The 144179-nt window shown below is 39.4% G+C and overlaps 2 protein-coding genes across 4 annotated transcripts in view; both read right to left on the bottom strand.

The window, feature by feature from the left end:
- The window catches only part of ldlrad4a (low density lipoprotein receptor class A domain containing 4a), a 21533-nt gene extending 7399 nt beyond the window's left edge, over positions 1–14134 (bottom strand). The window contains exons 1-2 of the mRNA XM_033998283.3: positions 13737–14134; positions 3237–3391 (exon numbers count right to left, since the gene is read on the bottom strand). Coding sequence (XP_033854174.2) covers positions 3237–3391; positions 13737–13836 — 255 coding nt within the window. The 5' untranslated portion in view covers positions 13837–14134. The remainder of the gene's footprint in view (positions 1–3236; positions 3392–13736) is intronic.
- Positions 14135–31927: 17793 nt separating this feature from the next.
- On the bottom strand, positions 31928–133736 carry cep192 (centrosomal protein 192). Of its 3 annotated transcripts, none has more exons than XM_059022705.1 (49): positions 133620–133736; positions 133399–133447; positions 128304–128495; positions 127636–127746; positions 116047–116195; positions 115715–115767; positions 108153–108300; positions 107634–107806; positions 104908–105000; positions 104667–104819; positions 104341–104494; positions 104025–104227; positions 101214–101330; positions 100539–100944; positions 99808–99972; positions 92193–92257; positions 91769–91984; positions 91478–91616; positions 89619–89722; positions 83116–84256; positions 78124–78256; positions 77805–77979; positions 75827–76637; positions 75345–75493; positions 74347–74577; positions 72187–72312; positions 65356–65496; positions 62870–62930; positions 61476–61615; positions 60998–61090; positions 59009–59127; positions 58284–58508; positions 56223–56313; positions 55559–55738; positions 55208–55468; positions 50091–50212; positions 48343–48452; positions 47663–47822; positions 46289–46470; positions 44393–44516; positions 43665–43770; positions 41494–41698; positions 41124–41203; positions 36462–36557; positions 35673–35792; positions 35346–35464; positions 35035–35161; positions 34383–34441; positions 31928–32722 (listed from the first exon to the last, which is right to left on the bottom strand). In XM_059022705.1, the coding sequence occupies exons 3-49, from the start codon at positions 128471–128473 to the stop codon at positions 32590–32592; spliced, it is 8439 nt and encodes a 2812-aa protein (XP_058878688.1). In that variant the 5' UTR covers positions 128474–128495; positions 133399–133447; positions 133620–133736; the 3' UTR covers positions 31928–32589. The 3 variants fall into 3 exon arrangements, with proteins under 3 accessions (XP_058878688.1, XP_058878690.1, XP_058878689.1); XM_059022707.1 differs by having other exon boundaries at positions 116083–116195; XM_059022706.1 differs by lacking the exon at positions 133620–133736 and having other exon boundaries at positions 133399–133612.
- Between the last annotated feature and the right edge of the window lie 10443 nt (positions 133737–144179).

The following is a 144179-nucleotide window of genomic DNA, read 5'->3' as shown; positions in this document are numbered from 1 at the left end:
AAATTATCACATTACAGAATATCGTAATACAGGTAAGAGCAGTTATGAAAGTACAATAAGATCAAATTTAAGTAAGAGCAAAATAAAGAATAAGTAAGTAAGAGTGAGTTTGACTAAAAGCATTTAAAATTTATAGTAAATATTGCTTTTATGAGTAAAGTCCAGTAAGAACATGTATGATAAATGGATAAGAATGATTTCAAGTAAGAGCAATTACAAAAAACCTAAGTACTGTTACCTATAAGAGTAAAATCAGATACAAGATATGGTAAGTAGTTATAGTTAGGAGCAGTAGTTGAATGTGGTAAGGTATGGAGCAGGTCAGTGCAAGTACAAGCTGATGCAAGTACTGGTACAATTGGGTGCCATATAGTCCAGTATGGTCGAGAGTTGTGGTGTTTACAGATGTTGTCTGCAGAGGTGTGTCTTGGAGGTGGTCAGGGATTGGGCAGTCCTGATATCCGTGGGTAGGTCGTTCCACCACTGAAGGGCAAGGGTACAGCTAATCTTCCGTCGTGGAGGAGCAGAGGGGGCGAGGGGGGTGTAGGGAGAAATGATAGTCTGGAGATAGGATGGAGCAGAAAGGTCACGACAGCGATAGGTGAGTACAAGAGTTTTGAATTGGATGCGAGCAGCGATAGGGAGCCAGTGTAGAGATCGGAGGAGCAATGTAACATGGGAGAAATGAGGAAGGGAAAAGACAAGGCGAGTCTTGCACATGGAGGAGAGCCATGTCTGGGGCGGGGTGAGGCGGGCAGGTCGAGGGGTTAGAGGGCAAAGGGATTTGAGGCAGGAGGTGAGTGACAAGAAGAGGGTGGAGGTAGCCGAGTCTACAGAGAGTTGGGAGAAGGAGTCGATAGAGGGGAGGTGTGAGAGAGCAGCATAGGAGAAGACAGAGGGGGAGAGGGAACTGAGGTTTCGATGGAAGGTGACAGAGGGTGTCAGTGGAGCAGGAAGGGGTGGGAGCAACAGAGAGAAGGAGATAAAGTAGTGGTCAGAGATGTCGAGAGGAGTGACCAAGAGGGAGGGGGGAAAGCAGTCCCTGTTGAAGACGGGGTCCAGTTGACGGCCTGCTGAGTGAGTGGGGGGAACGAGGAGAGACAGAAGGTGAAGGAGTGAAGAAGGGGAAGAAATCCAGTAGAATGGATATGGTTGGAGATGTGGATGTTGAAGTCACCTAGTAGAACAACAGGGGTGGAGGGATAGGGGAGGAGGAAGTCAAGCTCATCAAGAAAGCGACTAAGGGGTCCAGGAGGGTGGTAGAAAACAATGAGGAGGAGGTGATTTCAACAGCGTGAAACTCAAAGGTGCTAACAAAGAGACAGGAGAGAGCAGGGGGGCAGAAAAGAGCAGGGAGGGAGAGAGCAGAAGTCCTGTTCCTCCACCACGTCCAGAGGGGCGAGGCGAGTGGGAGAGGACATAGAGAGAGGAAAGGGCCAGGTCGACCTGTATCTGAGCCGAAGGAGATTCAAAATGTTGACAACACATCAGTTGTTGCAGTCAATCAGGCCAGACGACAACGTCTATTTCCACATCCCCATAAAACCAGTGCACAGGAAGAACCTGTGCCTTTTCAAAGTGCATAGAAGTTATCCTGGCCCCATTGGGACTCAAAAACATCAGAGTTCTACAAAAGGTTACGCTTCGTACCAATCCTGCTTTTTTGCCTAAAACTATCTCAGGATTTCATGACCAGTTTGTGAAATTGGAGGCTTTCCATCCCCCTCCTTTCCAGTCTGACAGAGAGAGGCAGCTCCATACGCTCTGTCCTGTGCAGGCACTAGCGTATTACACTGTAGGGCTGTGTTAGAAGGTTTGTTCGCTAGCCAGGAATTCGAAGGTAGTTTTAAACCTTCGAAGGTTCGTCAGATGGCATTCGTGCACTGTGTGTTTAATTCTTTTTTTCTCTGTTAACAGAAACCATTTGACAATGTGTGAGTACTATAAATCACACATTAAATGTCACTCATGTGCAAAATTTGATCTTTTGATTTGTATAATGCATATTACGTAAACAAAAATTGTTATTAAAATCCGCTACCAAATCTTTATATGTAGCAACTTTATATGGTATAGTATACCAAAGTATGAAGTAGGGTATATTATGCCAAAGCACTGGAGTGGGTACCTATAGCAGTTGTAGTGCTTCAGTAAAATATGTACTGAGTACCTAGTGTACAAGACAGTGTAAGAGAAGTGCTATGGTAGAATATGTTTGAAATATACAAAATATACGGTAATAATTTTAATTTCGAAAACTGAGCAGCGTCCGCCCGCTCCAGGTCGTGTTATCCAGAGGCAAACCTTTATTTTCTTCATTCGCCATCTCGACAGCAAAGCACTGTATACCATAAGCTATACTGAAAGAAATTCCTCTGCTGTTTGGGATTTTTTTGTTAAATGCCCAGACAACCAAAAAAAAGTAGAATGCAAACTGTGCAAGCGACTGTTGATGTACCATGGAGACACAACCATCTCCGGGGTCACATGACAAGCGTAAGTTCATATTATTATTAATATTTTTAGTAGTAGTAAAATGTGACTGCGACTGATAACCTGCTTGGAACGGTGACTGTTAAATAAAGCTTTGTTTTGCCTCAGTCCGCTGCAGTTGGTGCTGCTGCAATGCAAGCTTACTGTATATATCACAAGCAGCATCAATTACATGTAAATAAACAGTGTATTTTTATTTAAATTATAAAAACATGATTACTGTTTTATATAACATGTTAATGCTTTATTGCATTTATATGGATTACCTGTAAAATAATAGGATTTTCAATCAAATATAAACAAGTAGCTATGTTGACGTCACCAGTAAATTATGCAGATTAGTACCGTTGAAGGTTCAAACCTTCCTGTGGTAATGTGCTCCAAACCTTCGAAGGTCAAAATGTACCCTTTGTTACAGGCCTATTACGTTGACAGGATGAAAAGTTGGAGGCAGTCCAAACTATTTTTTGTCTGCTATAAGGCAAAGTCCCATGGTCAAGCCCTGTCTAAACAGAGGCTTTCCAAATGGATAGTAGATACAGTCAGGACTGCCTATGAGAGAGCCAATTAGCTCTAATAAAGAAAGAAAAATGCAGCTTTCCTCTGGGGTTGTTAAAGACAAAAATAAGCCCCAACGAATTAAACAAGTTAATCTTAGGGCAACCTAGGCCAAGGGCAAAAAAATCATGAAAGCACAAAATAAGGACATGAATACATAATAAAGTGCGCTTGACTTGACTTACTGGCTGCAAGGCTTCCTCTTGTCTCCTGCCTTGGCTCTGTCGGTTGATAAAGGACCACGTGGAGAGTTTATAGTGGTTCAGTAAGCAGATGATCACCACCACCATTACTGTCATCACCACAATTATAATTATTATCTGAACAAACTCCAGTTCAGCTGAAACAAAAGAGAAAGAGAATGGAAAGTCAACAGCAGCCGACAGAGTTTAAAATACAGGCCTCTTTAAAATAAACAGTGGCAGATCTAAACACCATTGTTGAAATCATTAAAGAAAGGGACTTTTAGAAAACCAATATCTTTAACAGCGAGCCTCTGTGGTATAGCCCCCCAGGTCAAAGCTGGTCAGCACCCTTGTAGTACCCAGACTCAGAAACTTTTAATTAACACCAAAACAAATAAACAAAATACAGGAACAAAATAAAGGTTTTAAACAAAAACACCTCACACTATAAAACTTTTCAAAATAAACAAAACACCACCTGTTGGAAAACATGGATTGAGAATTGATTAGCAGTTTGCCACGCATGTGGACTGGCAGAGCTATACTGGTGTTCTTTTCTGAAAAGAGACTAATATTGCACCACCCAAGCTTTGGCTATCCCGGCACTTCTCTTCACTCTCCCAAACAAACATTCCTTTGTTCTTTTATACCATGTGGCCAGGGGCTGATTGAAAATTAACCATTCAAATCACCACCTGGTCACATTCCACACAATCAATCAAAATACCAATTTTATTTATTTTTGTCTTTAACTAAAATGGTTTGGCCATAATTGAATATTTAAACAGTGGCGTTACCTAAAATACGCTACTGTTTTGAGTAACTGTGTTGAGCCCATCGTTTTTAAAATGGTCTGATAAAGTTACACAGCATAACCTGCAATCACATTGCATTTGAGTGCTGTGTTATCATTGTGCATGCCATTAAGATGACATGGAAAACCAATGCAATCAGACTCAGAATTTTTTTTTTTCTAGTAACAGCCCATACAGTGAGGACATGCTCAGAAACAGAACAGATACTTCACAAATTGTTCAATTACATTGCTAAAAGAAAAAAAAAGATTTCCCTGAGAACATATTACCAGAAATAATGATTGTTATATGTTACCAAGTAATATGTTGCATTATTTTAATTACCTTTGCCAAAATGACGAGGCACTCGCCCGTGCTTCCCCCTCCCCCCCTCCCCAGTTTTTAGAATGGAAGAAAAAAGATGAGGAGATTATTATATGTTGTTTATTTAAATACAAAAGTTTAGTTAAAAGATGTTTTTCTGAAATAATATCAGATTGCAATTGATTGCACCTGTACCAAAATCTGACAGTGTACCACTTTCAATGTGACAATATATCGCTTTCTGACATTACACACGTTTTTGTACACGCACCACATTCTGACACGTACCACTTTCTAACACTATACCGGTATGCACAAAAAAAATAATCCCGGGGGTGGGGGTGGTGATGTCAGACCAGGAAGAAACACAGACAGTCAGGACTGTAAGGTATGAATAAATGCACTGATGCACCGGTTTATTATAAAAGAAAAAATAAAAAGGTTTAATAAAACAGAAACACTGAACAAAACAAAACACAAAATAAAATGGCGCGTTGGCCAAAATAAACAGACAAACAAAACACAACGAACACTTAACCAAACAAGTATCGTGCTGGTGTTGAACCAGCATGAGCAGCAATTGTTTTCTTTCCTGTTTCTCTCCTCTCTCCGGTACCTCCTCACTGTACACCCAACCCCGTGTGTGTGAAACAGTCATTCTTTTACACAGCTGTGCCAAGACTCGATTGCTAATCAACCATTCAATTGAATCTCAGCACAGTCTGCATGTGGACAAATTGTGTACTTCCTGTGCCTCCAAATACCCATTTTAATCCGCACATGAAGTAATCGTGCAATCCTCGTGCCTAAATACAAATATACATTTTACATCTACACCCTGTGCTACATAACCCACACTCCGTGCACCACTACAATAATACATATAACAGACAACAGAAAACACAAAACATAAAATACGCACAGGGGTGGGGCACCCTTCCACAGGGTGGTTGGATGATTTTACCACATTTATCGTTTTTAAATGCCATCTACAATAAGTTATTAAGCTTTTTTAAAAAGGGCTTGTTAGTGTTCTAATGAAATAAATAAATACATTGTTTTACTGTCAATTGTTTTTAGATTATGCATCATAAAAGGTCTAAATAAATTAAATATTTAAAAATCTTTTTTTTTTTGGGGGGGGGGGGGGCTCCCAAGTGGCACATCCAACAAAGTCACTCTGCCCAAAGTGGCAGCACACAGGAATATCCCCTAGAAAGTGCCCTGAGGTCATCAGATGATTCTTAATGGTTAGGTATTGGGTTTGAGGTTTTAGGGCAGGGGTTGCTTAAGGTTAGGGTTGGGGTTGGGTTAGGGACAGGGTGGCTTGATTTCATTGAGTTGCCGAGCTCTGGAACTGAAAGGTGGGAGTAAATGGCAAATGCCCTACAATCATCCGATGACCTCAGGACGCTTTCTATATTCCTTTATGCTACCCTGGCAGGATGCGCCCCATAGCTTGGAAACTGCCAGTTCGAATCTAAACTATGCCACTGCTGACCGTGGAGAGGAGTTCCCAGGGGGCGGCACACAATTGGCCAAGTGCTGCCCAGGCGGGGGAGGGGTTAGGTTGACTGGAGAGTCCTTGGCTCAACGCACACCAGCGACCCCTGTGGTTGGCCGGGCGGATGCAGGCCTGTCTGTAGACAATTCAGAACTGCGTGGTCCTCCAGCGCTCGTGAAAAAAGCAGATGGATGACGGCACTCGTTTCGTCCTCGTCTCTCCTGAGTTAGTTCAGGGGTTGCAGCAGTGAGCCAAGTTGAATAATAATTGGACGTTCCAATATTTGGAGAAAATCAGTAATTAATAACAGATAATTGTTTATATATATATATATATATATATATATTTTAGTGACTACTGTTCAAGCTTTGGGGTGCTGTTAAACGGGATTATACTACCTGCTACCCACCGAGGGGCTTATGTAACACCTTAGACAGTATTTAATTTATTTGCTTCACGACAGAACCGTTCGAAAACAGCTATTTATATTTCTCTGTAGTCCAGATATTGTTGTTTACTCCACCAATCAGTAAATCAACTTAATACTTGCGGGAGTTTCGTGCTCTTGTCCAGATATTGAAGATCCTGGCTGATGAGAAGTTTGCTGATTTAGTTTGGGCTTGGCGCAGACTTTCTTTTGTAGGTCTGATGTTTTTGTGTTGCTACAGACTGTCAGAATCGTCACTCACGCTTTGGCTGGCCCAGATTGCTCTTTTCATTTTGACTGGTATGATTTCCTACCACCTGGAAGTTGGTTACTTATTCCCGGTTCCTTATTCGCGGTATAGCTGACAAAGCAGCGTGTCGTTTTTCTGTGTGTGTTTAACTCATTCACACATCTTGCTCAATAAATATATTGGTACCATTTAAAAGATAATTTCTCCCTCTTTCAAGAAAAACAAAAATATTAATAAAAAAAAATCTGTATCAGCAGCATAGCGGTACCCCATATATTCCCTGTTTGTTTTGCCCCATTTACCCCCTTAGACACCTTGCTCACTAAATATTTTGGTGTGTGATAGGTTATCATCTCCACTTTACATAAACAGTAAAGATTTTAATGAGCAGGCCATACCCCACAAGCAGCAGCACCCCAAAGTGCAGCCCATTATAACCAATACACAATGCATGGGGACACCTCTATTGTATTGATGCCACACTTACCCCCTTATACGCCTTGCTCACTAAATATCCAGGTAGCCCTAGATAGGTTACCACCCCCTCTTTGTAAAAACGCAAAAGATTTTAATAAGCTAGCCGTACCCCACGTGCCCAATTTAAATACGCCCTCGCATATTTTAATATTAATTAGGTAATTTGCATTTGGAAGGAGAATTTCTCTGGCTAAAATAAAACTACATGGAAACACACACAACCCAAAAGGTACTATCAAAATAGAGTGAGAAAAAGGTGAGACTTATATTCACAACAGAAAAAAATGAAAAGCAGAGTCAGTTTAACAACATCCATCTCGCTACATGTTTGTTACACTGTCGTAGCAGAATGTTATCACTTTCCTGAGGGATTTGCATTCTCAAATACTGGCGCACTTTCAGACCAGACATATTATCAAACCCCTAAACCCACCTCATTCTTTCATCTTTGTCTCCACTCATTCTAGCAATCTTACAGACAGGATCGGATATAACAGGAAGACTGGTTTGCACTAATGGAAGTCAAAAGAAGAACCAGAAATGTACAATATAAAGTGTATATTATGCTGTTTATGCTATTTCATTAGTTTTTTGAAGTTTTACTTTTTTCTGCTACATTACAGTTAATTAATTCATTTATTTTCTACCTCCAATTCTCCCCCTATTTAGAATGTCCAATTACTCTCAATCACCACAGTAATTGCACTCATCAGTGTGCATCCTTCAATTTGATTCCAAGCCAATTGCTCTTTCACACTGAGGTCAAAGGTGGACGGAACAGCAATTTTGCATCCTGACAGTGACTTTCAGGTTAGAATTAATTCAAAGGTTTGGGGTAAAATTTAAAGGATTAGGGTTTTGATTCTCCTGGAGCATTTGATCTAGTACAAATTGACAACATGCTTGTTAGACATGAGAGCTAACATGAATATAACAAGTAACAGATGTTTTCAGCAATTTAAAAGTATTTATTTCAACTGGCGTAAAAACTTAAACAATAAAAGCCACAACAGATTGAATTAAAAAAGATATGTTCTTTACTACAGTACCGTATATGGTAAGTTTCTTTATTTGTAATCATATTTTATTGTCTGTTTAAAGTTCCCTGTCTATACAGTTTATATGTGACAGCAAGTACTGTACATCAGCTGAGGTACTTAAAATACTATAGCATTTTAATTTCCATTTCTTTTTTTGCTTTCTGTGTATGCTTTTGTTGGACTAGTGTCTAGCAAAAACACTTCTGCATCCTCATGTGAGCTCTTTGCTCTATTCACATAACACTGTGGAGACTGCTTTTCCTGCTCTGGCAGTCAGAAAAGGACAAAGGCTGTATATCATTAAAACATGCAAAGAGGAAGAAACAGAGGTCATGGGACTATATACTGAGCTTTTGGACTGCTAAAGATCTGTCCATCTATTATGTTATTCATCTTTCCATACCAGTTCACCATAGAATTACCAATTTGTTAAAATAAATATTACTAATAGTTCCTGGTGTGACCTTAGGTGTCTAATTCTTTTTTTGAGTTTTGAAAAAAAAAAAAAGTTAATAAATATTGCCTGTGAAAAACAAACTTTGCGTTTATTACAATGAACTACACAGCACTGTTACCATTATCCAGGACCTCCCTGGAAATAAGACTTTTAGTCTCAGGGAGTAATTAGCCTGTCTAATCCCTTTTAGCCCCAATAAGCACTTAAATAACCATCCAAGTCACACAAAGTAGACAACCGTATATGTACACATATACAGACAGGAGAAAGAAAAAAAAAAAAAACAAACATACTGCCTAGCTCCTTGTGATTTGTATCCTTGTTTTAAAACTAGGCTTTTAAAAGCCCACACATTCTAAAAATGTACACTCAAATTACACTTGCCACGCAAGCTGAACTGTTTTATGGTGAAGACGCTACCAATTAGTTTACCCACTTATATTAGCAGCTTTCACAGTCACTGGGGAATAAATCGGCTGCACAGCACTTAACTTTACCAACTCGGTTTTCTTCAAGTGAAGAAATATTATTAAGCACATTCACATAGTTACAAGGGGGAAACAAAGTGGGTTGAACTGAAGCTTCAACAAAAATGACAGCTTTTGTGACAGGAATATGACAATAACCCTTTGCAGCAAACAGCATGCTGAAGGCACGTCACTGTCATAATGTAGCGGTTTCATAGCACAGATATCTTCAATACATCAAGTGAAATTATATTTCCGTGAGTATTTTGCATTCCTTCTCCCCCTGCAGCACGGTTTGACAACTTTGGACATAAGGTTTTAAAAATTAACATTTTATTTTGGCACATATGGTTGTGTATTTTGGTTTATATTTTACTATCCTCTCTAGATATGTCACATACACAGGCAACTGCAGAAATTGGATTTTGAAGCATTCCCAGCATCTCTACAATGTTTCCAAAAAAACCGAATGACTGTTTCTTGTATTATGTAAAGGGATAAACTCTTTTGTTAGATGTTTCCTATTTTTTTTGTTTTCTTATTTTTTTTTTTTTAGAAAATTTAAGGAGCATTCATTGTTTTAGAATGATTGTACATTTGCAGTGTTAAGTATTTATTTACTATAGGCTTATGTTAATTTTTGTCCATGAAAACTACTGTGTCAGTGACATACATCTCCCACGATGGCTGTACATTTAGATCAATCGGTAACATGAGAAAACTAGATGTATACATTGTGTGGCATACAGACAAACAGCCTATCAATAACTAAAGTTTGTTGTGAAAGTCTACCATTTATATTTTTAAAATTACATTTATAATACTGTAACTTAAATTGTTTGGGGTGGGTGTATTAATAAAATCCTTCTACAGTGCAAGAAAAACCTCAACTGACATTCTTACTGAGACAAAAAGGAGGACATAGTTTACGTGCAGACATTGTCTACCAACTTCATCTGTTTGGCTAGCCAGACACTGACATCGTTAATGATGACAGACATTTCTAATACATTTTCCAAATAGAGAAGATGACATATGACATATAATGATATGCGGGTGAATTTCTATTGCCCTCTCTGCCACTGGATAAGTATGATAATCAACACCTATAGTTTCATAAAGAAAATAACAAACAAAAAAGAATCTGTGGCATTGCTCAGAACTGAGCATATGGGAATTTGTGTTTTCAGACAGAAAAACTGTCACCCGAAACATCACACTGTTTTGCAGAATAAAAAAAAAATGACCCTAGAAAACAAGCAAAAAACATTAAATTCAGACTTGTCTGCTTACTTTGTTTTCATGTAAGGGTACATACTGTACAGCAGAAATTAAGCTGGTTGGAATCAGCTCAGAAGTGAAATTGTTAAACAAGGAGACAAAGTGCAAGACAATGAGTAAAATAAAGTCAAGTTTGTCATTTCGTATCAGTAAACGTCTAGTTTCAACCCCCTGCACACTCACACTTCTTTGGCCTTGGTAGACAAAAGGAATAACGTAGTTAGTATCAAAGGGCTGCCTGACTGCCTCACACTTCCTTGATTTATACCAGGGAACTGTTTTCACAGCTGGGTTGACTTGAGGTCATACATCCAGTGAGAAGCAATGACCTATCTTCAATCAGTCTTTATAAGAGGGTTCACTGTACCTTAGCATGCTTAGAATGATAACACTGATTAAAACACAACCTGCTTGTGTTACAAAATTAGAAACCATTTAAGAATACTACACCACACATTCAAGTAATAGAAAAATAACAGAGAATCCTACATGTATTTTAATAGAGATACACTACCGTAGTATTTAAACTTCATGCAAGCTTGTTCAGACATTGTATTGTCCTCGGTATTCTAATTCCTGATATATCAAGAATTGATGACTTCCATATTTCTATTAACAAAAGAAGTGCTCTACATGGCACTGAAGGCATTGCAATTCACCTCTTTGTGCCGCAGCAGAATTAAACTGTAGAACAGAAAATACTGGACTGCCACAGAAAATAATAAACAAATAAATGAGCTTATTATTTCCTTAGGTGCTCATATGTTAAACATCTAAGCGCACGGATGCTGGTGTAGGAGACAATGTAGCTGTCTAGGAGTAAGGCTTGGCTTCCATGCTAGTAAGCTACACGGCCTCAATGTAATATTTGTATGTAATTATAAACCACTTGTATTATCTGCTATAATCCAGAGGTCCTCCTTGCTTTATAATGTTTGTCTACCTATGGAATACACTTTCGATGAAAACATTCAATAAACTGTTACAGGCAGAGGTCAAAACAATTTGCAGTAAATGGTTAAATTTCAAAGGAAAATGCCTACATAAAACATTTTGTGAGAATAATAGAATACAGCTGTGCACCAGTTGTAAAGACACGTGTAATCTGTATCATTGATATGGCTAGAGGCGCAAATTTGACTGCAAATGTCATGATACAAGACTTTGACAATGGTAAAATTACTGCCACAAAAGGATGATGAGCTTTGTAAAATGTTTATGATACATTGTGAAGATCCTATCACAGATATGTTAACTGTATCGTTAAAATGACACAGCAAATTTATTTTTCACGATTTACACCTTTCTTTCTCATTATGGGCCTGACAATGTACTAACTTTTATCAACTTCAAAAATATAAATCTGCATTTGTTTTTCAGTCATTATAGAACGTAAATATAAGAAAATAATACATTTTTAATTCCAAAGCATTATTATCAGACATGTATTCAACCTTAAGCTTTATTCCCTTTGTTTTTCTTTTGCTTTTACAGTATTAATAACAGAATGTGACTTGGCTTATCTACTTATTACATGACAACCAGTGCTAACAACAACATTGTAATTCCATTCCATATGTGCTTACACTGGCCTTCTATGCAAAGTTATTTTATTAAAAAAGAGGATCACAAAAATATGAAACCTTCAATAGAAAAGCTGAGACAATTCTCTGAAATCTATGTTGCTGTTTTTTTTAACTGGACAACACAGAGCTTTACTGTAAGCAAATTCAATTATTATAAACATTTGTGGTTTATGCTCTTGATTTTAATATTTTAAATAAAAAAAGCTATTTATTTGAAACAGATATTTAAAAAACACAAATACACTACTTAATTTATTTCTGGATAACAAGGCTTTAAATTATTATGCAGTTTTTTTTATTATGGAAGATTACATACATACTTTCATACGGCTACTAATAACCTTCTACAATACATTTCTTTTGTTTTACTTAAGCAGGTAGAAAATGAGTTATAAAACACATGCAGAGAACATTCTGAAAATGAAATGGTACAAAAATATTACAACTGTATTTCTGAGTGTTAAAACAATACAGATTATCACTGTTCTTTCAAATTGCTTTTAATCTAGGGAAATATGGCCTGTAGCATTTTAGACAGCAGCTACCACAATAAGTGGATGACACAAAACAAAAGGTATATTTCAATTAAGGGTTTGACAGTTAATATAGAACCTCAATATATAAATTGTGCACTACCCTACCCCAGCCGCCTTGAGTTGAATTTGCAGCAATACCTCTTCTCATTAAGCAATACGCTAAACTCAAAGATATAGAGCCTCTTAGAAAAACAGGTACATTGCAAGTTTCTCTGTAGTATTTGTATGTTTCTATTCAAGAAGAACTACCAAGGTGTTTTCTATAAAGCCCTATGCTATTAAAATTATACATGGATAGGTTCCCACACTTGCCTCTTTTGTAGGTTTCAGAATGCTCATTTAGCCAAGAGACACAAGTACCATCAAGGAGGGAAAGGCAGTGGTCAAGAGAAGATAGTTTTTCAAGGTTAAAGCCAATGTTGCATTCAGAGTGTGGAAGCACAACCCATGCAGGGTACACTTTTTTCATGTATTATTTTATTTATGATCTCTTTTTAATGACATTTTCCTGTACATATTTAAAACAAAACAAAAAAAAACATAAAGGAATAAATAGGCAAACATCTGCCAACCAATGCAATCTAATAACCCCCAACAGTGTTTCTCTTTAATTTTAATTCACCTTTGTATGCCTCTTTTGCCATTTATCATAACTACTGACTAGAGACAGCATTGTCCCAGTCACAGTGTCTCCTTACGTCCCACTAACTATTTACCCCCTCCCTCCTCCTTTGTCCTTAGCCTTGGCTCAGGCAGCCTAATTTAAATGCCCTTTTAAATATCCCACCAAATGGCAGAGTAGGTGACTGAGGGAAGGTTGAAAGATGTTCTTTTTCTTATTACCTTGTCCAACAACAAACACATACCAGAGTAACAACTTTATACCTCTTTACATTAGACCTAAATGTGTATTTTAACATTCAATTGTTATATATATGCTTGAACTGAGCTTAATGGCACAGCCAAATGATTTGGATGGATAAAGACTACATCAAAGTAGTTTTAATACAGAACTAGGGCCAGTATCGGGTCTATATCTGACTTCAGAAACAGAGAGAAAGGTTAACTGACGTTTAATAAACGCATTGAGCGTATCTGAAACTTGCCTTAGCGATACCACTTTTTCTTTGCAATAAAAAACAACATTGAACTGGCATTTAAAGACATCATAATTAGATCACTTAACAGTGCATGCACTATTGATTTTTATTGATTGAGTTTAAATAGATTTAACATAATCAATAAGAACATTTCAAATAAAATCTACATACGACTGTCTCTTTAAAAAAAAAAAATAAGCCAGCACATAAGATCAAGAGGGAAAAAAAGCTTTATCTGCAGTTTCTGCATTACTTACATATCTCCATCCCCTGGTGCTGGGATCTGGTGCAGTTACAGGAGCAGGTGACATTGGAGTTGGAGTTGACAGTGCTGTTCAGGACCGTTAGGTTGTGCATTAGCAAAGAGAAGAAGGGAGAAAGGGAAAGTGCAGCTGGGAGCTGCCCTGGGGAGAATTAACTTTTACCAGCACGCTCGTAGACCTGCCACAACAGCCCGCATACTTCACTTCATGTTCACAGACTCTTAATCTAGCTATGGTGTTGCAGCAACTCTCACATCTCTATCTCTCTCCTGCTCGCTTTCTCTCTCATTCAAAAGAATGCCTGGCTATTACGTGATCATGTGGGCAGGTTTACAAAAAGTCCCAGACAGACAAATGGGTGGGGGTGGAGGAGAGGGGTGTTGGAAGCAGACTAGAAGGACAAAGCGGTGGTGGTGACAATGGCCGTGGAAAAGGGGATGGTCTAGCTCTAGCCAGTGGAGGGGGGTGGGGGGTGGGGTCATAAGAATTCCACTCGCTCATTAGAGCCAGCCACAACCAATCAAGGCAGCCATTGAAGAAGCTAACCTTGGGGTGACCCCGCAGTCTAGCTGATCTTCAGCAGATGTGTCGAACCCCCTGCTGTCTACAGTCTATAAATAACGCAGGCAGTAAAAAAATAAATAAAAATAATCAGCTCTCTTTCTTCATGATTGCACCAGGGGAAAAGTTGCCCAAAAAAAAAGAGAGACAGCTAAAGTCTGCTCTGTTAATGCCTCTAAAACAAAATCATTATTGCAGGGCATTTTTATAATAGGAGGAAGAGAGATTTTTAAAAGGCTACATCATGTTGGGTTACAGTTCCTTAGTTTTTTTCATACTGCATTGCGTGCAACCTTTTTCTTTTCACTCTCTCAAGCAGATAGTTTTACGTTTGACATGTTTGCCATTAAAATTACAATGGTTTTGTTAAAGGGCAAATCCACAGTTTCTGAGAGGGTAACAGTTTGCACACATTTTCAAAATTGTAATACATTCCATATGTGCTTTTTTAAACATCTTTGCAAAGTTTTAAAAAAAAAAAATTCTCTGAAATCTATGCTGATGTGTGTTAACACTGACAGATTTCTGGACAATACAGAGATTTACTGTGAATTCAATTTGTCAAAAAGCGAATTATTTGAAACAGATATTTTAAAAAAACATAAGTACACTTTATTAAATGTATTTCTGGATAATGTAAATTATTATGCAGTTTTTTTTTTAATATCAAGGATTACATACATTTTCTAACTTTCATATGACTTCTAATAACCTTATATAGTACATTTCTGTTGTTTTACTTAAACAGGTAGAAAATGGGTTGAAAAAACGGATGCAGACTAAATTCTGAAAAATAAATTTATAAATCATAAATGTGTTTCTGAGTGTTAAACAATACAGATGATCACTGTTCTTTCAGCTGTCTTTTAATCTAGGGAAATATTACATGAAGCATTTTAGACAGCAGCTACCACAATAAGCGGATGGCACTTAAAAATCAAATATAATATATATATAGTTTTTTAAAGTTATATTTCAATCAAGAGAGGAATGAAACTATTATAAAGATATACAAGTATGAAATAATAACTCAGGTGCAGGAAGCAGCTTTAATTATTTGTCCTGAATAGTCTCTTTGTAGTTTTAACACATTACAATTATTGTTGAAAAATTCTAGGTGATGCAAAATATTTGGCCATAGTTGTACATTATATTTGAGTACATAGCCTACTGTGTGGTACTGACAGCCACCATTACATTGTTCCACAATATTGTAGCAGAAAGTCAGTTGCATAGTGCATACCGCTCATGTGTGCATGGCTGGGGACTAAGCGGTATCGCACCGCAAAAATGTCCCAGCGGTGCCGTGCCGTGTATGTGTGTTCTGGCCTTAAAAGTTTGGCACAGTTATACTAGGCATTTACCATAGCTTGCCATGTTTTTTTTAAAAAATATGGTTTACCATACCTACTGGACTTTCCAATGCTTGCCTATGCTAAAACTTGCCTTCACTATGCTCTATTGCACTTTGCTATACTTTTACTATGGTAAACTTTTATAAGGGCTAAAATAACAACATACACTTAGGACTGAAAAATAACTTCTAGTTGAAATACTTGTCATTGAATATATTATTATTTATTTATTTTTTTAGTATTTCTAAATTTAGCACTATGGAGTGTTTATATTCAATAAATATACCTTGGGATAGAGTTCATGGGGTCCACTGTTTAGACCAGGTAAAATAGATCTTATTCAGTATCACAAAATAACCACGGAGAGATCAATGCACCTACAACATTGCTGCCTGTACCCTTAAAGACTCTGGAATCTTAACGGTAATGAAATGTAATATAATATAAATAAACAAACCAACAACAATTCTCTAGACACCCTATACCAATAACCCCTATGGCAGATTGCTTAGTTGGGCATAACTCCACACTTTTAATAGAGTTTATGACCATCATGGACACCCAAGTCTTAACAATTCTATAAAGTACTTCAATTGTTTTTTTTTCCATGTGAAGGACTGTCCTTTAACAAAAATGATACAGTACATATGGCAGTGTTTCTATTTTCAATTGATATCCTATTTCAATGAGTAAGGTCTCTTCAAAGTTGTTTGGCCTTGATCAAAAGGGTTACCCTTCTGATTCTAGTCATAGTTTTTAGTATTAGTTAGTCAAGGCACTGAATTGTAGTCATAGTTTCAGTCGACACAATTTTTTTTTATTACTTTGTCTCCATGTAAACATGTCTTTGCAACCATGAAATACAAATCATGTGAACCCCTCATGGTCTCCAGGGCGCTACACTGCGACTAATTTGGGAATTCCTAAAGGTTGACTATAAAAAATAAACGTGATTTTTTTTCAGCTGAAAGTATAAAACATACAAAATAAAACTCACAGATCTAATCTCTCATAGCTCAATCGTAATGTACACAGATAGTTTATTGGTGTCCACTGCCCACTGTTAATCACACATTAAAAACTACAAATCCCATACCCCGGCAGTTTCACTGATTTAGCGATGGCTACTCCTTTCCAGACAGTTTGAAAACTTGTCAAACCAAGATGAGGAAAATAAAAAATTAGGTTTCAAAAGAAAACCGTGATGAGCAAAATTCAGATATGTCAGCATCTTTACAAGAAATGAGAAATAAAGGTATGTCAGAAGATGAAAGCGAACAGGGAACTTCGAAAAGGTCTAGGTTACTTAGATACAGCGTGTTCTCGGTTGACGGAGAGTAGCAAAAGAACATACAAGTTCAACCAACAGTGGCTAAAATATTTTCCTGGCTTAAGTTTGATGGTGTTAAAAAATCCAAGTTTTGCACATTTTGTCAGGATGCAGGGGAACTGATGGCATGCAAGACTGCATTTTTAACAGGGAGCCAGAAGTTAAAACATGAAAATATTTTGAACACAGTGCTTCAGAACAGCATGCAGTGTGCAGACAGGCATACATCAGAAATGTCAGCGAGACCATCCCGCTACCAACCAGGCACGTAGCACATTTTGAAGATGCTACCAGGCAGTTAAAAATAAAATGTAGCATTGCATACTGTATTGCAAAAGAATAACTGCCATTTACAAAATTTGGTCCACTGATTTTGCTGCATAAAAAAAACTCTCTTGACAACAACCCAACATATTGCAGCACTGGATGAAATTGCTGTTGGAAAAAGAAGGCAGTCTTGACAACAGAGCACGGTTCAATAGTCGGCAGGCTCTTTATTTGCAGCAGCAGGCTCACAGCAAGCAACACATCTCACAGTACATGATTCTCCACTCTCTGAATCCACACACACACTCACACACCTGATGCACCCTCTTTTATCCACCCTCAGACCCAGACACAGCAAACACAAAGTTACAGGTATGTTAGGCTCGACCAATCAGCGCCCACTGAATAATAGATTATCAAGTTCCTCACCCAGTCATTATCATGATTTCAGCTCATTACTGGTGGGTGTTGAGTCATTTTTGCCCGTTACACTCCGCCCTAGTGTATTTTGACCACCGGCGCCTACTTACATTGGTTTGAATAGTTCAGCATAGGAACATTGGAAAATCGACAGATCAAGTCTTGTTTGAAAGATGAGGCTTCACTCTATTCATCAAGCCTAACCAAGGTTGCCATATAAGGAATATACAGGAAGGTGAACAATGGCTGATTTGCTGTCATCTGACAAAGGGGAGGCGATTTCTCAGGGAATCGATGCCTCATTGGAGTTGTAACATTTTTTTTAAATTATTTTATTTATTATGCTATTTTTATAATATTTTTTCTATTATTATTATTTAGCACTTATTTGCCAAAGTAAATAATGATTAGGACTTTATAATTGCGCATTACCAGATGATTTGTAATAAGTTATCTAAATGCATATAATTACAGAGACTCCGCTCTCTCTGCCTTTGTGAAACGTAGAAGTATCCGCCCCTCCAGCCCCAGGCAGTGTGCAAATACCTGTTCAACCAGTATTACAGAGAGAGGTGCAGACTGAACTGGCTCCAGCCACACAGCAGGAGGGACAGACAAACAGATGGAGAGATAAAGAAGACAATGACTCAGCTCCCACTCAGCCAAGGTTCACATCCTGTCGCACTTCAGGTCCAAAGCTGGATGCAATGAGGAACTACAGCCATTCAGAATTATTTTGTTTGTCTCCCACCGAACAGTGTCTAAAAAAGTTGCGATAACACAAAAAACCAGGGTGCTATAATGTGTTACAAACAAAAAAAAATGGTACAAAACATTGTTTTTTCATTTTACTGATATTGCTACTGTAAATAGCTTAATTCTCCCGTGAGCAATTTGGGAAACCCAAAGCCAGATACCCAAAAGATGTTTCTGAGAGCTTTGAACAGGCAGGTGAACTGCATCCCATGCAGACAACATCACTGGTATCTACCAATGACATGCATCACTTGCCAAAGCCAGTTGCAGAGTCACTGTAGAGAAGACTGCTTCACACTCAAAGGCAACACAAGGGAGACAGTACTGCACTTATTGCAGAAAAACAGAAGAGAACATCAAAACATCTTGGAAGTGTAAAAACTGCAATGTTTCCCTTTGTGTATTTGTTTACAGAAACTGTTTTTGGCACAACAAATAGGGCTTTTACCCTTACAAACACATATGCATATCATATACAGTGCCTTGCGAAAGTATTCGGCCCCCTTGAACTTTGCGACCTTTTGCCACATTTCAGGCTTCAAACAAAGATATGAAACTGTAATTTTTTGTGAAGAATCAACAAGTGGGACACAATCATGAAGTGGAACGAAATTTATTGGATATTTCAAACTTTTTTAACAAATAAAAAACTGAAAAATTGGGCGTGCAAAATTATTCAGCCCCCTTAAGTTAATACTTTGTAGCGCCACCTTTTGCTGCGATTACAGCTGTAAGTTGCTTGGGGTATGTCTCTATCAGTTTTGCACATCGAGAGACTGAAATTTTTGCCCATTCCTCCTTGCAAAACAGCTCGAGCTCAGTGAGGTTGGATGGAGAGCATTTGTGAACAGCAGTTTTCAGTTCTTTCCACAGATTCTCGATTGGATTCAGGTCTGGACTTTGACTTGGCCATTCTAACACCTGGATATGTTTATTTGTGAACCATTCCATTGTAGATTTTGCTTTATGTTTTGGATCATTGTCTTGTTGGAAGACAAATCTCCGTCCCAGTCTCAGGTCTTTTGCAGACTCCATCAGGTTTTCTTCCAGAATGGTCCTGTATTTGGCTCCATCCATCTTCCCATCAATTTTAACCATCTTCCTTGTCCCTGCTGAAGAAAAGCAGGCCCAAACCATGATGCTGCCACCACCATGTTTGACAGTGGGGATGGTGTGTTCAGGGTGATGAGCTGTGTTGCTTTTACGCCAAACATAACGTTTTGCATTGTTGCCAAAAAGTTCGATTTTGGTTTCATCTGACCAGAGCACCTTCTTCCACATGTTTGGTGTGTCTCCCAGGTGGCTTGTGGCAAACTGTAAACGACACTTTTTATGGATATCTTTAAGAAATGGCTTTCTTCTTGCCACTCTTCCATAAAGGCCAGATTTGTGCAGTATACGACTGATTGTTGTCCTATGGACAGAGTCTCCCACCTCAGCTGTAGATCTCTGCAGTTCATCCAGAGTGATCATGGGCCTCTTGGCTGCATCTCTGATCAGTCTTCTCCTTGTATGAGCTGAAAGTTTAGAGGGACGGCCAGGTCTTGGTAGATTTGCAGTGGTCTGATGCTCCTTCCATTTCAATATTATCGCTTGCACAGTGCTCCTTGGGATGTTTAAAGCTTGGGAAATCTTTTTGTATCCAAATCTGGCTTTAAACATCTCCACAACAGTATCTCGGACCTGCCTGGTGTGTTCCTTGTTCTTCATGATGCTCTCTGCGCTTTAAACGGACCTCTGAGACTATCACAGTGCAGGTGCATTTATACGGAGACTTGATAACACACAGGTGGATTCTATTTATCATCATTAGTCATTTAGGTCAACATTGGATCATTCAGAGATCCTCACTGAACTTCTGGAGAGAGTTTGCTGCACTGAAAGTAAAGGGGCTGAATAATTTTGCACGCCCAATTTTTCAGTTTTTTATTTGTTAAAAAAGTTTGAAATATCCAATAAATTTCGTTCCACCATGATTGTGTCCCACTTGTTGTTGATTCTTCACAAAAAATTACAGTTTCATATCTTTATGTTTGAAGCCTGAAATGTGGCAAAAGGTCGCAAAGTTCAAGGGGGCCGAATACTTTCGCAAGGCACTGTACATGTCATTTATTTCTTGTATATAGTTATTTTGTTCCTTAAGTTCTGAAAGGCACTTTTGTGGTAAAAAAAACAAAAAACAAACTGAAACACACTAACAATGTTTGCACACTCATATTTTGGTTATTTTTTGTTCTATTGGGCTGACATTTTGTATGAAACTTCAACATATCTGACTTTCATTTCAAATAATCAGGAACCTTCGTTATATATGTTTTCATAGTTTAGAACCCAATAAACTTACTTTTTGTATTATTATTATTTTTTATTATTATTATTATTATTATTATTATTATTATTATTTATTATTATTATTATTATTTAGCAGACGCCTTCATCCAAGGCGACTTACAGAGACTAGGGTGTGTGAACTATGCATCAGCTGCAGAGTCACTTACAACAACGTCTCACCCGAAAGATGGAGCACAAGGTTAAATGACTTACTCAGGGTCACACAATGAGCCAGTGAGTGAGCCAGGATTTGAGCCGAGGACCTCCTGGTTACAAGCCCTTTTTAACCATTGGACCACACAGCCTCCTTGTAATGCGTTTTATTTTTTCCACATTTTCTCATCTGTAAGAGTCTCTGAAGCATTGTTATTCCAACCATGCTTCTAGGACATATAAAATATGATTTTAAACAGGGGGAAATGCAATTAGTGTAAAACAGGCGAAAATTGCTTGGAATATAAAGGGTTTTAAGCTTACATAGGCTGCAGTGAAAAATAATTGCCTGGCCACGAGGCAATTTGGATTTTGGAGCTGCAATTGATTGCACTACGCCTATCCTTACATCAGCCCCTAAATGTTTAAAACATAGTATTCGTGGCTATTATGTAACAGAGGGGATTTCACTTTGTACAGTAACATTTATTTAAATGATTTTTGCAAAAGATCTCTGCTGGATTGTACTAAATCATACTTGAAATAAGTATTCTTTAAGTTTCTTTTCAGTACTACATATAGTGAATATACTCAGATTGAATATTATGAGTCAATTAAATCAACACCTTGTTAATTCTCTCCAGTGCTGAAAAGGTTACTTGCAAACCCTCATATGTGCCTGTTGATTTAACTTAACAGAATGTGTATTAATTACACCGTGTAACAAATTTTTTTTTTTTTTTGGTTCCTGGGTAGTAAGTGTTATCTCCTAATTGCTTATGCCTCAAAAGTATAGAAAATTGCTATTATTCCCCACAAACTTTGCTTTTGTGACCAGGACAGTGATATTTTGAAATGTACCTATTTTCCAGAACATTCCAGATAGATTCAGTGCTGAGTAAACTTGGAGTAACCTCTAGAACTTTCCAGTAATATAAATAGTAGTATAAATACAGGGGCCTTAAGCCCACCAGTTCAGTTTAGTTCCAGCTGCATAAGTGGATACATATCTGCATTTTTCTGAGATGGCATCAAGAGGCTGCAAGCATCCGGCAGACGCATTTTGCTATGTCTGCGGCCAATTTATCAAGACAAGAGCGAAAAAGTACTCCCTGAAAGCATCTGCTAAGATGTGTGAAGCCTACAAGGCATATTTCGGCATGCCTGTCGGGGATCAAGACAAACCCTGGGCACCTCATTTCACCTGCGAGCACTGCAAAAAAACTCTGGAAGGTAAGATGGACAATTGTTGCTCGGAATTTTATGTTATAAAATTTGTTAATTTTTAAAATTGTAAGTTTTTAATTTTAAAATGTTTTACAATTCAATGTTATTGAAAAAATAGATCATATATGAAAAATGTTGAGAGAATCTCTTACACATTAGTCATGGGTGAAATAAATGTATTTTTGTAGGATGGTACAGAGGGGAAAAGAGAGCCATGAAGTTCGCTATCCCAAGAATTTGGCGGGAACCCACTGACCACTCAAGCAACTGCTACTTCTGCATGGTGGACCCTTCCAAACGTCGGACTGGCAAGAATGTACCTGCTATCACGTATCCGGACCTTCCTTCATCCATCGCCCCGGTGCCACACTGCCATGAGCTCCCTGTACCCACTCCTCCGGAGAGAGAGCAGCCATCTTAGAAGAGAGCAGCAAGTCAGAGAGCGTGGAAAACGTTGTAGATCCAGATGACAATTTCAGAGGTGGAGCTGAGGAGAGAAACCCATACTACCCCAACCAAAAAGACTACTCACTTCTAAATCTTTTGTAGTCATTTTTGTATTACTTTAGTATAAATACATGTTAATTTGGATTCATATGTTGTTTTTTTCTGACTATGTGAACGAAAAGACACAAATTCGCCCGTTTTCTCATTGGAAATAGGTACATTTCAAAACATCACTGTCCTGGTCACAAAAGCAAAGTTTGTGGGGAATAATAGCCATTTTCTATACTTTTGAGGCATAAGCAATTAGGAAATAACACTTACTACCCAGGAACAAAAATTGTGTTACATAGTGTTATTCCGAACAGGATTTTCTGGTGTTTATAATGTAAAAAATCTAAGGAAATACAAAATACAGCTTTAAAAATATAATTGAAATATGCCATTCAGAACTCCTTTTCCACTCCTGTCTACTCCCTCAACCACTACCATCTAAAACATGATTAGCTAATCCCAAACTTCATTCCATGTATTCTTTCACTGCAATTGGTAGAAAGATTGTAAAAAGCTGGAGATGATCTGCAGTACTGTACTAACTAGAACTAAGTACAGAACTAAGAACAGGTTATATAGCATAACGTTAGGTTATTGTCATAACCCTGGTTACCTGAAATAAAAATGTATCCATTACACAATGTGTTAACCTATTACACCTGATTCAACTTAACACGCTACCAAAGCTGCATCTTATGCTTGCAACATCAGCACGCCTATCTCTGCCCCCACAAGAGACAAAACTGCAGGCAGGACGGCGCTCAGTGCCATACATTTTCTTCAGCCTACTGCATAGAATGTACACAGCGACCAAAGAATTGTAATGGATACATTTCTATTTCAAGTACGAAAATGTATTCCATTACACAATGGGTAAGGATACCAGGACTGTGACAGAGATTGAATGATTCTTGGTGTTAGATCTCCCTCCCGACCTGTGAGGGCGCTGTGTAAAGGGAACAGAGTACCCTGGACTGGATGGCCCGACAATTCAATCCCAGCATTAGGCGGAAGTCGGCCATCTTGGAAGGGGGCGGAGATATGGTACACTAAATCATCGACCCGGAAGGGAAACGATGTGGCAGCCATGGATTGTAGGAGCGGTTGCAATCGTTAACCAAGGGGTCATGGTTGACGGTATTTAAGGGGATGTAGTTAAGTGATCTGTTCCTTTGTAAATGGTTAAAAAGGTAACTGACTGAAAGGAGAACTGTGCTGTAATACCTTGAGTGTTTGTTTGTTTGTCATTATTAATACACTGTCTATCTTTTGTTAGACGGCTAAACACGATCCAGGAGCTGTCGCTTAAGGCCAGCACGAACCTGGACAACACTTCATCTTGTTTCACTTGTGTTACGTGTGGGTGGAAACAAACTGGACTAATTATTAAACAGAACCAACCCGGGGATTAAAATAGAGCAATACACGCTGCTGTATTGCCTGTTAACATTGTTATTATTTGCTACTGTTACACCATCAGGCAATTGGATTATACAAATAAAACAACATTGTATCTGGATTATTATTGTCTGTCTGATTATCACCTGCACACTGGTAACCACTTTACCAAAGGACTTGCAGCACTGGCAGATGTGCTAAAAAGCGTAGACCAGGAGCCTGCCCTTAGCACTGGTACCAAAACCCAGATTTTGAGGACCCATGACATAGGGTCCACAGAACCAAACAAAAGTGTGGGGAGAACCCAAAAAGTCCAAAAAGCTCTATCTTGGTCTCATCTGACCACAAAACCTTTTCCCACATCGCAGCTGGGTCACTCTCATGCTTTCTGGCAAACTCCAGACGTGCTTTCAGATGGTACTTTTTGAGTAACAGCTTCTTTCTTGCCACCCTCCCATACAGGCCAGTGTTATGCAGAGCTCTTGATATGGTTGACTGGTGCACCATTACTCCACTCCCAGCCACTGAACTCTGTAGCTGCTTCAAAGTGATTGTTGGCCTCTCTGTGGCTTCTCTCACAAGTCTCCTTCTTGTTTGAGCGCTGACTGTTGAGGGACGGCCTTTTCTTGGCAGTGCCTGGATGGTGTGATGCAGCTTCCACTTCTTGATTATTGATCCAACTGTGCTCACTGGGATATCCAAACACTTGGATATTATTTTGTACTCTTTCCCTAATCTATGCATTTGTATTACTTTATCTCTAACTTCTGTAGAATGCTCTTTGGTCTTCATTTTCCTTCAGATTCACAGCCTGACCAAAGATCCTTCAACAGTGGGGTTTTTATTCAGAAAATGTGACAGCAATTTTAATGGTTCACAGGTGGAGGCCAATGGTAAGGTAATCGTGTCCTCGTTAGGGCAATTTCTTTCATTGGTGTAAACTGGGAGCTTCCACAGCACAGGGGTTGAATATTTATGCAAGCAAGATATTTCAATTTTTTGTTTTTCTTAAAAATATTTCCCAACATAAAACCAACGTCACCTTACAAGAATTGATTTTGAGTTTCAGTGTTTTAAAATAAAATATCAAACAGAATGAAATTTCAATGTACCATTTGTAATTCAGTAATATGAGAGTATTGGTCAGGGGTCTGAATACTTTTGCAAGGCACTGTATATACCATTAATAAGCTTAATGTGATATATTCTAAGATTGTCTGCATCATTTCAGTTTAGGCTGTATGTGTTTGTGTGTGTGTGTGTGTGTGTGTGAGCAAGTTACTAGCTACGTCAGAGCTTGCTTGGGCTGATGAGGTTGCTGTCTTGTGTGTGAGGAGATAGGCAGTGTCATATTTTAATTGCCCAGCTAGCCAGCATGAATGCAGTGAGAGCTTTTGACTTGTGTTTGGTGCTTATAGACTAAGATTTACTTTGACGTCTGTTTAATATTTGTGTACTTAACATAATACTACTATTGATTAAACATTTCTTGTGTCTAGCATGTGTATATGTGTTCATAGTAAATCCTTGATATTTGTAACACATCAATTAAATATTAATACGAGAACTAATCAACCCAGATAAACTCTGAATGATCAATTATTGAATTGTTCCTACACACCACTTTATCAAAGACCTTTTCAAAGTCCAGATATATTATGTCAAACTTTGCATTTGTATCCATCTTCGCAGTAACTTCCACAATAAGTCTAGGAGATTAGAGAAGTCTTTTTTTAAATCCATGTTGACCATCTCTTAGAATGTTCAACAGTAAACCTAATATACACCTGATGGATCTGTTATTTCACAAGGCCTGCCTTATCTCCCCTCTTTAAATATCTGCAATCCACCACTGTGCTGGGACATATCTAGGGCTTTCAACTTTTCTACTCTCCTTTAAAAATTCAAAATCGATACCTGTTAAGCCGGTGGTCGGCAAGTAATTTAAATAGCGGGCCAACTGATCCCTTGGCAGCCGCAGAGCGGGCCAATTGCCGTTCTCAAACCCCCCCGAACCCCACCCCCCCCCCCCCCCCGACACGAGGGATTTTTTTTTTCATTTTAATCATCATGATATATACATATGTTCATACATGATTTCAAATTGTAACGGCATAACTAAAAACTATTGAAACTGAAAATTACCTTTTCTGTCTGACCTGCTATCCCAGCATACACTGGGGGCGCGCCAGCAAAACCGATTCACGAAACAGGCTGACCCAAGAATCTTTTGAGGACTGCCTACATATCGCCATCACATCTGTCACACCTGGGGCCGGTTGTACTAACGAGATCAAAAAACAGGATTGGATCCGGGCTCACTGGAGCTGGATCATGAAAAGGCATTGTACTAAGCGGATCAGGATCAAGCTCCACTGACCCAAAACATTGATCCGATCCTGGAGCTGCGCAACCGTAACTAGAGAAACTGACCAACGAGAAGCATTAAACGACAAATCAGGAGCAACTTCTGTACATGTATAATTTAAAACTTCATCAATTCTATGACAACAGATTGAGTATATTAATACCAGTATCTGGATTTGTTTTGTGTTTTTAACTTCTAAAAATGTTTTAATAAATGTTACTGTAATCACAGCTGTGTGTATTTTCTGACGGATAAACACAGATATTTTACAGAGGTATCGTCACAACACACATACAAACATCCAGCTGCAGCGTCGGTTCAGGGCAAATTATCAACACATTTTGAGCAAATGTAATCAAGTGCTGACAGACAGCTGCAACTGGAAAATGTCGCAGACAGGGGGAGACTGAGGCTGTCAAAAGGGAAGCTTAGGTTATTGAGAAAAAAAAGGAATTGGGGGGGAAAAAATTATATGCATTAAAAAAAACCAACGTTAAATCTAATTAAAGCAATGATTTAATTGTAATCGATAACATGAGAACACCAGTATGACTGTGTCAACACAGAAAACATAGAAATATTATTTATGAAACCTCATTACACAGTCAGGTCAATTTTTTCTGTAGCTATACGGAGAAAACTGAAATGTCAGCTATAGCTAAACACAAACTAATTGTACAAAGTTTTTTTTTGTTTTCTAATTGATATTATCTTAATACAGTACTGTTACAGCTACTTTTAAATGCATTGTTGCTTAATGTTTTCTAAAACTTTAAATGATCTCCGTTTCAATCTGAAGGAAATATTTTTGGATATCCCTGCAAGCAGGGATTAAAGTTTATTAAGTTATCGTTACAAATTATCTAAATTCAGTACAGTGCTTATTTAAATATTAGTTTAGCAATTTTAAAAAGGTTTCAGTTATGTATTTTGATGATGTATGGTCCATTTTAAAAATGTTCGATCGAGCTCTGATCCGATTCTGATCTTGGTCTAAATTAACAAACATGCTTGATCCGATAGTTGGGCCATATTCTTACTTCTTCCTCACCAAAAACCTCAAGAGGGTTTTGCCTATCTTTAAAAACCTGGCCTATACGTGTCTGGCGGTTTCAAATAAAACTAATTGCATTTAGTTCCTCCATTTTTCAAAAATGGAATCACGTTCTGAATGTTCTAAAGCTGAGCGCAGAAGGAAAATGTAATTTTGCTCATTGAATTTAAGTGAAGCAGTTAAGCTTTTGCAGTGATTTTTTTTTTTTTCATTCTGCGATGTTGAGTGTAGGGGTCGCAATTGTAGCAAACATGAAACGCAAGGAACAAATCAATTAAGCTTTAAAAAAATTCCAAGCGATTTTTAAAATTATTATTATTTTTTAATATCCCTGCCATGGGGGCTTTTGCGGGCCGGATTTGGCCCGCGGGCCGCCAGTTGCCGACCATTGTGTTAAGCCACTTGTGTATCAATCACAACTGAGAAGCATGTAATAATAAAATTGATTTAATTTTTTTTTGTGAAACTAAATGGGCTTTTAAATTGTCTCAATAAAAAGCAGAAGCGACTAATCTTTATTAATGTAAATATAGTTAGGTATAATGATTCTAATAAAGTGTGGACGGCGTAAAATAATTTAATTAGTAGCTTATTAACATGTTGCAATCTCGTTCGTAGGTTCTGCTTGTAAATGAAAAAAATGAAGGCTTGGCCAACTTACAAGCCCATTTAGTTGTTTCACAGAAAAAAAAAAATACATAAATTAAAAATCAATTTTACTATTAACATGTTTCTCAGTTGTGACTGAAACGAATGGGTTAAAAGATATCAATTAAATTCTTAAAAGGAGAGTATAAAAGTCAGAGTAAAACCCCGGAAATCAGAAGCCCTAGACAGATCCCATCTTTATATTATCGAAGTGTGATGAACCCAAGAGGCAGCAGCCTGGAATTAAGCTTCTTTTTTTTTTAGGGGTAGATGCCACCTATACCATTGAATATGCGGTGAGCCCCCAGTCTTCTTAGTACTTCTGTAATTTATACTAAATAAATCTAGAGTAGTGTAGATGGTCTGTTACCGGGGACATGCTTTTGCCACTCATTGGTAAGAATATGTAAAAAAAAAAAAAAAAAAAAAAGTAATTTTCAAAAAACAAACATCAGGTACTTTTATAAATATAGGAATTCTGAAAAGGTTCTCTGACTGTTTGATGGTGGACAGCAGTAACACTAATACAGCAGTTAATAAATCAATAGAGGTTTATCAAACTTCTTTGCATTTTAAAAACATAAAAAAGCAGGCTTAAAAACAGTCAAGAGCAAGAAACAGCAAACTAACTTGGTTCACTTTGTTTTCCTTTTACAAACTTGCTATTTATTGGTTTCAAATACCTTAAGCAGAATTTGTTAAATTAACAAATTCATAAAGACCATTTTATTATGCTAAATGTTTGTTGCATGCTGTGTTGTTATTATCTTAACCCTGGTTCCCTAAAATAGGAATATTAACCATTACAAAATGGATGTTTCCCTTTAAGACACCTGAACTGAAAACTCTATACCAAAGATTCTCAGCAGCAACCCCTACAATCATCGCCATTTTCTTCAAGATTACGACCATGAATGCCGCGACCCCAAAGTAAATGGTTAATATTCCCATTTCAGGGAACCAAGGTTATAATAACCCAACGTTCCCTTTCAAGTAGGGAATATTAACCATTACAAAATGGGTGAGTATACCCAAGCTGTCGCGGAACATGGCATACAACCCAATTTACAAGCTTGGACAGACACTGCTTAGACAGAGCCTGTCCCTGAGACATAGCCCCGCAGCAAACAAACAGCTGTTCCGACCAGCTCTTAGTCCTCTCCACATAGTATGCCAACGCCCGCACTGGGCAAAGCATATGGAGCTGGCAATCTTGGTCAGATTGGAAAGGAGGGGGATGAAAAGCCTCCAATTCCACTGACTGATTAATGTGGAAAACCAAGATGGTCTTCGGCAGGAAAGCTGGTTAGTACGAAGGGTGACCTTCGCTCCGGCCTCTGAAAAAATTAGACAAGCTTTTGAGGTTGAAAATGCTTGCATTTCACTCACCCGCTTAGCAGAAGTGATGGCAAGAAAACTGTCTTGAAAGGCAGGAATTTGAGCTCAGCTGAATGCATGGGCTCAAATGGAGGTTTTGTTAGTGCATTAAGCACTACATTTAACCTCCAGCGAGGAATTAAAACCTTCACCGGTGGCCTAAGCTGCCGGGTGCCTTTCAAAAATTGCTCCGCCAGGAAATGAGCTCCTGGGGAGACTGAATCAATTTTTACATGGCATACCGAAATGGCTGCCAAATAGACCTTTAGAGTAGAAGGAGATTTCCCTTCATCAAAAAGGTCTTGTAAAAATTACAGTATAACTGCCATAGGGCATGTTGTGGGTTCAAACCCACGAGACAAGCACCACGTTTAGAACACGCCCTACTTGTACCCATATTGGTAACAAGTGGAGGCTGCCCTGGCATCTTGCAGGGTGTCAATCACCCTGTTCGATAACCCCCGAGGGCTCAAATGTAGCCGTTCAGGGGCCAAACCCAGAGCTGCAGGCTCGATAGGTTGGCGTGCTACAGAGTGCCCTGCACCTGACTGAGCAGGTCGCGTCGCATCGGCAGTTCCCACGGATGGCCATTCCGCAGCTGCATCAGGGAGGAGAACCAGACTCTCCTGGGCCAGTAAGGGTCTATTAGGAACACCCTGGCCCGTTCTTGTCTGATCTTCTCCAGACACAACGGGAGCAGCGCAAGCGGTGGAAACGCATACAGCAGATGTGCTGGCCACAGGTTTGCCAGTGTGTGTATCCCCAGAGGTCCCCCTTCTCCCTTTATGGGTCGAATCCTGAGAGGCAAATAGGTCTACTTCTGCCCTTGTGTGTGTTGGGATTGATTGAGGCATCTTTGTAGCACCGGTATTTCTATTTTCTACTAATATTATACACACACACACACACACACACACACACACACACACACACACACACACACACACACACACACACACACACAGTATTACTTCGAATTAACGCCGACCTCTAATTAACGCCTCATTCAGAGATCAGCTTTTTAATAGACGCCGCTCTCAATAAAAGAAACGTAAAAGGTATTTTTTTTTTCTACCCCTGCAAAAAAAATAAAGAAACGTGCAACTCTGCCTATGTACATGACACCCCCGAAAAGACTGCAAGCTCAATCCAGCATGTAATACAAACTAATGTACACCCACCTTAGTAAGCAAATGTTATTTTATAGTACAGTCCCGACAGACAACCCAAGATGAACTACTTCCAGCACAGCAGTCCTTCACGTCCCTTTCTTTCCCAGCAGAGTTCAGTGCCAACACAGCAGGGGATAAAACAAGGGCTGTCTATTTACCTCGTCGTCAGCTTGGATGGTGAAAAACTCAAAAGGAACTTTACTCTAAGCGCTATTCAAAAGCTGGCTGAAGATATCTTGTTGTAGGGGGTTTAGTTTTGTTTTTTATAAAAAAAAAAAAAACTTGCTTACTATCTATGAGAAGATTTAGTTTCGGTTTCTCTTAGAGAAATTACAAACAAACAGGTAAATTACAGTGAGAAAAAAAAAAAATAACCAAGTAGGCTATATTTTAGTTAACAAAAATAAAACAGGATATTCAGAGACAAAAAAAACTGCATTACACTCAACTACCGTTCTCTCTCCTCTTCTTGTCCTGCTCCATAGCAACCAATATACTCCTGAATCGCTGGTACAGTACTCCCATGACCTCTCAACTCCCACCTAATAGGCTTTCGTTAACTGTCAGCAAATGTACCCCAAAACACACAAGAGTATAATGCTGCAGATCGGAGCCTCTCATGGCGCAGTTTCCAAAATGCCTTAAATCATTTAATAAAATATTGTAGTGTTTGTAAAGCATAGTATTATTAATAAAGGCCGCCCTCGTATAAATCTGCACCCTCGTTTAAGGGCCACAATCATTTTTATCAATTTAAAATAAACGCAGTGGCGCCAAACTGAAGTAATACGGTGTGTGTGTATATATATATATATATATATATATATATATTTTATATATACACACACATATATACACACACACATACATTATATATATCTATATATATATCTATATATATATATCTATATATATATATATCATACATACACACACACACACACACACACACACACACACACACACCACTTAAAAGCGCTAACAATAGGTATATAGACAAGAAAGACACACTTATCTGTCTCAGGAGTAATCAGCACGGCTGAAAAAAGAAAAGGGCGACGATTGTATGTAGGGATCGCTGCTGTTTTATGGTTGCGGGGCGGAGCCTCAGCAGCGCCACCCTGCTCTAGGGAGAATCTTTGGTATAGAATTTTCAGTTCCGGTGTCTTAAAGGGAAACACCCATTTTGTAATGGTTAATATTCCCTACTTGAAAGGGAACTGCTAATACTATTTAAATATGTAGACAAATACCATTGGCTGAACATTCATAACAATTCAAAAGGTTTTTATTTTAACAAAGTTCACTTTAAAATAAATACATCCTACATTAGGAAAAATACAATAGCAAAAATACAAAGCTTGTGCAAAATATAATTCCCTCCATTTCAACAAGGTGCATTATATTTTTGCTTAGTCGTGAAGCGTAAAATAAGCATGATTGTTATGCAAATGACCAATTCTTCCCAAAACAATTTATTCTTAAATCACCAAGTTATGGGATTCTGAAAATATATATAAAAAAAACCTTTAGATTTTTATTTAGAAAATTTTGTAAGTTTTGTATGAAGTTACAAAATATATCAACACAGCTTAAATGGCTATGTAAAATAACAAAGCCTAGTAAAAGCCACTTTACTGAAATGGTGCATCAACAAATACTAACCCTAAACAAGCTTGCTATTTATTTTTAAATATACTATTCCAGAAACCCAGGATTTGTGCATTTCCAGCCTTAGATTATCAAAAGGCCACTTTGATAATCTAGGGCTATATATACAGAACAGGGTTTTTTTTTTTTTTGTTGGTTAAATGTCTGTTTATTTGTTATTGTACGTATAACCTTCTTCAATGTCAACAACAGACAAAGACTGAAAGTGTCATCAGGCAATCAGTCAAAAACAAAACAAAAAAATAGGTACATAATACTGATTTACTCCACAGCTTCACCAGCAAGTTGAATAGTGAGACTTCCGTAAGCGTCGGTCTGTATGAGCAACAACGCCTCGAACTTCCCTGCTGCGTCTGGTCTGAACTGAACTGGCAGGTTGATATAATGCTGGGTCCTGGAGAACAGAAAATGGCAAGGTTAGATGCAACAGACAAAGGTGACACATTCATGTGGCCACATACAGGCATTAACCCTTTGCGGTCCATTTATTCAGCGCATCTCAGGTGCGTCAGGTCCAATTTATTTTCATGCGCTGTTTAAAAGTATTTTTTCACAGTAAAACAGGTTTAAAAGGCACTGCATATCAACAGGACACTCAGTACTGCATCACCAGCCCCGCCCCACCCCTTGTTCGCTATATTTTTCACATACCTCTTAATAGTACATACCGTTAAATCATCTCCTGATCACTCGTTTTAATCACCAAAATCCTCAATAATGCGATCCAAGTCATTATTTTATTACTATAACATTGAATGGTTTGCTCGTCTTTTTCCGGAGAAAAAACGACTAGAGATCTGTTTTTTACGTCTTTTTGATGATGTCGGACAGTGTCCGACATCGGACCGGAAAGGGTTAAATATGGTACTAGCACTATAGAACACTTTTTAAATTCACCAACTGTTGAGGGAAACCATGACCTATATTTCAATGACAGATAAAAACAGCTTGTTTCACAGACCCTGGTTATCACTAAATCTTGGACTACCTAATGTTACATTAGGTAACATGTCCAAAATGGGTGTTAATCTATGACAAACCAGTGGAACTACAGATCTATAGAATGTAATGCTTTTAAAATAAATAAATAAATAAATAAATAAATACATAAAGTTTTCAGGAACTATGAACACCTTTCATGAATTTAATGTACAGAGCAGTTCCCTTGCTTTGCTACAACTGCTCAAAGGAAACTATGTAGGCTTAAATGAGGTCCCAAAATTTGTAGCATAGGATGTGATTAGGAAAGAAAATCCAGTTAAAAACTTGTTGCCAGGATAAATGGGCTTCAGTCAAAATTAAAGTTTGGTAAACAAAAAGAACACATGTAAAATAAGGGTCCTGTCAAAGTTAACTACCATGGAAAAATCAGTTTTGTATTATTACAGCTCCTCCTTTTTTCTTGTTTGCATGTGGCTTATACTTGAACCTGGAATTTGCAGACATTTCAAAAGGCAACACTAAGTAAAAGTTGCTGCTGTTTTCAAAATCTCCAGCTGAGCTGTAGCCGAGTTTCACTTCCATGGTTTTGCGGCAATTAGGCCATGTGACCAAACATCTACGTTAATACTGACAATGCTTAAACAATAAAAAAGAAATACATTTTAAAAAGGTGACTGCACATTTAATTTGAAATAAAAGCTATTTTGTAATGCAATTTCACACCTGGTGATATATTTTTGGCACTTAGTTTGGTTTTTGGGTCAACATGGCTGAAAAGATCTTACATTTGGACATCAGATGGCTAACTTGATTTACTTTGAATAAATAAAGAACTTCACACTATATGAAAGTGAAAATTTCAGTTATTGCTGTTAGTTCATCACACAGCATGCAATAACCATTTTCATACAGTCCAGCAATAGTCATGCTATCGCACTGAATATGAGCTCTGAACTATCAGAAATTAGCTACATGACTAGAATTTGACTATATCAGTTTTAGATATGCTCCCTACAACCAATGTGTACAAAATCAGCATTACACAATCATGTATTCGTTTGTAACCTTTTTTCTAAAGTTTATCCGACAGTGCTTGACATGACACAACTCACCTTAAAGAGTATTTGGAATGCTTGATGTGGAATGGTTCTTTTGGGCTTACAAACTTCAGCTGCAATTCAATTAGAAAAGCTTAGCATCAATCCATGCAAGCAAATTACAGCTGTTAAACCTCAACTGAGCAAAACTACTAAGTCAATGTTCACACAATGACAAGCAAAACTTAAGTTTAAAATAAAAATGAGCACACACTGTTAGTGGATTAGCAGAAAGGCATCTTTACTGTGGTATACTTCCTTAACTCCAAAATATAAATGCTTAACTTTTCCAACAGAATGATATGCCCATTATAAGTGGTTGTATCTGGTTCTATCATGTAGATATTCTTGTAAAAATCAAAATGTTGCAACACCATTCATTTAAAAGTCATATTGAGGCCTGTCCTAATTTGTACCAAAAAGTTGAGCAATGACATTTAGACCAGGGTTGAGTGATAGTTTAGAAAGTTGTTTCTAGTGAACAGACACCACTAAAAAGTATGGGTATCATTGGAATTGTGGTCGACAAAATATGTTGGTTGCATATCCCCAGGTTATTAGTTATAAAAAATAGACCTATATCAAGTATGACAAGCAGATAAGCTTCCATATGTAGCCCTGTAAGAATGCAACACACCTACACAAGCCGTACAAATTCTGTACTTACCATATGAGTCGCAAAAGTATTGTTGCGTACATTCACTTTTAAGGTACTGGATCCTCCAACACGAGTGTAAGGGAATGTATATGAATCCTGTGGTGCAAACACACCCCTCTGAGTTCCCTCATCCTGACTGTAAGAGATTGAATAACTTATTTGAAACAAATACAATTTACTGGTTGATCGTGGCAGAAGAATTCAAATATGCAGTCTACTTTTCAGATACTTGTATTGCATATGAATGGATAGACCCCAAAACAAGACGACGGTCCGGTCACCTCTTTCCACATTGGGTTGCTTGTTTAAAAACTACTAACCTGGCCTTGACAGCAGATGCATCAGAGCCGGGTATCTTTCTAGCTTTAGCTGCTGCTTCTATTCTCACCAAAGTCGACGAAGAGTCTTTTATATCCACCACACCACCAGCCTTTCTTCCCTGAGAAAATGATTCACAATTTTTTTATTTATTTAAAAAAAAAAAAACAGGTTTATACGACTACATTTCAAAACAATATTTTAATTTTTTTCTAGGAAAAAAAAGCTGCATTCTGTACAAAGGATACCAGGACAGTTATAACCAAAACAATCAACTATGTCATAACTGTGCATCAAAATAATCTCATTGAGAAATCTAGAGTACCTACCGTCCCACAAAGCTGAAAGCGTATTTTGTGTTTCATATGTGCATCTGTTATTGGATGGCACTCTAGATCCCAAAACTGAGCATAATCTCCTCCGCCTCGAGGCAAAAAACTTATTGCCACCTATGGGAAAGCAATGTATTAATGTCAATGCAGACTAACAAAATTAACTAGAGGAAGCAAAACATTTTCTGGTCAGGCTTGTATTAAATATTTGCCTGTCCCTTAGTAAAATTAATAAATACTCTTAATTTCAAATTATGTAAATCATCATATGTAAAATAGTACAGGAGTTAAATACATTTCAGAAATTAGCAATGCAATTAATTTCACCCAACAGCAAAAAAGGCCAGTATCTGTTGCACCATTCACTTTTACAAAGTTAGAGCCATTGACTGACAAAGAAACTGAGGACTGATGCAAGGAAACTGTCTCTTTGTTGCAAGAACAGTTCTGACAAAAGTTAAGATCAGTGAATTTGGATTTCTGTTTATTTTCACTATTTGATAATAAAATGATTAAAACAGCAATAAAAAAGAAAGATGCTTTGAAGGAGTAATGAAGTTTAAACATGTTTTCCATTTGAGAAACTTGAGCTGTGATGTTTTCCCAAATTTCATTTTCACTGACTCTCTTGAAGCATATTTCCTCGACTGATCAACGTAGGTTAAAAAGTCTAAAAGCATCAAAACTAAAAATTTACTTCATGCTGCTTAAAGCTTTAACTACTTCAAATTATATCAGTAACATTTCATTTTACAGAATACTTCCAAGGAACAAAGTGCAAATTACCTTTATTTTTCCATGGGCTTCTAGTGTACCAGACACACGAGAACATCTAAAAGCAGTATAAGTGGCTCTGTACACATCTCCACTGTCATCCACCCCCTAAGGAAATGCAAATACACGTTTTCACATTACATGATGAAACAATGTCCACCTGATATGTAAAATAGGGCTTGAAGTTTTCGGTTTTAACCGGTAACCGAAAAAAAACCACCCCTGAAGGCATATTTATAATTTTTTTTTTTAAACCGATAGAACCTGGGTTTTGGCAATATTAAAAAAAACGTCAAATTGTTCACTACTTTCTTTCTACATAAAGAAAACATTTTTTGAAAATACTCATTAGTGTATAATACAATATACTCATTAGTGACTTGACTGCGGTGGGCTGAAGAATTTTTAATATTGATAAGTCTTATTTTTGTTGTGTTTTACCTTTATTGATTTTTAATGGATTTTAATTGGAATGTTTAATAAAAGGGTCAAAAAAGTCTCTCTCGTATTTCTTTTAAAACATGTTTCGTCAAAAGCAAGACTTTTTTTTTTAACATCCTTTTTGTTAATGTCTATTTAAAAAACACACCTGGTTTTGATATTACAAGATACACATTAATCAATAATTCAAATCAATTATATAGCGCCTTTCATAGTGGACCACCATCACAAGCGCTTTACAAGATACAGTAAAAAAAGAAAAGACTGCGCAATAAATTAAATACGAGTCTAGGGTGTAAAAATAATTCTAAAACATTGTGGAATGCGAGAGAAAAAATAAAGTTGCAACAACACAACAGATATATCAGGCTTAAAGAGCATAGAAAGCAATAGAGAACAAGTAGGTCTTGAGAGTTGAAAGCGAGCGACGGTAGAAGCATCACGCACCAAAGCCATGAAGCTAAACAAGCGTTCTAGTGTGGTGCACTTCGGAGGACCTCAGCTTGTGGGCAGGGACATAGCAGGTCAGCAGGTTAAGGAGGTACTCAGGACATGTGTGATGAAAGGCATTGTAGGGGAGTTTTGAAAGTAATCCATTCTGAACTAGCTGCAGGTCGGTTTATGGCAAGTGCTGGGAGACACCAAGGGTTTGTACACTGGGGGAACACAGCAGCAGACAGTTTCCGAGGTTCAGGGTAGCTATATTGAGATTAAGTTGAGTTTTAGATCCTAGAAGGAGTTCAGATTTTCTAGTGTTCAGCTGAAGAAAATGGGCAGACATCCTGGCCTCGATGTCTTGAATGCAAGTCGAGAGCCGGACCATGGCAGAGGGGCTTCCAGGGTTTTAAGTAGAGCTGTCACCAGCATATGAGTGAAACATGAGACTGTGTTGGCAGATGAGGTGACCCAAGAAGCATGTAGATATTGGGGGACACCACAAGTAACCGGATTTGCGACACCACTGCATCCAGCATAGAAAACAGACTGCATGTGTTCGGATAGGTAAGAGGACATCCAGGAGAGACAGGTTCCAGAGATCTCAGCATACTTCTGAAGGTAATCAAGAAGAATGCTATGATCTATGGTATCAAGTGGCTGTTAGGTCAAGGAGGACAAGCACAGAGGGAGCATCAGCATCAGCATTAAGCAGGAGATCATTTACAATCCAGAGCAGAGCGGTTTCAATACAGTGATGTGGCTGGATGTGAGATTGCAGAGATTCAAGCAGATTGTTATCCGTGAGATGTTTCATCAGCTGACTGGCTACAGCCCTTTCAAGGGCTTTGGAGAGAAAAGGGAGATTGAAGATGGAACAGAAATTAGATAAGACAGCCGGGTCGAGGGAGGGTTTATTGAGTACCGGAGTAACTCGGGCAAGTTTAAAGGGCAGCAGGAACCGAACCCGAGTCCAGGGACAGGTTGAGAGTGTGCATGAAGAAACACGTTCTGAGAGTTTCAGAGGATTCAGCAGATTCTTGGGATGGAAGGAAATAACAGTATCAGTAGTGCAGGAAGGAGCAGGAAGATTAATATTAGCAATGATTAAGAAATGGTCAGACAGATATGAGACGGAGAGATTGGAGAGGTCAAGACCCCTGGTGATGAGCAGATCCAGGGTGTGTCCTCAGGTGTGAGTGGGGACATGGACAGATTGAGAGAGCCCAAGACAGTCCAGGAGTGTGTTGAAGTCGGCCACTAAGGGGGGGGGGCAAGTCAACATGAATGCTGAAGTCACCTAGGAGTAGGATTGTGTCAGTAGAATTGTAGACGAGGGAGAGGAATTCCAAAAACTCAGCAATAAAAGCCGAGTTATTCTTCGGTGGATGGTAGATAACAGCAAGGGTGAGGGGAGCTTGATGGTGAGATGCTCAAATGAAGAAAATGCTGGCAAAGAATGATGTGAGGAAGCGAGCACAGAATTTTCAATAACAGTAGTGCCCCCACCTCAGCCAGTGAGGTGAGGTTTATCAAAAAGGGAATAACCATTTGGGGTGGCTAGATGCAGTGAGTGCATGTCATTTACAGAGTGCCAGGTTTCAGCTAGACTGAGAAGATAAAGATTGGTATCAGTTATAAGTTCACTGAGAAGCAGAGATTTGTTTGTCGGAGAATGACAATTGAAAAAGGAGACTTTCAAAATTTGTAGCAGGCAGCGTAGGGGGAGAAGGAGTTAGTAATGGTATCTGCAGCACGTACGTACCAGTGTTCATTCTAGGAGAGGAGAAAGAATGAGCATGCTTTGTCTAGGGGATCCAGATGTTAGGTATCGGAGTGGGAATGAGGCCTCTAACCATTGGGAGAGATTTGGAAGGACAACTGCCCTTGGACGTGTGGCCCTTCAACTGGCTGGCGTTCTAAGACACTGTTTGTCCATTTACACTGTCCTGCAGGTCTAGAGATGGTCCAGTTTACACGCTATCAAAATTCACTTCAATCTACCACAGCTCTGAACACTTTAGAAAATTACTTTCTTCAAACCAGCTGATGTAGTTACATCAGCAAACAAGCATTCAAATTTACTTGCCAATCGTTATTTTGTTCCTTCTAACTGCAAACAGCAACAGAATCCACATACTAAGCAGGTCAGTTGCTTGAATCAACATTAAACTATTCGAAGGATCATTTTACATTTACACTGTTGACAGGTACTGTTAAGCAATTCAATGATATAACGGCAGTTCTGGAAAGATTTAATAAACCAATCTGTGCACCTCATGGATGACAAGTCGCTTTTGAAAAGACTGAATAAACCATTTTAGTTTGAGTTTGATTCAAAGTTTCAAGTTATCGGGTTATAAAACAGTACTGTATCCGTTGTAAACAAATCGCTATTGGTTGTTATTTTAAGCGAAGTTCTTATTCCTTTAGCCGGAGCATTTACAATGGAAAAAAAAAAAATCTGTTTCACCACAAGGTGTTCCCTTAGGCAAAGTGTTCCCTTAGGTGGTGTTTCTATATGCACAGACTACTGTATTCACCTCTATGTTTGGTCTTTTGTTCACCAAGCTTTCAAACCTGAGCTGCAGTAACACAACTGCAAGATTGTAATCTGTCTGCAACCAGCTGAGTTATTGATATATGCTATTTCTTCACCACATTCCAACACACAATTCTGTTCGTGGTCAGTACATGGGCAGTAATGGGGCGTAAAATGAAATCTGTTACTTCTCAAAATGCATCTAGAGTGCTACATTGCCTGAATCCTAAAATGTGGACATCCTCAATTTAACACAGTAAGAAAGTTTGTACAAGTATTGGTGAAACATACATGCAATTTATTATACTAACAAAAAATTGATGCAGTTCAGTGTTTTTTTTTTTTTTTTCTTTTTTTTTTAATAACTGAAAACCGATTTTGCAGAATAATAAAAACCAAACTGAACAAAACATTTTTAGTCATGAAATGTTATATTAAAATTGTCCTACTCTGGTACCTTTCTTTAGCTACAGTCTTGTAGGAGATTACACTCAAAAGCACTTTATATTTATATGGCAGTAACACACACCTACGTAGAAGGACCAAGGGGTAATTCTGACCCTCATTGTATTCTTGCCTTTGAAAATGGCAACATAAGTTTTGGAAAAGCTAAAACATATAAGACAGTGATTTAGATGGCGCATTTCCTCTAGTGATTCTGGCAGAATTTCTAGCAATGGGAATAAAGACAACTAGTACATGCATGTGCATCAAAAGGACTTGAAACATATTGAAAAAGTACAACTCTTGAATGGAAAGCTATACTGTGCCTATCTGATCAGTGACAAATTATTCTCCAGTTTCTTAGTCTTATTTTGACTTCCTATTCCCCCAATGATAGTTATAGTTGAATGTAAAAGAGTAAAATACACAATGATTTGGTAAGTGTACATGTTTGTTTTAAATAATCTGTACACTATTTCTCGATCCTAAAATAATACATTTTCTGAAGAGGCAAGGTCACTCGTAGAAAATGACACTATCAAATGATAATGGTGTCTTCAATCACACCACTGGCAACTATCACAGATAAATGCAGTAGGTGTCATTTTGACCCCTCAGTCCTTCTAGGTAGGCAGACTGTTTTAGTTGTTCTGATAAATAAAATACTGTTGGATTACAACAAGGTGGTGTATTCAGCCATTTGTTGCAACCTGTAAAGCATGGATGTAGTTCTGTAACCCTAAAACATATTTCTAATAAAACAACAACCTTTCAATTGTCATTAATAGTTTTTGTTAAAATAAGAGTGTTACCTTAACATATGGAGGTGCAAATGATGACAAATACCATCTGACTTCCCCTTCACCATTGTTTTCCACTTCCAGGTGTGACTCTGTAGAAACCAGTTAGCATGTAAGAATAGTGAATTAGGTAAGGACTGCTACTGAGTGCACTTGTATCTGTAGATCTAAGTAGGTGACTATCCTTCAGTGTCCATGTATTATCTACCTCCACAGCATGTACAGAATAGAACATTTTTCATTAACTGATGTATGCCATTGTAGAGTGGCTCCCAAGACATAGCATTCAATAGATCTGGGGTCAATACCATGAGGAACTGCAGACTGTCACAGTGTGTGGATTAACTTCTTGTGACAAATATTTAAATACAATCAAGCATACCTGAGCTTGCACCAGAAGTCGTTGTCGGGAATATCAGAGTTTTGTTCTTGATTTCAACATTTGTAGAAGGAGGTTTTGGGAATGGTTTTGCCATTTGAAGGATTGGGGTCTCTGGTTGTGCAGGAAGAACACTGAGCTGCTTTGTTGATGAAGCTGTAGCAGACACCTCAGGAGCAATGTCTGCTAGAATTTGCACTTTAATAAACTAAAAAAGAGAATGTAAGTAATTACAGTTCCACAGTCCTCACAAAGCATCCTCCATGTCACTGCATTTTGCATTCACTTAGAGCTAAAGCAAAGGTTACATTAGTATTATTCAACAAATACTAATATTCACTACTTGCACACTCCCACACTGTTTGCCTTAGATTGATCACCAAATCCAATTGTTGGGTGTCGCTTTAGAAGCAAGTTAGTTGCTACCATATTCAACTGCTTAATTACAACTTCCCAAGTCACTTGTTTGTTGCCTCATTCTTCTGAATGGTTAATCTATATAGCTGAACTCAGCATGTTTATTTTAGATATTTTGCAAGTTGTGTATGGAATTGGTGACTGCTCCTTTAACTGTGTACAGCTGCAACACAGGACACAGCATGCTGCAGCTCGCATGTTCAGTGTTAGTGAAGTCCTGATCTGAGAGAATGTAACATAGATAGCTCTTATGTTTACATGCTACTGTTTTTTTTCTTCCGTAAAAGTTTGTTTCAATGAATTTGTTCTTTTATGTACGATACACACCACAGCAAGCATTCATATATTTTAGGGAAATTGCAGTTGTTTATTGCAAATCACTACACTTCCTAATTACAGTCCCAAGAATTTGTGTGTTCTGCTTTCACCGTTAGTAAAAATGGTTAGTTTGAGAAATAAACTCCCTTTTGCCCAGCAACCGCTGCCCTAATTTAGTACAAAAAACACACACCATTTACTGTTTTTCATTATGGCAACGTCTTAAAATTAATGTTCCTGCTTCTATGGCTGAAGAGATATTAGCTCCTCATCCAACCAGGGTAGCTGCTGTGCAATTAAATCTTCCTGAAACTCCAGTGTGGAGTAGAGGTTAGGGCTCTGTACTCTTGACCGGAGGGTCGTGGGTTCAATCCCCGGTGGGAACACTGCTGCTGTACCCTTGAGCAAGGTACTTTACTTAGATTGCTCCAGTAAAAGCCCAACTGTATAAATGGGTAATTGTATGTAAAAAATAATGTGATATCTTGTAACAATTGTAAGTCGCCCTGGATAAGGAAGTCTGCTAAGAAATAAATAATAATAATAATAAACCTATTATATCTAGGATAGATGCGGCTGCTAAAGAAGATGCAACAGACGCAATATATATATATATATATATATATATATATATATATATATATATATATATATATATATATATATAATGTTTGTTTTGACTCAACTATATAAAGCACCCCATGATTTGACTGGCGAAAGACCATATTTGTTTATTAGAGTTCAGTTTTTCAGCTTGGTATAGTAACCTTTTCACTTCTGTTTTTTTGTTTAATAATTGACATTTGCCTTCATTATAACAATTCTTTATTTAGTTAGTTTGTGAAGCACATTTTGTACTCACACATGTTTAATTACCATTACAAATGTTGCATGAAACTGGGGTTACCCTATTCTGCTGGTATTAAATCTGATCGAATACAAATGCCTGGAAATCCAGGAGGTGCTGTATTGTTACCGTCCTCCTCGCACTTCAGTTTAAAACATGTGATATGCAAGCTTTTTTCCACCCCCATTACAGGCCAACGTTATAGCGCATTCATAAATACCGACATGTTTTTCAAGGGAGAGGCAGCATTTATATTACAGGCGTCGATCCCCAAAAATACAGTTGCTAAATTATTTTATTTTAGTTGCATTGGCAACCACTTTAGGTCAGTTTGAAGCCCTGTATATGAAATAATTGGGGGAAAAAAATTAAATGTAGTACTTTTTAAATGGAGAAAATGACATTTTTGAAAAAGAAGCTCATGAGGGAAATAGTCACCCAACATATAGCACCATGGTATATATCATACCTGTATTGCTAAAAGTTAAAGAAATCTATGGAGGATCTCTGATGTGCAACAATGATGGATGCGAGACGGGGAATAAACAAAAGATTAACAAACCACAGTTTATGTCTACACAGCATACTATACCTTCTGTTGATTATCACTCTGTATGTATATTTGCCCACTCCAGGGCAAAAGGGAAGGTTTGGTAGCAAGCGATGGATTGGGGCTGACTAGAATTTGTAAATGGCTCCTATTAAAAGTAAAAATAAAAACATAATTGCATTAATACAATACTAAAGCAGATCCACTTGCTTTTAGGTTTATTCCAGTCCAGGACTCGGTTATAGACCCATAAGCCATAAAAATAAAAAAAAACCTGCCTTTGAACCGTATGATACTAAGAGAAACTAATCAAATTTGTCAATGTTATTAAATAATCCCTTGGAGAATGAAATTTAAAATGAATGTGGTTTCTTTCTGCTGTTTGAATCCGCTTCTTTCATTTCTGGTGGAGGTATGTTTGCAGCTCAGGGCTGGGTTGCACCAGCTATGCGCAAGTTTGTCAGCAAGTTAACACTTAAAGCTTTCACTAAGTTCTTAGTAGTTACTCGTTAGTTGATAACTAAGCGCTGTCCTATTTTCAGTTGCACCACACATACTTAAAAGGCAGAACTTACTGTGAATGAGACATTGTATTATATTTACTTATTCTTTTTTGGTTTTTTATTTTTATTTTGCTTTCCCAGCCATTTTTAGTGGCATCTTAGTGGCAGCCTTTGTGTTGTATAAATAGGTTTCACAAAGTGAGGACTTTATACTGATCTTTATAATACCCATTTAATTACATAAGCTATCACTAGATATGTACATACTGTGGTTCAATAATTCCATGCTGAGGTGTGATCGTTAAGCAATGAGCAGGCCAAGACAGCTCGAAGTTAAGCCCTCTGGTAGAATGGTTCAGGATCTTTACATGCCCAGTGTCAGCAGCACCATCTGCAAGAATTAACATTTAGTACAAGGAAATGATTGCACCACCCCCTCCTCAAAAAAAAAAAAAAAAAAAAAAAAAAAAAAAAGTAAATCAAATAAATCTGTTCAAATTATTTGACCTAAAAACACTGGCCAGAATGATACTGTAGGGCCCTATGAAATCCACATTAACGAAAACAGACGAAATCAAAATAGTAACGCAGAATCCAGTGCTGTACCAAAAAAAAAAAAAAGAAAGGAAAAATGTGACACTTGATATGTGCATGCATTTTGTACAGTACATTCTACATTGCTAAGAGGATGCACAGACCATAGATATTCTATATACAAAGACACTCAACTCTTCCTTTACTTAAGCCACACTGCACGCACAGGGTTATGGGATATAGAGAGAGCTTGGGAGAAATTTTTCTATTGATAGTCATTGCAGCAGTGTCAAATTATGCATCAAAACTTAACTAAAAATTTCACTTTTTCCCCCCAAAGGTCTCAAATAAAAACGGTAGCAAATTATGACAGTACGTAATTATGAAAATTGCTATTTTCTGAGCACAGTCCTGTGTTGTGGTGTATGTGCAGAAATACAGAGTAACGGCACAGCCAGCACAGATATTCCACTACTTGCACAGCATTCGGAAGGTTAAAGCGGAACAGACTTTTTTGGTTATGTGCTTTATTAAATTTATAAAATAAACATTTTACAGGTTTTCAAGAATAAAAACCATACGGATGGGGATGCCTATTTCAATGACCCGTTTACTTTCGTCCCACAATTGTTAGGCTACTTAATTGTTATCACTATATCAAAAAATTAGGATTTAAAACAGAAACACAGAAATACTTTTTTTTTTTAAATGGGGAAAAAAAAAAATCTGAAAACACAAAAATGTAACGGATTTCATAGGGCCCTAATAATCTATATAGTGTTCTGCATTTCTAGTTTATTCAGAATTCTAAAGGATTTATTATTTTTTAAACCAAACTTTTTTTTTTTTTTTTTTTTTTTTTTAAATTGATTTATACCCAATTTAGTCTAGTATTAAATATTTTCCTGGTACTATTTTTTAGGAAATACACTATTTTGATTAAAATGCTGTTTTATTTTGACTCCGACATTGTAATAAGCAACTCTACACTGCATCCTAGGAAACAGCACGTACGTTTAGACCGAGGATCAAATAATGTTCTCTTTTGCTTCACAAACACATTAAATCACCTGATTATTGTGGCAAGTGCTGGGCTTAAGATACTAGCTCCGTCAGCATTGCGATTGCCCAAAACGTTCACAAAGTACCAGCTAACTTGGGAAAACATGGCCTCAACTTGCACAGTTTCTGCTTCATCATACATGCCAGGGACATTATTAAATCAGAAACCAGAACTGCTTCGCATCATATTCCACATGTAAAATGTGTATATTCCTGATATTTTTTACCTATGTTTCAATTAAAAACACATTTTTACAGATTGTATCCTTATTTTAATATTTGTGTAATAAACTGTGTAATAAAAGATTCCCGGGAAAAAAATTAAGATAAAAACCAAAAATGCAGAACACTATGTATAGAACATAAGTCTGACCAAAATGATAAATAGCTAAAAACCATTGCTAGTTACATATCCTTTATACCAGGAACAACTTAAGTTTTAAAACAGAACTTTTAAAAACATTCTTGGAACAGGATTGTATTGTTCATTATAGGAGGGGAGAGGTACGTTATTTGAAGACTTCTTAAAAGTGTATTGCCCAATGTTTTAGATGGTAGAACACTCACCGATAGATGGAGCAGACAGAATTAACTGCTCCGGTTGTATACTCCAGGTCTGCTGTGGCTCCAAGGACTTGTTCAGCACTTTATCAGAGACACTCAATGTCAAAGGAGGGCCCTGGGGTCCTTTAACTGGGAGCACATCCAGAGATGCATTACTAACATGTCTATCAGGATTTCGAAGACCACTGGAAAGAAAGAACCAGTAAGTTAGTACAATTTTGGAAAAAAAACAGGCTGCTTATCCCAAGCTCTTTGAAAAGGATAATTCCCACCAAATACTGCATAATGTGACATAACTAAGGATCAGTCACACTGGTCTAAACTCAGACATTTATTAAAAGATTTTGTCCAGCTCCTTGTGTAGCTTTGTGTAGCTTACAGCATCTGCGGTCAATAGCCTTAAAAAGAAAGAGCTCTCAAACTTTGTCATAGTGAGTCTCCCTATGCTAAGAACAAAAACAATTGCACCTCCCCATTGAACTGACAATCCTATATGTTGCAATAAATTGAGTAATAAATTGAGGGCTGTGATCAATATAGTTTTAAAAAAAGGAGTATTCAACGTTATTATTTTGCCATTAACTCATTCAGCTTCCTCTGAAAAGTCACTGATTTTAGATGCTAAAGTTGGGTGCCTTGTTTCCAGATGCCGGCGTAGTTTACAGGACCACATACTGTCATTTGCCAGAACCTCACCACACACACTGCAATGACGCACTGCTGGAGTCACTCCATGTAAATCACAGTTTTAAATAAACTATCATATATTTTGCGGCTTTGCTGGAACCTCCGCTGCTGCCGTCTGTTTTGTGAGTACATTTTCCTCCCTTTGTCACAAAACAATCCATTTCTATTAAGCTTTTTCTCACTGTACGCGCTGCTGATAAGCTTGTCTTGTAGTTTACAATGAGTGATTGTGAAAAACCACCTCGCGTATGTCTGACATGTCAAACAAAAACAAAAAAGAAACCAAAACTGACACGTAGCTCGGGCCTCCACTGGCTCAATCCCTAGGGAGGCGCCCCATAGTCCGAGAACCACTGCCTTAAAGCCATTTATCCAATGGTGGTACTACATCCAATTGATTTTGTAACAAATGACTGCTTTTGCAACTTTAGTTTCCTAAAGGGATCTATGAGGCACACTAGCTTAGTTTCTGAATGTCCCTTTCAGAGCAGAGAGTTAGAAAACAGATATTCTTCAAAACTATTATTGTTAACATTGAGGGATGGTAAACAGTTTGAATGAGAATGAGTCTGACCAGGTTTTACCTTCTCTAGTTGAATTAGTGACACTGTCCAGCCATACATTACATACATTCTAGCAGCATAACATGTTTCCAGCAAGTTAATGGGCCTTTGCAGTTTTTAATTATACCTGTCCGATTCAGAGCTGTGTCTGGGAGAAAGTTGAAGTGAGTCAACATAATCACTTCCACTTGTGTCCATCTCGGAATTTCCAAAAACCAAAAGGATAACCTTATTCATGTTTCTATAAAACAGCTGATCATCATTAGGTCTCTGCGGAAGATCATACACTGCAAGAAAAACAAAATCTAAATTGTACGAAGTTTAAATATGTCACCCACAGTAAGATTTTAAAACATCAAAAACATTCAGCAAAAAAATAAGTGAAAGATTCTAACAATAATTTCTCCAAAGGAGGGATAGAAAATATTGTACAATCTATGTATACTTTATGTAACCGACAGGCTATATTTCCGTGTCCAGGTATATTACAGTTCTTACAACCACCCTGCTACGACACACCATTTTGTAAGGAACATTGTTTGTTCTGAAGGAATGTAGCTCGATTATACTGTAGTTTTATGACCAATAACAGGAACTGGTTAAAAACAATTCTAGCAAAAATTGATTGATTACATAGAAGACGTGTCAAGGTCTAGATTTCAAAATCTCCTGCAAACTAAATGTAGAGTGAATGCAAATTTTGAATGAATGTAATGTAACCAATTATGAAGGAGCAAGGTAAAGTCATGCTCCAAAAACCCAATAGCCACTGACAGATTATCCCAAAATTAATTCATTCTACATTACCTTCGGATACTTGTTCCTCTTCAAAGAACCTTTCATTGAATATTACATTTTTCAACAGGCTGTTCTTGGGGAGCATCTGCTTTCCTGCCTCAGGTTTACGTGACAATAATCTACAAAATAAAGTAATTATACCATACTTCTATAACGTTAGGTAATTATCATAACCCTTGTTCCCTGAAATAGAAATATAACCATTGCCTAATGGGTGTTTAACCTAAAAAGACCCTGAAACCTGAATAAGATGTAATTAAAGCTGGACGTAGTGCCTGTGATGCAGTCGTGCCCACCCCCAAGGGCATAAAAGGACTGTCGACACAAACAATCGTTCTTTTTCCTTGTGAGGAAGTGACTTTGAAGGTTAATGGTTACATTTCTACTTCAGGGAACCAGGGTTATGATAATAACCTAACGTTCCCTATCAAATACAAAATTTAAGCATTACTTAATAGGTATGAATACCAAAGCTGTCGCAAGGCAATATTGCAGACCAACTGGAATGCTACAAGGCTAAGCCAAAGGACCCCTTGCGCGTTATTTAGTCATTTAGCAGACACTTTTAACCAAAGCACCTTAGAGACTTGGGGGTGACCTATGCATCATAACTGCTGCAGAATAACTTGCAATAGGACCTTGGTTTTACATCTCATCCGAAGGACAGACACAGCGGGAGCATGGCAAGGGGTGGGAAGGCATACAGCAGCTGCCTCGGCCACTAGTGTGTTAAGGCATCTATTGTTAGTTGGTGAACCAGCGGGGACAATGGGTTGATTCCTGGGAGGCAAAGAGGTCTATCTCTGCTCTCCCAAACCGTTACCAAATGAGGCTCACCACCTCTGGATGAAGCCTCCATTCTGAGGCACTAGCAACTCCGCTTAAGAGGAGGTCCGCCACCCAGTTTATCACCACGTGCAGGTGTACTGCTTGCAGGGAGTGGAGGTGATCGTACCCAGAGGAACAGCTTGCAGGCTACTCAAAGGAGATGGGGGTACCTGAGGCCACCCTGTTTTATATAAGCCACCACAGTAGTGTTGTCCGTCCGGACAAGCACGTGTCTCCCTTAATTTCTGTAAAAAAAAATTCTGCAAGGCTAGAAACACTGCCTGCAGCTCCAAAATATTGATATGGAGATCCTGCCATGGAGGGGGTTCCCCATACAGTGTGGGACTAACAATACCCACGGCTGAATGCACAATACGCATAAAGTATTATTTACTATAAGCACGTAACAATAAATCACATTAAATTAGTCTAATTACACATCTGTTTGTAGATCTCTCTCGCTTTCAGGCCGGATGAAAGGAAAAATGATGACAATGTTTGTGTCAGCAGTCCTTTTATGCCCTTGGTGGGCGGGCATGACTGCGTCACAGGCACTACGTGCAGCTTTGATATATCCTATTCAGGTTCTTTAGGTTAAATGCCCATTAGGTACTGATCACATTTCATACTTGATAGGGAACTGGAGTGAGTGAGTGAGTGAGTGAGTGAGTGAGCGAGCGAGCATGTATAGACCTACATTAAACAGTATATTAATGAAATAAAATACACATGCAAAGTGTCATGAAAGAAGCCCATCATGACCTAGATTTATATAAATCACTATCGTTGTAAATAATGTCCAGCCCAAATTTCATCATAACTGAATGAGGTTCCCTAGATATTGGGTCCTCATGGTAGGTTAGGCCTGGAAAGAGTGTAAAGATTAATATAAAGAAACACTCCAAAAATAAATTAACACAGTAACTAACCTTCGGAACTGTTGCCTTGATATTTCATCACCACAGAAGAAACATATTGTAGACAAACACGACATTTTGGTTGCACACAATTCATTTTCCCTCTGGGTAGACTTGCATAAAACTGTAATCACCTGAAGAGGAAACAAGAGAACACTCCATTTGGAAACCAAGGCTCAAAAACTGAATGAAGGCAACTGTATTATAGAACTATTGATCACTATAATAAATGTTCAATAAGGAAAAAGCAGCTTCAAACAAACAAACTAATAATAATAATAAATAATAAACAAATTCTAAAGTTTTTTTGGTTTTAGCTTCACTATTTCAAGCCTGCCTACTTTTGCCTTCATCTTCATAAGTTTCTCTGGAGATCATACTTTGTTCTATTTTTAAAAAATCATCTAGCATGTTAGAAAACACATTTTGTAGTCTTAAGTGCATTCATTTAACATACAGTAAGACAAAAGCCCTGCTTGTTTACAGTGTGTGTGTGTGTGTTTGGGGGGGGGGGGGGGGGGGAATGTAAGGTTGGCAGGGATGGGATTAATTCTGTCCCTGCCAACAATCACAGGTGTGGCTATTCCACAATTAGGTACCGTAAAAAACGCTGTATAAGATCGATTTTCTAGGCATTCTTGGGGGGCCCTAAAAAAGGGGGGAGCGACTAATAGACCGGAGCATACGTTGCACTAATAATAAACTACTGTACCAGTGCCACAATGGAATTACTACAGTCGCGATTACTTTTACAGGATCTACAGCATTCAGGTCATGTTGCTAGGTAGAAACACAAAACATTAGGTTATTATCATAACCTTGGTTCCCTGAAATAGAAATGTAACCATTACCAAATAGGTATTTACCTCCTAAAAACCCGAATCTAGAATATTGTATACCAAAGATGCTCTTTGAGCCCGATAACCTAATGCTCCCTTTCAAGTACAAAATGTAACCATAACCAAACAACCAAACGAGTGAGTGTACCAAAGCCGTCAAAGGCAAGATTCCAAATAACTGGAAGGCTACAAGGCTGAGCCGAAGGCTGCCTTGTGCGTTACCATTCGCAACCCCAGTAACAAGAAGCTAGGGTGAAAAAAGTTGAGGGAGTTTCATCTCTATGCCGGTGTTGTAAGGGTCGACCGAGAAGCTCTAGTTCCAAAACCAGTGTTTTGAGGATTCATGACATTAGGTCTGTAGAACCTAGTAAAGGTATGGGTAGTAGCCCACACCGCTGCATTGCAAATGTCCTTGACTGATGCACCCTGGAATAAAGACCACGAATTTGCCATGCTCCTGGTGGAATGGGCAGTGTCTGCTATTAACTTGGACAATCGCTGTTTAGACAGGGCTTGACCACAGGACTTTGCCCCATAGCAGACAAATTGTTAGGGCTGCCTCCAACTTTTTGTCCTGTCAACACGCCAGGGCCTGCTCTGGCATTGTAAGGTGTCACTAACCCTGTTGGACAGATCCAGAAGACTCAAATGCAGCTGTTTAGGGGCCAGACCCAAAGCTGCAGACTTGATGGGTTGAATGCCATAAGGTCCCCTGTGTCTGACTGAGCAGGTCACAGCGCTTCAGCAGTCTCCACGCCTCGCTGCTCAGCAGCTGCACCAGGGATGAAAACCAATCTCAGCATGGCCCCGGAGTCCAAGTAAACTCCTAGATAGGAGGCTGTTTGGGAAGGCGTGAGGTGGCTCTTTGCATGATTCACCATAAGGCCCAACTGTTAAAAGGTTCTGTGTGGGCCTCTTCCTGTGCTGGAGACTGGGCACAAAATTAGCCAGGTCGTCCAGATAATTGTGTACTCTGATGCCTTTGTGTGAAGGCATGGGGAACTAGAGAGAGGCCAAATGGCAAGACACGGAACTCGTACACTGTTCCCTAAAAGATGAACTGCAGCTACTTCCTGTGCGCTGGATTTATGGGGATGTGGAAATATGCGTCCTTGAGGTCCACTGTGGTGAATCAGTCGCCTTGAACCTCCTTCGGCTCATATACAGATTAGCCTGTGTGGTCGAAGATCGGTCTGAGGCCACCATCTCACTTCGGCACTAGGAAGTACCTGGAGTAAAACCTTTCCTCCAACTGGAGAAGGTCTATCATGCAAATAGCCCGTTTTTGCAGCAGAGCTGCTACCTGCTGAGACACCACAGCGGTGTCCTGTGGATCTGATGTTGCAGTCACGCCCTGAAAATGTAGCGAATAGGCAGTTTGAAAGGTAGTAAGCATCCAGATGGCTATGATGCACTGATGCCAATAGTCCAGATAGCTCCCTGAGAAGGGACCCTGGGCCTGTGGCAGCAAATTCCTAGGGCTGCTGCTTAGCCTGTGGCTTCTGCCTCTGCGCAGGTCGGCAGAACCTATCAAAGCCAAGGTGAGCAGCCGCGGGCCGGTTCCGAATATTACCTCTGGCAGAGGGCACGGCCGGCTGTGCCAGTCTTTGAGGCTATTGGGGCCTAGGATGCCAGTTTGCCGCTGGTTTTCGTACTGGTGATGGTCACTTAGGAAGTAGGCGAACCAGCTCCTTGGTGGTTTTGAGAGTGCTGCAGCACCTCGTCCATCGTGGGACAAAACATATGCCCTGGAGTGATCAGCACGTCCAACAGCGGTGCTTAAAGCCAAAGCTGCCTACATGCACCTATCAGTGCAGCCAGGTTTCTACCATAAGCCTGTCCGGTTAGCCTGGACACACTGAGCAGGTTTTTGTTAACCAGGCGCAGCTCATCCAGCAAATGCAACTGGTAGGCTACCAGAATGCTGTTGTAGTTCCCTAACCGTGTGGCGAATGTAGTGGCCGAATAGGCTCTCTTGAGTATCACCTCAGAGACCCGGCCCTGCTTGTTAGGCCAAGGAGCATCCTTGGATAGGAGCACTAAATTAGGCGCTTTGACTCGGGTGGAAACAGAAGCCTAAACCGGCAGAAAATGGGCCAGGCCAAGCTTCTCCGCATCAAGTACCCTATATAGTGCATCCATCAACCTGGAAACAGCAGGAGCTGTTGCTGGATGGTCCCAGGAAGACTATCTCAAAGAGAAAATCCTGATGAACAGGTGGATATGGGAGATGTAGTAAGCTCATCGTTAAATCAACTGCCTGGTTTCCCCTGCTGTAGGCCTAGATTGCAGTGGCCCTCTTGATTAGCGGTATAAGCTCTGCCGCCTGGAACGACAACTCTTCTTCCTCTTCCACGGGGGAGGGGGAGGGGGAAGGAGAGCTCGAGGAGGAGGAGGAGGAGGAGGAGGAGGAAGGGCTACTTTCCTGGGTGCTTCATCCACTCTCCCTTGGCACAGTGCCATGGGCTGAGGAAGAAGCCACCTCTCTAAGAGAGGGTGATGGGGAAGAGTGCTGAGCAGGATAGCCATTTTTAAAGTGCGCACTTGGAAAAAGGGGCACAGAACTGATTAGCCAGTACCTCTTTGGCGTGTTCTGGCCCCAGGGAGTAAGAGCACCTGCCGTGCTTGTCCTCAATAGGCAGACTGGCCTTGCATGTCTCACAGGGACAGAACCTGGGCATGATGCAAGGAGCAAGCAATACAGTGTACAGATACAGTTGTACAGGTGTTGCTTCAATCTCCTTACGGACAAATTGACTGGGCAGTCCAAGACCCGAGTTGGTACCGGACCGGTGACCTAAGCAGTGGTCGGTGGCGGGCTGGAACTGGTCGGTACCAGGAAGGTCCAGTACGGATTTGGTGTATTTAAACACCGGGTCGGTACCGGTTCAGGGCCGATGCAGTACTGGTTCGGAAACTGGCCGGCACAAGAACAGGGTCAATACCAGTTCAGTGACTGTAGCACAGAGTCGGTTCGGTGACTTGAGCACCTGTACAAGCCACTGGCATAAACAACCAAGTCAGTACCCCACACGAGACTGAGGGAAGCTTGCTTGTTAGAATGGATCAACAGCCTTAGCAATAGTGTTGCTACAAGCGGTCTCCAAAATGGTATCAATATACTGTGGTTGAATTGCAAGCAACAACAACAAGTTAAGTATTTAGATCCTGCGCAGTGCTGCTGAGCTCAGCAGCTGCTCTTGCTGCACAAGCAAACAAGAAATAAAATAAATTCCAGCCGGAGCTATGCATCCTGGGAAAGCACAAAGTCAGCCGACTCATGTTGCTGGATCCCTGGGAAGGAGCGACACAAGCCGCTGGCTTCACGTGGGTCACAAGGCTGCAGTTGGACGTAACAAGCAACAGGCTGTAGTGCACACAATATACTTAACTTGTAAACTATTACAGCGATTAGTTAAAATATTGCGTATAAATTTGTGTAAAAACACAAATGAGAAATATATACAGATAGAAGCAACAATGTACTTATCTGAACATGGCTCTCCGATCAGGTTAGTCTTGAAAGGAAAAACGGCACCGAGATCTGCGAGTGCAGTCCTTGTGCTGCCATGACAAGATTACATAGACGTGAAGGACGGCTCTGCTGTAAGTAGTTCATCTTGGGTTGTCTGCTGGGACTGTACTATAAAATAACATTTGCTTACTAAAGGTGGGTGTACATGTTTGTATTACATGCTGGATTGAGGTTGCAGTTTCTTCGGGGGTGTCATGTACATAAGCAAAGTTGTGTGTTTTTCTTTATTTTGAGAGCGGTGTTTATTCGAGGGCGGCATCTATTGAAAAGCTGATGTTTGAGTGAGGCGTTAATTCGAAGCAATACGGTATTAATGGATACAATGTTGCAAACAAGGGTTATTTCAAAACTTTTTTTATTATTTATCGGTGCTGCGCATATAGGGAAAATTGTAAAAAAAAAAAAAAAGTGTTTTCCTAAAATACTTTTTGTGGGAGGAGTTTGAGGGGAGTGTGATTCTTTGTACTGTTTTGTAACACTGTAGTGAAGGCTAATGCGTAGTGTGTTGTTCTTTTGTTTATACACTTGGTCTAAAATAACTCCTTGTGAACATTCTTGGCATCTCTGATAGAGTTGTACTGAAAAAACAAAAAAAAGTTGACTGCATCAGTTTGCGTCTGCCATTTTGTTTTTTAATTTCAGATAATGCATAGTGCACCAATTTTATGCTACTGTCACCGAGTCCTACGTGACAATTTGAATACTGAGATTGTCATCTTAAAATATGAAACTAGGACCTTTAATTTAATTCTTACCTTCCGTGTCCTTTCTTTTAAAACAAACTGTTGTGGGGATATACTGATGACTTTGGGGTCCATAAGTTTCTCTGTCTGCAGGTCCATGAAGGGAATGGCTTTGATGTAAGCAGCACGAGAGCCTGTGTTCCTCATGCAGATTGTGACTTTACTCACTTTTCCAGGGGCAATGCCATTTAAAGTTACAATGTAGCTGTCGGACAACTTTTTTACATCCTCCAAGATAATATTGCTTGTTCCACCATAACCAGATAAAGGAATCTTTAAAAGATATAAAATATGAACAATAAGGACACATTCTTTGAGTACTACTTTGGAAGAGAGAAAAAAACGAAAAAAAAAAAGACTGACTGTGAATTTTATTCCTGGTTGTGTAGAACGCATTCCTGATTGTTTGATCTCCAGCTTAGCAAGCATACATGATACACGTGTTGGTGTAAACAGTAAGTGCACGGCAGCATCTTCATTAGGGCGTACTGTAAGCTCACGATGACTGGACAGTCTTTCCTCAGGCCCAAATGTACTCTGAAGCTGTAACAAGAAATAATAAAAATTAATTTGCTGTGCAGACTACTGTAGCTCAATGTTTTACATTGAGGACATAGTTAAATATCCCTTAAAACTATTTTAAAAACTTGCAGCCGAGTGGATGTGAAGACACGATCTCAAAGCATTTGGCCATTCATTGATATGAGGCCTAAAAAAATGTTTACTTACCACAACCTGTAACAGAATTTGACAGAATATAAAACAGTTGTGTACAACACATGAAAATGTAGCTATGTAATCTTTAAATGCAACATCAAGCACGCAATGCATATAGAACCCTGCAAATACAAAGTAACTACAAGACTTTGACTGAGGTGGTGACAGTTTTGAAAAATGAATGCCACACTGGCAAATGTTTTCTACTATTAAACTTAACCAAGAGAATTACAGAGTTAAATATATAGCAAAATACCTGAAATCAAACTGTACCCAAAAGTCACATGACCACTGATACAGATGGTCCTACCTGAAAACAATCTTGATCTTGACCTCTTATTAGTAGGCGGAGCTGCTGCACAGAGGCTAGCGAGTTATTTCTAAGAACAAGTTTCTGCTGCCTGAAAAGACAATTTAAAAGCAGTGTTTAAATAGAAATTACCCACCTCACAGCCACATGAAATTGGTGAGAAAAAAGGTGTGGCAAGCAGGTTTTAAAGGTGGGGGAAGGTTGTGTTCTGCCAAAACTACCTTTCACAAGTGTAAACTGTCATGGTCTGCTTTGAACAGTACAGGATATATGAATTATATTTTGGAGGCAAGTACCAGAGTATTTGAAACACAAAATTACCTGAATACTTTAAATCAGTGTTTGATTACTTCAAAAAAAGTAAATACTATTTCAGAACAGTTGAAAAAGACCACCTTCATGTGCGTTTCTTTAAATGGGAAAGGGGTCTGGCAATTATTTTCAGCTCCGTTTCCTAATGGCTGCAGCATAAAGATGGCAGGTTAAGTGTGTCATCACATCACCCTGCCAGTCCAATATACTGCAGGCATGGTAGCTGTCCGGTAAACCAGTCAGTGTGTTTATTATTTAAACAATTATTTATTTAAAAAAAAGATAGTTTTTTAAAAAAAATTATTTAAGTTATTTAAAAAAAAAAATGCCTTTAATTTCAGAAACAAATTATATTTTACACAGAAACTCAACATGTACAAAATCTAGTAAATAACCAAACAATTTGTCACATACCTATGCTTCGATATGAAGCTGCACTGCAGATAAAAAAAAAACAGATTTCTTTTTCTTTTTCTGCAGTATATGAGAGAGGTCTTTTGCAACTCACAGAATAAAATCATATTTCAATAATGTGTTCTACAAAGTAATAAGCAGGGTACGGTAAAGAATAGTTAGCATATACAGTGCTAGAAACTATTACACACACGACGCACATTCCTTGATTGGAAATTTATTACATATGGAGAAGAATTAATCTGTAGGGCTAAATCTATCATTTTAAAAACAATACAATTTTCTGTCATCTTCCTTTCACCAATCAGAACTCTGCTCTTCAAAATCAACATGAGCTGCACATGGTGCACACACCTTTGTTTTGGAACGCCCTGAAAATGGGGAAAATAGTGAAATCATGTTTTTCAATAGGATTCTATACCAGGATAATGTAAGAATGCAGCACCGGAAACTGATTTATTACACCAGTCTCATGAAAATTACTATTGGCTAAAAAAATAACATAGGACTAAATCAATAATTAAGTGATCTCTCTTTACAATCTAATCTGCCAGTAAGCAGGAGCTGTGACTTTGGTCAATAAAAAATGTACCATGTGAAATTGACAATGACTTGCTTGGTATAAAAATAATGGGAATATATTAACCTTTATATATCCCATGACTTTCATAGAGTTATATCTTCATATTAAAACATGCTGGGGTGTCTTTGCACCACTTGCTGCTGATGAAGGGTTACATGTTTGGTATGTAATAAAAAAAGAGACAAATGTTGAAATGTATTTAGTAATACTTCAAACATAAAACTCAATGTACAATAAGGCAAATGTGTTTGATATTTAACATGTATTTGTTAATTAATCAGCAGTGTGGAGTAGTGGTTAGGGCTCTGGACTCTTGACCGGAGGGTTGTGGGTTCAATCCGAGGTGGATGACACTGCTGCTGTACCCTTGAGCAAGGTACTTTACCTAGATTGCTCCAGTAAAAACCCAATTGTACAAATGGGTAATTGTATGTAAAAATAATGTGATATCTTGTAACAATTGTAAGTCACCCTGGATAAGGGCGTGAAAGAAAGAAATAATTTGATTGTCTGCTATATTTGCATTTAAAATTAGGGTGTGTGGCAATGTTTGGGACCTTACGTATTGGAGAGTACTGTCTGGCATTGGATTAGATTCTTGAGGGCCGAACACTTTACTGCTCAAAAATCCCTCCCCTATATTTTAGAGTACAATTAAATCAGAAATGTGGTACACTGCAGCTTTAGTGGAATTAATCTGAATACTCTTAGACATACTGCAATGTATCTAGTTACAATATCACTGTACTTACACAGCTCTGCCAAGGGTAACCCCTCCCCATGCCATGAACTGTTTGTTAGAAAGAATGGGTGGCACATCAGTTGGTGTACTAGAGCCTGAAGACAATGATTGTCCAGAAACCACAGATTTTCCAGTCTTCTCCAAATACATTTCTCCAGTCTTCTCCAAACATATTTCTCCTTTCAGGACTACTTCATACTGAGGCCCAGTTGGCAGGACTAGAATCGTCAATACACTGAAGATAGAAAATTAAATTAAGATTGTTCAAAAGGTTTACTTTAGTGAGTTTTGGGACATCGTGACCGAGACGCAGAACAGTCACCCCACCACAATTCCAACCCTTATGCAGCAGGACTTGGCACTGCCAACGTTACTAAACAGAAATTCGACAACCCAAAAGTTTCCCACTACTTTAAAAGACGTACTTAAGGACAAAGACCCTCTAGATAAGAGAAGCTACAATAACACCCATCTGCAGAGTCACTGCATTACTGTATACATGACCTACTAAATACATTTCACCAAAAAGTGAAAGCCACTGGGGACAAATTCTATAGATCAAATATACATAACCCAGCACAGCCATACATAATTGTCACATGTTCACAATATCAATGCTCTTAGTCCTAGATAAAGCAGTTATAATCTTGCTGTTAAATATGTTAACTAATCATTACAAATGCATGCTGATTTACAAGTGCAGCAAGTATACAAAATGTTACGACATTTTCCTACCTTTCCCTGAATGCTCTGTTACCCTGGGAGGTAAAGGAGATCATGATTTCCTGTTCATCACCAGCACGAAGAAAAAGATCCTCTGGTTTCACAGAAAAGCAGTCTTCTGAATTTGTAATCTGATAAAAATTAAGTGTATAAAATGGCGATCTTATCAAGAGGGTAGAAAAACCTAATTAATTTATTAATTTATTATATATATATATATATATATATATATATATATATATATATATATATATATATATATATATATATATATATATATATATATATATACACACATATATATACACACACACAATATATATATATATATATATAAATATATATTTCTTTAATGAAGCCAGGTGAGGTTAAAAACCCAACCAGACCACCACCTAGAAAATTAAAGTACAGCACATTTTCAACTGCCAAGACCTGAATTGCTCTGCTGCTCCAGTTACTTTCCTTTCATTGGCTCCATCTTAAAAGATATTTGCCTCTTTTAAAAGAGATTTGCCTCTTTAAAAACAGCAACAGCGGTAAAACACCTTTGAGTTACAAAATTAATCTTGAGCATGTAATCAAAAGTAGGGATGGGCACATGCAATTGGTTTATTCTAATAATCTATTTGAAAATTGATTATGCGATTAGTACTTTTCTAAACAATTAAAATCTTGTATTGCAACAAATATTAAATGGTCTGCATTTTCTATGGACCATGATGGATGTCTCGTTATCTGCAGAGTTATATGTTGTTCGTCTTAACTGATGATGGCTGTCTGTGGTAGCTTGTGTTGCCTTGCCCCTTCCACTGCTTGTAAGGGGGTGGGAAGGAATGTAAAAGTTAGGGTTAAAAACCCTAACATCGCATTTCCCTACTTTTGTCATTTTAATATCAACCTTAACTGATGAAACACATCACAGGTGTGTATACAATATACCTGATTAGTTTGTCTTCTGTTATTCACACAAAGTGTTTAGCGATCTCAGCCCCACCACCCACCCCTTCTTGTGCTTTTGTTTCCTATTTATTCTTAAATAAATTTCTTCTTGTTTTAATTTACAGTGACCAATAACTCTTAATTTTCCCCCAATTTGGAATGTCCAATTATGTTTTTTCTCCTCATTGCAACGAGTCCCCACACAGCACAGACATTCTGAGGGTGTGTGAGCATCCTCCGATCTCACAAGCCTAAAACTAGAAATCACTTTTACGTCAAGCAATCCAGAGCAGAGGTGGGCGGAGATCAGCCCTGGCTTTTTAGCTCCTCTGAATATGCTTGGTGTCTGGCCAGTAGGGTTTGCTATTGCATGTTGGAAGAGAAGCAATCCCTGCCGGTTTTGCTTAAAAAAAATAAAAAAATAAAATTGGACCTGACACGCTGAATAAATGGACCGCAAAGGGTTCAACCGCCTAGAGCAGGTCAAATTTCGCTGTCGCCCTGATGATTAACATTAACCCTTTGTTGTCCATTTATTCCACGTGTCTCGGGCGTGTCGGGTTCAATTTATTTTCACACGCGCAGTTTATTTTAGACGCACTGTTTAAAAGCATTCCCCCACCCCCCCCCCCCCCACCCCACCCCACAGTATATCAACAGGACAGTCAGTACTGCATCTCCAGCCCCGCCCAACGCGATCAAAGTCATTATTTTATTACTATAACATCTCAAAAATCCCCACCACAGATTTTTTCCCCACCTATCCCCCCCCCCCCACTACCTGGAACTCGAAATCCACATATTCCGAGCAGAACGAAATGGCTCACATCAAGAGATCCAACCAAAGGGACCACAGATCCAAATTTTCGTGCAAATCCATTGACATTAAACAGCCTACTCAGTGGTATAGCGTAATCATTTAGTAAATTCTATTTTTGATTATTAAAATATACAGAAATGCCCACCGCTAAAACAAATGCTGTATAAATCAAATCTGGCACTAGTTGTAAATAAGGTAATTTTAAGCAGCATTTTGAACCCGTATTCCAAGTTACAGCCTACCTTTATTTTCAGCTGTACATCAATGTTGCCTGCATTTTTTAAAGGCAACATCTGCTTCGCCGTTGTTCCAAGTAGAGTGGACAGATGCACAGTCTATAAAAAAAAAAAAGTGGCAAACAAACAAATAAAATCCAAATCTAGTGCTTTTTAGTAAGGCTGTAAATATATAGTTCTACTGTTTAAACTATCACACAATTTGTTTTAGTTTAAGCCAAATTTTACATTGAAATTCCCCATCCACTTTCCCAATTCCAGCAATTTACGATCCAGCAAGCTAGTGTAAATGGTGAAAATGTAAAAATCAAGCAAGATCCACAACAGGACATTCAGTTAAATATTAAGTAAAATACCATGCGCCAGTCGGAATTCTCTTTCTTGTTTGCCATTTAAACCTTTACATCCTTATTTTCTATGTAATTTTGCATTTACATTTCTACACAATACACAAAGCTAAAACGGCAGCAATAACCTCATGTACCTGCAGGTGTTTTGGGGCATGAATTCTTGCTATTCCAGATCTAGCATGGAGAAGTATGCTTGTTATAACATGGCTGGGTCCCGGGCTATCAACTTCAATGTTAATTCTTGCAGAGTATTCATCTGCAGGGCCCAGATCACCTAGAAAAAAAAAAAATCCAATCCTTTACACACCCGCATCCACCAACATCCTACATGGGCTCAAATACCGCAAGTAAAGAATACTTTCAAAATGTAATTACTCACCATAGTGACTGGTTTACTATATCCAATATTGTACACACACAAGATTTATAGAATTTGCACACAAGTTCAAAATGTGAATCTTTTTCTCTTTATGGCTCGCAAGAGTATCATAAATCTGTACCTTAATTGGCTCATAGATTTCCAAAGCAGTACAAATGTTATTTTTCTGTGCACAGAAAGCACAGAGCACCTAGCTTTACATACATACCATTTTATCTGTGGCGAGAGGCAGCTCAAGTCATTTTAAGGTCAATTATATATTTGAATTCAAGTCCCCCCCAACACATAATATTTATATTGAAAAATACATATTCGTGTCAAACAGGATTTAACTCTTGCAGCCCTAATTAGTTCAAGAGGTTGTATTTTAGCAACTACAAATACATTGCAAGAAATATATTTTGTATATTTTTTTTAGTTTAAAAGAAGCCTGTTGGTGTATGGCAGTGTACTGGATGACAGGGCTGAAGAATGTTTGCACCTCTGTCCACCCCCCATCCCCCTCCCCCTCCGGGAATGAAGTCTTTGACTTTCGCCAGCATCCAACAGGAATCCAAAAGGAGACATTCCCCATGTAATGGTAATTTATTTATTTATTTTTTAAATAGTGCTGTGAAAGATATCCTCTTTACAACCCACAATAATGCTCATAATGGCTTTTCTACAATTTAATACAATTGTGTGGTCTTTCTGTACCATTTGTCATTCAAACTGACGCTCCATTGCCTTCTATGTGCGCTGGAAACATGGGCTAATATTAGGAGGACCATTTCTCAACCAAAAGTTAAATCATGAGCTGTGACAAATGACATCTCTGGTGGCTATAGTTATTTTGCAGAAAGCCATGTGAATATTTCAAGCTACATAATTCTTCCTCCCTCCTCCAGAAAATAATTGTTATGGACAGCTCCTTAAACATCGTCTTGCGGAACATAAATAAAATGATCACTGGACCAGTAGTGACATTAACGGCAGAAGTAACTACTGAATGTAGACGTCATTGGAGTTAATGTATAGAGAACTGACTGGCTAGTTGATCTTTTAGGCGCCAGAAGGGAATGATGCAATGACCTTACTGTATGAAATAAGGTAAGTAGGTTATGTCTCTTCTTGTCTAGGAAAATCAAAAACACAAGAGGGTTACTATACCTGAACTCATATATTTTTGTGGAGCACGGAAATGAATCCACACCAAGAATTCTTCTGGTTCCTAAAGATAAGGGGGGGGGGGGGATATGTGGTACAATAAAATGTAAAAAGTTAGGTTATCTTCATAACCCTGGTTCCCTGAAATAGAAATGTAACCATTACCTCATGGGTATTTAACCTAAAGATATATCAAATCTGCATGGCAGAGCCCGTGACGCAGTCGTGCCCGCCCCCCCGAGGGCATAACTGGACTGCAGACAAGGCATCGTCGTCACTTTCCTGCAAGACTGCTGCAATCATGGACACAGTGACCTTGAAGGTTAATGGTTACATTTCTATTTCAGGGAACCAAGGTTATCATAATAGCCTATCAAGTACGAAATGTAACCATTACCTCATTGGTAGAAATACCAAAGCTGGTCGCAAGGCAATATTGAAGACCAACTGGAATGCCACAAGGCTCGGCCAAGGCCACCTTGCATGTTACCATGAAGAACCCCAGTACTAGTAGCTAGGGCTAAAAAATTGAGGGAGAACTCGCCTCTATGTTTATGTTGCATGGGTCGACCTTAACACTCTCGTTCCAAAACCAGGGTTTTTTGAGATCTACGACAGTCAATAGAACTGTGTAAAAGCCCACACCACTGCAAATGTCTGTGACAGATGCATCTTGGAATAAAGCGAAGTTGCCATGTCCCTGGTGGAATGGGCAGTGAGCTTTTCTGGAGAGGGCAAGTTGATTCACTCATAGGCAGTCTTCACTGTGTCTGTGATCCGTTTAGATAGCCTCTGCTTAGACAGGGCTTTACCACGGGACTTAGCCCTTTAAGACAAAAAATTGCTCAGACTGCCTCCAGCTCCGCGTTCTGGTGGAAAGCCTCCAATTCCACAGCCTGGTTAATGTGGAATGCCGAGATGTTAAGGAAAGACGCCTCTGGCATTGCGTCATCCGAGTTTCCCTCCTCAGAGGGGAACTCTAGATCGTCCATCTCCTCAGGAGACGGGAATAGATAAGATTCTCTTGCTGCCATTCTGCGTTCACTACTCCCTGCTGCTCCAATAAAAATACATACATAGATAAAAAACAGAATACACACCGAGAAACAAATTCTCACACAACACAGGCACAACTGTTACCGTTAATTTAATATAATTTTCGTTAAAAAACTACATTTTATTTTTAAAACTTCAAAAACTAAGCTAGCAGCCCGAGAGAGAACGCAAGTAGCTGGTTATTCACTCCCCTGGAAAGGGGCGACGGAGCCGCTGGCTTCGTGCAGGGCACAAGGCCGCTGGGGGACTAATGAAAAACCATGGCTGAGTGCACAATATATAAGAAAAGTTAACAATAGGAGACCATTCGGCCCATCTTGCTCGTTTTGTTTGTAGCTTATTGATCCCTGAATCTCATCAAGCAGATTCCTGAAGTATCCCAGGGTGTCCGCTTCAAAAACATTACTGGGGAGTTGGTTCCAGACTCCCACAATTCTCTGTGTAAAAAAGTGCCTCCTATTTTCTGTTCTGAATGCCTCCATCTAATCTCCATCTGGTGACCTCTGGTCCTTGTTTCTTTTTTCAGGTCGAAAATGCCGCTTGGGTCAACATTGTCAATACCTTTCAGAATTTTGAATGCTTGAATCAGATCACCACGTACTCTTCTTTGTTTAAGACTGAATAGATTAAATTATTTTAGCCTGTCTGCATATGACATGCCTTTTAAAACGAGGAATAATCCTGGGTCGCTCTTTTTTGCATTCTTTCTAAAGCAGCAATATCCTTTTTGTAGCGAGGTGACCAGAACTGAATAATATTCTAGATGAGGTCTTACTAATGCATTGTAAAGTTTCAACATTACGTCCCTTGATTTAAAGTCAACACTTTCCACTATATATCCAAGCATTTTGTTGGCCTTTTTTATAGATTCCCCACGTTGTCTAGATGAAGACATTCCTGAGTAAACAATGCCTAAATCTTTTTCATAGATTCCTTCTTCAATTACGTGCAAGTAGCAATTACTATAAGCACGTAATAAAATTGCATAACGTAATTACACACGCGAAAAGCAGAGAAGTAACTTTGATACTTATCAGTTTATAGTCTCTCTCGTCTCAGGGCGGATGAAAAGAAAATAAGATCTGCGTGTGCAGTCTATTTATACCCTTGGGGGCAGGCACGACTGCGTCACAGACTCCGACGAGCAATCTGTTATATATATTCAGGTTACAGGGTCTTCAGGGATAAATACCCATGAGGTAATGATTAGATTTCTTACTTGATAGGGAACTGACAAGCTGAAAGTTGCCTAAATTAATATTTTATATGTAATATTTATTCTTTGCAATTGTTACACATTCAAAACTTTGTTAAAATGTTAAATGAATGATAAATAAAAAAGCACCTATAAAAATTGTAATGTAACTCATTCTCCCATCCCTAATAAAAGGATTTAAGAGTGGACTATAAGCACCACAAAAATGAAAACTCACTTCACCATAGTTGGCATGCATCACGTGGCTTATGTGTGATGGTGCAGCTAACGGAGAAATTCTTCCAACCTGCAATGCACTTTCTGCTGATATATCAACAGGGTTTTTGCAGAACGTGAAACAGCGCCAGGCAGTTGCATTCTGGAATAAAGATTTAAAAAAAGTTATTGCATTATGTCTACATACACTTTGGTAATCATTTACTTAAGTATAAACACTAAACCCACCACCATAACAAAAGTAGAATAAAAAAAAAGTGACCCAGTGTCATTGGCCAATATGATGCTATCTGGTGAAGACTTATTCCCTTTGTAAACGTTTCCAACAATTCCCACTTGCTCTTAGCATTAAGTAACTTTACATAAAGACTACCTTAGCATAACTGCTTAAGTTTCTTCATTGACCTATATACAGTGCCTATAGAAAGTCTACACCCCCTTTCAAAATTATCACCTGTTGTTGCCTTATAGCCTGGAATTAAAATGCATTAAAATACTTTTTTTTTTATTTTTTATCTACTCATCCTACCCCACAACTTCCAAGTGAAAAAAATATTCTAGAAATTTGTAGAAAATTAAATTAAATAAAAACTGAAATAGCTTGGTTGGATAAGTGTCCACCCCCCTTGTAATAGCAATCCTAAAATTAGCTCAGGTGTAACCAATCGCCTTCAAAATCACACACCAAGTTAAGTGGCCTCCACCTGTGGTAAATTGTAGTGATTCACATGATAAATTCAGCAGTTCCTGCAAGTTCCCTCTGCTGGGTAGTGCACCAAGGTGCTTTCAAAAGAACTCCGGGACAAAGTTGTTGAAAGGCACAGATCAAGGGATGGGTATAAAAAAAAAATATCAAAGGCCTTGAATATCCTTTGGAGCACGGTCAAGACAATTAAGAAGTGGAAGGTGAATGGCACCACCAAGACCCTGCCTAGATCAGGCCATCCCTCCAAACTGGATGACCGAGCAAGAAGGAGACTGATCAGAGAGGCTACCAAGAGGCCAATGGCAACTTTGCAAGAGCTACAGGCTTTAATGGCCAAGACTGGTCAAAGTGTGCATGTGACAACAATATCCCAAGCACTCCACAAATCTGACTTGTATGGTAGGGTGGCAAGAAGGAAGCCATTACTCAAGAAAGCCCTACCTTGAATCCCATTTGAAGTATGCAAAAACTCAGGAGATTCTGTAGCCATGTGGTAAAAAGTTTTGTGGTCTGACGAAACTAAAATGGAAGCCAGCACCACAGGCTGCTGCTTCTTCGGGTGGCCCAGTCTGGAGACCGCCTGCTACCGCTTTCCGCAGAGGCAGGCATGCTTTTAAGCACCCTGTGCCTAGACAGACACAGGCTGCGCCCCAGGCAAAGCAGCCCTAGGATACTGCTGCCACAGGCCGAGGGCTTTTCTCCAGAAGCCACTTAGATTACTAGAAACAGTGCACCACAGACCCCTTGGTGCTCAAAACTGTGCAAACTGGTTACTCGCTCCAGTTCCAGCACGGCCCTCCTCCTTTCCAAGGCATGACAACTGTCATGGATCCGCAAGCCGCTGCCCAGGTGACTTGGCAGGTAACAGCTTTGCTGCAAAAGCGGGCCATTTGCATAGTAGACCCCCCCCCCAGCAATAATGGGGGGTTCTACTCCAGGTATTTTCTAGTGCCAAAACAGGATGGCGGCCTCAGACCGATCCTCGATCTCAGGCAGGTGAACCTGTATCGGAGACAGTTCAAGATGATGACTTTGCAACAGCTGTTGCAGTCCATCAGGCTAGACGACTGCTTCACCACGGTGGACCTGAATGACGCCTACTTCCACATCCCAGTAAAACCAGTGCCCGGGAAATACTTAAGGTTCGCCTTTCGGGGAAACAGTGTACCAGTTCTGTGTCCTACTGCTTGGTCTCTTTCTAGCCCCACAGTTTTTCACGAAATACATGAAGACTATACTAGCCCCATTGAGACTCAGGAGGCATCAGAGTCCTCAATTATCTGGACGACTCATTTGTGAAGCATCTACAGCAAGAGCACACGAACACACAGAGCTCGTTGCCAACCATCTACATCAGTTGGGCCTGAAGGTAAACCATGCAAAGCGCCAACTAACACCCACCTGGGTAGTAACCTATCTGGGGGTGTGCATGTTGGCAACTCTCTCGGACGACAGAGAGCTGAGAGTACCCGCTTGCTTAGAGCAGTTTCAGCTTGGCAGGGCACTACCAGTAGCGGTTTTCCAAAGGTTTCTGGGCTTGATGGCAGCAGCATCAAATACCCTCCCACTGGGTCTTTTGCATATGCACCCCCTGCAGGTTTGGTTCAACCGCACAGCTTGTCAACCAGTTTTGAACTGCAACCACCTGTTAAGTGTCCTGACACTGTCTACAGGCACTCTCTTGGAGGAGACAGCCAGCCTATCTATCTATGCCTAGCGCTGGGCAGAGTCACCAGGAGAGAGGTCATCACCACAGACATGTTCAACACGGGTTGGGCCAGAGTGTGGAATGGCAGGGGTGTACAAAGGGTGTGGCAGCCCCTGTGGGAGGGTCATCACATCAATATTTTAGAACTGCAGGCAGTGTATCTGTCCTTGCAGGAAGTTTTGGAGCAGGTTCGGGGGAGACACGTGCTCGTCCGCACGGACAACACAACTGTTGTGTCCTACATAAACCACCAGGGTGGTTTGTGGTCACCCAGTCTCCACCGTGTGGCCCATAAACTTCTGCTGTGGGCATAAGCGAACCTCCTCTCACTCTGGGTAGTTCACCTGCCGCGGGTGATCAACTGGGCTGCAGACCTCCTCTCGAGGGGGATCCCCAGCGGCGCAGAGTGGAGACTCCATCCCGAGGTTGTGAGCCTCATTTGGGAGAGATTCGAAAAGGGCAGAAGTACACCTATTTGCCCCTCGAGTCGACACACTGCCCCCTGTGGTTCTCCATAAAGGGAGAAGGGGGACCTCTGGGGATAGACACACTGGCACACCTGTGGCCAGCACATCTGCTGTATGCGTTTCCACCGCTTGCGCTGCTCCCGTTGTGTCTGGAGATCAGACAAGAACGGGCCAGGGTACTCCTAATAGACCCTTACTGGCTCAGGAGAGTCAGGTTCTCCTCCCTGATGCAGCTGCTGAACGGCCAGCCATGGGAATTGCCGATGCGACGCGACCTGCTCAGTCAGGCATAGGGCACTCTGTGGCACTCCAACCCATCGAGCCTGCAGCTCTGGGTCTGGCCCCTGAATGGCTACATTTTAGTCATCTGGGGTTACCGAATAGGGTGATCGACACCCTGCAAAACACCAGGGCAGCCTCCACTTGTTCCCAATATGGGTACAACTAGGGCGTGTTCCAGACGTGGTGCTTGTCTCGTGGGTTTGAACCCACGACATGCCCTATGGCAGTTATACTGTAATTTTTAGAGACCTTTTTGATGAAGGGAAATCTCCTTCTACTGTAAAGGTCAATTTGGCAGCCATTTCGGTATGCCATGTAAAAATTGATTCAGTCTCCCCAGGAGCTCATTTCCTAGCAGGGCAATTAATTCCCGACTATTCAAATAAATTATTGAGAAATAAATGGTTTTAGTACGAACGCAAACTGAGGGGGACACTTCCTGTCGTTGAAAAAGTGAGCGACATGTCCCCCGTGTAAATTGCACCAAATGGTTAGGCAATACATTAGATCCTCTCATATACATCCCAGCCCGGTAGGATACCCTTAACCAGTGGATCTGTGGCATGTGTGATTTTCACATGCTATTACCAACTAAACGGTACTGATGGAAACTGATCAATGCACATTGTTATGGAGTTAAAAAACAGTAAAATTAGTGTCTTCGCAGGATAGAATGGATTCAGTTGTAGATTTAAAAAAAAGAAAAAAAAAGGATGCATTTGGGAATTAAGTAACTTTTTACACTGCCTAGTTTAAACATGTTAAATAAAAGAACACATGAAAGCAAGTGCTTAATAAATTAACTGTACTGTTTAAAAAGCTGAAAACAAGATTTACCGACCAAGTTTGTGTGTGCGCTTTCCATCATGCACCGTGGAACAACCCAAAAAAAACTGGATTACTTTGGCAGACAGAGAAAACACAGTAAATGTTTTTTGAAATGCTAACTTGTAAAATTCCCAAATACTGTATTGCAGTGCTTTGTAATAATTTGCACTGATTCTTTGTATAGTATACAGTGGCTCTCAAAAGTATTCACCCCCCCTTGGACTTTTCCACATTTTATTGTGTTACAACACGGAATAAAATTGATTTAAAATTAGGAGTTTTTGCCACTGATCAACACAAAAAAAGTCCATAATGTCAAAGTGAAAAATAAAATCTACAAATTGTACTAAATTACAAATATAAAACAGAAAATAATTGATTGCATAAGTATTCACCCCCTTTGCTATGACACACCTAAATAAGCTCTGGTGCAACCAATTGTCTTTAGAAGTCACATAATTTGTTGAATGGAGTCCACCTGTGTGCAATTAAGGTGTTTCACATGATTTCAGGTTAAATACACCTGTCACTGGGAGGTCCCACAGTTGGTTAGTATATTTCCTAACAAAAACTACATCATGAAGACGAAGGAACATTCAAAGCAAATCCGGAATAAGGTTCTTCAAAAGCACCAATCAGGGACAGGATATAAGAACATTTCCAAGGCATTGAATATCCCCCGGAGCACAGTAAAGTCCATTAAGAAGTGGAGAGAATATGGCATAACTGTGAATCTGTCTAGAACAGGCCGTCCTCAAAAACTGAGTATCCGGGCGAGAAGGGCAGTAGTCAGGGAGGCCACCAAGAGGCCTATGGCAACTCTAAAGGAGATACAGTCTTCCACGACTGAGCTGGGAGAAACTGTGCATACCGCAACAATAGCCCGGGTGCTTCACAAAACTGGCCTTTAATGGGAGAGTGGCAAAAAGAAAGTCATTGTTGAAAAAAACTCACATCAAATCTCGGCTAGAGTTTGCCAGAAGGCATGTGGGAGACTCTGAGACCAAGTGGAAGAAGATTCTATGGTCTGATGAGGCCAAAATAGGTCCCCATCCAACTTGACGGAGCTTGAGCAATTTTGCAAAGAAGAATGGGCAAAAATTGCAGTGTCCAGATGTGCAAAGCTGGTAGAGACTTATCCAAATAGACTCATGGCTGTAATAGCTACCAAAGGTGCCTCTACCAAATATTGACTCAAGGGGGTGAATACTTATGCAATCAATTATTTTCTGTTTTGTATTTGTAATTAATTTAGAACAATTTGTAGATTTTATTTTTCACTTTGACATTATGGACTTTTTTTGTGTTGATCAGTGGCAAAAACTCCTAATTAAATCCATTTTGATTCCATGTTGTAACACAATAAAATGTGGAAAAGTCCAAGGGGGGTGAATACTTTTGAGAGCCACTGTACATGCAGTACTATACTGAGGTGGGTTAGACACACTGATGTACCCGACATTGTTTAAGTGATAGTGCCCGTCGATGCAGGCTCTAAGGCTAACACAGGGGTTCCCAAACCCCCATTTTATCGCCCAGCATTTGCATACATGTGCGACATTTTACACAATGCAACCAGTCAGAACTCCCCTTCCAACACCACCCCCAAGTCTGGTGTCCCTCACATGTACCAAGCACGCTGCAAAAACAGCGTCACAAACAAAACCCTGGATGAAAACAAACAATGTGGAAACGCAAAGTTTTTTTGCAACCCTGTTCATGCTCATTTGCGCTCCAAATATCACAGGCAAGATGGGCTAACATCTGATTATAGCAGTGCAGCAATAGCCTGTTCTTTATGATACGCAGCACAAGAAATACCTCGACAAAATACAAAGAAACTATGGGAAAATATAAGTGAGGAAATAGGAATTCCAGGTAAGCACTATGTTTGGTATGTTAAAATAAACACACTGTTCTGACTAATGCAAAACTGTCTGTGCTGTCTGATGTTACATCTGCGTTTACTGTATTGTTTAAAAAAAAAAAAAAAAAATCAGGATGCATCGAAATCATTGTGTTTGGTAGTCCTATCTGTACTTCTAATTTTGAAGAACACAGAACAGTTTCGTAGCATACAACGCTGCAGTAGTTTTATATGCATTTTAACACAGCAGTTAAATACCGCTCCAGTAGTTCTAGGTATATATGTACGTCCAGTAGTTCTAGTGTTAAAAGGGTGACCTTTGTGAGGTATACTTTATACTTGTAAGCATTTTTTATACACCCTGCTATATTGATTTTAATTTAATAACTATAACTCCTCCCATCTGAACCAGCATGAACAATCAATTGACGTTAGAGCATAACTAACAAATTGTAAGTCGCCCTGGATAAGGGTGTCTGCTAATAAACAATAAATAATAATAATAATAATAATAATAATAATAATCTTGCCACTTGGTGGCAGTACTAATGAAGTGCAGCTGATTCAATGGTAGTCAGAAAAAACAAACCAAACAAAGTCTTGCAAAGCTGCAACATTATTACATTAAATCGCACTGAGACAGTTAAATAGCTGGTTTTGGCTACCACTGCAGGGTTTCATGTAAACACTGCTGGGTGTTCAGATGCAAACAAACAACCACAAGGCAACTGGAGTGCTTGGTGGTCCAGTGGTTCAAAAAAAGGGGCTTGTTACCAGGAGGTTCAGCCGCTGACTCACTGTGTGACACTGAGCAAATCACTTAATGTTAGGTTATTGGCATAACCCTGGTTCCCTGAAATAGAAATGTAAACCTAGTCTCTTGGATAAAAACATCTGCTAAATGACTAAATAATAATAATAATAATAATAATAATAATAATAATAATAATAATAATAATAATAATAATACTCACAGCACTGATGACAAGTCTAATGGGCACCGTGGCATGGGTCCTGTTGAGCAGTTTCAGAGGGAGTGCTTTGACACTGCCACTTGTTACGTCGCCGAACTCCAGACAGCCTGAGTTTCCAACTTCCACCTAACATTTATTAGGAAAATCAATTAACTCTTTGCAGTCCTATGTCGGACCTGGTCCGACATTGCAATTTTCCCTTTCTGAGAAAACCATTCAAAATGGCTGAGTGCGACCGATAGGAGCGGAGAGAAGCCGGAAAACAAAAAAAATGTGGGCGTATGAATATAGATAGCCCCGACCCCACATAGATAACATGGACATAAACAGCTGCTTCTGCATCCAGCGCTCAAAGAATATCAGACAGATATTGCAGAGCTTTTTTTAGATGTTAGAGTAATAAAATAATGACTTGGATTGCATTATTGAGGAGTTTGGTGATAAAACGAGTTATCAGGAGATGATTTATCGGTATGTACTATTATTAAGACATATGTGAAAAATATAGCGAACAAGGGGTGGGGCGGGGCTGGAGATGCAGTACTGAGTGTGCTGTTGATATGCAGTGCCTTTTAAACCTGTTTTACTGTGAAAAAAATACTTTTAAACAGCGCATCTAAAATAAACTGCACGTGTAAAAATAAATTGGACCCGATGCGCCTGAGACTCACTGAATAAAAATGGACCGCAAAGGGTTAAGGATGAGGCTACGCATCGATTTATTAATGCATTGTATCGCTTGACAACTACCGATAGTTAAGCCTGTGCATCATTTTTGTGTAAAGGGTTTAAGCAAAGAATAGCTTTTATTTATTATATTTGGAATCTGCAATTATTGAGGAGTGTTTACTGATGGGATTGGATCTGTGCAGGAGTCTTCAAAGTAACAGAGCAAGTTAAGAGCATTGTGCTAGAATTACAGATACTGTAATTGACCAAGCTACAATGCCTTCCAATGTCTGGCAATTATTTTCTAAAGTAAGATGGCAAGTAATGTAAAGAAAGTAATGCTTGTAAAACTCTGATTACACAACTAATTTGCGTGACCATTTAATGTGATGGCACCCTACAAAACAAAGAAAATCTGTATTTATTCATCTGAACTACACCCCCCCCTCCCCTCCCAACTTCAGTCCCTAGTAAACAGGTATTCAGTAATGATGGCCAGATTGTAAGCAAGTGCCAGTCATTGCCTAAAATTAAAACCAAATATGGACATTATTATGTTCCTTAACACAATTAAAATATAAACCATGGACAACACTCTTGTTACTAACTGCTGTGGACAGTGATAACTTTAACACTAGAACTGCCATGCCAAATTGCCATGCCATATGACCGTTTTTGGGTTTACAATTTAAGTAAGTCTGCATTAGTGAATCCCATGCACATGTCCACTCTTGACTTTTCCTAAATATATGAAGTAAATAACTAGACGGTGTTTGAGCAGCAGATTCGCAAAAATGACAAAATTATAAAAATGCATCTCTAGAACCACCAGACTGGTCATATTGACCGGGCATTACAATACGAGAGAGTCAGGACAGATAAGACAGACCAGTTTGTAAAGCATTACTAGCAATGTTACACAGTAATCCACAGCTCCACATGCATTACTGCAGTTTTTTCTTTTTTACCCTTTCATAACGTGAACAAAATCAATGCTGTGATTGGTAGTGAAAAATTAGGCATCGCCCCAGCCTTCAATAAATCTGAACACAAAGAAGTTACCAAGGCTCCTTATAGTGAAATAGATGCCACCAAACAACTTTTGGTATATACATTTCTACACTATATACATATGCAAACTTTCATTTGTTTTACTTTATGGAGCAATCTGCATGGAAATTGGCAGGCGAGACATGCTGAACAATATCTGACGCAGGGCATCGCCGTTGCCACGGAATACCAATCAAAATAGCTGCTACATGGACTTCTAGTACAGAGCATTTTATTAGAATTAATAACTAACTATTAGAACAAAAGAACTGTATTAGAACAAAAGGTAAAACATGTCTCAAAGTACTTTATGCAGGAATGCTTAATAAAATCTATACAAAATAAAAGGCCCTACTCCATCAGCAGGTAAAAGAAAAGAACCGATTAGTTATTGAGCATCATGTTGTCATTAAAAAAAAAAAAAACTAATCAATAATTTACCTCTATGGATGGGGTTTCTGCCATGGCCATCATAAGCACCTTCCCTGCGAATGCTTCAGCCTGTGCAACTACCTCTGTATCAGCAGAGACAGGCCAGGAGGACACGCTGAGCACACACTGGTACACTCCAGGGTGAGGAGGAATGAAGAGCACCTTCTGCTCTTCTGTGGTTTTGGGACCAATGATGGTCTTATTTTTCACAATTAGCCATTGATGAGGCAAAGATTCCACCTAAAAAAGGAATATGGCTGAAGTTAAGGCAGAAGTCTGCATACATTTTCAATTCGTGCTGGGTCGAACACAGGATTTTCATGTTCGGATATTTCGCTCATAATTTAAATATTCGTTCGGATATTCGTTTGTTTTCCAAAAAGTAATAAAAGCCATTATATTGCTCTGAACGGAGGCAGAGACATCATGGCCCCTGTGCGTGTGCCTTTATTTCACAGGAAAAAAAACTCACCGTTTTGGTTGTCATTTATTACATTCTACATAAAGTAAAAAAAAAAATAGACAATATATACAGTCAATATGAAAATCACTAGACAACATTTTCAGGAAGTTGGGTACTGTTTAAGCGAGGCATTTCAGAATTATGTGCTTGCCTTGTTTCTGTCCCATGAGATTCTGGCTCGCTCTAAAAGCAGCACAACGCATTTTGTCCCAAATGGCTTTCCATAAAAATCAAAATGCGTGCGTGCGCATAATCTGTTTTTTACTTTTTGCTGTCTAAAACTTTTAAATAGAGACTCAAGAGCTGCTGTGGATTTTTTTTTTTAAACTTTCAGTAAGTGCAAGGTATTTTTGTCATTTGTAGCGAATACAAACATCTGATTTTTGTATCCCAATACATGCCAAAAAATATTTGTTCGAATATTCGGATATTTGTCCCAGCAGTATTTTCAATTAATAAATTCAAAGCCATTTTAAAATTGTCTAAGAAATATACTTGCACACAGAGGGGGGATAAAAAGAAAGATGCAAGTACACACACAGACCTTTTCTCCATTGATGGACAAACTGTGGATTGCTATGTTGACCTGCATCCAGCGATCAGTCGGATTAAACATGCCGAGTGAATTTTGTGATGCAATTCCCACACAGCAAGCATTTGGAAACTTCAGCTCCTCTGGCACAACAACATGGCCTGAAATGCAAGAGAGGTTGTACTTTTAAACTATAATCTTTTTTCAGAGGGATTGCATTCCATTTTATCTACTGGATTTGGTTCTAAACACATGGACATTAGCCAGTCAACCAAATTTGGAAAGATTAAAAAAACTTCCCTTTGATACATTTAGTAAACCGACCAAAAATGTAATAAAAAACTGAATACAAACCATCTTTCCAATTTAGCTCCTTACAAAAGTATGCAAAGAGTGGACAAAACTTATCTTGCAAAAAACGTGTAAACAGTATGGTTTGCCATGTTAATGTTAAAGAAAAGCTATATATTTTTTACAGTAATCACACAGCTTACCACTTCCAATTCCTCCTCCATTCCATCCACCTAAACCCCCCACTTCAATCTCATGGGTTTGGTATGGCTTTCCAGCATTAAGATTTTGGTCTATGGCCGAGGAATGAGCATTGTAGAACTGGGCTGCATTTAAGAATCCTGCTACTTGATGGGTTGCTGAAACACCTAGAGGAACAGTATTTTGGACATGGCCGGGTGAGAGATTAGCTCTAGGCAACCCAACAGGAACCCCATACGGTCCAGAATGTGCCCCCATTCCATAGGGATGCAGAGTGGGCAGATTTCCAAGGTACTGCTGTGCTATCGGACTTGTAAAAAGAGAGTGTCCAGTAAGGAGAGTAGGAAGTGCAGGAGCCACACAAGGAACATTAGAAACTCCATGCGGTTTGAAGCTTGAAATAGGAACATATCTACAGTCATCTGGTGTAAACATTCCTGCACCTCTATTAGCAAAAAACATGTTTAACGAGGGTGTCTCTCCAGCACCATTTTTCCAAGTTTGATTTACATTTTCGGGCTGGTCCATGGCATTGGAAGAATTAGAACTTGTATAATTTTCCCGTTCCTGGTTTGTCAGACATGGCTCCGATTGCTGCTTTCCAATTTCTGAGGTTAACTTAGTGCGATTATTATGTTCACTTTTGCTGCGAGCACCCATGGATTCAGCTGACTGATGTCTGTTGCTACGCTTCGGTTTTGGGCTGGCGCTTGAAGGGGCAGCATCAGCTTTACCACTGGCAAGGTCCTGGTCTACTGGAGGGGTTGGACTTGCACGAACAATGGTGGTGCTCAGCTGAATAGTGTCATTATTCTAGGATAGAGAAAAGAAGTGGATGTGTCATTCATCTATAACTTGCCTATTCAAAAAAGCAGAGACAAAATGGTTACCGAGAAGACCCAGGTATAGTCTGGGTGTTTGAATATTTGCTGTAACACATGCTGACATTTGTTGCTGTAAAGTCAGCTATGTTTTTTCAAAGCAACTACAGAAGTACTAGAATATGTTTAATTACTACATTGTTTGAAAGAGCTTTAGGAATACAAATGAAACACTCCTCTATTGAATTCATCTTGTGAACCATTTGACTCATGACTTCAGTATTGCACCGTGTGAAATGTGTTGAAATAGAAGACTCCATTAACCCTTTGCGGTCCATTGTCGGACTGGGTCCGACATTGCAATTATTCCTCACAGGTCCTTTGTCGGACTGGGTCCGACATCATTATAGCAACGCAATAAACGGGTGTTTAGTCGTTTTTTCTCCGGAAAAAGCAGAGAAAACCATTCAATTGCCGAGTGGGAGCGACAGGAGCCGAGACAAGTCGGGGGGAAAAAAAAAAAAAAAGGCGTATCTCATGAATAGTCATACATGGTATCAGGTATCAGATAATGGGGCGTTCATAGTAAACAAGCTGGCTGAGTGCGTCAGCGCACTGAGACTATCATGGACATTTGCAGAGCTTTTTTCAGATGTTATAGTAATAAAATAATGACTTGGATCGCATTATTGAGGAGTTTGGTGATAAAACGAGTGATCCGGAGATGATCGATCGGTATGTACGACTATTATTATTATTATTATTTATTTCTTACATAGCTGAACGCTATAGCAAACGAAAGGGTGGGGCGGGGCTGGACATGCCTAGTGTGTGCAGGGCCATTTAAACCCGTTTGACTGTGAAAAAAAAATACTTTTAAACAGCGCGTATAAAATTAACTGCGCGTGTGAAAATTAATTAGACCTGGCGTGCCTGACGCGCGATTAATAAATGGACCGCAAAGGGTTAAAACCACTTCAGGTGAGCAAGTACTTAACACTTTTACAATTCAGTTTGAACAATTCAGCTTGGTTCACTGTGGCATGTTTTTAAATGTTTGAATGCAAATAAAACTGACAAAATACTACAAGAAAATGTAATCTGACAACTTTATAGTGCCCTTCATGTAGGCATTACAGATTATCTATCTATCTCTTACCTTGGGTTTTTCTGGACTCCGAATGATTGTGCTGTTCTGCAGTGTACCGTCATACACCGAGACATAGGTTAATCTGCTAAGACTTAGACTTGAACAGTCAGACTGGGGAGACAAGCTTCCACAAATATGTCTCTCAACTGAACTTGCAGAGGAAGTCGGAGAGTTACTGGAGGACCTTTAAAGTCAAAGTCAGGGACAAGTTTTATTGAAAAAAGACACTAACAATTAATTTCATGATCAAGCCACAACAATGAATTATGTTTCTATAAAACAGAACAGCATCAGAAGGAAATACATCACAAAAGGAAAACATAGTTACCCTTTAACAGTTTCCATTCCAGATACCTGGCTTGGAGAAGAATGAGTCAAAGGAGAAGTGGATGGTCTAAAACTAAATTGAGTATCTTCAGGATACTGGACATCTTGTTCTGGCACCTTGGCTTTTGTTGAATCTGTAACAGTTTCACATTTTTAGTTAAAAAAGCTTCAATTCCTCTGTGGACAAATAATTTCATACACAAATAAATAATGTTCCCAGGAATAGAAATTAACCATTACCGAATAACATATATACAAAATCAGTGGCGACTGGTGGTTTTTTTTTTTTTTAAAAAAGGAGGGCTAGAGAGGGGCTATTGGAATCAAAATGGATTTAAAATTAGGAGTTTTTGCCACTGATCAACACAAAAAAAGTCCATAATGTCAAAGTGAAAAATAAAATCTACAAATTGTTCTAAATTAATTACAAATATAAAACAGAAAATAATTGATTGCATAAGTATTCACCCCCTTTGCTATGACACACATAAATAAGCTCTGGTGCAACAAATTGTCTTTAGAAGTCACATAATTTGTTGAATGGAGTCCACCTGTGTGCAATTAAGGTGTTTCACATGATTTCAGGTTAAATACACCTGTCACTGGGAGGTCCCACAGTTGGTTAGTACATTTCCTAACAAAAACTACATGAAGACGAAGGAACATTCAAAGCAAATTCGGAATAAGGTTCAAATCAGGGACAGGATATAAGAACATTTCCAAGGCATTGAAAATCCCCCGGAGCACAGTAAAGTCCATTATTAAGAAATTGAGAGAATATGGCACAACTGTGAATCTGTCTAGAACAGGCCGTCCTCAAAAACTGAGCGAGTATCCGGGCGAGAAGGGCACTAGTCAGGGAGGCCACCAAGAGGCCTATGGCAACTCTAAAGGAGTTACAGTCTTCCACGGCTGAGCTGGGAGAAACTGTGCATACCGCAACAATAGCCCGGGTGCTTCACAAAACTGGCCTTTATGGGACAGTGGCAAAAAGAAAGCCATTGCTGAAAAAAAACACATCAAATCTCGGCTAGAGTTTGCCAGAAGGCATGTGGGAGACTCTGAGACCAAGTGGAAGAAGATTCTATGGTCTGATGAGACCAAAATAGAGATTTTTGGCCTCAACGCTAAGCGCTGTTTGGCGCAAGCCTAACACCGCACATCATCCTGAGAACACCATCCCCTACCGTGAAGCATGGTGGTGGCAGCATCATCATGCTAAGGGGATGCTTCTCTGCATCAGGGCCTGGAAAGCTCGTAAAGATAGAGGGCAAAATGGATGCAGCAAAGTATAGAGAAATCCTGGAGGAAAACCTGCTGAAGTCTGCAAGAGACCTGGGACTTGGGAGAAGATTCATCTTCCAGCAGGACAATGACCCCAAACACAGCCAAAGCCACACTGGAGTGGCTTAAAAACAAAAAGGTCAATGTCCTGGGGTGGCCCAGTCAAAGCCCAGACCTCAATCCAATTGAGAATATGTGGAAAGAGTTGAAAATTGCTGTTCACCAAAGGTCCCCATCCAACCTGACAGAGCTTGAGCAATTTTGCAAAGAATGGACAAAAATTGCAGTGTCCAGATGTGCAAAGCTGGTAGAGACTTATCCAAATAGACTCATGGCTGTAATTGCTGCCAAAGGTGCCTCTACCAAATAGACTCAAGGGGGTGAATAGTTACACAATCAATTATTTTCTGTTTTGTATTTGTAATTAATTTAGAACAATTTGTAGATTTTATTTTTCACTTTGTCATTATGGACTTTTTTTATGTTGATCAGTGGCAAAAACTCCCAATTAAATCCATTTTGATTCCATGTTGTAACACAATAAAATGTGGAAATGTCCAAGGGGGGTGAATACTTTTGAGAGCCAGTGTGTATGTATGTAATTATATTAGTTGGCAATAGTATCAACCTCTGTCTCAATCTCCTGCTGTCAAATGCACGCACCCACACGGTTACTCTTTCTAAACAAAGGATTTAGGGGAGCTCCCTAATAAAGGGTGAATCTCAAAACAATAATTGTGTCAATATAGTAATTGTTACAACTGTGTATATTGGTATTTAAAACAGGATTCACTCATCTGACTTTACATATCCGCCCTTACTCTGGTCCCACCAGAGTCGGATATGCGACTGACTACTGTATATACAGGCGCCAACAAGAAAATAGCGACTCAGTAAGGGAGTGTGTGAAATGCAGAAAAGGACCGAATCCCGGGGGAAGGGACAGGCAGAGCCGCCTGCTTCGCAGAGCACACAGTGCCGCAATGGGACAAATCAGAACCTAGGCTAAGATAGAATTATATAAAATTAAAGAGAAATTATTTAATTTTGAAATGAGAGAAATGGAATCATCAACATCTTAGTTTTATAGACTAAAAATCTGAGCTCACTCTCTTCCTCAGGCAGACAAAGAAAAATGGCGCTTATCCCCTTGCTATGGTCACAGATATCTCCTGGAAGCAGAGACAAGAAACGTGTAAATGCCAAAGCAGCCAGAGAAAATCCAAAGCAGACGCCAAAGGCAAAATACGTGGTTGGCTGCTCAGAGGACAGAAGCTTCATCACTTGTACACAGATTTGTTGCAGGACAACCCTAGCAATCTGTCTCACATTCTGGTTCTAATGAATTTACTCCTTACACTCAGCCCCTTCAACAGCCATCTGTGAGAGGATTTTCCTGCATGAACAGAGTGAAAACATGCTGTTGTACATCTCTGAAAACTGAGACATTAGATGGCCTGATGTTGCTGTCCACAAACGGTTGTGATGCTAACAGCTTCTTTCCAGACAAAGCTGTTAAATATAGCTTCTTCTCAAGCAAAGGGAGCAGGCATCTGACCCATAAAACTCCAGTTCAGAGTGGCAAAATGGGTTGACAGCCAGAGTGAGAATGAATGTGGATGAGGCTCAACCATCAGCATCCGGATGTGATGAATGTCATTCTGTAGCTAGTTAAGATATCTCATAGAATGACAGCATGGCTTGATTACAAGCTCACAGCACAAAGTTATGATCACTAATGTTTACTGTGCATTTTAGAAGCTTTGTGCAGAAACTGTGATGAGACAATTTGTGGAAATACTGTTAAAATGTGTATATATTAGGGGTTCCAGAGTGTCGCATCCAGTAAAGGCGCTCCACGTGGAATGTGCAGGATGCGCTCTATAGTCTGGACGTCGCCGGTTCGAGTCCAGGCTATTCCACAGGCGACCGTGGACGGGAGCTCCCAGGGGGCTGCGCACAATTGCCTGAGCTTCACCCGGGGTGAGGGAGGGAGGGTTAGGTCGGCCAGGGTGTCCTCTGCTCACCGCGCACCAGCGACCCCTGTAGTCTGGCCGACTACTAAAATTTTAAAAAAAAAAAAAGTGTATATTTCTTCACGTTTTGAAAAAATCATTTGGTTTAAGTCTTTGTTTCACAATGTCAGTAATTTTGTACAAATCACAGTCCATATGGTCGTTTATGGGCAACTTGAAATTTTTTTGGACAACCAAATGTCTACAATGGCCTGCCCAAAGGGCAAGTAGCATTACCAAAATTTTGCGAGCCCTGCATATACTGGCTTTGAAAACATTTTGCAAACTGAGTATTCCAATACTTGACAATCTTGAATCTCCAAACTCCCAGCACTAAATGTTCAATCAAATCCTCACTTAATATAAATCTTGATATCTCTGTATAGATAATCATACCCTCTTTAAAAAATATACAAAATATTTTAATGAGCAAGCAATCTAACAAGCAGAATGGTACCAACAGGTAAATACCTTGGTACAGTATCCACCACTTACATCGTACAGGGTTATTTCAGGCAGCCGTCTATATCAGACAAAGTGTTTACCATTCGCACTGATTTCAGTAGCAAAGGCATCGTTTATACCGTGTTAAGCACACTGCATATAATTTCAGGCAAACTCAGCCGTTTGGATCTTAAATGCCATTCACATAGATTTAAGTAACAAAACGAACTGCTTATACAGTAGTAATCACTCTTACTAATCCACCAATTAGCTGTTTTCACCTCGTTACCTTGCCATTCACATGGATTTCAATACAAAAGGAAGCACTTTACTGTAGTAAAAGCTTGACAGATCAATCAGCTGTTTGCACCTCATTACTGAGCGATTACCTCTGTACTGTACCTTGGCTATTTAATCCCTGAACGCAGTGTCGGGTTTACAGTTTGAAAAAACAGCACTGACTGCCAGAGCAAGCATGGCTGGAAAGAGAAAAGCAACATGCATCAGCATGAAAATAGTGTGTAAATCAAATTTCTCTTGGATGCTGTACGCTTGCTAAAGCATGCTTGGAACTGTCAGTCAGCAAGCAATGCAACGTTGCTTCAAAAAGCTGGGGATTCTTGATCGTCCAGATTCGCATCCCATAGTTCTTCACTGGAAACAAATTTGCAGTAATGTAGCCTACCTGTACTGTACATTTTTGCACTTTATTACATTCATAGGCTTTAATACATCTTTATTAGCTTAATGGAGTGTTTTTATAAAGATTTAACCGCATATACGCTTGTTTGTTTTGATTACTGCACTGGTGATTTGGGGGACATTTTGAATGTCAGGTTACTGTGTGGGAGTTTATACCATCCATCGCTTACTGCGGGTGAATCACCTTCACACAAATGCACCCGTTCCAAGTGGTGGCTTTAAAACTATGCCCCCCCCCCCCCCAGTACAGTAGTACCACAAATATGATCCACTTACTACCAATGCAGAATTACATTCTCTTCACTTTACCCTATAGTTTAAAAAAAAAAAAAAAAAAAAAAAGTTTGACCGAAGACTGTCAATGATAACACTATTAAAAGTACTGTAGTGATAATCTATTCTGCAATACAAAGACATGTAATAAGGTATCCGTGTGATGAAAAATGACAGGTACTGTATTTATTTAGTTGAGTGAAATACCTGTTTCATGCATCATAAAGATAAAAGTATTAACTCAATTTCTAACTTAAAACAAATTTGATGCTTACCAACTTGTTTCCCTGTAGCAGGCAAAGCACCAGTTTCAACAAAACTGACATGCTTTTCAGCTCCACTTAAAGCAGCATCAGTCACTGGCATTGCTTTCCCCGTTGGCCTGTTTCTAGATGATTTCATCTTTTCCTGATCTTTTCTTTGGGTATCAGAAGGGGGAACAGCACTTTGATTCCTGGGAGAAGACAAACTTGAAGATGCACTCTTCCTGCTTGCAGTAGTTTTTGAATCAGTGCTAGTTCTTGGTTTATCAGCTTTCAGACTGCCATGAGTAGTAGTAGCTGGACGAGGCCCTGAGCTAGAAACATGTAGTATTCCAGTATCAGATCTGATACTTGCCCCTCTGTTTCCTGAAGCCTGTTCTACATTGCTCACATTCACCACACTAGCACTTCCTTTCAGACTAGTTTTGTTCTTAACAGGGACAAACTTTCCAGAAGCGTTTACAAAAGACTTTTGATTTTGTTTCACCTGACCTGCACCGACAGATCTCGTCTCCATTGCAGAAAATGTTGCAGGGTTACCACTTGCTTGTGGTTTAGGGAGGGGTCTACGACCATTGCTGTGACACAAAGGCACAGAAATATCACAAACATTTGTCCTGTTAAAGCTGTTTCTATCTACAGGATATGGAACAGCTGTACTGTCATGTGCATTACTTTGCTTTTTATTGGCAGTATTTTCTTCCTTTAAAGTCTTTCTTTCACTGCATTCAGGGGGATTGGGTTCAGCGTGTCTTTGTGGGATGCTGGCGGAATCTGCCCAGTCAGGAGAATCAAAGCTGTAAGGCGACACAGAGCGAGTCTCAACCTCGCTGTCATAACCAACAGACTCAGTTTTTTTAAGGTACTTCTCCATGTCAAACATGTTTACTTCGCCAGCTGGACAGGTCTTATGCAGGGTTTCAAGAATCTCACTCTGTTCTTGATTTAGAGGGCTTGAGTTCTCACACACTCCTGCAGCTAAACGTTTGCTCCTATTTTTCGCTGACAGTTCCATTATCATGGCAGCAAGTTGTGCAGGATCTGCACTGACAGAAGCATCAGCTATGGCAGAAGCAATGGTACTTATGCTTAGAGGCAAGTTGGTCTTATTGGTTACATAGCTGCTATTACTGCTGGAATCAGGCTGGAACTCCTAAACAGTGAGAATGGAAAGAAAAAAAAAAGTTACATTGGTAAGAACATAACCAACTATTTCCATTACTTTACCTATTTAGGGATTAGGTATTTTTGTTTAATAGTAGTTTTACTTTTCAATATTCAACATAGTTTGTACAGTTAAACTACTTAAATGGACACACTACCAATATACATATATACACCAGTCAACAGTATCAGCTTGCAAAAGTGCCACTAAAAGCTAAATTGGAGGTTTTTTTTTTTTTTTTTTTTTTTTTTTTTTAAACCGAGTCCCAGAAAGCGTGCTAGATGTCAGTAACAATGTCTTCTTCTAAACAAAGCAATGACAATTCAAGCCTTCGCAAAATATCTGAGGAAGATATTTTCCCACTTGCAAAAAACATAATCTACTGCATGGCAATATTTTGGATATAAAAAAGAAAAAAAAAAAAAAGAGCTATATATGAAGACAGAGTGCCATTTTGTAGACTATGCAAAACATATTTCTGCTCGTGGTGGAAACACATCTGACCTTTACACACCTCAGGGACAATTATCCTGCAATTTACGCAGACATTTCAAAAGTTAATTTATGTGTCTTTTTGCTGCTTTTGGTGGTATTTACATATAAAAGTTTAAAGCATTTGTGAAAGGAAGCGCGACAGCTAAAATTACGTTTGGGTTATGTTTGAAATTACATTTCTCCCTTTACCTAGGGCCAGACGAATTGTAAAACGCAAGATTGTACATCAACATCAGTGCAGCAAAAGCCAGCTCTAGTCAGGCACAGGATCTAAATGCTGCAGTGGTTTATTTTATTGTATACAAAATTATGCCTTTTCAGACAGGAGAAAAAGAAACATTGAAAATGTTAGGTTATTATCATAGCCCTGATTACCCGAAATTGAAATGTAACCATTACTGAATGGGTATTTACAGCCTAAAAAAAAATACCAGAATCCTGAAAATTGTATACCAGTGCTGCTCTGCAGTCATGGCCCCGCCCCAGAGAGCACAAAAAGGACTGCACTCACAGATCTCAGCATCATTTTCCCTTCAAGCCTGCTACAATCATGGACGCAGCGACCTTGAATGTTAATGGTTACATTTCTATTTCAGGGAACCTGGGTTATGATAATAAACTAACATTCCCTTTCAAGTACGAAACGTAACCATTACCAATTGGGTGAGTGTACCAAAGCCGTCGCAAGGGCAAGATTGCAGACAACTGGCATGCTACAATGCAATGCTAAAAAGGTTGCCCTGTGCGTTACCATTCAGAACCCCAATAACAAGTAGCTAGGATGAAAAAATAAAGGAGAGTTTCACCTCTATGCCTCTGTTGTAAGGGCCGACTGGGAAGCTGCCCTTAACGCTCTAGTTCCAAAATCAGGGTTTTGAGGATCCACGACATTAAGTCTGTAGAACATAGTAAAGGTATGGGGAGCAGCCCACACCGCTGCCTTGCATTCTTGACAGACGCACCCTGGAATAAAGCCCACAAAATTGCCATGTCCCTGGTAGAATGAGCAGCAAGCTTTTCTGGAGGGGACAAGTTGGCCAGCTCATAGGCATTTGTGACCCTGTCTGCTATCCACGTGGACAGCATCTGCTTAGACAGGGTTTGGACTATGGAATGTTACGTAGACAAATTGTTCAGACTGATTCCAACTTTTCGTCCTGTCAATATAGTACGCCAGGGCCCGAACTGGGCAGAGCGTATGGAGCTACGCTCCCTGTAAGACTGGAAAGGAGGTGGATGGAAAGCGTCCAATTCCACAGACTGCCTGACATGGAATGCCAAGATAGTCTTCGGCAAAAAGGCAGGATTGGTACAGAGCATAACCTTTGTTCTGGCCACTGTAAAACTTAAGCAGGCTTTCGCTATCGAGAATGCCTGCATCTCGCTCACCAGCATCGCAGAAGTGATAGTGAGCAAGAAAGCTGCTTTAATTGATAAAAATGTCAGCTCAGCTGAATGCAAGGGCTCAAAAAAACAGAGGCTTCATGAGTGTGTTAAAACACCATGTTTAGCCTCCAGCAAGGAACAATGTCAATCATAGGCAGCCTAGGCAGCCAAAGCCACCAAGCCCCTTAAATCCCCCCCCCCCCCCGCCGCAGGAAATGAACTCCTGGGGAGAAAGAGTCAATCTTGTCATAACAAGCTGAAATAGCTGCCAGATAGACCTTTAACGTGGAGGGGGACTTCCCCTCGTAAAAAAAGGTCCTGCAAAAATTCCAGTATTGCTGCCATGACAAGTCATGGGGTTGAACCCATGAGGCAGACACCTCGCTTGTACCCATACTGGGAACGCGTGGATTCTGCTCTAGCACTGCTCTTCTGCTCTTCGTAGGGTGTCAATAACCATACTGCACTGACCCAGACAACTCAAATGCAGCCGTTCAGGGGCCAGATCCAGAGCTGCAGGCTCAAGATGCCATATGGTCCCCCATGCATGACTGAGCAGGTCGCGGCATGTTGGCAGTCCCCATGGCTGGTTGCTCATAAGCTGCATCAGAGTTGAAAACCAGTCTCCTGGGTCAAGGGGTTACTAGGAGCACCTTGGCCTGGTTCTGTCTGATTTTCTCCAGACACAGCAGCCACAAGTGTGCTACGGCATCTATTCCCAGCAGTTTCACGTCTCCTATTATATAGAACCAGAGGACAGTAGGTTATGGCAAAAAAAAGTCTATCTCTCCTCTCCCAAACCCCTCCCAGAGGAGGCTCACCACCTTGGGGTGAACCTGGCCTTGCAGAAATGCTGGAAATTCCCCTTGGGAGGAGGACCACAGCCCAGGTTTGTCACTCCGGGCAGATGCACTGGCTACAGGTGACATGAGGTTCTTGTGCACCCACAGCAAAAGCTTGCAAGCCACATGGAGACAGGAGGACCTGAGGCTGCCCTGGTGGCTGATGTAAGCCACCACTGTTGTGCTGACTGTACAGACAAGCACAGGACTCCCTCGAACTTCCTGCAAAAAATTCTGCAAGGCCAGGTAAACTGCCTACAGATGGAGACCCTGCCAACGGGGGTTCCCACACACCTTGCACACCCCGGCCACTCTACACAGCGCCCCAGCCCAGGCTGGATGCGTCCAAGGTGACTACCTCCCTTCTGGTGACACTGCCCAGCACTACACATAGGCGTAGATGGGCAGACTGTCTACCAAGACAGCACCTTTAGACAGTGGTGGGACAGAGTCAATAGGCGTTCGTGGATCAACATGGGCTAAAAAACCCTACTGTAGAGGTCTACAGAGGGCGCATGCGCAGGAGACCCAAAGGGAGGGTCTGGAAAGCTGCTGCTAACAGGCCCAGAAGCTTCTGGAACATTATTACCATGAGCGCTCTATTCTGTGCACTCTGCCATCAAAAGCACACTCCGAGATAGTAGGCTGTCTAGGAAAGAGTGAGCTGGCTCTTCACATGATTCACCACAAGGCCCAACCGTTGAAGGTGGCCAGTGACAAGTTCTGCATGGACCTCTGCCTGGGCTGGGCAGAAATTAGCCAGTCGTCCAGATAATTGAGTACTCTGATACCTTTGAATCTCAAAATGGGGCCAAGACAGCTTCCATGTACTTCGAGAAGGCACGTGAAGCTAGGGAGAGGCCAAATGCAAAGACACAGAACTCGTACACTGTTCCCTAAAAGGCGAACCGCAGGTACTTAATGTGCGCTGGTTTTATGGGGATGTTGTGGAAATATGCATCCTTGAGGTCCACCGTGGTGAACCAGTTACCTGGCCTGATTGGTTGCAACAGCTGTTGCATTTTCAATATTTTGAACCTCCTTCGGCTCAGATACAGGTTGACCGGTCTGAGGTCGAGGATCGGTCTGGAGACCACCATCTCGCTTTGGCACTAGGAAGTACCTGGAGTAGAACCCTTCCTCCAACTGGAGGGGGTATACCATGCGAATAGCCTGTTTTTGGAGCAGAGCTGCTACCTTCTGAGACATCACACCAAGGGAGGGGGACCATGCTTTAACTGCAGCGAATAGCCGGACTGAACGGTAGTAAGCACCAAGATGGCAGCGTATGCACAGACGCCAATAGCCCAGATGGCTCCCCGAGAAGGGGCCCTAGGCCTGTTGCAGCAAATTCCTAGGGCTGCATTACCTATTAAAAGCCTCTGTAATAAGTCACCGCGGGCCGGTTCCGAACATCACCTCTGGCAGCAGGCACAGCCAGCTATGCTGCTCTTTAAGACTGCTGGGGCCTGGGGCGCCAGTTTGGAGCTGGTTTACATACTGGAGGTGGTCACTTGGGAAGCAGACAAACCAGCTCCTTTGTGGATTGCCGTATGCACTAAGAGCGCTTAAGCATCTCTGGTTCAGTTACTGGTTGACACCAGGTTAGTTCGGTGGCTTTGGTACCATGTAGGACCGGGTCAGTACCGATTCAGTGACTCGAGCCGCTGGCTTCATACAGGGCTGTAGCGGGACATAGCTGTAGTGAACACAAATATGCACAATTAGTTAACTATTACAGCAATTAGTTCAAATATCACAATTTGTGTAAAAACACAAAAAAATGCTAAATATATACAGATAGAAGCAACAATGTACTTATCTGAACAAGGCTCTCAGGTCAGTCTTGAAATGAAAATGCTGCCAAGATCTGTGAGCACAGTCCTTTTGTGCCCTCGGGAGCGGGGTCACGATTGCGTCCCAGGCTCAAAGAGCGGCTTTGGTATACAATTTACAGGATTCGGGTCTTTAAGAGGTAAATACCCATTCAGTAATGGTTACATTTCAAACTTGAAAGGGAACGAATTGCTTGTCAAAACTATTTTAGTACTGATCACAATTTTTATTAATTATATTTATATATTATATATATATATATATATATATATATATATATATATATATATATATATATATATATATTTTAGCTCAAAAGAGCCAGCTGCCCAACGTTTCGATATGTTGTACATATCTTTCTCAAGGGAGCCTGTGTTTGAATCCAAACATTGGAGGTATTTATAGGTTTTTGACGGCATGACAACTACTTGTTATTGTTTACATTCAAATTCATGATTTATTCTTACATGATGTAATGGTGTTCTATATATATATATATATATATATATATATATATATATATATATAGACACACACACACACACACACACACACACACACACACACACAGTGTTGGGCATGAATAAAATCCAAATTTGATGCAACCACTTAGTATTTGCTTAGTTTTATAATTGCATGATATCTGATTTTAATATTAGTAAGGAATGTTTGACGGTGGTTATACTGTGGAAATTTTACAGTCTCACGCCCCGGTCTGATCGTGTATATCAATACCACAAAAAAAAAAAAAAACACAACACTACACCACACACAAAGTTGTAATTCTGTACCTTGCCCTTTTCTACAGAAACAGCAGTATGTAATTCTGGGTCGGCAATATTAAATGTTGCTGAAGGCAGCTGATCATTCTCTTCAAGTTGCTCTTCCAAATCATCTGCAAAATGAAAAAAAATAAATGAGCAGATTTTAAAAAATTGGTTAAGAAATATACTAGATTCTGAGTTGAAGTAAAGGCAAAAGTGGAGGAGCGGCGTGGACAAGGGGCGAAACAAGCAATATTACTATAATATTTTTAACATTAGCTAGATAGCTTACGTTTAGAATTAGGCATGTTTAAAATTCAAAAGGCACAGCACACAGTTATGTTAAAAGAATCAAGAAATGCAGTTAACATTCATAACAGTGAAATGCAAAGTAAACCGTTTGCCTGAAAAAAGGGTGCTGCGTAAGTCCACTGTAATATCATTCTACATTTCGAATTAGGCTTTTTACGGTTTTCACTTTAGAAAATTTAAATTAACTCTACGTGTGTGAAAGATAAGCAGTTGTCAGTTCTTGACTTTTGCTAAATACATGTATTAAAATACCCTGATGGCATTTGAAAGGCAGTATCGCTAAAATAATAATAAAAAGTTGTAATTCCCTCTACCTTTGACTGCCTTTTACAATACATGTTTTTATTTTGAATATAAGCTACAAGATTCTATTTTATTTTTATATATAAGCCTGTTATCTCTACTGGACTTGGCAGCCATCAATTCCTTCGTTTTGTACAAGGAATGCACTGGGGGAAATCAGTAGGAGAGATTTCATGTTGAAGCTAGCCACAGCGCTTCGGCAGAAACATTTCGATCAGAAAACTGCAAAAGCAGCAGGCTGCAGCAACTCAACCTGGATTCTGTGTTGCACCCAGTGACACACGCAAGAGAAAACACTGTCGTTTTAAATTAAAAAACTACTTTCGTTTTTACAGTTTTGTATGTACATATACCTGTTTACACACTAGTTTCATTTTCTGAAGTAGTGCTTATATGTGGCAAGTTAGAAAATAACCCCTTTTATGTTTAATAGTTCATTTAAATACAGAGTTTCGGCTGTGCAGATGTTTGACATGATGTGCTTGAATAACTCGAGTTGTATCCGATAGTGTCTTTCACTTTAATATTGATGTTATTTAATATTTAAACTGTACCCATCATAACGACTGCCGGCGGTGGTTTTAGGTATGAGTATAACCGTGGCGTTTCTAGTGTTAAATGGTGAAATACAAAACTAAAGGGTTTGCCTGAAAAAAGGGCGCTGCATATGTCCATTGTAATGTCATTTTTTAAATGTTCTTAACACACATTAACCTTTAAAGTCTATTGGTAAGAAAACAAACACACACCACGATTGTAGCTTAACAGGAAAGTGTAATCAAATCTGACTCAGAGTCCGTATTGTTGTATCCTAAATGAAGTGCTTACAATTTATTCAATCAATGCACAGAGCAACTACTGTACTGCACAGCTTGTTCTACTCACTTAAAGAGCGAGATTTGAAATCTCAGGCATTATTTGCACATGGTTATGTTTTTATTTTGCGCATGATTATTAGAAAACACTGAAAAATTGAGGTCAGCCTAGTGGGGGTGGGGCGATAGTTCAAACATAGAAGTTGACTCTGCAGAATCCGGTATCTAAGCATCGTATAAATAATATTTTTTGGCAATAATTCATATAACGACATGATTTGCAGTACAGAAATTGCAGATAGCACTACCAATGTATGTATTTTTTCACATTATTACTTGGATATCCCTAGAAACTAATATTTACAAACTCAGTTCAGGAGGGCTACACTTTGGCACATAGAAAATACTCTTGAATACACAAACCCAAAAAAATCCTTAAAAAAACAGGAGTTGTACCTGGATTCAAGGTTTTATCTTCATCTCCAAATTGTAGTGTATCATCTTGGTCCTGGTTGCTATAAGAAAAGTCTGAGGGTCTAATCAAAGCAAAGGGTTCTCTCTTCTCTGGAGATGTAATTAAATAACCAAACGAAGGCTGCAAGAGAAATATTTTACTTATTTTGAGTATGAAGTAGAACAAAACCCATAATGTTACAACATGAAGGCTGTAAGTTCTTATTATATTAATTCACTCACAGCATAAGGCAAAACAATTATACAGGATTGTATTCTATAAAATGCACCAACCCGTCTTATATCGTATTCAAAGTCCCCAAGGAACCCAAGAGCCTCCGATCTTTGGCCAAAGAACTGTCCCAAAGACAGTCGAAGATAGCTCTGATCACTTCTATCATAGTCAGAGGGAGCTTGTGATGCTCTCATTAGAACATAGTTGCTTGTAGGCAATTTCCATGAAGTATCTCCAAGTCCTAGACTTATATTCTGGGCATCTATCTTCTCTTCCTAAAACCAAAAATTGCATGGTAGTTTTCAGCTGTCAATTTTATTTAATTTATAAATACAAATTCTGCTGTAGTGTTCGTTCAACACAACAAATATTAAACATTTAAGATTTATGGCTAACAGACCATTAATTAAATTAAAACATTAAGCATTCACGTTGAATAAAAATAGCCCTGAAAAATTAGGTTAGGACTCAATGAACCCTTACCTGTATAAAGCAGTGTTCCTTTTCAAATTCCTCCTCATCTTCAGCAATTTTTTCAATAATGTTTGCTTTGGAGACACAAATATGTCAAAATGAATTCATGCTTTATGACTTTATGCAACAGAGTAAAAGTGGTAACTGGTACACTTGGTCACCTTCAACTTCTGTAAAAATAAAAGTTAGAATCTAATGTGCAAATAAAGCGCTAGAGCACCACCTTGCATGTACAAAAAAAAAAAAAACACTCCACACACGACAAGGAGTACTTTGGCTCAACAAGTCTGCACCCTTAATACGGTTGCCTAAAAAAATTGGTCGCCAAATTCAAATTGTTGGGTATCACTTTAAGAGCAAGTTGGTTGCCAAGATATCCAAATGCTTAAAATACAACAAACGCATGACACTAAAAGCGATACTAAACTTGTCTGCTGCCTCATTCAGCAGATTGGGCCTCTGAATCCGACAGTTTTAGTTTCATTGTTGACAAAACAGTGTTTCTGAATTCCTTGGAATGTTTAGAGGGGTGGGGGAGGAGAAAAAATAAAAATCAATAAATTACTAACGTAAATCAAATTTATTTTTATTCAAAATGTAGAAAAATGAAATAAATGGACGGTAGAAAAATAAAATTAGCTCAAATTAAAACTATAAAAATGTAGAAAATCAAAAAGTTATATTTTACATAAGCGGATCAATTGAGCATTAGCTGAACTCGTTTCTCTCCAACACCAACTCAACCAGACTCAGAGTTTGGGAGACATGTTGAATTAGGACATAGCTGGTACATTTGGCAGCACTGAGTGAGCATTTTTGAGGCTGTACCAGGACACGTTAGGCAGCACAGAAGTGGTTAAAATTACATTTAGTAGTTTCCCCCTGCCCCACAGCAGTTACTTCAGTAGCACATTGACCTGGCTACTGATGTCTGGGTAGGTGTGCACTTCATTACAGTTCCAAGTATTTCTATGCTTTCTGCTTTCACCATTCAGATGTTCAGTTTAAGAAATAAACTCCCTTTTCCCTGCAACAGTTGACACTGCTTTAGTACAAAACTGATACTTTTGCCGTTTTTCATTATGGCAACATTAATTAACGTGCCTGCCTCTCTGGCTGAAGCTCATGATCTAACTAGTGAAAGCTGCTGCGCAATTAAGTACAACCAAATCTGTTACATCTGGGACAGATGCGGCTGCAGACAATAAAAAAATGTTAGGTTATTACCATAACCCTGGTTCCCTGAAATAGAAATGTAACCATTACTGTATGGGCAAGTGTACCAGAGCTGTCGCAAGGGCAATATTGCAGATTGACCAGAATGCTATAATGCTAAGCCAAAGGCTGTCTTGTGGGTTACCATTCAGAACCCCAGTAACAAGTAGCTAGGGTGAAAAGTTTGGAGGGAGAGATTCACCTTTATGCCTGTGTTGCATAGGTCGACTAGGAAGCCACCCTTAACACTAGTTCCTAAAACAGGCTTTTGAGGATTCACAACATTTAAGTCTGTAGAACCTAGTTGATATAAAAAGTACAATTTATATTTGCTTAAATGGAAATATGCCTATTGAATTGTATTTGCAAGACAACTGACAAGAGATCTGGATAAACGCATATAGGACAAAGAATGCCATTTGTTAAAATCTCTGCTGTGAAGATCGGCAAGGCTTGACCAAGAACATTTAGATTGCGATCAACATACTTATGACAAAATACTAGAGACAAGACATTGTGACTCCAAATGTGTAGTCAATGAGAGAGCGGGAGAGTAATACTGCCATCTAGGGGAAGATGGAGATAGTTCAGTTTAGAATTAAATTAACATTGTATTACGCTGAAAAAATGTTACAACTGTTCTAAAAACAATATACTTGTGAACTCTTAATTTACCAACATAGAAAATAGTATATTAAAAGCCTTAGAATCACTAAAAATTAAGTAATTTAAAATCGAATTAAATTCATTAGAATGATAATTCTGGAACTTGTACGATTTATTTTGGTACTGTATTGTGTGAAAACACATCAAAAATTGAAATGTGACTAAGTAAAAATTAATAATTTAGGAAGTTACTTCTCAAAGAGCATTTAACTGAATGCATTTTCTGTGATTTGCAATCTTTTGATCAAATGGAGAGGGAGGTATTTCTTTGATGAAGTTATGATGTCATCTGTTTACATTCAAAAGACAATTACCTGTTTGAGGTTTTACCAATGGAATGACTAGGAGGAGAGTCGACCAATTGAATGACACTAATCCGAGAGATGCACCTATTCTCAAATGTTATAAAAATGCTTGCAGCATAGGTCAAGAAATCAAGAAATATCAATGATATATATTTTTTTTCTTCCATTCAGAACGTGCTGACAAGATACCAAATGCTATCTGCATGCTGCATTAAGCATTGTGATTATTTTGAGATGTGTATGCATCGGCGACTCATTGCATCATGTCCATGCGATTACACTGTTAATGTATTTTTAAAACGTGAGCTTTTGGTATTACAAATGAGACGTACTTTTAAAACATCAAAACACATCTCACATCATGCAACATTCAGCATGACACCGTACTTTACTTTGAGGTGTCGGCATATACGCAGAAAAGATTAAATTACTTCCAGATTGGCAATTCTGTGCGCCGTGAAGTATAGAATATTTCGGGTTTGAGTTGGAATGGAAGAAATACGAAAACAATATTACAAGACCTTGTTTTTCTCCATGGATATTGTGAAGCAAAGCACCGCTAAGATAAAAGTAAGCTATTGCTTTTCTTATGTAAATATCTGTTAACGTCTATATGTTTGATATTGCAATTGTGTTATTGTATTATTCTGTGTTTTGGAAGACTTGGATATCATCGATATCTAAATACGTGCATGATATCAATATACAGTTCATATCGTTGCCCACCCCTAATAAAAAGACAAAGAATATTAGTGACTGCTACTGCTGCTTCCTGGGGACCTTTGCTCTTCATGTAAGTTTCCTGTATATTTATCCAATTTCTTGCCATGGTTTGCTTCAGTGTCTTTTAATGTTTTCTTTCACAACAGCCAGATGCTACTTACAAATTAAAGCATGTTGGCTTTCCATTCATGTCCACAAAGAAATGCGAAATTCCCCATTTCTCTTGAAACACACAGCACTCTTGGTCCACCTTTCTCTTCACGGATAAAGACATGACACCTGTCACTACAGAACTTACAAATCAGAACTAAAAACCTCTCGTATCGCTGGTGTCATAATTTGAACCAGCTGACGCACTGCCGTCTCACCCACGTGGTCGCAATTGACAGCAATCACAGCAACATGACAATTTGTGTTGCTCATGCGAAGGAACTCGCTGGAGGCATGTTTGCACACATGCTCTAAGTGACGGTTAGTGAAATAACAAGTATGTGCCATTTAGGTGAATGTAAATATGCTATGTACGATAACTGAGGTTTTGGGTTCATCTTTGTATTTTAAATCACTGTCACTTGGCCCATGGCAAGCGCTAGGGTATCCGATCAAGCCCGCCATATGAAACGAGTTTGACACCCCTGCTACAGAGTTTCCATTTCTCTGGCTAAACCCAAAACCGGGATTCACAACTTTTAGCATTAGGTTCTCATTAGTACCAGCAGAAATGGTTTGGTACATACCAAAATTGAGATCATAGATCACAGGTGAAAGTGGTCAATAGGGCGAAACTGACTGATGCTTATAGAATTTTTTTCCTTAGGTATAAAAACTCCACCTGCTCGGTGCCATGCTCTTGGTACAACCTGTTTTTTCCATGCCACTTTCATCAATTTGCACAGGATTCATAGAATTCCTGAAGCACTCTTGTACACTGTACGGAACTCCATTAGGCCCTGGAGATGATGAAGCCCTTGCTTTTTCACAGCTTGCTCTACTTCTTTCCACTTAGGTGCACAGTCCTCCATTTGGTATTCTGGTGGATTGATAGGTGGGATGTCTGAAGGAACCGACATAGGCTCCTACCTTTTTGAATCTGTATGCGTTTCCTCCAAATATCTCTCCAGCTCAAACTTAGATGCTTTTAGTGTGCCATTCTTCTCAATGATGAATAACTTCTTTACAAATTTGAATGGGTCTTTATAAAAGTTAGTTCTCTGACTGTTCTGCTCTTCTCCATTGCTTCCTCAGCTGTCTCCTTTCTCTAACTAAGCGTTCGATTTCCTGCTGCCGTTTAGACTTTCCAGGAATAGTTTGTACTTTCCTTCCTTTTTTCAACTCCAAACCTCTCGCTTTCATACGCGTAGATGTCCCCAAATTTATCCAGCTTCTTTTCAACTGTTCCACTTAACCTTTCCAACGCAAAACAGATAAATTCTATGACAGGGGTGTTGATATCCTGCAAACTGTGGTTTGCTTTCTGTCGCTGGATTTCATTTAACTGACTTGACTGACTTCGTAAGACGTACTGATCAATGCGAGGCCCTTGTCTCTTCTCGCTCGAGCATTTCATTCTCCCTTGATGAATCTTCAAACCCCTGACTGTTGTCGCCTTGCTCCAGCCACAGACACAAACCTGGAGTTCCATGTCTTTGCTAACTGCAGATCTTGAACTAGTCTTTTGTGAATTACTCTCCATACTCAAACGTTTCTGTTAAGTCATTAACCGTGTTGTCCAACTTTGAGTCATCTTCCGCCCCCGCTCTCACAGACTCTAGGGGTATTTTTCTCTTTAATGTCTTAGAAGCCTTGGGCGCATGTCTCCAGCATCCTCTGGACACTTTACCACTCTTGTGGTAAATACCCCAATCCGGTACTTGAGTACTGTAATCTGTCACAAGTGTTATTTAATCTGTAGTATTTTGTATTTAATTATATCCTGATTATCCTAATTATCACTGACACTTATCTGCTCCGTTATTGAATCATATTTTGTCATATACTTGTACTTGCTAGAACTGAAATCATTGTATTTTATCTTGCTCTTAATTGTATTAATACTTGTACTGCGATTCTTGAAATGTATTTTTTTGTTTACGACTATAAGTCACCCTGGATAAGGGCGTCTAAGAAATAAATAAAATATCTAAAATCACAGGAAAGATGCTCTAACAAGACTGCCCAGAACATTACAGTAGGAAACAATTCGTCTGTGCTGGACTGTAGCTATCATGCTTCGTATGAATATCACTCTGCCAACGTAGACATAATCATAGACATAACAAAACACTTTCATTGCACTCACTGTCACTCTTTGCATTGTCTATAGAAGTGATATAGGCGTTGCATAATTACTGCTGTTACTTCCAATGCAAAACTAGGCGCACTTGCCACTATGCATGCTGAACTGCAATATGACATTGCCACATTTATCCAAGACCATTGGTTTCCAAAATGCATTTCAATATGCATCTCAGTAAAACGGATAGATTTATTTTTTTTCCCTATAACAGTGCCATGGAGAATGAGGACCAAACTCTGCTGTTTTGTCTCATTATTGTCATAGGAGTTCCTAAGAACAGCTGACGGCACAATATTCTTCTGACCAAACACACACATCCCAGTAATGTCCTTCTGGGGAGTCTTGTTGCCTGCCTTAGTACCATTTCCCGACTTTTGTGATTTTGAACTGCAACCTTAACGTTATTTTAATAAAGTTTCTGTTACTGAATTTCCATAGGTTTTTTTTTTGTACCTGAATCTACTACAGTATCAAAGTCCTACACACGTGGAAGGAAGTATGTTGTACAGCAGCCCATGAAGTGGAGACCACACAAAAAAGGCAACCAGTCTGTATAATGCAGGTGAAACAGGACTGTTCTAGGAGGTCCAAGTTAAACACTGCATCCCAACACATTTTTGTTTTTCACCCAGGGTCAGAGACATAAAAATGTGAGACCAGCTACTGAAATGTGTCAACTGGTTTACTACACATGACTATTATACACTACAGCAATTCAGTAATTAGAGCAGCTTTGTTTTTGTATGCAACATTTTCTAACTGCAAAAACATGCTAGTTATCTATTAATGAAACATTATATATTATAAATAAAATACTCCACCCTGTGTATACAGTATCATGAATATTAGACAAATGTAGCCTATAGTATAAATATTGAAACTGAGTGCAAATGTTAAACTTATTTAAAAGCATTTGAACCCGAAGGAGCGTTATTAGAATATGGATCCATTAAATAAATATAGTTTTAATCCTGATTTTATGAAGAACTAGTTTGTGTTGCTAAGCTATTCCATAAGTAATGTGGTTCTCAGAAAACATCTGTGGTCTGTTCAGGTTCTTTCGGTTTAATCCAAGTGGACCGTCTAGTCTACTTCCAGTTGCGGTGTAAATAGCACCTTCATACAGCACCGGATTTAATTTAAATATTTTATTGACATGCAGCTGTTCGTACCCTGTTTTGTGAAGGGTTTGTTATCGGTAGCTAGATTTCAGTATGTTAGGCTATTTTTATTTTTTAAAATATATATTCTTGGTAATCATGCTGTTTGTTGTGTTCATAAAGTTTATTCAAAATGCTGTCCGGTGATCTGTTGCTGATCGCTTAAATAAAGTCTGCATCCATTTATTTTATTTTTCCAACTTGTTAATGAAACCATAGAGTAGCCTAGTTTGGTATATTGTTTACTAAATTTAATTCTATAAATCCATTGTTAAACTGCAAAAACAATTTGACTGATTCTGCATCTCTGAAAATGTCTAGCCTAAGTCCAAAGTATTTATTTATTCATTCATTCATTCATTCATTCATTCATTCATTCATTCAATGAGGAAATTGATAAGTTCAGATAAAAATACGCTGGGTCCTGACTACAGTATTTGCGCTAAACGAGTATGACTGTACAGTGTTTCAAACTGTTTTGTATATTTGGCATTTCGGTGTTTGTTTTAAATGACAGCTAATCAAGATATTTAAAATTCTATACATTCTATGTTATTTACACTAAAGCATCAAAGTGCATAGCTATTTGTTTTATGTTGTTTTGGCTTTGTAGTTATACGGGCGAGTTTATTTTTTGTAATCCTAACGTAATGTAAATAATCATTTTAGGCCTATTTGAAATATTTCGCCATTTATAGCTGCTCTGGCGCACAGTCTATCAGCCTAAGTATACATGTATGTTTTAAATAATCGTTCCCCTTCTATCACTGACTGACACGGTTTTTATTATTTACTTACCATGTACAGTACAATATGATGCTTTGTTACGCTTGTGAAAAGCTTGAAATGTTAGCTACGATCAGCCATTCGGTGTGCATTCTGGGAGCTGTAGTTCAAAACTGGAGAGCGTTCCTAAGTGATTGTATTGTTACAGGTCCAGTCAGAACTACACAAAAACAGTTACCAAATCATACAACTTCACATGCTTAGCATTAGTTTTTAAAACGTACTTTTATATTAAACACACATTTTTAAACCTCCCCACCCACAAAAGGCACTAAAGACTACTTGGATGCAGTAACTTGCCAAACAGGAGTAGTAACTGTCCAGTAGTTTTTTTACCTACAAGTGGATAATAATAAAACGCTCTCCTGGCACCAAATTTACCACAAAAAACACTTTTGTCTGTGACTATTTAAAAACACCACCAACCACCCGCCCCACCCCATCATCCCCTCCTCTCAAATAAAAAGACTTACTGCCAGATATGAAGTCTTCGTCCTGAAACAGGTTAGTAGCGTCTCCAAGTAGATTAGCTTCTTTGTTAAATGAAGAATAATATGCCAAGTCTGTGACCCAATCCCCTTCTTCATTTTGGTAAATCACTTTATGTGAATCGTCCTCTCCTTGGGGGGCTGTTATCCCTAGAAGTTAAGGCCGTTATATATTCTGTTTAAATAAAAGACCACTAACATTTAAGTAGTGTCAGGTTCCTAGCCATGAGAAATTGAAGGAGGACACATGTTTCTCCCTTACATATCTTTTTCCAATACATGGGAGGATATTAAAAGCAGCATATGATGTTTTAATATAGCCTACATTATTCTACCTAAATAAATATCACCCAAGTGGTCATTATAACAGTTCTGCTACCAAATGGTTTTAAACCTCAGAAGACCAATCTTTTTGCAGTGTTCAGGGCTACATTATGGACAATGCATACGATTCAACCAATGCTCATTTTTCCACCTAAATTTTCAATGCCTACAACTTCACAGCTTTTTTTTTTTTTAATATAGCATCACCGATTTTCAATTTCACAGCTGTTTGAAAAATAAATAAATAAAATAAATGCAGCTTTGGAATTTTCCAATCAAATTCCAAACCACTATCCTTCACTGTATACATTAAATTTAAACACTGCAGCATATCTCTGACATGGATCTCTTAAAATGCAAGACTCTCAAGCCTGTCATTTATTAGTTTATACCTTCTCCATTGTTGTCAAACATCACATTCCAGTCAGGCTTTTGTTCAAGATGGTGGTTCCATCTGTCTCCAGCATCTTCATTCTTAGGAGTTGGTGACAAGTATTTATTATCGAGAGAGGGTTGGGAATCCGCATTTGTGTGCTCTTCACCTTCTTCATTACTATCAGTTAACACCTCTGGAGCTGTGGAGTAGCCACAAGGTCCACCTCTTGGACCATCCATATCTTTACCACCATACTGAGGCACAAACTGGGAGAGATGAAAGCTGTTTTGGGTTCTTTGCAGTATACCAGTGTTTGACTGGTCAGCAGGTTTGCAGTTTTCACCAACATTGCGAAAATACAGCGAGTCCAGATTATCTTCTGCACCACTTGCAGATGCTACTTCAGGGTTGTCCATAGCATCCTTAAATAGAGTGCATAAAGAATTAAAAAAAAAAAGTAGAGTTTTTTTTTTTTTGTATTTGAGATTGTGAAATAGATCATTGTTACGATTGTTTATTGAAATAAAAAAAGTTTATAAAGTTATAAAAAAGCAACTCCCGGAAGTATAACAGTTCCAATAATTGAACTAACATCTGTAAAACCACAGTACTTATGAGTGATACAAAAGTGTAACTCGTGACTTTGTAGATCCGAGACATTATACTGCACATTCTTGTATTTTATACGTACTAAAGCATCCTGACGATCCTGCATCAGCCTCCTATTGGTCGATGATCTTGAAGGAAATAATCTATTTACTGTATCTCCAACTTCCCCTGTTCCAAGTGGACATATACGATCTCCCATCTAAAAACAAGTTACAAGCCAAAACCAATTAAACAAAAATAAAACTAAAACAAATACACAAGACTTGTCCTGTCCCTTCTTTTTTTATTTATTTATTTTTTAAAATTTAGTCATCGCCAATTATTTTACCCCGATTTTCACCCCAATTTAGCATGCCCAATTATTATCTGTATCCCCGGCTCACCGCTCACAAACCCCCGCGCCGACTCGGGAAACGGAGGCTGGAACACGCGTCCTCCGAAACGTGCTCCTGCCAAGCCGTCATTTTTCGCACTGCAGATCCACAGCAATGCCACCAGACCTATAGTGCCGGAGGACAACACAGATCTGGCGGCTCCGCTGCAGAGCCACAGGCGCCCTATCGGCCACAGGGGTCGCTGATGCGCGGTGAGCCGTGGATTCCCCTGCCGACCTAAGCCCTCCCTACCTGGGCAGCGCTCAGCCAATTATGCGCCGCCCCCTAGGAACTCCCAGTCACGGTCAGCTGTGACATAGCCTGGATTCGAACCTGCGATCTCCAGGCTATAGGGCACATCCTGCGTGGAGCGCCTTTACTGAATGCGCCACTCGGGAGCCTCCTGTCCCTTCTTAATATTCACCTTTTCATTTTTATTTAGTGTGCCCAATTATTTTACCCCCGATCTTCTCCCCAATTAATGTACTACATTAATGTCCTCGATCGATGCACCTCGGAACAAAGCCCACGAAGTCGCCCGACCCCTGGTGGAATGGCCAGTGAGCTTCTCGGGTGGGAGCAGAGTGGCCAGTTCATACGCAGTCTGTACTGCGCCTGTTATTCACTTGGATAGACGCGGTTTAGATGGCGCTTGTCCCCGTGACATAGCTCGGTAACATACAAAAAACTGTTACAACTGCCTCCAGCTTTTAGTTCTGTCCACATAATACACTAATGCCCGCACAGGGCAAAGCGCATGGAGCTGGCGCTCCCTGTCAGATTGGAAAGGAGAATGGAAAACCTCTAATTCCACCAAATGGAAAAGCCAGGTTAGTACGCTACGTTCTGGCCTCTGAAAAAAATCAGACAGGCTCTCGATACGGCAAATGCCTGCATTTCGCTTATCTGCTTAGCAAGCAAGAAAGCTGTCTTGAAAGACAAAGATTTCAGCCCAGCTGAACGCATGGGATCAAATGGAGGTCTTCAGTACATTAAGCACCACATTTAACCTCCAACGAGGAACTAAATCCTTCATTGGTGGCCTAAGCCGCCGGGTGCCTTTCAAAAATTGCCCCTACAGGAGATTTGTCTCCTGGGGTGACAATCTATTTTTTACATGGCATGCCAAAATGGCTGCCAAATAGACCTTTAGGAGTAGAGGAGGATTTCCCCTCATCAAAAAGGTCTTGTAAGGGGCTCCCGAGTGGGGCATCCAGTAAAAGCACTTGGGTAGAGTGCAGGATGCGCCCTATAGTCTGGACGTAGCGAGTTTGAGTCCAGGCTATTCCTTTGCCGACTGTCCTCCGACGTTATAGCTCTTGGGTGGCTGCATGGTGAGTCCGCAGTGTGAAAAAAAGCGGTCGGCTGACGGCACACGCTTCGGAGAACAGCGTGTGTTCGTCTTCGCCTTCCCCGAGTCAGCGCAGGGGTGGTAGTGGTGAGCTGAGCCTAAAAATAATTGGCCATTTCAAATTGGGGAGAAAATAAATAAATTGGCAACAATTCTATTAAATAAAAAAAAAAAAAAAAAAAAAACTCCAAAATAGTAGCTGCTACGGACAAACTGTACAGTCCCGGTTCACTCGGTACCGACATGGCACTCTGTAAAACGCAGTTACTGCTAGTGGCACATTAGTAAGTCAGCCACTGGCTAACTACTTGTCAGTACAAACACGAGACTAGATCCCAGGAAGGAAGGCAAGGGAGCCACAGGCTTCCCTCGGCACACAGGGCCACAGTAGGACTTAACCAGCGCTAGCTGAAAATACAGAACACACAACACAGCTAGAAATACAACATTTTAGCGATTCTGTAAATAATTCCGCACTTTAAATCAATGCTAAACAAAAGAGCATGAAAATACAGGAGGATATACTTTATCATCAGGTTAGGCTGAAAAGGAAAACAGCGATACTGTCGGGGTGAGTAGCAGTTTTATGCTTGCGGGGGCAGAGCAGCACTAAGTTGCCATCCCCTGATTGTCTTTGGTATAAAGTTTTCAGATTCGGGTGTCTTAAAAGGGGAACACCCATTTTGTAGTGGTTAATATTCCCTACTTGAAAGGGAACTCGAGAGTGGATGTCACCGAGCTACCAACATCTGGAAGACAAAGGTCAGCCCAGCAGGTGTCTGCTTTAGAGCTCACTGGGCACCTGGCCAGCAGGGTCCGATGAGGAGAAACAGTCCCTGCCGGGTTTGCCTCCCTAACCCACGGAAGTGCCACAGCCAATGTGAAGCTCACTTTGGAATCCCCAGCAAAGACAGACGACTTCGCACAACCAGGAGAACCAGGGCCAGCAGTGTATGACTCAACCTGCACACCACAAGCTTTTACCAGGTGAGCCACTCTGGGACGCCTATTAATTTTCACTTCTAAATAGGTTTAAGTACTGGTACAAGTCACTTCTTCCAGGTAGACTACTACACTAGTTGTATAAAAGGTATATTTGAAATCTTAACACAGAACTAAAACTTGAAGTGAATCACATTTTTTAAACATTTTAGGAGTGTTTTCTTACCTCCCTGTGAGCAGGACTAGAGTTTCTACCAACTCTCTGCAAAGGAAGCTGGTCACAGTCATCCTTGTCTGCAACGTTGCAACCCACTATTCCCAGGCCACGCAGATCACCATAAGTGGTTTGAACATTAGAAGAAAATGTGGGAATAGTGGCTAGTCCACCATTATCTTCATCACTTTCACTTGTTCCATCCCCTCCACCACCTGTAAAGTACAATGCAAACATGAGAGCTTGGGAATAGATTGTGGGATTCAGACAGAATTATTAATAAGGCAGTTAAGTAATGCTCTTACTATTAAAGTATTAACCAACTTACCTGTAAGAGGTGAATTGATGACTTGACCTTCAGCTGATCTCCTGAACGCAATTCCCGAATTATTTGATGCATTTCGTACTCCGACACATGTCTCCTCATCAGAGCTGCCTCCTTCTAATCCAGGTCTGAAACGAGTATTATTACTTTCTCCAACCTGCAAGCAACAAAAGTGCTTAAATATATAGTCAGTCATTAAAATCCAAGCAGACTTCACGTGTTCTGTAGCCTATAGTACAAGTAGCTGATAGTAAATACAAAATTAAAAAAGATCAGTTTCATGAAAAAGTTTACCATATTTTTCCCCACCTTGTTCCCAAGATACATACCAGCTGTCTTGTTGTGCTGGGCAACAAGCACCTTTGTCTCAAGACATTCTGCTGGTGAACTGCTTCCAACTCATCCTCTGTATCTTCATCACTGGCAGGGCAAGAGTCCATTCCTGTAGCAGCTAAACGGACATTTGGTATTTGGAAATTATCCTGCAAGAAATAACAGCTGTCAACTTAATTGCAATCACCAAAACCAAGTAAACAAAATCTCCTCCACTGGCATGTTAATTCAAAATACCTCTTCGTAATGATCTACAAATTGGAAACGATCATTTTCTTGATCTGTTGAACTCTGTACAGGCATATTTTCTCTGGCAGGTCCATGCCGTTGCTAAAGGGAAAAAAAAAAAATGTCATTAAAACAAACTAAGAAGTAACCCTGCACTGTATGCATGTATGGCTTACAGCTTAATAAATAGTTTAAAAACCTTGAAGAAATTAGTTTTCCAATTCAAGCAGAAGTTTGTTACATTAAGTATTCATGATTCATTTCAGCAAGCCCAGGATTAAAAATGGAGGCAAATACCCAGACTTTAGCTTGAAATATAACAATAAAAAATCTGATCACCATTTCTCCTCCAACAATTAAGACGAAGACTACCTGTAGCATGGTTTCTTCAAAGGATGATGAACTCCCAGTCTCCATGTCAGGAGAAACAAACTGATCTTGCCCAGAGATGATTGATGTAATCCTTTTCAAAACACCAAAGCCAGTGTACCTCCTCCATAAAACCCTCATGTCATATCCGATCATTTTCCTTTATTGTCTTAGTTTTCAAAATTTGGACAGAGGGGGAAGGTGGGTGGGAATATGGTTGTGTGGAGTTCATCATCCTTTGAATAAACCATAATACAGGTAATCTTTGTCTTCTTACCTCGTATGATGAACTCCACACACAAAAGTGAACCATACCAAAGGATTAAGACAAGTGGTAGTGAGGATACACTATTAAATGTTTCAATATATTGTATAGGTTATAAGAATTTTACCTAACCTAAATGTGATCTTTTACACAAATTATAAAATCACATGAGAAATCAGCCAATCAGAGCGGCATTTCCAAACATTCCTATACCTCTTGTGCATAAATGTCATCCAGTCAATAGAATTAAGTTGGTATTTTAAAAATAAAACTCCAAATAACATAGCAAACTGGAAAATCCTTTTATTAACTTTGACTGCTTATTTTGGACAAACTGGACAGTAGCTTTTCAGAAGAAAAATAAATGACAAATTGCATTAATAGAAAAGCAACTAATCAAATCCGAACCATCTACGGAGCAAAAGTTTCCAACACTAAAACCTACGGACATTAGCTGACTAGAGGGAGTGACGATTAAAATAAATAAATAAATATAAATAAACTAAATAAATAAATAAATAAAAATAAACAAAATGTGGGCTGTTATATTTTAAGATTCCTGTTTTGAGAAAGGCAAATCTGTTGACTTAAGTTCTACCCAATGAATAAATAGCAAAACTACTGTCCGACTTCTATCTCTCCCCGAAACATTAGAAGTGGGATTAACCGTTACCTTCAGCAACACCCCTTGAATAAAAATACTGATATCGCTAAAGATTCTGAATTCCGTCAGGCAAACAAACACCTAAATCTACAAGCTAAAACATGCAGCTTTTCGTGGCTTAAATTATGCAAATCATAAAAAGTCAATTTCAAGAACAGATCTGAAGAAACTGTAAAAGTGTTTTTTTTTTTTTTTAATTTAGTGGTCACCAATTTTTATTGTTTTCTCCCCAATTTAGTAAATGTCCAATTATTGTTTTTTAGGCTCAGCCCACCGCTACCACCCCTGCGCTGACTCGGGAGCGGCAAAGATGAGCACACGCTGTCATCCGAAGCGTGTGCCGTCAGCCGACCACTTTTTTACACATTGCAGACTCACCATGCAGCCACCCAGAGCTACAGCGTCGGAGGACAACGCAGCTCTCGGGTAGCTTGCTGGCAAGCCCGCAGGCGCCCAGCCAGACTACAGGGCGTCGCTTGTCCGCGGTGAGCCGAGGACACCCTGGCCTACCTAGCCCTCCCTCCCCCCAGGCGGCACTCGGCCAATTGAGCGCCGCCCCCTGGAAGCTCCCGTCCTCTGTCGGCAAAGGAATAGCCTGGACTTGAACTTGCGACGTCCAGACTATAGGGCACATCCTGCAGTCCACGTGGAGCGTAGCCGATAGCCGATTGTGTTTTTTCCCCCCTTATAAAAATCGGTGCCATGCCGACAGGCTACCGATTATCGGTGCACCCCTAATTTTTTTAAATGGTATTTATCATAGCATTTATCAAACAAACTTAGCGAAAATATATATATATATATATATATATATATATATATATAGCACTTTTCCATGCTGTACATGCCATTGGAGGAAAGCATGCACAAGTTGCTTCTGATTTTTTTTTTTTTAAATTAAACATTTACTTTAAATTAACTCAGAAGCTAGATGCATTAGCTCGCATTTGAGTACTAAATCACTGCTGTTCCTATGACTGACATGTTTTCAAGGGGACTTAATTCCTTCATGCGGCTTTTGGAAGTTGACCATAAGTATCTGCAAGGAGCGTTCGATAAAATATTCTCCAACAGCCTCAAATAAATAAATAAATAAATAAATAAAACAACTATACTATTAAAAAATTAAAAATGTAAAGGTGAATTTAGCATAATGTGTTGGGAAAAGCCGAGATCAACGAAATTATAGCAATATGTAGCCCATGGATACAAAGAAATTAAGCATTAAAATTAGAAAATCCTTTCATTGAGCAAGAAATGCAAGGCATATTTGGATGTGGCAAATTGCAACTATTCTCTTTCCTTCAAGATGTGAATTATACATTCCTAACAATGCCTTTCCAGACAATATTATAATAAGGAAATTGAAATGCTAACGTTCAATGAGCTCAGCAACAAATATCTTGGTATTTCGACATGACCCCACAGCCTCTTCACCTGGTTCTGCAACGCTGCTCCATCACGGGACAGCTGCAGCTTACTTTCAGCTTCAGGCAGCTCCTGCCCTTCAATGTGTCCTCTCTGCATTCCAGGAGGGCCGACTTGTCTGAAATAGGATTCCAGTCCATCATCAAGGAGCTTGTCCACATCAATATCATCTTCATCATCATCTGTTGAAAAAAGTGCAACATTACATTCCTACATATTCTTGTAAAGCTGCTCTTCATAGTACATGAATACTATACAAGATTTAGAAAACAAAACCAAAAAAAAACCCACCATGGCAAAGATCAGTTCTAGCAGCTATGTTTTTTTACTAAATTGCCCACCACAGCTGTAATAAAATAAATAAGTCACAAAACCATTTGTCCAGGTACTCAATGATTCTAAAACATAGGAAGTATGGATTACCCATGGTAAAACAAACAAACAAACAAACAAACAAACAAACTCCTGATGCATACATAAATATTCTCTGCCCAGAATTCCATTAGTAATTTAAGACATACATCAGACCTGTACTATTGCTGTTTATACCGTCTACAGACAGACGTTTCTCGTTTGCCAAAACGCAGGACATGCTTGCACCGAAATGATCACGGTCTGGTGCTTCATTGGTCAACCTTTCTTCCTGTATTGTCACTGGATGTGGTGTTGTAGTTGGCTGTAAGCAAAAGATAAAAGGCAAGCATGAACTTCACAACGAACTTTGTTCTGTCCATGTGATTTCTCATTTATATGATGCCGTCACGGCCTTTGAAGCCAAGCTTAAACTTTTTACCATGCAGCTACAGAAATCCAACTGCGTGCATTTCCTGTCCCTTAAAGAACTTGTTGACAAACATGTGACTAACTGAACCTAGTGTCTAATCTGGATGCTGATGTTAACAAGATTAAGCAAAAAAAGTCAGGTTCACAAATTTCATTGAAAAGCTTGGAGTACTGAGGAATTTTTTTATTATTTTTTTAAATGCATTGGCTAGTGGGGTTTGAAGATTTTAAATATGTTTTGCTTTATTATACAGCACTAAGACTGCTACAGACAGTCATGCTTATATTGCAAAATCATAATTAATATGTTTAATATACATGAATAGGAGGTTTCTTGGTTTACCAAGTTGTGTGAGAATTTGGATTTCAGTGGTCTTTTACAGTTCAAGAGAAAACGTTTATTATCATAACCCTGGTTCCCTGAAATAGAAATGTAAACATTACTGAATGGGTGTTTACCTCCTAAAAAGATCTGAATCCTGAATACTTGATATCAAAAGCTACTCTTTGAGCCTGTGACAGTCATGAACCTGCCCCTGAGGGATCAAAAGTACTGCAGTGTCAGATCTCAGCCAATTTGAATGGTTACATTTCTATTTCAGGGAACCAAGGTTATGATAATAACCTAACAAGTATGAAATGTAACCATTACTGAATGGGTGAGTATGCCCAAGCCATCGCAAGGGCATGATTGCAGAACGACCAGAATGCAACAAGGCTAAGCAGAGAGGCTGCCTTGTGCATTACCATTCAGAACCCCAGTAACAAGCAGCTAGGGTGGAAAATTGAGGGAGAATTACACCTCTATGCCTGTGTTTTAAGGGTTGACTGGAAGGTCGCCTTTAACAATCTAGTTACAAAAACAGGGTTTTGAGGATGCACAACATTGTCTGTAGAACCTACTGAAGGTATGGGGAGTAGCCCACACCACCGCATTGGACATATGTCCTTGACAGATGCACCCTGGAATAAAGCCCACTTGGACAGCAGCTGTCTTGACCACGGGACTTTGTCCCATAGCAGAAAAATTGTTTAGACTGCATCCAACTTTTTGTCCTCTCAACAGAATACACCAGGGGCCAAAACTAGGCAAAGCGTATGGCGCAATCACTCCCTGTCGGACTGAAAAGGAGGTGAATGGAAAGTCTTCAATTCCAGACTGGTTGACATGGAAAGCCGATATAGTCCAGCAAGAACGCAGGTCTGGTAAGGTGCATGACCTTTGTCCAGGCAGGTTTTCACGATAGAGAATTATTATTATTATTTATTTCTTAGCAGACGCCCTTATCCAGGGCGACTTACAATTGTTACAAGATATCACATTATACATTATTTCACATTATACAGATATCACATTATTTTACATACAATTACCCATTTATACAATTGGGTTTTTACTGGAGCAATCTAGGTAAAGTACCTTGCTCAAGGGTACAACAGCAGTGTCCCCCACTGGGGATTGAACCCACAACCCTCCGGTCAAGAGTCCAGAGCCCTAACCACTACTCCACACTGCTGCCCTGCTTTGCAGAGGCGATAGCAAGCAAGAAAGCTCCTTTAAAAGATAGCAATTTCAGCTCAGCTGAATGCAGGGGTTCAAATGGAGCCTTCATGAGTGCATTTCGCACCACGTTTAGCCTCCAAGCAAGGGACAATATCCTTCATAGGCGAGCAAAGCCGCCAAGCCCCCAAGCCCCTTTCAAATATAGCCCCGCCAGGAAGTGCGCTCCTGGGAAGACCGTCAATCTTGACATGGCAAAGCTGAAAAACAGCTGTCAGACAGATGTTTAAAATGTGGAGAGGAATTTCCCCTCGTCAAACTGCAAAACTTTCAGTATAACTGCCATGGGTCGAACCCATGAGGCAGACACCACACCCGTACTACTGGGACCACGTGGATGCTGCCCTGGCATTCTGTAGGGCAGGGGTTGGCAACCCATGGCCCATACCTGGCTCTTCAAGTAATCAATATGGCTCTCAAGTCCCTAAGCTAGTCAGTCATTCACAAAAATACACACACACAAAAAAAAACACAAAACAAAAAAAAAATCTACTATTACCATCTATAAATAACCAAATTTGGGCGTTATATCTTGCTTTATTTATTTATTTATACCTCCACCTATACCCTGCTCTTATCAATGCTTGTATTCCTGGAGTCCGTTTCATCGTGTTTTGGTCGAGAGTTCTGTCAACAAGAAGTATGCACGCACACGAGTCACACTCTGTAACCTCGCTTTTACTGAATTTTCAGTTTCGAAAGTGTAGTGTACAGCACTTTCCTTTCTTTGCCATTTTTTAAATGAAACTACGTCAGAAGAATACAGTTCTTTTCAGCCAGAATGGACCGATATGTACAGCTTTGTGGAGAAGTCAGGATTACCACTTGCATGCAGTGAACGACTGACTTCAAACAAAAAAAAAAAAAAAACTAAAAAACTAAATTTACAATGTCATCTCATGACAAAACATGCTGCATTTGCAGCGAAATACCAAGACGTTGATGCGCGGAAAAAGGTCTGCGAGAAGCTGCAAAGAAATGAAAACAGGGCAAAGTAAACTACTGGCAAGGTCGAATAAAGGTCGGAGTTTAAAATTCAGCAAGTTTCGCAGGCTCTTTATCGTTCACAAAAGGAAAGCCTTTCACTGATGACGAATATGTGAAGAGTTGTATGCTTAATATAGATAAAGAGCTTTTCGAAGAATTCTCCAACAAAAAGACAAAATCTTACAGCAAATACAAGATAAGCCTTTATCTGCAAAAACAGTTCACGATTGAGCTAGAAAATGGCAGATCAGGTCGACAGGCTTTGCTATATATTTGTTTGCTTTGGATGGGTCAACGGATGTCTGTTGCACAACTATGTATTCTCGGGTGATATATATATGTGGAAACTTAGTACAAGAAGAAATGCTTGCAATTCTGCCAATGAGAAATCAAACAAGGAGACGAAGACATACTTAACTGCTGGATTTTGTTAGCGAGAAGCAGATAGCTAGGGAAGCTCGTTAGGGTGGACCCAGCATGATGGGGAAGCACAAGGAATTTGTTGCTCGTCAGAACAGAAACGTCCCATTTAAAGCTTTCAATGTATTACGCACCTGGTTTGTGCCCAGTCGTGTGGAGTAGAACTTTGTGATGCAATGGCATGGGTAGTGCATATTGTCAATTGGATTCTTGCCCTAGCCCTCAAATCACTGTCAATTCCAGTCCCTGCTGGAAGTGGACTGCAAGTATCCAGGACTTTTAATGCACAACAATGTACTTTGGCTGTCCCGTGGCAAAGTTTTAGCTCGCTTTGCCTGCTTAAAAGTAAAAAGTAAATATATACCTTGAAATGAAAGGAGTTACACATCCTTAGCTTTCAGACTGTCACTGGCTTTAAGTTTTATTATCTTGTGTAGAAGCACTGGACTTGACGGCGATTCCGGGCCTCAATCAGATTTGGAGTTGGAAAGACTTCAAGGAGGAATCAGACATTTGGGTTGATAAGTTTCGCACTCTAAAATTCAAAATCTGGAAAGCCTTGCAGAACTACCAAAACTGCACAAAACGGACTGATTTGAAGAAATTGCAGTGCAAAGATAACCTAATTTCTGCAAACTTGGAATGAACTTCCACTTGCATACGGCAAAATGCAGAATGTCAGTTTTGCTCTCAACTATATGTGCGAACGGGTATTCTCCCACTTGAATCACATCAACAACTATTTGCACTCACAATTAAGAAAAGAAAGCCTGAATGCTTGCATGGTCACATTAAAAAAGAAGCACACCAAGTAAAATCTTTTTTTTCCCTCCCCCACTTTTATATATTAAAAAAAAAAAAACATAAAAAATTGCATGTTTATGATTGGCTCTTTGCAGAGCACTTGCTCTAAATTCATTCAAATTTGGCTCACGGTTACACAAAAAAGGTTGCTGACCCCTGCAGTTTTTTTTTTTTTATGCCAGTGGCTGCTAGCCCCTAGAAATTAAAAGGTTATTAGGCTCTGGCAAGCCAATGACCTCATTTTTGCTGTTCAATCTATCATTTTGGTAATTGTAAACACACGCCATTTAGAAATAAAAATATTATTTAAATTAGTGATTAAGTGTGTTTTAGGAGATCATACCGTAAGTGCTATCAAACCTGGACAAATATTCAACCTCAAAACTTTATACAAAATAACTATCAAAAACACCCAGAAAGATTTAACATGTTTATTTTAATTTTCACCTCTGCAACTATCAAAACACAAAATGTTGTGTTGTATTCAAGAATTAAAGCGAGTTAAACTTCAATATCCATTTGCACAAAACACAGTAATGGCCAGTGTCAGATTTTGCTTATTGCTGGTGGTTCTGCATACCTATGTGAGTGATAGTCATAATGCTCACCATGTTTCACAGAGAAGTCTGTCCGGTAGTGTTCACAGTAGACGCGAGACTGAGACACTACTACTGATTCCTATTTTAATAACTGATAAGTAAGGCTGGGATTTTGTAATAAAAAAAAAAATCATGCAGTCACAGTAAAATGAGTTAAAAAATCACAGGGGGGGGGGGGGGCGAGGGCGGAGGGGGAATGGCGTGTGAAGCCACGGGGATAAAAATTAAACTTTTTTTTTTTTTTTTTTTAAATACAATATATTAGTACCTACATAAACAAAAAATGAGTCTGTCTAGAAGTAGGAAAAAAGGAATATTAATCTAAATATGCATTTATTATGGTCTTCACAAATCAGGTTCAAGTTTTAATCCTGTAAAAAATAATAAATCATAGCATATTCAACTGTAAAAAAAAGTTCGTTTTACGTAACATTTGGTGGGGTTTCTACAGGACAGCAAACTGTAGGTTTTACATACCTTTAAAAAGTAACATTTGAAGTTCAAAAAGACTGTCTGTGCATCTGTTGCTTCTGCTTGGTATAGTTTGCAGTTTTTTTTTTTTTTTTTTACGTTTTGGTTTATTCTGATACAACATGTTGAACATTTGATGCCTTTCTAGAGTGCTGGTCATCCCGAAGTACATTTTTGTAAGCAGAACATGATTACAGAAAGAGTTGGGAATGGCGTTTCCATGTTTTTCCAGAACTGGTAAACATTGCATTTAAATTCCACTGGCAACTTCGTAGTAAGCACGGTATTCACGCTGTGCTACACAGTAGAATGGCCTCAAACACTTCTCTCAGCTATGCAGAGATACTTTTCTTGATTTGGGTCAAAGACGACCCAACAGGCATTGAAAAATCCAGCTGCTGGTCGACAAAAACAAAACAAACAAAAAAACAAAAACAAACACCAGGCAGTAGAGTTGCACTGCATGTAGGGTTATATTTTTTCAACGCGGTCAATTGATTTAAAGGGTGAACAGCTAAATTATTTCTTAGCAGACGCCCTTATCCCTTATTGCAAAAAAAAAGGCAACCGAGCTAGTTCAATATTAGCCTTTTAAAGATTTAAATGTTTGATATTTATTTCTCTATCTGAACCAAAAACACATTGGAAAATGTGAAAAAACACGTTATCAAAAAAGTATCCAGCCATTTAAAGTGGAGATATCAAAAACACAAGCCAAGTTTCAAGGAACCATTGGGGCAACCTTTCCCAGCAGCAAGCAAATAGGCACAACTGTAAAAGCAGTGGGGGTCAAGATTGCCCCAATTGTTTTTACCAACTTGGCTTGTGTTTTTGATGCAAGTTCAACCCGCTTACTGTGCCTGAAAAACACAAGCTAGTAGAAAAACTGGAGCAACCTTGACCCCCACCACTTCTACAGTTGTGCTTAACTGACAATAACACACACACGACAGGAACAGCAAAAATGTTCAACCTATACTGAGGCAATGTATTGCCGTTTGGATAGGGTAAATTTAAATAGTAGCCTAGTCTAGGGTGGCACGGAGCATTCCCGCAGCAATTCATCAACAGTTCCCTGGTGGGAAACAGCTGTCCAGATTTTCTCCATCTGCTCAGTCTGCTGAACTGCGACCGCGGGGAGGGGAAGGAGAAGGAAATGCAGATCAAGGAGGATGAGGAAGACAGCGAATGGGGTGGACGACGCAGCAACCTATCTAAGAGAGGGTGATGGGAGAGAGTGCTGAGCAGGAGTAAGGGACGCAGAATGTTCCTTAGAGCTGCAGGATAACCTCTTCAAGCATGCGCTTGGAGAAAGGGGCACAATTTGCAAAATCTGCGATTAACTAGTGCTTGATTGGCATGCTATGGCCCCAAGTAGGAAGAGCATATTCTCCATAGGCAGACTGGCCTCGCACGCATCACAGGGTTAGAACCCGGGCATGATGCAAGGAGCAAGCAATGCAATGTAGTGTTGTACAGCTGTTGCCTTAATCTGCTTATGTGTCGACCGGGAGGGTCAAGACAGTGACTTCAGTATCGGTTCGGTGTACTTCCCGATTCGGTACCAGTGCATAGCTACTGGTCGGTCCAGTAACCTTGGTAGCAGGTCGGTACAGATTGACCGGTATGCAGACACCGCAGCAGTTTTGCCACTGGCAAAACCACTCAGTCAGTACCAAAACACAAGACTGAGGGAAGCCTGCTTGTTAGAATGAACAACTTTGGCAATGATGCTAAAATAGCTGGTCACCAAAACCGCAGTTGTAATTGTAAGCAACAACAAGCCGAAGAGTGTATCTCGGTCCTGCGCAATGCTGCCAAGCCCAGCAGCTGCTCCCTGGGAAGGAGCGACTTGAGCCACTGGCTTCATGCTGGGCACAAGACCGCAGTGGGTCGTAACTAGCAAGAGGCTGTAGTGCATACAGATATGTGTAAATAGAAAAAAACTATTACAGCAAGACACTTAAAAGCACAATATATACAGGATATAGGGTTCTCCAATCAGGCCAGTCTTCAAAGGAGACATGGTGCAGAGATCGTGACTGCAATACTTTTGATCCGTCAGGGGCGGGGTCACGAGTGCATCACAAGCTCAAAGAGCAGTTTTAGTATAAAGTATTTCAGGAGTCAGGTCTTTAGGAGGTACACACCCATTTCAATAATTGTTACATTTCGTACTTGAAAAGGGAACACATGGTTATACATGTTAGATTTGGTAAAAATGCAGGATTAAATCAGTCAATGCAAGTGGTATGTGTTTTTGTAATCATATTTTTTTTTCTGGCTTCCACTTCTCTTTTGCAGGCCAGTCACTATTGTTCCATACATGTTAAAAGGGAGTCCTGACAGACTGCTGGGTACATTGTGGGCAAACTAAACAATATTTTTTTGTAGTGAACACTTTGCCAGTATTAAAGCACAACAAACTAAATTATGTCTCTCTCTCAGTGTACTCAACACATTACCTTTGATGCCTTGATTTCTTTAGTGTGTGTTGGAGGCAACCCAGTGGAAATGTCTACACACCAAAAAAAAAAAAAAAAGTCAGGTTCGACATATCCAAATACATTAGAAGCAGTTTGTTTTGAATGTCGTTCTATTACTTTAGTAACAGTATGCATCCACCATATGCGGTCTTGCACAATTAGTTAACACTTTATTTAACACTATACACATTAACTAAATGCTGAATGATAAATGTGTTGAAACCATGCGATTACCATTCACAAAAATAAAATTACCTGAGGCACGTCTAAAATGACAAGTATTTTACAGTATTACACAGAGCTGTTCATACCATTCATATGTTTAGATATTAGGCCTAGGAAGTGACCTGGGTTTCCATATCGTTTTGACGGGATGTTATCCGCTGTAGACTCTTCCTGCTGGACTTTTACCAAGATATCAGAAATACGATGAGCAGCAATGAAGTCATCAGCATCTTCTCTGTTAATAAAAAGGCAAGTGAATACCACAATTACTTAAAATGACAGTCATGTAAATTGCATAGCTTAAACAATTACTGTTGATTCATTCGTCATTAGGTATAAGACGAAAAACATAACCTTTACATTGTGATGTGTGGTTTATTCAAAGCATTAAAAAAAGGTTTAAAGTTCAGAATGGCCATCGATTCCAAAACTTAGTTGCTCATCTACATTTTATGTATACTAAAGGGAAGGGTTTAAACAATGACAACACTTTAAAATTAAAAAACAAGAAAAACGTTTATTTGTGTATACATCCACAGTATTATATAGTCCCAAAGGAAATAGCCTTTCATTTGAATTCAATAACTCGTTTTAAGTTTCACATGTTAAATAAACTGCACAGTTCCATATATTGTGAAGTTCTGCATAGAAAGTCAAAAGTAGGGGGTGGATAGTCCAGGCTGTTTCAAATGAAACCGAGGCATAGCAGCTCTGCACTGGATAACAGGGGTCACTGTCAAGATCAGACTTTAAATGTTAATTTGTGTTAGTTATATGTGAGGCACACACATTCAGTCCGTTTTCATCCTTTCGGATCTCAAAAGATGTTTGGCAGTTGTAGGACACATTCGCTCCCACGTCGTGCCAGGTTCAGCTGAAGATCAAACCAGACCTTGCGTACCAATCTGATCGCGGTGTCCAGTGAAAGTACTTCAGGTGTTTCAAATTCAGGTCATTAATGTGAAGACTGTGTTTGACCTTGTCTTTACCAGCTTTTCTGTCATGACTAACAAGGAAGACACTATTGCTGGTCTTAAACTTGCTGTCGAGATGCTAAAAAGTCTACTGTTTTAGACAAAAAGGAAAGGAGAAAGCTTTCCGTTACAATGTTCCCAGATTGTTGGGGGAGGGAGAAGAGGAGGGTGAGGAAAAAAAAAAACCACCATCTGATGTTAGAGATCAGGGGTGTGCAATTCTTGAAAATCTTCTTGTCCAAGGGACAATGCTAGAAAAATCTATTCCCCTCACCGTCCCACAAAAACATAGCTTTTAGGATTTTGCTTTTGTTAAACAACGAACACAAATCAAATGATGAAACAGGTTTGTAGTTGTGCCTCCAACTTGGAAGTCACCAGCCACCACTGCTACAGAACGGTACATAATTATTTTGTTGGGCATTTAAGTTTAGCAAATTAAGGTCGATAGGATGTCCTTGATTTGTCTGCCTTTCTCCTGCCCTAATATCTTATGCAAAGTGTGTTGGTGACATTGTCTCAAATTTAAATGCTATACTAAATGTTGCATATAGTGCATTTCTAAACATATGCTGGCAGTGTGTAACAGTTAAGTTTATTCCAATAAATGATGATGGGATACGGTTTTCTTTTCTGTTGGCTAGTGGAAAAAATGCATTTAAAAACAGCCAAATTGGGGTAAAACCTTAAAAGATGATATGAAAAGTTTTCAGTCAGTATACAATAAGATTCTACTGCTGTTGGGGCTTGAGGGCACCCCAAGCCCTATGCCTTTTTTCTGCCTCCCCATTTTTTTTGGTGACACAGTGCTCCAGATAAGCTACGTACTGGGGTTTTTTACACATTGAAAAAGTATGTTGCTGCACAGCATGTTGGTTCCTGGCATCTCAATGGTCAATTGAGTAATTTACTCTTCAATTTCGACACAGTAAAATATTTTTTAGGCAAGTAAAATACAGCACTGCCTTGAAGTCATAAGTACTTTCAATAAATATATGGTGGCGCTGCTTTAACGGGACACCTTGGGAGAAGGAAAAAATATCCAGAATAAGCTGCTGTCGAAATTAAATGGAGAGGCAGTTGAGACGACCCAAGTCACACTTTGATTCTTAATGAAAATAATGAAATTGCATTACATTATGATTAAATGTTAAATACATAATTTAAAATGAGCAGAGATGCCAACTTATGAAAGTAGAATAGTAGCAGAGTTTTTTTTTTTTGTTTTTTTTTAAAAAAAAGGCCAGGGGCTGCTAGCCCTAGAAATTAAAAGGTTCTTGGGCTATGGCAAGCCAATGCCCTCATTTTTGCTGTTCAATCTAATTTTGGTAATTGTTAACAACCCCAATAAAAATATTTCAACACTTTTAAAATTTGGAATTCTATTTATTCGGGATTTAAAACATTAGAAATGAAGCGCAAGTGCTATCAAACCTGGACTGAAATATTCAACCTCAAAACTTAATAAATATAACTAATTAAAAAAAAAAACAAACAAAAAAAAAACAACAACAACCACACAACACACACACACACCACACCTTGTGGCAAAGTGGTGAATAGTTACAGGTGTGTGCAGTGTAGAACGGACACATAATACAGACAATGATTTCCAGGTGCAAGGCTGTTCATTGATTTTACAAATGTCCAGAGTCTTAGGGTAAACACCTGTAAATAATAAATGTTAGAAGCGATACAACGGCATGTATCACTTTGTAATCCTCAGGTTTGACCCAAAACCAAAGACAGTTCGTTGTGAAACAGGGAAGTGCTGGTGTCCGGGTTTATTGCTGGCCTGCGGCTGCAGCTCTGGATAGTGTTTAGTAGTCTTGAAAATCAAAACAGTTTTTACTTGACAGAACAAAACAAACACAACTCACGTAATTTCCCACAGCGGTCTCCTTCAAGGTTGTTCTAACCATTTACAAAGGAACAGATAACTTACGCTATGTCCTCTATTCATATCACCCCCTATGTTAGAGCGCATTCGCTCCTCCAATCCTCGGATGCCACGCCGTTTACCGTCTGGGTCACTGAGTTTGGGTACTGTAGCTCCGCCCTTTTACTAAATGACCAACTTCCACCCACCCTACGGAAACACAGTAATGGGGAGTGCCAGATTGATTATTGCTGGTGTTTCTTCATACCTATGAGAATGACAGTCATGTTGTTTCACAGACAAGTCTGTCTGGTAGTATTCACAGTAGATATTAAAGATTGAGTGTCTCAATCTCATGAATGACCATTCTGTGGTAAATTTGACAAACCAACTTCGATCTTTTTGATTGAGGGAGTGACATTTTTCGTTCGATTTGTGATTCCTATTTTAATAACGGTTAAGTAAAGCTGGGATTTTGTCACAGAAATTTGTACTAAAAATCATGGAGCAGTCACGGTAAATTTGTTCAAAATCAAGGAGGAAGGGGAAAATGGTGCGTTAAGTCACAGGGATGAATTCATTTATTTATTTTTTAAATACAATATACAGTACCAATAAACAAAATTGGTCTGTCTATAAAAATAGGAGAAAATTAATCTAAATATTTACTTATGCTTTTCACAACACCAAGTTCAAATTTTAATCCTGTAAAAAAAAAAATAAGCTTCACAGCGTATACAACTATAAACAAAAATGTTCGTTTTACATAACATTTGGTGGGGTTTCTACAGGACAGCAAAGAAACTGTAGGTTTTACATACCTTTAAGAAAAGTAACGTTTGAAGTTCAAAGACTGTGCATCGGTTTCTGCTGCGGTACAGTTTTCAATTATTTTATGTTTTGGTTTGTTTGTTTACATACATATTTTTTCTGATACAGTGTGTTGTACATGTTTGATGCCTTTCTGATTACAGCAAATAGTTGGGAATCTCATTTCCATATTTTTCCAGAACTGGTAAACATTACATTTCATTTCAGTTTCACGGACAATTTCGTAGTAAGCACGGTATTCACACTATCCAACACAGTTGTCTTCAAACAGTAGAATGGTCTCAAACACTGCTTTCTCAGCTATGCATAGACACTTTGCTTGATTTGGGTCAAGGCATTGAAAAACGCAGTTGCAGGTTGACACCCCCCCCCCCCCCCCAAAAAAAAGGCAGTAGAGTTGTACCTGCAGTTCTTCCAGCGACATCGTGTCAAGTGCATCATTTTAAAAGTGCGAATCAATATAGGTCAGTATAAATGGACAAATTCAAAAGGGCATAATAGGATCATGCTATAGACTGCCAAATTCAGACACCAAGCAAAATAATCTGTTATACAATGACATTAGAAATGCGTGTAGCAAAGGAGAAGCCATACTAATGGGGGATTTCAACTTCCCCCATATAAAATGGGAAAACCCAGTGGGGAGCATGACGGACTTAATTGAAATGGTGGAAATAACAAATGACTGCTTCCTAACGCAATTTGTCAAGGCACCGACTAGAGGGCAGGCATGCCTTGATTTAGTCTTTTCAAATAATGAAGACAGAATAACTAAAACAGAGGTCATGAACCATTGGCAAACTCAGACCACAACATGGTCTCATTTGAAGTGATTTTAAAAACCCAAAAAGTAAAATGACTAAAGCTATGGTTTACAATTTTAGAAAAGCAAAACTATGAAGTAGATTGGAGTAAAACAGAGAAAACCTCAACAGAAAAAAGATGGCCGTTTTTAAAAAATGTAGTACTAGAGGCGCAAAACAATTGCATCCCAAAACTAGATTTAAAAAAAAAAAAAAAAAAAAAAAAAAAAAAAAAAAAGCAGCCAAAATGGTTTAATAGGTCAATTAAAAAAAAAATAATTCAGCAAAAAAAAGGCACTTTACAGAGCATTTAAAAAGGGACCAAAAACAAAGTACACAGAGCGAGTACTTGGAACTGCAAACGCAAGTCAAAAAGGCCAAGAGAGATGAACATTGCTAAGGGGGCTAAAACCAAATTCCAAAATGTTTTTCCAATATTATAACAGCAAGAGAACATTCAAAGATGAGGTTAAAATGTCTAAGATACAAACAGCAAAATCAGATGAAGAAAAAAAAACAAACAAATATTAAATGCTTACTTTTCACAAGTTTTTAAAAAGCAGGATACGGACAACATGCCCCACATGTCGACCTGTTCCCATACAGTTTTAAATAACTTTAGCATAACAGAGGCAGATGTGTTAAAGGGACTAGGTGCTCTTAAAATAAACAAATCCGCTGGGCCGGATGAGATCCTCCTAATAGTACTCAAAGAAATGAAAATAAGTTATTTACAAACCGCTAACTACGATCACGCAACAGTCTCTTGACACAGGAGTTGTACCGACAGATTGGAGAATTGCAAACGTAATACTGAGCCACAAAAAGGGCGTCAAAACCGAACCAGGTAACTAAAGACCAATAAGCCTGACTTCTATTATATGTAAACTTATGGAAACTATAATAAGATCTGAAATGGAAAATTACCTATATGGTAACAGTATTCTGGGAGACAGTCAGCATGGCTTTAGGAAAGGGAGATTGTGTCTACCTAACCTGCTTGATTTTTTTGAAGATGCAACATTGACAATGGATAATTGCAAAGCATACGACATGGTTTATTTAGATTTCCAGAAAGCTTCTGACAAAGTCCTGCATAAAAGATGAATCCTCAAACTGAATGCAAAAGGGATTCAAGAAAATGCATGCACATGGATTAGGGAGTGGTTAACATGTAGAAAACAGAAAGTACTGATTAGAGGAGAAACCTCAAAATGGAGCAAGGTAACCAGTGGTGTACCACAGGGATCTAGACAGCATTCAGAACTGGGCAGACACATGACAAATGACATTTAATAGAGAAAAGTATAAGGTACTGCACGCAGGCAATAAAAATGTGCATAATGGCTGAATGGCCTCCTCTAGTTTGTAAAATTTGTTATCAATTGACATCGCTGAAAAAAAATAAAAATATAAATCTGCTACATTGCAAAGTAAAGTAACCTAGCTAGTTCAACATCATTAGCTAATCCGTGAAAGCATTTTTTTTTTGGTTAAGGTGGAATTTCCAGTTGTGTTGGTAAAGTTCAATGTTCTCTAGTAAAATCACGGAATCCGTGTCCACCGTGACTTAAATCACAGCCTTACTGACAATCAACCAGGTAAACGTGCGATTGATAATGATAGCAAGGTGACATTTGTGCAGCGGTTTCTGAAGGACCCCTAAACTGGTTACTAAGCAACCCAGCTCAGAGCTTTTAGTATGTCAGTTAAAATGCCACAATAAACTGTCTGTGAAATACAGTATTATTTAAAATTAAACAGGAAAACAGACACATGGTATTGACATATTTCATAAACATTCAGGGAGTATCCATTTATTTACTTAATAAAAATCGTAGTATTATACCCCTTCGCCGTAGTAGAATCTCCAAAACAGTAGCTGCTACGGCCAAATTGTAGCAGCTGGCATCTCTGTACGAATTATTTCTAAACAATTAAAATCGCTGCTGCGATGCTGACATGCCAACTTTTGCAACACAGCCCGAGAAACCACAGGAGACTCCTTCAAGAGTTCAACGTGTTTTATGCAAGTCACAGCATAATCATCTACTCACAACACTGTGCTACGTGACCTGTTTTGCTTTGAAAAGCAATCTCCGTTCATCTTTTGAAAATACTGTATCCCAATTAAAATGGCAAACAGCATTGGAAAGAAATGTCTCCCAGAGCTGATCCCATTTAAGCAGCAATCCCGATTGGGCCCAAATGCTGACTAGAGCAAATGTGGTTTCTACTTCAATGCTGCAATTTGGCACATGTTGGGTCTCAAATTAACAAAATCATAAACAAAAATGTTACTTGCGGAAGTGAAACGTTGACACAGGCGTGGCTGTTTTTAATTACCTTATGATTTCAGGTACGTGCCTGTAACGTAAAATGTCACTGGCTGCAACTTTTTTTTATATTTAAAAAAAAAAAAAAAAAGTCTTCAAATGCTGCAAGTACAGTTGTAGACAAAAGTATTGTCACCCTACACTTTAAAAATATCTTTATAGCGCCATTCACTGTGGACCACCATCACAAAGCACTTTACAGAGGTAGGCTGTGAACTGTGCATTATATGCAGTCACTTACATAGGACAAAAATAGTCTTGAATGATCTTATAAACACTTAGTGAATATAAGCATTTAGTGAACATTAGCCACTAAATATGACAAATATGAAAATAGACAATTTCTGGTAGCAACTGTTGTCACAGGAACATCAAGCTGCTTGGAGATGGTCTTGTAGCCTTTACCTTTACCATGCTTGTCTATTATTTTCTTTCTGATCTCCTCAGACAACTCTCTCCTTTGCTTTCTCTGGTCCATGTTCAGTGTGATGCACACAATGATACCAAACAGCACAGTGACTACTTTTCTCCATTTAAATAGGCTGAATGACTGATTACAAGATTGGAGACATGTGTGATACTAATTAAAGAAACTAATTAGTTTGAAATATCACTATAATCCAGTTACCAACAAATGTGTCCAGGCCATTTTAGAATATCTTTGTAGAATAAGCAATAATTCATCTCTTCACAGCTTCTTTGCTTTATTCTATGACATACCAAAGGCATGCAAGTATACATGATAAAATAGCTTTTAATTTAGTCACTTTTCAGGAGGAATGAAGCATTATTTCAATGAGCTGTAAGGGTACCAACAAATTTGCGCACGTCTGTCTGTATGTGTGTGTGTGTGTGTGTGTGTGTGTGTAATATATATATATATATATTACATACTGAAGCAATTTCAAAATACTTGTTCAGGAGAAAAGTATTGGCTGGCACCTCTGCTTTAGTATTTTGAGTGCTCAGTTCACAGACTGAATACACAATGCATGGCTAAAGCTTTTCTCAGATCAATCCAAACCATTTCTATTGGACTGAGATCTAGTGATACAAAGGCCATTCCAAAACTTATCTTAGTTTTCTTCAAGAATTCCAGTTTATTTAGCCAGATGCTTTGGGTCATTGTCATGTTGGTAAATGAACTGTCTGCTAAATCAGCCTATGAGCAGATTGTACCATTGTACGATGTTTGGATACCTGGCTGCGTTCATTCGATCTTGAAATCACATGCATTTCTCCAGTCCCTGAACTGCATACCCCCATACCACAAGCACAGCAGATCATTTTGTTCAGGAATGCTTCAAATTCCTGGTCATATTTCTTAGCTTAAGTTTGTTTTATGAATTCTGTAAAAAGCTGTTTGCAATAGGGTCTAGTTGTATAGAACTGTGTTGTGTCCTTTGTAGTTTTCAGGCACCATTATGCCTGATGCTTAAAGTCATTCGTTGGCTTTTACTCCTACCTGCTGTATCTGTAATTCTTTGGACGTCCACATTAAGCATTTCAGTTGAATTTGTTGTGTGGTACTTCTTGATTATTGCGGATTGTGGTTTTGGAATTCCACATTTCTTTGACACTGTAGCCATTTCCTTTGTTGTAGTTTGCTGGAAGTGCTTTTTTTTTTTTTTATACAGTGCCTTGCGAAAGTATTCGGCCCCCTTGAACTTTGCGACCTTTTGCCACATTTCAGGCTTCAAACATAAAGATATGAAACTGTAATTTTTTGTGAAGAATCAACAACAAGTGGGACACAATCATGAAGTGGAACGAAATTTATTGGATATTTCAAACTTTAACAAATAAAAAACTGAAAAATTGGGCGTGCAAAATTATTCAGCCCCTTTACTTTCAGTGCAGCAAACTCTCTCCAGAAGTTCAGTGAGGATCTCTGAATGATCCAATGTTGACCTAAATGACTAATGATGATAAATAGAATCCACCTGTGTGTAATCAAGTCTCCGTATAAATGCACCTGCACTGTGATAGTCTCAGAGGTCCGTTTAAAGCGCAGAGAGCATCATGAAGAACAAGGAACACACCAGGCAGGTCCGAGATACTGTTGTGGAGAAGTTTAAAGCCGGATTTGGATACAAAAAGATTTCCCAAGCTTTAAACATCCCAAGGAGCACTGTGCAAGCGATAATATTGAAATGGAAGGAGTATCAGACCACTGCAAATCTACCAAGACCTGGCCGTCCCTCTAAACTTTCAGCTCATACAAGGAGAAGACTGATCAGAGATGCAGCCAAGAGGCCCATGATCACTCTGGATGAACTGCAGAGACCTACAGCTGAGGTGGGAGACTCTGTCCATAGGACAACAATCAGTCGTATACTGCACAAATCTGGCCTTTATGGAAGAGTGGCAAGAAGAAAGCCATTTCTTAAAGATATCCATAAAAAGTGTCGTTTACAGTTTGCCACAAGCCACCTGGGAGACACACCAAACATGTGGAAGAAGGTGCTCTGGTCAGATGAAACCAAAATCGAACTTTTTGGCAACAATGCAAAACGTTATGTTTGGCGTAAAAGCAACACAGCTCATCACCCTGAACACACCATCCCCGCTGTCAAACATGGTGGTGGCAGCATCATGGTTTGGGCCTGCTTTTCTTCAGCAGGGACAGGGAAGATGGTTAAAATTGATGGGAAGATGGATGGAGCCAAATACAGGACCATTCTGGAAGAAAACCTGATGGAGTCTGCAAAAGACCTGAGACTGGGACGGAGATTTGTCTTCCAACAAGACAATGATCCAAAACATAAAGCAAAATCTACAATGGAATGGTTCACAAATAAACATCCAGGTGTTAGAATGGCCAAGTCAAAGTCCAGACCTGAATCCAATCGAGAATCTGTGGAAAGAACTGAAAACTGCTGTTCACAAACTCTCTCCATCCAACCTCACTGAGCTCGAGCTGTTTTGCAAGGAGGAATGGGCAAAAATTTCAGTCTCTCGATGTGCAAAACTGATAGAGACATACCCCAAGCGACTTACAGCTGTAATCGCAGCAAAAGGTGGCGCTACAAAGTATTAACTTAAGGGGGCTGAATAATTTTGCACGCCCAATTTTTCAGTTTTTTATTTGTTAAAAAAGTTTGAATTATCCAATAAATTTCATTCCACTTCATGATTGTGTCCCACTTGTTGTTGATTCTTCACAAAAAGTTACAGTTTCATATCTTTATGTTTGAAGCCTGAAATGTGGCAAAAGGTCGCAAAGTTCAAGGGGGCCGAATACTTTCGCAAGGCACTGTATATAAAAGACTGAACGTTAAACTACCACACATTGTGTATTTTGGCATGTCATATTAAATTAGTGGCTAATGTTTACTAAATGCTTGTATTTAACATGTTTTCTTGAATTATTACATTAACTGTAGGTTGCCAATACTTCTCTGTGGCTGTAAATTCCTACATTGAACTTTGTTTGATTGAATGAGCAGCAGGCCACACTGCAAGCTTCAATGTGAAAGCTGAATATTAAATTAACAAACAAACAATGACATAATATTTGCAGTCTGCTTCACTAAAAGTAAAAACAGGCTTCTGTTATTTTGACCGATTCTCTATTGCCTTTTTTAAATGAATATAAAATTTAGCAGGAGAGAATAAAAACAAACAAACTGAAAAACTATCTACCTATATTTTTTGGAGTCTCCGCTTAACTGCCAAGAAGCTTGTTTCAGTCACTCCTTTCTAAGCTGCTAACGTTAGCCATTATATATTCATTTTAAACTGTTTAAAAGCAAACCATGACAAAACATTCTAAAAGCATGAATACACCGAGCAAAAAAGGGGAGGGGCAAAATATATAGGTCACCGCCCCCCCCCGCCCATCAAAGTGGGGAGGCACGTGTCCCCTTTTCCAGATGGGTTAGATGCCTATGACTGTATGGCGTTCCTTATTTTCCACCTGAAAATTCAAAACAGAAGTATTTTTTGCAGCCTTTTTGTCCTGCCTTATTATGATAGTCCGGGAAGTTGCTACATTAGATGTAGTTTGCAACTGTGTTCACCAAGTCTCCTCCCACTAGTACAAGGCTGTTGCAGTTTTCATAGTAGTTTTCTGTAAATCTTCCTTTCCCAGTGTCTTGTGCTCTCCCTTTCCAAGTGGACAGGCATGCTATTCATTTTTTATTATTATTATTATTATTATTATTATTATTATTATTATTATTATTATTATTATTTATTTCTTAGCAGACGCCCTTATCCAGGGGGACTTACAATTGTTACAAGATATCACATTATTTTTACATACAATTACCCATTTATACAGTTGGGTTTTTACTGGAGCAATTTAGGTAAAGTACCTTGCTCAAGGGTATAGCAGCAGTGTCCCATACCAGGGATTGAACCCACAACCCTCCGGTCAAGAGTCCAGAGCCCTAATCACTACTCCACACTGCTGCCCTTTTGCATTTATTTATTTTTTAAATGTGGTTGACAGACAACAGGTTAAATTGGTAGGTTAGGCTGAGGGGGAGGGGGACTAAGACAGCACAGAGAAATCCTAAGGATCAAGAATCCAGTCGCTTATTCACCGTACAAGAAATTAATTTCTTTATCGCAATATCATGGGATTTATCAACAACAATACAGATATCAAAACAGATATTGGTGCCCATCACCAATTACTTGCCAATATATAGCTGGTTTCATAGACCCTGATTAGCATCAATATTAAAACTATCCAATGTTACTTCAGTTAAGGTTGTCAGAGATAACAGCTAATCTGAATCTGTGAAACCAACTGATACATTCATTTAGATTTAAAAAAAAAGTGTAAGTAAATTTAAATGCATACAAATAAACATATTTGTTTAGCAAAAACTTTATTACTTACAAATCATCTTTGAAACTGAGGGCAAACTTTCCTTTCTGTGCATTCATGGACTCCATTAACGGGAGTGAAAATTGTCCATCTTCCAAATATGATGCCTGGATATCAGGAACCCTGCAGTGACATTGTAAAGTTAAACAGATATTTTCCAGCATCAATGTGTTCTGGGTTATATATAAAAAAAAAAAAAAAAAAAAAAAAAAAAATCAGGTCTGAGGTTGGTGACAATAAACCTCCAAATCACACACCATGTTGAAATCCAAGTCTGTTCAGTCAATCTGAGTAGTATACAGGCGAGCCCTATTCAATTAAAATAGCATAAGGTAGCTTCAGTCATATGAGCCAATCATATTTGTTACATTACTTTCAAAACACATGTATAAATAGCAGCAGTTGTAGCACAGAAACTGATGCTATTCTATCTGTGCATTACGCTGTGATCAATGCAAAAAAGTAAAAAATAAATATAGCATTGCATACAGTGTTGGTAGGACAACAGTTTTGGTTTGACTTGTATTTAGTCAAACAAGACACCATGCACTGGCAGTAGCATAACTGCCAACATGGTTAGAAACAAAACAAATGGTGTCACAATATGTAGTACACAAGACCAGATGCAGCAACAGGAAGTCAAAGCTTAAATCTAGAAAACAAATTCAGTGGCAACTCACCTATTGTCGGATTCGGGTCTAATTTTAGCTATAGTGGAAGCAGCTACGGGAAGTCCCAGATTGGAGCAGAGTGTAACATTTCCTAGAACTCCACTACTGTTACTACCCAGGGAATTGGAAAGGAAGCTTGGAAACGACTCGTCTTCAATGTTGCGGAAGCTTTCCGTCATATTGTGGTGATGTGCTCCACTTCTGCCGAAGACAATAAATATAGTTCAATAAACTGTGAAGGTGACTATGCAGACATGGTTGGGGTCAATCCCCCTGTACTGCCTTGAAGGAAGGAATTGATTAAAACGGAATGGGAATTAAAAAAAAAAAAAAAAAAAGTAGAGTAGATAAGAAAAAAAAAAAGAATGGAAACCCAGCTCGGCACTCGCTAATAGCAAAGGGAGGAATCGGGGCACAAACCAATGAATCTTAAGATACTAAAGTTCAAGCTGTCCAGTGAAGGACAGAAAGGGTTGCCATGCTGTGTAGAACTTTTTGGTAGACCCACGTAAAAGTAAATTTAATTTTTTCCAATTTGAGAAATTGCATGACATCCCCAATCCAACAGATGTATGAGGGAGGGGCTGACTGCTTCTAATTGAGCAAGACAAGGCGTCTAGCCAGCAATGTGGTAAAGGCCAAAACAGATTGTAATCTAGTTAAAGGGATATTGTCAGGAACTACTCCAAAAAGAGCTATTAAAGGGGATGGGTCAATGGATAATTCAAAAACATTACAAATGGCATAAAAAAAAATTCTAAAAAAGAACCAACCTGTAACGACCAGAACAAATGTAAAAGTGAAGCAGGTTCTTGTTTGCATCTATCACAGGTTGGGTCTAAATCTGAATAAATTTGACAGCCTAACCTTTGACCAATGAATACGATGTACAATTTTAAACTATCAACCCATGTCTGGCACAAATCGAAGACTATCCGCAACAATATGGAATCCCATACAGCCTCTTGTCATTCTATACCAAGATCCCATTCCCACAAGGTTTTCAAAGTTGAAAGTGAAGGAGTTTGTAAGGTAGAGATAAACAGAATATATCTTAGATATTGCACCCTTCGGATCAGTGTTCAAGTCTAAAATAGCATCAATAATGGACTTGGGGGTGGGGCATACAGGCAAATTGCATTGTTCTAGCTCGAACAAAGTTACGAACTTGTATGTAGCAGAAAAAAATTGTTTTTTGGCAAGTAAAATCTTTGGCAGAGCTGTGCGAAGGAGGCAAACTGATTGTTAATGTACAGGTCCTTAATAGATTTAAGACCTTTGGTGTGCCAAAGGCGAAAGGCCACATCACCCAGGGAGGGGGAAAACAAGTGGTTAGCATCTGGTGGAGAGTTAGAAAGGGACTGCAAGTCAAATGTCCGGCGGAACTGTATCCAAACTCTTAAACACTGTCTAACAAGAGAGTTTGTGTTAAATTTAGTAAAAGGGTAAAAGGGACGGAAGAGCACAGGAGGTAGCCTCCATGTGAATTCACGCTGAATTATGGCATAAATGGAACTGCATCCAATAAAGCATACTTCGAATATTAGCTGACCAATAATAACAGAAAATTAGGTAATGCCAAGCCTCCCAATTTTTGGTCTCTGAATATGGACCATGCCAATCCTGGGATTTTTTCTTTTGTTCCAAACAAAGGACAAGATGTTCTTAACTAGCACATTTAAAAAAAAAAGATTTGGGAATAAAAATTGGAATGCATTAAAAAAAGATACTGTAAAACAAACAATTGCCGGGTCGCAAATCGCCTGTCTCCAATACGCACCGGGTCTGCTGCCAAGTATTCTAAATAAACGCTGGGTCTCTGTCATTGCCATTGAAGCTGTGGAAGATGAGGAGGAGCTTGCGTAATAAAACTGCTAATAAGTGACAGCGATGAAAGTGACTCAGGGTTAATAAATAGAAAACACAATTTAAAGGTGGGTCTACATGTAATGCACATTTGTTTAATGCAGTTATTGTTATTAAAAGTTTGATAATTTCAAGCGTGGTTTAAGTAGGTCAGATACAAACCTCTTGGTGTATTTTAACGTGTTTTGTTGTATTAACAATGTACAAGTTTGAGATTAAATACATTTTTGCTACTTCTACTTTATTGTTCATTTTTAAAAACATTTTAGATGTTTGTATTATTCTTATTCTCAATGGTAGATTGAATTCCGTTTTTAAATACAAATTCGTACTTCTTGTTCATTTGCCAATGTTTTGCGTACCGTATCCTTGTTAACCAGTGCATATAAAAAGACTAATAATAACTTAGCTTTATACTTTAAGGTGCACAATACAATGTAATTTTTTTATAAAAACAACAGTTACTTAGTTCCCATTGACACACATTTTAACAAGTTGCTGGAATGTTTAAATTGAGTTATGATGTTGCTACAAGGTTGTGTGTTAGCAGCTTCTAAATGACTGCATGTGAAGCTAGTGATCTAATATAAAACGCCAGTCTCCAATATGCACCGGGTATGCTGGTAAATATTGTAAATAAACAATTTAATTTAAGTTTCACAGTAAGAACTTTGGGAGTATATTCATTTTAATAGTATTTCTATGGCCAGGGAGTGAGAGGAATTAATTGATTTTAAAAAAAGAAATTTGGTTAGATTTAGATAGTTTGCAAATTTCAGAATACAAATCCAACAGTTATTATATCAACCTAGAAGCTATTCCAATAAAACTATTGGTATCATGAAAAGGTAACTAGTGCCATATTCCTTCCTGAACTCTCTTTCATGTAGCTGCAGTCCAGGAATTCTGAAACTGCTTTTTTTAATAAAATTACATTCAACTTTATTACAGTATACAATGAAACCATTTAACCAAATAAGTTCATTTCCACATGGTTAAAGTCCAGCGCTTGTAACCAGAAGGTCACCGGTTCAAATCCCACCTGTCACTGGCTGACTCAATGCGTGACCCTGAACAAGACACTTAACCTCCTTGTGCTCCATCCTGCGGATGAGATGTTAAATCAATCAATGACCTACTGTAAGTGACTCTGCATATAATGCACAGTTCACAGCCTACCTAAATAATTGCCTGGCTACTAGGCAAGTTGGGTTTTTCGGTCACAATTGTTTGCACTACAGCTATCCTTACATCAGCCCCAATGTGTTTTAAAGTTTTACGATTTCCAATAAAACCCATTTTGGAATCTGTGTAATGTCATTATAAATGGTGTCATTACCGTACAAAATATCAAACAGCCACACCTGTGTGAAGGTTTTTGTTTATTCTATTTAGCCATATTTTTGTTGGTTGGGCCAGATTACATTTGCTCTATCAACATTTGGGCCGACGGTTCAATCCAGAGAAGCTTGGATGTAAGCGTCTGTAACAAGCTGCTTCCGGGGCATTGATACGCGCATTGTGTACTTGCGTCTGTCACCCAGGTCAACCCTGCTTTATCAAAAGCAGTGAAATCGATCCGCATGACACCGGGTCCTGACTCGGGTAAGTTCCCACCCGGGTAGAACATGCCAGTGTGAAAGGGGCTTAAGACATTAGTGTGGGTATTTTAGCAGCATAAACAATTACATTTTGGATATATTTTAAAAAATTAAAATAGGCCTAAATTGACGATTATGTTTCTTACTTTTGTATGCCCAATATCAGTGGTTTTGGTTTTATTTTGAGGCAAGCCTGATTTTCATAAAAGGTGTTAGTTTGTATAGATATTCATTTATTAAGGACACTAAAAGCATAATTTTGAAGCAAGTGCAAAGTTTGCCCTCATTTTTCTGAAAATAAAAACTTTAGATTGTAAAACTAGCAAGAAACAACTCAAAAGAATAATTGAATTGCTTCGATTTGCAACAAATTTGTTTTTTGATTCTCATAATACTGATTATTATTTTTTCTGAAAAAGAGGGAAAACTTTGCAATTACTTCTAAATCAAACCTGTAATATCACGATACTCAATATATCGTTATCATTTGTGGATTGCTATCTTGATAATGAAAAAAGTTAATATCGTGACATCCCCTACAGGGCACATTTGTATCCACCTCTAACGAACTTTTTTTCTCTCGCGCGCATAAATTAACCTAATTTCGCCCGTTTCCTTACAGTTGTCGAGCTTAATGTAGACAGATATTGTTTCTGGCAAGTTTATGCATTACAGTGCACTTTTTGGAAGTCAGTGGAATTGTGCTACATTTTAAAGACGATACCTGCTGTAAAATGTAACAGCTTTTGCCAAACTGTAGTGTAGAGATCATTCAGTACGACTTTTTGGTCCATGTTTACAAATGCCGACATCCACCTGACGCTGTTTTTATAAATTGCTTCATTACCTGACCACATGCATTCCGTCCCTGTATCGTTCAAAAACAAAATATTTCATTCCCCCACTTAATCCAACTACACGTTACATAAGCAGAATGTTCAGCGAGGTTGGTTATTCAATAGTTATACGCTCGTCTAGCAAATATAAATAAATAAAAATTATATATATATATATATATATATATATATATATATATATATATATATATATATATATATATATATAATTATATGCATCTATATATATATAGATGCAAACTCCCCCAGATCAAGAAAATGTATGTGGTAATTTATTTTTAAACTCGTGACCTCATTACTTATTTTCGCTAGAATCCAGTTTCATGGAAACTGGGTTTAGTACGAGAAGATTCGCATGAGATTACACATTAGATATACACATTAGAGATAGATATAGATAGATAGATAGATAGATAGATAGATAATATGTGTGTGTGTGTGTTCGTCTTGTTGATGGAAACATGATGTTAGAACACTCTGTAATAATAATAATAATAATAATAATAATAATAATAATAATAATAATTTAACAGTAAACTAACACCAATATTTCTTCTTCAGACTGTACTATTTAAACTTAGTAAGCATTTACATTCAGACTGACCCGAGACCCACTGATCAGGCCACACACAGCTCTGGGAACTCGTCTCAGGTCAGAAAAATACTGTGCATGTTGTAATCGCACTCGGCTTACAAAGAGTAATTTGTATTCAAATTTAAATGACAAGACTACCGATGTCGTGTGTGTGTAATATATAAGTGTACTTTTTTGAGACTTACTTTCGTTTTTCAATCTGGTCTTTCTCGCACACCGTCTCCTGCTGTAGTCCTAGAACAAGTTCCAAAGAGACCAAAATAAATCTCCACCTTCTGAAACGTGAACCGCTTCATACAAAACTTCACACACTACATATATTGAACACTTAATAAACTGACAACATGTACACGTTCTGCACTTTTGTAATAAAATAAAACCGGGAATAAATTACTCCAATACAAACCGCCAAAAGTTATCGGGACTTTCTTCTCGTTTACCTAGATATAAACAATCTGAAAAAGCTGCACACAGAGCAGCCATCCGGTAAATTTTATACACAGGAAACCCGCGCCAGCGTCCCCAAATGTAGGCGGGACATCATCAGAGTCATTGTCTCATTGGAGGAGAAGAAATTCAACGGTCATAGAAAAGGTTTTAATTCGCTTATTTTCTTATCAATGTTGCAAAATACTCTCATTCCATTGGTGAAAAACAACATGCTAGCGTGAAGTTTAATACGATGCTTGACAGAACTAACAGTGGATATGGGACCGTTTGTTTAGTGTAATTAGTTTGCATAACTTTCATGGTATGCCAGTATTTGGCTCCCTCTTCTCGTTATTCATTTCCTGTGTGAAAGGGCATTTGTTTTCAGCATGTATTTTATAATACAAATTGAATATAAAACGTGTACAAAATATTTAAAAATAATAATAATAACTGTCCATTTTCTCCAGCTTTATTAATCTTGTGGACATTTTTAATGGGAGTTGTTTTGCGTGTAATCCTTTCCTTCAGCAACATATCTTACAACTATCAAATATATCAATTGGAGCAACCAATGACCTGCATAATATAATTAAGAAACAAAACACCAGAATACAATGTTTCCAGTAACATGAATGAGACATCAACCAACACTGGTAGTATGTCACAGTTTCCTCAATCTCAACTAACGCATTGTTGCCGTTGCTGTTTCGGTGCGTTTTGTAGAACATCTTCTGATTCAGGCACCTTTTAGAACTCAGTTGTTTCATGTGTGTTCTTCTATCCAGTCTGGGCAGTATTTCAGTTTCAATTGGATGTGTTTCTGAGGGCAATGCTGAGGCCGCTGGGGAGATTTAAAAAGTCATCAGCATGTGATGACTGAAACAAAAAATGATCTAAACAAGAATGATACAGTTAAGAAAAAAGCTGATTTTGTATCCATACCAAGGTGCACCCTATAAGCTACGCTGTGTACACAGCATGTTTGTACGGTCTGTTTTTTTTATAAAAGCACCTACCTGTGTTAGGAGGGTAAGTAAGACAGTGCTACCTTCAGGTTCTATAACACAGTATCAATTTTGATAAATAATTCTCCTGCCGCTTATCTTTCCATAGAAAGTAAAATTATACAAGTGACTTTGGCATGTTTTGAGTAAATAAATGCCAAAGCAATGAGGTTATTTCTTTTCAACAATGTATTGTTTTAAATTACTGAATATTTTGTATGCTTCCTGAACTACAGTGGTTAAAAAAATAATAATAATAAAAAAAAACGCCATGCAGTTTTATGCTATAATACAATAAGATTTATACTTCAATACACAGGAATGTCACTTCAGAAAACTGAAAGAGCTGTTAACAATCAACTTTCAGAGTTTAACAAGACACCGAATACCAGTGTTAGCAAATTGTTTGATACTTTATTAGATATTACACTTAAGCCAACATGTTTACATTAATAGGATTTAAATTGGTGCAAATAAACAACCAAGATTACAGGCACTTAAGAGGCATCAATTTAGAGCTTTTCTTGAGCAAGCCAAGATCCTTCTACAATTTCATCATGGTAACAGAAGAAAAATATATATATATATATATATATATATATATATATATATATATATATATATTTCATGGTTCCCATAAACAGAGCACTTTGTATGCAAACATAGAAACATATATATTAAAAAAAAAAACACTTCCACAAAATAATCTTCTTAAGAAAGGTGAGGAAACATTCAAATCTAAAGTAGGAATAAAATGGAGGCACTTGTGAGTGTTGAATATGCAAGGCCTTAGAGTTTTAATTAGTTGTTTAAACCCCTTCATTCTCAGGTAAGTGGTTTAGAGGTTGAGGAAGCTGGAGGTTGACAGAGTCAGCATCACAAGTTTGCTCTATCATAGTAGGAGGAAGAAGCTGGGCATAAGTGGACCATCTTGATCCAGCCCGAGGGGGGTCCAGAGGGGGAAAGAAATACCTGAAACAATGAGACAGAAACAACAAAAAAACACCACAAAAACAAAAAAGGAAAAAAAAACAGAAGAGAAAAATAGTAAGTACAAGGAGAAATGAAGGGGAGAAAAATACTTAATGCTATAAGAAAAGGAGTAGATCCATGCCAAAAATAAAGAGAACAAAACAGTAGAATTGTAGATCTTAGCTGAAAAAGAGAAGATTATTTGGGCATCCTGTTTTTTGGTTGTTTGTTTTTATGTTACACATAAATGTAGTTACCTGTAAACTCACACCAATTTTTTTTTTGACTCAAGTGCAATACATCAGCACATTCAAACAATATCCTGACAAAATAAGAAGGGCTCTTTAGAAGTGCATGTCGCTTAGCTTAGATACATGCTTATCCCAAGATTACACAAGATTTTTTTTTTACAAATATCTAACAACGCTTGACAATATGTGGTTGGCAATTCAAAAAAAATGGTAAAAGTAACAGTAAAGAATGGAAGTGTCAAAATTGAAAAATAAAAATAAAAAATACTCTTTGCATTTCTGTTGCAACTTAATGGGTTTCTGGCAATAGACACAATGTAAAGATACCAAATGAGATATACCATCCTATACAAAACTGTAGTCAAAATGTGAAAAATAAAGAAAGAAATGTGTTGTATCGTCTTTCTCTCCATAACTGAAACATGTTTGCATATTTCTTTTTTTAACTATTTATTTATTCCGCAAAATATTTCAGTGTCATAAGTGTCTCAAGTTTATATTTCCTTTATAAATTCAAAAACAATTCAGTATCACAGTTTAACAAACTGCACACACATGAATAAAAATATAGCCTTTGGGTTTGTGATTGGTAAGCAGGCTGCTGGTCTTGAGAGAGGTCAGCCGGCACAAGGAAGGGGAAAAAGGAGTTCTCTTTCCATTCGTGTGTGCATGCAACAAGCAGCAAAACAGCAAAGTTACTCCAGTTAACTTGGAATCAGCTGAGCTTTCCAATAATACAATTGGAGAAGGCAATTTGTATCACAGTTAACAACAGCAGAGTAACATTTTACACATATATACATATATCCAGCACACAGACATTTAAAGTGACTCGCTCTTTGTCTTCAGACATACACTAATGTTAGCAATTATGGAAATACATTTATATGTCTTTTGTTTAATTAGTTTTCTTCTGTCTTTATATACATATATATATATATATATATATATATATATATATATATATATATATATATATATATATATATATTAAAGCAGTTTTTATAAGTTTAATGATGGTTACTATTAAAGTATACAAAATAATACTTTAAAATACCAATTTAATATACCAAATTAATATACCATGTGCTGTCAACTAATGGAATGTGGTTTGGAAACAACATGTTTTACCATTTTACTTTGCCTGTTGGACAATTATTATTATTATTATTATTATTATTATTATTATTATTATTATTATTATTATTATTATTATTATTTTCTCACTACGCTCATTCTGTTGCTAGAAAAAACAATCCAGGTAGATTTCTAGAGAATTGCTATGAACTATTACTCTGAACTATTACAAAATTCATAAACCTGTCATTAATGTCAAATGTAGAACTAGCTTTGAACTCCTTACAGAGTGTAGATAGGGTCATGGTTACTATAGAACACATATATGCGCAATCAAAAAATGTCTTTGACCGTGACATTTGACCTCTCCTGAAGGTCAAATGCAAAAGTGGCTTATAACTGCTTAGAGAGTGTAAGTAGGGTCATGTTTACTATGGAAAACAGATAGGAACAAGAATGCCTTGGAAGCCGTCAAGTTGCTTGCAACTTCTTGTTATTATTATTATTATTATTATTATTATTATTGAACAATTATTTTTATTCATTTTCCAATTTTTTCCCAATTTCTTGAATGTCCAATTATTATTCAACCTGGCTCACTGCAGCAACCCCCGAACTAACTCAGGAGAGACAAAGGCTAGCACTCGCGTCCTCCGAAACGAATGCTGTCAGCCATCTGCTTTTTTTCACTCTGCAAGCCCGCCGTGCAGCCATATTCATTACGTCGGAGGACCACGCACTTCTGAATTGCCTACAGGCCGGCCTGCAGGTGCCCGACCAGCCACAGGGGTCGCTGGTATGTGGTATTCTTTATTATTTTAACGTAATATACAATTGAAGACCAAATATTTAATTTGATGAACAATAATTTAGTAAATTATACCTTGCATTCTAGAGCCAACCTCCAGTGTATTCACTCCAACACTACCATTATCAATAGCACCTTCCAAAGCTGCAAGTAGATTTGTTTCCATTGACTGTACTAGGAAGTAATCATTAGGGCATCAAAATGGGTAGTGGGAGGAGAGCGCTTGGCTTCTGGAATGCGACTACCACCAATTTGAGCATACCTGGATGACATGACAACCATGACTACAACAGTAGCCTGCACTAATCGGTTATTGGGCAAATTAACCAATAACATCGAATGGGCACGAATGCAATTCAAGCCCACTAAATCAAGGAGCATCTCTATAATTAAAGGTAAAATAGTAGATACAATGTTCTACATTAATGGTGAGGCAATACCAGCAGTGTCTGAGAAGCCAGTGAAGAGTCTTGGGAGATGGTACGATGGGGATCTAAAGGACACAGTTCGTGTGGGAGAAGTTAGACAACAAGCAGTGGAAGGGTTGAAGAGCATAGACAGCTGCACTTTACCTGGCAAACTAAAACTCTGGTGCTTTCAGTTTGGTCAACTGCCGAGGTTGCTGTGGCCACTGACAGTGTACGAGGTTTCTTTGACAACAGTAGAGAAGCTGGAAGCTTTAATCAGTTCATACATCAGGAAATGGTTGGGAGTTCCACGTTGCCTCAGCAGAGTGGGACTTTATGGTAAAGGAATACTGCAGCTACCGGTCTCCGCTCTAACCGAGGAGTTTAAGTGCGCCAAGGTCAGGCTGGAAATGACATTAGTAGAGTCACGCGACAAATGCGTAAGGGAGGCAGCACCTGTGTTGAAAACTGGAAGAAAGTGGGCGGCAAAGAAAGCTATGGAGGATGCAAAGGCTGCCTTTCGAATTGGTGATATCATGGGGCAAGTTCAGCATGGAAGAGGGGGTCTTAGTCTCAGTTCAGCTCCTCCTACATGGCACAAGGCAGCCCCAGCTCAACGGAGGAAGCTGGTAGTCAACGAGGTGCAAAAGCAGGAGGAGAGGATGAGGTGTATAAAGGCCATTTCCCAGGCCAAGCAGGGAGAATGGATGAGATGGGAGAGTGTGGAACAACGCAAGATTGGCTGGCAAGACCTATGGTCAATGGAACAGAGCAGGATCAGTTTCCTCATCAGGTCAACATATGATGTTCTCCCATCACCACAGAACCTAAACCTCTGGGTAGGAGAGGATCTCTCATGTCCTTTGTGTTCATCACCTGCAACATTAAGGCACATTTTGACGGGATGTAAGGTGGCTCTTAGCCAAGGACGGTTTACTTGGTGCCATGACCAGGTGCTGCGATGTTTGGCCTTAGCATTGGAAGACAAGCGTAACATGACCAATAAGTTGTCACCTGTTCCATCAAAACATTACACACAAAAGACAACATTCCTCCGCCCAGGAGAGCAACCACAAAGAAAAGGTGTTGAAACCAATCCTCGCCCAGGACAACTGGAAGCTGCTAGAGACTGGAGAATGCTGGCAGATGTTGGTCAACGGCTTATTTTTCCACCTGAGATTGCCACCACTAACCTTCGACCAGATATTGTCTTGTGGTCTGGATCAGCACGCCTTGTTCACCTGGTAGAGTTAACAGTGCCATGGGAGGATGCTGTAAATGAGGCGTATTAGAGGAAGAAACTTCGGTATGCTCAACTAGCCACTGAAGCGGAACAGCGAGGATGGAGAGTCCAGGTTTACCCAGTGGAGGTGGGTTGTCAAGGATTTGTGGCACATTCTACAACCCGGTTTCTCAGAGACGTTGGATTCAGTGGCCAAGAGTTGCGTCGCACAGTGAAGAACTTATCTGAAGCAGCAGAGAGGAGCAGCAACTGGCTGTGGTTGAGACGGAAAGATTCTGGCTTTAGGATCTCAAGCACAATAGAAAGAAAGAAACGCTGATGTACGGGTAAGTAAGCTGGGCTGAGTTGAGTGGGAGACGGAGGGGGGGGATGCTGGGACGCCAGAAGCACCATCGATCCCTCTTGAGGTGTCGTGGGCTAGTCGACGAAACACCGAGGATGAAAGGTGCCCACTTGAAGACCCCAGAGATGTAACCTTCTTAGCTCAATTCAGACGGTTGTCATGCTGATGCGCTGGGGAGACCGCACTGTGGTTGATCCCCGGAGCCAGCATCGCAGCCGTTGTGTGTGCTGATGCGCTAGGGAGGCAATAAGCTGATCCCTGGAGCCAGCATTACACTTCAGCCATCAACACCAGACAGAAAGATAGCTACATCATCATATGGAAGGAAGCGCAAATGAATGGAGACACAGATGGATCCCATTAGTTTACTGTAAAGCTACGTCTTAGTTGGTGCTTACCTTGGCGAGAGCCGAGTTCAAATCAGCATGAAGTTTTAACATCTACTCTCGTGTAATGGAAATCATGGAAGGTTTTCCAGACAAATGCTGCAGGCTTTGTTTTGTAACAGCTTTGCGTGTCTCAACTTTCAGCTACTTCCACAGATTTTCTAAATTTGCTATTGTACTTGGCTGCCTCTCTGGGGAGGCAGCATTAAATCTGCTTAAAAGTGATTTCCATGCAGTTGTGTGCTGCAGAATTGTTGTGGAATCCTTTCGGCCATCCTCCACAGTTTCAACCAAATCTTTTATACACTCTATGAAATAAAGTTTTTGCTCCATTGTGTAGTTTTGCACACAACTGGCCATGATTGCATTCTATGGCTATACTAAGAAATGAAGCTTGTATAGGCTATACCCCTAATATGTCCCAATTATTGTCAGCTGTGCTGATTCGATTTACACCTACAGTCTACAATACTTTGGTATAAATTAATGTATTTGTTTTGTGTGTGAATTAAATAATGATGATATGGTGGGGTGCCCCGCCCCGTGTGTATTTTTGTGTTATATGTTGTATGTGGTTGTCACAAAGACAGCCGGAGTGGGTGGCGTCAGACCAGAAACAGGAACACAAACGACAGAGACGGTGATGGTGATGAGCTGAGTGCAATGGCTGCACTCAGCGTTTATTAACAGAAAATAAAAGGTTTGAAACACAAAAACACTGGACACGGCACTTGCGCCAAAATAAAGAGACAAACAAAAACGAACACACACTAACAAACAGGGACGAACAAACACGGTGAGTAAAGCAATATTTACGTTCTTTCTTTCTTATTATTCACTTTTTAGTTTCTCCTCTCTCTCCCGTTCTCCACTCACCGAACACCTAACTACGAGTGACTAAACGTGCATCTATTTATACTGTTGTGCTGGGATTCAATTACTAATTAATTACTCACTTGAATCCCAGCACGTGAATTCATTACGTGAAACCCCGTGTTCACATATTATATTTTAAATGCACGTGCGTGATGTGCAATCCCGTGCCTAAATACAAATATACACTTTTTAAATACACGTGAAACACAGACCCGTTTATATCCCGTGTACCAATGACTATACACCAACATTTACACACGCAACATACAACACATAACACACAATTGCACACAGGGGCGGGGCACATTGCCACATATACCCCCCCTTGTGCGCAGCACACATGGCCTCAACGGCCACCTCCCCCCTTAAAAACCCAGCAGTCCAGGACAAAGTCTCGGGCTGGGAAGGGAGGCTTCAGTAGGCCCATGGCTGGCCATGCTGTCAGCACCCCTGCCGGTAGTGGCACGGCTGACAGCCTGTTGGTCCCGTCCTGCAGCTAAAAAGCTGCGGGGGCAGGTGGTCCCCCGACCTCCCCCTTCTTCGTAGCCGGCAGCTCCCTCCTGTGGGGCTCCGGCCACAAGAACTCCTGCAGCGAAACTGCTGCTGGGGAAAGTGGTCTCCAGACCTCGTCCCCCATCTTTGTAGCCGGTAGCTCCCTTTGGTGGGGCTCCGACCACAGTACTGCCGGCAGCGAAGAAGCTGCAGTGGGAGCAGGTCTCCGGACCTCCCCCACGATCTCCGGCAGCGAAACTGCTGCAGTGGGAGCAGGTCTCCTGACCTCCCCCACGATCTCCGGCAGCGAAACTGCTGCTGGGGTTGGTGGTCTCCAGACCTCCTCCCCCTTCTTTGTGGCCGGCAGCTCCCCTTTCTGGGGCTCCGGCCACCGTACTCCCTGCGGAGGTACGGGCAGCAGAGGCAGCTCCTGCTCCTCTGCTCCGGGCGGTGGCGGAGGCAGAGGCAGCTCCGGCTCCTCTGCTCCTGGCGGTGGTGGAGGCAGAGGTAGCTCCAGCTCCTCTGCTCCTGGCGGTGGTGGAACCAGCAGGTATTCACCCTCTGCTGGTGGAGGTGGGAGGGGCCAGCAGTCCTCCCACTGCGGTGGAGGTGGAACCAGCAGGTATTCACCCTCTGCTGGTGGAGGTGGGAGGGGCAAGCAGTCCTCCCACTGCGGTGGAGGTGGAACCAGCAGGCATTCACCCTCTGCTGGTGGAGGTGGGACCAGCAGGTATTCACCCTCTGCTGGCAGCTTGGGTCCTAGGGCTGTGGAAGCCCCGACTTCCCTCTCTTCGGGCTGTGGACGCACCGACTCCTCCCTTTTGGGCTGTGGACGCCCCGACTCCTCCCTGTTGGGCTGTGGACGCACCGACTCCACCCTGTTGGGCTGTGGACGCACCGACTCCTCCCTGTTGGGCTGTGGACGCACCGACTCCTCCCTTTTGGGCTGTGGACGTTCGGGCTCCCCCCACTCAGGCGTAGGACGTTCGGGCTCTTCCCACTCAGGCGTAGGACGTTCGGGCTCCTCCCACTCAGGCGTAGGACGTTCGGGCTCCTCCCGCTTGGGCTGTGGACGCTCAGGCTCCTCCCGCTTGGGCTGTGGAGGCAAAACCAGCAGGCATTCTTCCTCTGCTGGTGGAGACGGGGACAGCAGGCATTCTTCCTCTGCTGGTGGACCTGCTACCTGGGCTGCTGTTCCACTTATAACTGCTTCCAGGTAGCTGAGGACCAACCCCACACCTTCCTCCCAGGTGCTTACGGTCTGTTCCCTCGCATAAGCCTCCCATCGTTCCCTATCCATAAACTCCAGGAACTGGACGACTACTGGGATAGACTGGGCCTCCAGCCCAGCATTTTCCAGCATCCAGTCCCGCACTTTGATGGCGTCTTCTGCCATTTTTTTTTTTTTTTTTAAATCCAAAACTGCGGTTCCTGCTCTGGCCTGAGTCCTGGAGGTGCTGTAGATCCCACTTCTGACACCACGTGTCACAAAGACAGCCGGAGTGGGTGGCGTCAGACCAGAAACAGGAACACAAACGACAGAGACGGTGATGGTGATGAGCTGAGTGCAATGGCTGCACTCAGCGTTTATTAACAGAAAATAAAAGGTTTGAAACACAAAAACACTGGACACGGCACTTGCGCCAAAATAAAGAGACAAACAAAAACGAACACACACTAACAAACAGGGACGAACAAACACGGTGAGTAAAGCAATATTTACGTTCTTTCTTTCTTATTATTCACTTTTTAGTTTCTCCTCTCTCTCCCGTTCTCCACTCACCGAACACCTAACCACGAGTGACTAAACGTGCATCTATTTATACTGTTGTGCTGGGATTCAATTACTAATTAATTACTCACTTGAATCCCAGCACGTGAATTCATTACGTGAAACCCCGTGTTCACATATTATATTTTAAATGCACGTGCGTGATGTGCAATCCCGTGCCTAAATACAAATATACACTTTTTAAATACACGTGAAACACAGACCCGTTTATATCCCGTGTACCAATGACTATACACCAACATTTACACACGCAACATACAACACATAACACACAATTGCACACAGGGGCGGGGCACATTGCCACAGTGGTGTATATGTATTGGTGCACGGAGTGTGGATTATCACGGGTGATTTAAAATATACAGTTGTAGTCAAAAGTTTACATACCCCAATAGAAATTTTATAATTTCTAGAAATTTATCGAAAACAAAGAATTTTAGGAACAATCTTTCATAGCAAAAGTTTTGCTTTTGTGGATGAGGAATACAAGTTACAAGAAATAGATGTCTACAATTATTTATTTTTTTGCAAAACACCAAAAATGCGAATTCAAAAGTATTCATACCCTTTGATGCTATGATAGTAGTGTCTACAAGGTGCTAGAAATTTCAATATGATAATGCAGAACATAATTCTAGAAAATTCTAGAAAATGCTGATTGTAGGTGAACATTCTTAGAGTATAAAAGGGTTAGGCATTGGATGATTGCTGTCATTACCAATAAGTCAATATGGGGAAAAAGTAAAGAGCTATCTGAAGCCAAAAATGATTTATTGTCATAAAGCACCCTGGCTCCTCAGTCCTCTGCAACTATAGCAATAAACAACAGGCTCCAAATTCAAAACACGTTTCAGCTTGCTGTCCTTACAAAGGTACCACCAAA

This window comes from Acipenser ruthenus, chromosome 4 (assembly GCF_902713425.1).
Source record: "Acipenser ruthenus chromosome 4, fAciRut3.2 maternal haplotype, whole genome shotgun sequence".
NCBI classification, from domain to species: domain Eukaryota; kingdom Metazoa; phylum Chordata; class Actinopteri; order Acipenseriformes; family Acipenseridae; genus Acipenser; species Acipenser ruthenus.
Note: the sequence above shows the minus strand (reverse complement) of the source record. Positions and strands in the feature narration are given on the sequence as shown.

Coding starts and splice junctions, on each gene's coding strand:
- cep192 (XM_059022705.1), bottom strand. CDS start 128,473: ATGACGGAAAGCTTCCGCAACATTGAAGACGAGTCGTTTCCAAGCTTC. Junction 89,723..91,477: donor AGATAAAACCTTGAATCCAG/GTACAACTCCTG, acceptor TTCATTTTGCAG/ATGATTTGGAAGAGCAACTT. Junction 72,313..74,346: donor CAGAAACCCCATCCATAGAG/GTAAATTATTGA, acceptor AATAAATGTTAG/GTGGAAGTTGGAAACTCAGG.